The following is a 118,890-nucleotide window of genomic DNA, read 5'->3' as shown; positions in this document are numbered from 1 at the left end:
GATTTTTCTTATGAACACACACTCATCCTGAAACAAAAACTTTCATAGTTGTGTCAACCAATTAAAATGCATACCTAGGCTCCTTCCCTTCCCTTCCTTTCCCTTCCCTTCCCTTCCCTTCCCTTCCCTTCCCTTCCCTTCCCTTCCCTTCCCTTCCCTTCCCTTCCCTTCCCTTCCCTTCCCTTCCCTTCCCTTCCTTCCCTTCCCTTCCCTTCCCTTCCCTTCCCTTCCCTTCCCTTCCCTTCCCTTCCCTTCCCTTCCCTTCCCTTCCCTTCCCTTCCCTTCCCTTCCCTTCCCTTCCTCCCTTTCTTCCTCTTGGCCTCCTCCTGAGCTACAGCTTCCCACCATGTTGTAGGCCATGCCTGGCTATGGCTGCACCACCCTGGACCCACATCCCATCCTGGCCTCATTCCCATCCCCAGGGATGTGCCCCATGTCCAAATTTGGAGCTGCTCTGATGCCCCCAACTGTTCTGCTTCTGACTGTGGAGATGAGACAGTCCCTGGATGCCAGACCCTGCCATCAACCACCCAGGGAGCTCCTGGCAAAGGGGTCCGAGGTGCCCTGACAGTTTTCTGTAGCACCTTTTCTTCCTTATGGTCCAAGAAACTGTGATTTGCATTTTCTTATAGGACACATATGAAAACGTGCATCCACTTATTATTTTAATGTGCTTTCAGATGCTTCTATGGATGATATAAATTTTTTTAATTTTTATTTTAGTGTAATTTCTCTTCTCAGATTATTATCATACCGTTCATAATCACTGTGCCTCACTTGCTGAATTACTGTCTTATTTGCCACTATGCTGGTTTTCTTCAGAGCTGCTGATTTATTTTTAAAACATTTGAAACTACCTATGATTATTTTTTCTGCACCTTGAAATATAACTTCCAGTGAAATACAGTCTACCTTTTGATCTTTAAATGTCTAGAAGTAATTTAACATTTTTCCTTGCACCAGTTGTTGAAGGGGAAAAAAAAGCTTAGCATGGCTTCCAGAATGAGGTAATCTTTGTTTGCAAATAAATTTAGTTCCTTGGTTTATTTTTGAAATAGATCAACTGTCACAGATTCTAGAGGGTGGCATCACTGAGTTCAGTTTATTGAAACAGAAATGACAGAATGTCAATTAGGTTTTCCATTACATGTTATATGAACAAAAGCTACTGTGCAAGGCCAAACTGAATTTATTTTAGCATCAGCTATATATATCCTTTTTTAACTGTTCACAAAGAAAAGAAACCTTGTTTTTAAATAAGCATTTTCCTTGGTTTTTCTTGTCTATAGGTGTTAAAATGACTGTAATATGTAGTGTAGGCAACCCCAAACCTTGAAAAAGAGTGAGGAGACATCAACAGTAATGTTAACAGCTTCCCTAGTGGCTTTGAGTCCATTCTGTAAACCTGCATGTATCTGGGATCTTAAAAAGCTACAAATTGTGCAACATTTGTAGCAAGGCAGTGAAATGTGGCTTCATCTACCGCAACACATTTTTGGGGATGCCACCATGATCCAAACCCAGGTGTGGTCAGCATTTCGGTACACATGAGGCAGGAGACAACTTCCCCCGAGTAGTTGCAGGCAAGAGGGGAACAGTTATTACTCTTAAATAAGAAGAGGTGTTTTTCTTTATAAACCAAACCACAAAGGGCAACAAAATATGTATTTTTTCAAAATATTTTACTGCTCTTTATGTGGTAAAAGGACAAGGACATACCTCCAGATTTAAAATGTTCATTCCCAGCTGAGAGAGCACTGGTCAGGTTGTTTTTCACACCATAGGAAGTTCTTAACTGTTTTGCCTTCAAGGACTCAGTCTTATTCTGTAAGTAAAAATATGAATCTCTTTTAATTGAACTAAAGACCAGATCTTAGAATCATAGAATCATAGAATCATAGAATCATAGAATTGGCTGGGTTGGAAGGGACCTCAGAGATCATCAAGTCCAACCCTTGAACCCTGCCTCAGTGCAGGATAGCAGGAAACCTACACCCTGTACAATAGAGAAGCAGGGCAGCTGTGAGCTGTTTTACTTGGAAGAGCACCCATGCCATCAGAATGTTGAGCCTTGCACACCACCTGATTCAAATTGCCTACAAGCTGCTCATTTATGACCTGTTAGAGCAGGGTCTCTGTTCCCAGTCATACAGGACTGGGTGCACACTCTGAACAGAGGGTGATTAAAGATTGGTGAAAAGTTCCTGATTCTGATGGGCTGCTTGTACCCACCCTTGATGCAGCAACAGCAGTTGTAAACCTCTTTGTGTGGTCTAAGCCATGGCAGGTGTCACAGCTATGCTGAATCAGTGTAATTTACATAATCTGGTAAGTGCTTCCTGAGAAACTGTAGCAAAAACTTGAACTTGCCAGATTTGCCTCTGGTTGGTCTGAGTTTTACAGCTCTACCAAAAGTGACCTTTGGAAGTTATCAGTTATCTGTTATGTAACTGCTAAAAAAGAGATCAGCGCCTGCAGACATGAAACTCTGCCTCCTAAGGGGTTCCCAAAACATTAATGTAAGTTGATAGAAGAGCTGGAGATAGAATTTATAATTTCAAGGTTATGGCTTGGATGCACTTTTCCATGAAATTACCTCTTTTTTATCTTACTATCCACCAGCCCTCCCAGAAAACAAACAAACAAACAAAAAAAACCCACCAAAAGGAACCAACAAAACCCCAAAGAAACAAAACACCCCAAATCTATCTCATGAGGTTACCCAATTAAATTTGTAAGAAAATTTATAATAGTCACTATAGGCTGTGCTGGATTAGGTTAGGAAAGTGTTACATGATTGAGGAAGGTCTTTGAGTTCTCAAAAATCCACTGTATTCATCAGTTAAATAATCTTGTCTAAGAAATACAGTTACGTAAACCAGAAAAAGTGATATCTTTTATGCTTGTTAAAGGGGGAACAGTAAATACTCCATTCTCACTGATCCCCCAGTCCTGATAGATGGCTTCCTTTTGAACTGAGATGTTAGCTATATGTTATTTTAGCTTTTTTATTTTCTTTTTTGCTCTGGATAGACTTGGAAAAAATGTGAGGTAATGCAGGAGTATATCATCTAATGTGGGAAAGGAAAAGGAAAGGGTTGGTTTTGGTGGGAGCTCATGAGGGTTTAATCAAGGTCTGTGGCCTGGAATCTAGAGTAAAGGTAATGTAGGATTTCCTGTGCATTGGTGGTAAGTGTTGAGTAGAGGTTTATGCAGACAACTGAAGGATTTTTGAGGAAGGATTCCTTAATCATGGCACTGTGATACTTTCCAAGCAAGGTAGGATAGGGTAAGGACAGAAAGGGGAACTGTGGACACACCTATGGTGCAAAAGCACCTGTAGCTGTCAGTTGGCAAGATTTACTGTCTTTCACTGAACTGCTTTCATCAATGACCTCCCAACACACCAAATAAACAAAGGGCAGAGCACAAATCCCTTGGATAACTGCTTCCTTCACTGCACACTTTTTGTTTTTGCTACAGGAAGGCACGCTAGGGACAAGATACAGCTTCATACTCTGAATCTGCAAGGTTATTGAGGTTACTGCAAAAAGAAATATGTCAAAATACGCTAAAGAGCTGCAGAACCAGTGGCTCATTAACAGCCCCTCCCTGGTGAATTGTCCAACCTGAACACTGAATTAAATATAATCTCCTGCAGAGATGGAAGTATGTGTTAACTACATATGTGAACCTTTTTGAAGTACAGCTGCAGGAAAAGGATGAGCTGCATGGTAGTCCTGCAACCAGTATGAACATCCCCTGACTGCTAAAACTGCAAAATGAAACATGCCTGAGTAATTCTGGTCTCTGTGGAAGCACTGGGGCAGGCTTGGCTTCCGTTCCAGTGGCAGACACTTCAGCAGAAACTTTAAGGCTGCTCACCTGAAACCTATGTCCTTCTGACACAAGATGTCATTGCATTCATCTGAGACACACACAGAGCTTGCAAATATGTCATAGAACCTGTAAGAAACCTGTGCCCTTCTGGGGCAGCATCTGAAGGTCTGGAAATCAAGCAGGATGCCTTAAGAGCACTGAAAATCACAACAAAAACCTCTGTGTATGCAGAGAATTAAAACCTGAATCCATCCCTTCTAGAGAAGTAGGAGTGGGGTAAAGTCAGACTGCACTTAGTGCATCTCCACTTCTCACTATTTCTCTAGACTTCTTCAGAACTAAAGCATTACCTCTCCCACTTCTGTTTTGGCACAGTTCCTTTTCTCTCTGTCATTTTGGGTGGTGATGGTAGAGGAAGGGATACGTGGGCAATGCTAAACTGGATGAACAGATTTGAGATACAACTTTAAAATGTTCCTCGATTAAGCCTTTTGCTAGTCATGAATCTACAATTAGTGAACCTGACCTTTTTCTTCTGGTAACAAACACTTCTTTCTGGAACAATTGCTTGAAACAGCAAGCAATTACCTTCTTCTGCACATTTGATTACTGATTTCTTACCAGAACAATAAAAACCATCACTTCTCTTCCAGTCCTCATATTAAAATTTTGGTTCTGCTGCCAAAGTGTGCCTGGCTTCTGCTTTGTATATTTGATGTGCAGCTGTGGTAGGAGGCCACAAATAGCAGCACAGCATCTTTTAAGAACTGTTCTGCCAAGGGTAAAAGGACCCTGCAGGGCATCTATTCTGAGGATGCCATCCTAACTGTTTGAAAAGCAGCAAATCATGTTGTGATGAGAAAGGTGCAGAATTAACTACAAAAATGTTCACTTTCCAACTTTTCCCATTGCGGGAAAGTAAGTGGCTTTTGGCCAACATACACAGAAGAAATTGGTACCCTTCCTTGCTGGTTTGAAAGGCAGCCATAGGCTGCTCTAGCTGCGTTATATATTTGTGGAGACATGACGCAGTACGGAAGTATTATACCCTATATTGCCATTTATTTTTTTACTCACTGTGATGGATGAAGGATATTTACAAAACAATCAATCTGTAAGATGCCTTAGGATTAACTAAAAGGATTTTTTTAAAATAGTTTACAATAAGGATGGACATGTGGCATTTCTTTAATTGAAGAACCTTATATACACAGAGGAAGAGAAGCATCCTTAAGCTATTTATATTAGAAACTAACTCCTACACCTTATTGAATTAGAATGCATTAATATGCATGGACAGCCATGTCTGTCTTCAGGTTAAATAGGGCAGCCTTCATAAAACTTACATGACTGGCTGTGAGCTTTTCAAATTCTGTATGTCCCAGAGCCTCTTTTCTCTTTTTAGACAAGAGCTTGAAGCACAGCACTACTTGAAAGATAAGCCTGGGTGTTTAATTAAACTGTGAAGAAAGATGTTTGAATATGTTACCTTAAATTCATCCCTGTATCTATTTTCTTCTCATAGATGTTTCTCCTGACAGCACTGGCTCTTTTGCAATTTGTTTGTCCTTGTTTATTATATCAAGTATTCCCCACTCTCTCTTGATAATACTGCAAAGAATCATTCAGAGAGTCCCGTGAGTTGGGTAATTTGGTCCAGAGTAAATTGTAATACCCAATGCATTTTATCTTTTTTGTCTGACTCATGTTCACCTGAACCACAGAGAAAAGGAGTTTTATCAACTTTAATTAAAAAATGTTCCCTTGGGATGTATACCCCACTTGAAATGATTGTCCTTGTCTTGGGTTAGTACAGTGGCACTTTGGGAGCAGGGAGCTCCACAGGGATGGCTTCTGTGAGAAGCTGCTGGAACCTCCCCGGGTTCCATTCCCTGCACCACCTCTGCCCAAGGCTGAGCAAATATGGGATGTGCCTCTGGGAGTACCATATTCAAGAAAGGGAAAATGAAACTGCAAAAAGGACCCGCAGAGCAGAGTATGAAGCGAGAGAGAAATGTGAGGGAAAAGACACCAAGGTCAGTGAAGAAGGAAGGAGAAAGGTGCTTGAACAGAGGTATGCCCAAAGGCCGTGGTGAGATGAAGCTGTGCCCCTGCAGCCCATGGAGGAGCACGGTGGAGCAGTACCTGAGAAAGCATGGTGGAGCTGTGCCTGAAGGACCACGGTGGGGTAAATGTGGATTTGTAGCCCCTGAAGTGTCTCAGGTGGGGCAGATGTGAAACAGCCACCTGTGCAGGATCACGGAGAGGGTCAGATGTGGCTCTGCAGCCGTGTAGGACCCCGTGCCAGAGGAGGTGACTGCTCCCGCAGCAGCCGTGACTCTGTGTGCAGCCCAGGTGGGAGCAGTCTGTGCCTGAGGGACTGCACCTGTGGGAGGGACTCGTGTCCCAGGGGTTCCTGAAGGACTCTCCCGGGAGAGGGACCCTGGATTGGAGCAGGGGAAGGCTGTGAGGAGTCCTCCCCCTGAGGAGGAAGGAGCGGCAGAAACACCGTGTGGGGAACTGACCCTAAACCCCCCCTGCCCCTCCCTGTGCCCTGAGGGGGAGGCAGCAGGGAAGGGATTCAGACCCAGGAAGAAGAGAGGGGTGGGAGGAGAAGTTACTGAGATGTGGCCATGTTTTCTCTTTCTCTTTGTAGATTAAATTAATTTTTTTCTTCTCAAGTTGAACCTTTTTGGTTGTTGCCTGTTACCATAACTGAGGAATGGAAACCTCCCTATCCTTGTCTCAGTTAATGAGCCTTTGGGTGGATTTCCTCCTCCCTGCCCCAGGGAGGCAGCAAGCGGAGGCCTGGTGGGTACTGGCCGGGCCTAAACCCTGACACTCATTTACAACAGCTGATACAGATAGGAGAAGTTACCAGCTTACCTTAATTAGCACTTTAAAGCAGTAGATCCTGGGAACAACGTCCAGTAGTGCAATTAACTGATCTTTCTACATATTTATGTGCTTCATCTTCTCATGCCCGTATCCATTCAATAGTATCTTTGATATCAAACAAAACCTTCATGTATACATTTTTATCCAGTTGCATGCCTTTATTGATTTTTAGTATAATTTGATATTGCATTCTGAATAAACACGAAACTGCAGCATAAAAATCACTAAGGGATTCCAAGGCAAGTATATGAACAGAAGCCTGTGGTAACTTCAAATATTAATGAGAATGTAGGTTTCAACAAGCCAGAAAAGATCAAGATTGTAAGCGCTGAAATGTCCTGCCTCTGGCAATGGTCTTTAATTATATTTCAAAGAAAGTTTACATGGTTTATTTCCTCTCCTGGTCAAGCCTATCTGCAGAAAAATACATGTTCAAACATGAGTCACATGGGTGAACCACTTGTGCTCTAAAGCACTACATTTGCTTTCCAAAGTCATTCTACTGTGAGTTTGTGCTTCTTGCTCTCAACTGCACTCCTTTAATCTCACCATCAGTACTTAGGAGAAGAGTCAATCCAAAAAATTGGATTCCTTTAGCTATGTGTTTCCATATGATTTCCTTCTATTTATTTATTTATTTTTCATTAATACACTGGCTTCATTATAAAACATGAAAGATTCTAGCAACATAGAATTTAACTGCTGTGTTTTTCTCAAGGGATGTTCACTGCAATCTCTATCACTACTACTTAATTAATAACTTAATTAATAACCTTAATTAATAACTAAAAGAGATCATGTTCTTGGTTAACAGCCTGCAGCTGAAATGTAGAGAAACCTGCATCAGTAAACACTGCTGCCTAAATAAACTAGATACAGACAATGGTGCTATCCAATGACGGTGAGTATTGTACACAGAGGTTGATGTTGATGTTAAGTGCTTCTTCATTTCACTCTACTTGATTGTATGGTGTTTGCACCTACATTGAAAAAATTATGTCTGGAAACAGTGTGTTGGCCAAATCATCCTTTCAAGCCGAGGAATTTCTGAAGGTGTTCAGCTAGAGAGAAAGGTGTCAAGACCAGTGCATTACAGGTGGTCTCATCCACCTTAACAGTCTTCACATCAGATACTTTTACAATTACTGTCAAAATAGACAATGTGAAGGCATTTTTGTCTGTCTCTCTGAGGGCAAATAAATTACAAATCCCATTTGACTTCAATAATACTTTCAAATTCTTAACCAGGACACTGACAGTATCCAAAATTATGCTATACTCTGAGACTGTAGAGTAGAGCATAGTCAGGCTGTATTTCCTTTCCTGTCAAACCTAAAGTCAAATATGTATATATACCTTCTTAGCTATCAGTAGGGGGCTTATAGTGAGAAAATCATTAAATGAATTTCATGAAAGAATTATTCTCCTATATCTAGCATGCCCATCTTGCTCAGTCACTGTAGAGTCATGGAATGGTGTCACACCCCACAAGGTGGGTGCAGCACTGTCACATCTCAGAAAGTGAGCACAGCTCCCCAGATGTGGGCCCCCCCAAAAATATCACATCCCAGAGTGGGTACGGTGTCACAGCCCACAAAGTGGGCACAGGTAGAGTTCCCCAGAGTGGGGGTCAACCCAGGGAGATTCAGACTGGACCCCCTTGCTTTCTGAACCCCTTCAGAGAGGGGCTGAGGTGCAGCTGGGCCCAATCCTCCTCTTTTAACAGCCCATTTGGTTCTCACTCCACAGGAGAAACCAGTATGAAAAACTAAATGGACACTGTGTCACTGAATCAGCCAGCTGCCTTGTCTTTTCCCGTCTGCCTTGTTCTTTTCCCTTTCTTCCAGAAATTTTTCAAGGCATACAAAACTATTATTACATTCCACGAACAATTATACCAAAATTTACCTCCAAATAATTAATTTGTGTTACCGTCTTTGGTTAATGTTGGGAAAGAGCAAATACACGAGCTGGTTTTCTGGCACACTATGTAATCAAGCAAGCATGGAGACTAAAATAATGTATGAGATTTTATTCAAGTAGACATTAGCATTCTCACTGTTCAAAAATGCAGGAGAGAGAATAAGATACCAAGAGGATAATTTTCCTGCACGAAGCACATACAATTGGAGTGGATTATTCATTTAAATCATTGTACCTGACACAGGAGTGAATGAAAAGGGCAGGGCAAAGTTCCTTTTCCTCTCAGATCCTGCTGCAATTTTACTTATATGAGTACTTTCTGGCTGTACAAATTAACCTGTCAATTTTCAGAACTTTTGCCATATGGAAAGAATCACTTATAACTTTACGGGTGTTGCACAGAGCACAGATGGCCACGTGCACCACACACAAAAATGGTGTTTATAAAATTCACACCCTAGGTACTCTGGAAACACCACTGTCTTGCCTTTAACCTTTAAAATGCACATTTTGCAACTGCAGTGCAGCTACTGAGATTATAATTGAATTTTCCATGTGTCTACAGTGCTCCAATAAGGTTTTTACATCAGTGATAGCAGAAATAGCAACACGACACATTTGATTTCATAGCTTTTATCCTACAAAACAGTCATTACACTCTACATCGTGTTGCAACAAGTGAGACGGAAAACATCACAGTTTACCCTAAGTATTTATGTGACTCATCTCTTCATTGCTTTGGTGGCATCATCTTTAACAGTTAATCTTCTATGTCAGTTGCTGAACCTGAGCCTTTAAGGTATCAGCAGTATATTTTTCATCCCATGCAAGGTCTCAAACAAAGAGTGTGAACATTCTGTCTGGTTCCCAGCAGTCTGAAAATCTTGTTCTCTCAATGACAGCTGTTATCAGCATATTTGATGTGCTCCAGTCAGTGAGTAAATAGACCTCATTATAGCTCCATGGACTTCCAGCATCATTAGACAGCTCATTGACTTACTACTGCTAATTAGCTTTGTTAACTGAGTGGTCGTTGTCAAGGCAAGCGTAGCACCTTTGTCTCCTAGGACACATACTGAACCCTACTGACAAAATTTCAGCACTCTTAAAAACTAACTTTTTACATTTTCTGGAGAATGGGTGACATTTCAGACAATGGGAAGAATAAACATGTTTTGATCTTTAAGAAGAGAGGAAGAAAAGTGGCCAGTCAGCAAAGCTTCTGTTTCTGAAAACAGAAGTACTGGTACAATAACTAGACAGACTTCTTGGAGGATAACAAGGAGAGAATAAAAAACAATGTCACTTTTTCATGAGAGCAGATTGTATCAGAATAATCCACTTTCCTTCTATGATGGGTAACAGACACAACAGACAAAGGATAAGGTATCATATTTCTTCAGAAATTCTTTTGATACTGTTGCTCATAATGTTCTCCTTAGCAAATTAGGAAACATGATGTAGATGAACACAGAGGAGAACAGACATGACCCATATTGGAAAAGCCATTCTCAAAGACAGAGAGGCTGCTGAGGGGCCCAATCATCATGGAAGTTTGTGCTCAATGGGTTACATGAGGATCCAGTGATATCCAAGTGACATTATGAAAAATGAGAAAAGAAGGCTGAGAGGGAATCTTATTAATGTCTACAAATATCAGAGGGGTGGGAGTCAAGAGGAAGAGGCCAATCTCTTTTCTGTCATGCCCAGTAGTAAGACAGGGAATAACGGGTTTACGCTAGAACACAGGAAGTTTCACCTTAATGTGAGAAGAAACTTCTTTACTGTGAGGGTGACGGAACACGGGCAGAAGCTGCCCGGAGAGTTGTGGGGTCTCCTTCTCTGGAGGCTTTCAAAACCCACCTGGATGCATTCCTGTGTGGCCTGCCCTAGGTGATCCTGTTCTGGCATGGGTGTTGAACTAGATGATCACTAGAAGTCCCTTCTAACCCAAAACCTTCTATGATTCTATGATTACGCAGCATGATACTGCACGCTAGTTCCTTGGGAAATCTTTCCTTCTAGGGGTAAGGATAAAGATACTAAATGCCTCTCAATACTGTGGCATTCTCCTTAAAAGAGGTTTTAAATAATAAGCTTGAAAAAAAAAATGTTGAAAAAAACCACAGGTAAGAAACTGAGTATCATAACCTCTCATCATCCATTTTAACTGGTTGTTTTGGTACTCAGGGCCATGTGCAGATAAATCTCAAACCCTCTTAAAGGTTCTCTTGGCTTAATGCTCTGACTCTAATTTCATCAGAGCTGCACAATGGACTTGTGACACAATGCCAAGCCTTAACACAGTGTTTTGCTCCTTTGCCAATGTATGTGAAGCAGACATTCACATCAGTAATGCTCTGTCAGAGACTAATATCAATCAATGAACTATACACAGCAGATACAGGACTGGTCTCATTTATATTTACCATAGTTTTTAGCTAAAGTACTAACAAATCACCATCATAATATCAAACTTTTATCATAGAATCATAGAATTGGCTGGGTTGGAAGGGACCTCAGAGATCATCAAGTCCAACCCTTGATCTACTACCACTGAAGTTACCAGACCATGGCACTGAGTGCCACATCCAGTCTCTTTTTAAATAGCTCCAGGGACGGAGAATCCACTACTTCCTGGGGCAGCCCATTCCAATGCTTGATCACCCTCTCCGTAAAGAAATTCTTTCTAATATCCAACCTAAACCTCCCCTGGCACAACTTGAGACCATGCCCTCTTGTCTTGTTGAAAGTCATCTGGGAAAAGAGACCAACCCCCACCTGGCTACACACTCCTTTCAGGGAGTTGTAGAGAGCGATGAGGTCTCTACCCTGAGCCACCTCTTCTCCAGGCTCAACAGCCCCAGGTCCCTCAGCCTCTCCTCACAGGGTCTGTGCTCGAGTCCCTTCACCAGCCTGGTTGCCCTCCTTTGGACCTGCTCCAGGACCTCGATATCCTTCCTGAACTGAGGGGCCCAGAACTGGACACAGGACTCGAGGTGTGGCCTCACCAGGGCTGAGTACAGGGGCAGAATCACTTCCTTGGACCTGCTGGCCACACTGTTCCTGATACAGGCCAGGATGCCATTGGCCTTCTTGGCCACCTGGGCACACTGCTGGCTCATGTTCAGCTTCCTGTCAATCCAGACTCCCAGGTCCCTTTCTGCCCGGCTGCTCTCAGCCACTCTGTCCCCAGCCTGTAGCGCTGCATGGGGTTGTTGTGGCCAAAGTGCAGGACCCGGCACTTGGCCTTGTTAAACCTCATCCCGTTGGAATCAGCCCAACTCTCCAGTCTGTCCAGGTCCCTCTGCAGAGCCCTCCTGCCTTCCAGCTGATCCACACTCCCCCCCAGCTTAGTGTAGTCTGCGAATTTGCTGATGATGGACTCAATCCCCTCATCTAGATCATCAGTGAAGATATTAAACAGAACTGGGCCCAACACTGATACCTGGGGGACACCACTAGTGACCGGCCGCCAACTGGATGCAGCCCCGTTCAGCACCACTCTCTGGGCCCGGCCCTCCAGCCAGTTCCTAACCCAGCACAGGGTGCTCCTGTCCAAGCTGCGGGCTGAGAGCTTTTTCAGGAGGATGCTGTGGGAGACGGTGTCAAAGGCCTTGCTGAAGTCCAGGTAGACCACATCCACAGCCTTCCCCTCATCCACCAGGCGGGGCACCTGATCATAAAAGGAGATCAGGTTGGTCAGGCATGACCTGCTCTTCCTAAACCTGTGCTGGCTGGGTCTAATCCCTTGCCCATCCTGCAGGTGCTGTGTGATTGCACTGAGGATGATCTGTTCCACAACCCTGCCAGGCACTGAGGTCAGGCTGACGGGCCTGTAGTTTTTTGGGCTCTCCTTCCGGCCCTTTTTGTGGCACCAATTTCCAATCATCTGGGATGTCCCCAGTGAGACAGAACTGTTGGTAGATGATAGAGAGAGGCTTGGCAAGCTCTTTTGCCAGCTCCCTCATCACTCTTACTTGTGGGGATCCAAGCAGTTCAATAGATCACTGACTGTTTCCTTTCGGATTCCAGAAATTCTTTCCTGCTTGTTCTTACAGTGTTGTAATAACCATAAGAACATTCAATAGTGCATAAATAATCTTTACTTCTTTTTGAAAAGCTAAATTTTGCTATTGTTTCAATGAATAGATCCTTCCCTGAGAATGGTCTTCTTTGGTTTCATTTTCATGAATCTGTTTGATAATACTGACAGAAAAAAAACCCAAACCATGACTTAACAGGAATAGGAATTTCAGAACCTAGACTTCTATAACTGGTAAAAAAACCTAAGTTCATTGAGAAAGACATAACTCAGGATCTGGTATTAAGAATTTCTCTAAAGCTGATATACACTGAAAATTGTGAGTGACCTGAAAGAAAAATGCAGCCTTCATTGTTCCTGCATGCTGAGACACTCTAGTTTTGTGGAAGGGTCCCTTACAGGTAGAAGTACTTTTCTTGCCCACATGTAACATGGCTTTGTTGCCAGGTGGACACTTAACTGTAGCAAGACGAATCTCTTTTAGGGAATGGCGCTTCAAGGTCCAACCAGGTGTTCCAGCAGAGACTCACAAGCAATGCTCCAAGCCTAGGGCTCTCAGAGTTGACTAGCCCAGATCAGTGCTGCTACTCCAAGAGCAACCAGCCTCTCTGCCAGCTAGCCCAGGACTGAGCTGAGCTTGTGTCTCAGGCCTCACCTTTTATTGGCCCCCTGATCCTGCTCATGCGCAGTGGGGGGCCCCCCCTAATTAGGTACAGGTGGGCTTAACACAAGCTCATGCCCACTCCCTGGCAATTAGGGGCACCTGGTTGCCTTGTTACACTACACTTAACTCCTGTGCATCACACCACTGAGTACAACATCATGTATTTCAGCCTAGAGGCTTGAAATAATTAAAAAGACATTATATCACTTAATTGTTTTGGATCATCTCTTCTTGTTAATCTGACTAAACCAGGACTACCCATGTAAGAGTTTGCAGAATCTGCTTTACACAGCTCCTGCAGTACCAACCCTTTGAAAACTGCTGCTGTTGTCAAATGCTGCTCCCAAACATGAGGGAATCATTCAGTGAGAAATGATGGATGATTGCCAGATGACACAAAGTATCAATGATTTTTATCTTCCAGTCTTTGAAACGTGTTAATTGCAAAAAGATGTGTAAGTGGTGAAAATGTAAAAAAATGCAGTCTGCTGGATTATTTTGTACACTGATAAAATCTATATAGAAATGAGACATGAGTCTTCAGTTAATCTCTTAGTTGCCAAAGGCAGCTCATAGGCTCTCCTCAGTTCCCTTCACTTGTCTCCAAAAATTCATGGGCTGCAAAATCTGCCATGTTTTCTGTTCTGCCAGCTGGAGAGAGACTTGCAGAACCTTCATGTTGCGATTGCCCGTATCATCTCATGTTAAACCCAAGGTAAAACATTTATTAATGATAGAAGAATTTCGTACTGTTGAATTACACCTTGAAATACAAGTCTTGGTACGTCAAAGTTCAAGGATGAGTTCTTCCCACCTGGCACCTCTATATCAAGAGGACTGGATATTAAAGCTGCTGTTCTGACCTGACTGTTTTATACAGGCATCAAGTACTAAAGTAAGCTTGGTGTGCACTCTGTACTCATAAATCTTTATCAGTGAAGTTCTTTTCCAATTGTAGCAACACTGGAAAACGGTATGGAAATGAAAATCAGATGCTTTTACCAGACATCTAAGCCTAACCTGAGAAGAATAAGGTGCAAGTCAGTGAAAGCAGGCAGCAAAATTACTTTTTATAGTCATGGCAAAATTAAAAAAAAACTTATTTTTCTCCTCTCATTTTATTCCTCTTAGTCATATCACTGGAACAAGTCTTCTTAATGCGTTTGCAGAACTTTTCTTATGAAACCTCTGTACCACTGACCCTATTCATAGCTCTTTTTTAGATTCTCTCCAGTATATTTATGTGCTGAGGAGCCCAGATTTGGACACACTACTCCAGGTGTCACCTCATTAGTGTGGAGCAGAGGGTAAGGATCACCTCCCTCATCCTGTTGGCAGTGTTTTGGTTGATGCAGCACAGGGTACCATTGGCCACTTCTGTGTCAAGGGCACATTTCTGGCTCATGTTCAACCTGGTGCCTTCCAGCATCCCCCAGGTCCTTTTCTGCAAAATTCTTTCAAGCTAGGTGGATGTATTGGTGCATGGAGTTGCTGCTTTCCAGGTGCAGGACTTCACACTTCTCCTTGTTGAGCTTCACAAGGCTGCTGTGAGCCCATTTCTCCAGCCTCTCCAGGTCCCTCTGGATGGCAGTAGGACCTTGTGGTGAGTCAGTCACTCCTCCCAGTTTGTGTCATCAGCAGACTTGCTGAGAGCACACTCTGAGAGTAAGCTCTCTTGGGTACTCCTCTGGTAATCCAAAGAAGATGAAAGAAATCAGAGTCCTTGAAACTGTGATCCCTTTCTTACATAGAATTTTGCAGCTATTTTAAGCAGGAGTCATCCTTCCCCATTCTACAGCTCAATAGACCCTGACCATGTTCCCTCAAATGGAAGAAGAAATTGCATCTTTTTTTATTATACTCTTTTTTCATTGATTTTCTTTAAAAATACATTTAGATACAAAAATAAGGACAGGAACACATATATATATATATATATATATATGCAACTATACAAATGTGCTCTATGAGAAAGGCAAACGTAGTTTCTAAAAGCTAAAAAGATATTATTAGGGCCTCTGCTAAATCTCTGCAATTTCAGTTATGTGCAAGGTTACAAGAATTACTGTAATGATGGCAAAAATTAGTAAACCATCTAATTATTGCTCTGTATTTGCTATACGTCACCATGCTTCATTCAGTCTAAGGGTAACACCAATGCTTCTGCTGAGCCCAGCCATAGGGACAGATAACCAATAGTTTTCTCAGAACGATGCTTTGAAGTGAGTCTGTGCGTTCCAGAAATGAAAATCAATATTATTAGTTTAATCTCTGTAACTCTCTCTGATACCTGGCTTTAAATTGCCACAATTTACTGAGGAAATAAAAGCATATGTGGCCTTCTCAGCTTTTTTCCAACTTCTCCTCATCCAAAGGGAGAAACACAGTCATCACAAGCAGTTCACCCACATCCCCAAATGTGGCATCATCCTGACAGGAAACAAAAAACTTCACATGAATTATAACCAATCCCACAGTTCAGATAATAAAATCTCAAGTACTTTGAGGCAACTGCTCCAATAGCAATAGGATGAAGGAAGAAATGTGAGGAATAACTCTATCTGATGGAGCAGTTCAGTCAGTCATCCTGAAAGGTAGGTTTTTTTCTTGTTAGCAATGGGAACACATAAAATAAGGGGAAACACCACCATAGAGAAACTACTTGCTTTAAGGGAAATGAGGCTAAATTAACCTAGTTGGTAATTTATTCATTAAAAATCATTTTCTCAGCTCAAATAATGTTTTTTATTAGTGACTCGTGTTAAATCTGTTAGAATATTGAGATGATGAGTGCAGCACAGAGAGGAAGCAATATGTCTGGTTTTGTTTGTAACAGAAATGCTTTCCGAAGCTCTGTATGTGAAGCCTGGAAAAGAATGGGTTTGATTTTTCCCTTGAGAAATGGGCTGAAGCATTTTTGTTAATCGGCATTCTTTGCAGATAGAAACCTAATTCAGTCTGGTCCCGCTGAATGGATTCAGAGCCATGCACACTGGCAGCAAGAATGCTGTCAGATTTACCCTCATATTAAATTCACACTTGAGGAGCTGTAGATGGTAAATGTCAGATTTCTCTAACCCTTCATGCTGTTTTCAGATACTAAGTAAACTGAAGCAAAAGCTGCTTGCCAAAGGGAGCTGATAAAGAGTCTGTCATATAAGTCTGTTGGTGTCTAAGGCTCGGGGTCATATAGTAAAACATTTTTTTAAAAACTATATATATAGGCATTGTGTCAATTTATCTATAGGTAGTATAATGGCCTTTGTTTAGGCCAGCTTAAATTAGTTATTTTAACCTTCTCTCTGTCCTTCCTTTTACACATTTCTAAGTACTAAAACATATATTTATAGTTCAGAAATCCTCAAAGTTAAATAAACCAAGGAGGGATCTGCTTGTCCAAGTCCAGGAGAGCTGACATAGAAGTAAACTTCAGTTTTAAGCCTAAACTTTAGAAAAACAGTATCATTCTACAGTCTGGTATGCATGGATCTCAGTGGGGTGGTGGGAGGGAGGCAGTTTCTGTGCCTTAAACATTTATACAATATCTTGAACATTTAAACAAGGAGATGTGCCTATTCAAGATGCAGCCATGCTTGCCTTACACAGTGTCCTTGAGCTCTGTGTGAGAGAGCTCTTACATCCTCTTATGAAGAGAACATCAGAATGAAAGCCGAATGGTCCAAGTAGGAACTGTCATGGCAAGCACAGCATTCAGCTCAGGTGAGGAGTAAGGGGCAATTCTGGCAAGGAGGGCCCAAGCACAGTTCAGAAACAGAGATTTTTCCAAAGAAGAATTTGTATCCTGTTTGATTTTGTGTGTGTGTGTGTATATGTACATGGCACTCCTAGCCTGTAGCTTTCCTAGCTCAGCTGCTATAATTACTCTCTCTTGAGCATAACTACGTTATGAAAACAGAGGTAAGGTTTGGGGGGTTTCCATTCACCAAGGAAAAGAGAAAGAAAAGACACACTGAGAACATGCAGTTACTGTCAGGTTCTGCTCAGCACTGTGTTTTCTTTCTCTTCTCAAAACAAGCTACAAATCCTCCTGAACCTTTAAAACATCTGTGCAGCTGATCTGTCCACGAGAGACTGCTTTAGAACTGAACACTGCAATTTATTATTTGTGCATGAACTTTCCAGCCTCCCCTCAGCATAGGATGTAGCTGGATCTCAAGAGGGTTCTACCAAGAGGTTTTACTTTCCTCCTTGGGCTTCTTTCTCTCTGTAGAGCCACACTCTGTTCCTGATTTGCTGGACCCAACATTTAGGCAGAGTACACCTTAAAGTCATTACAATGAGTGGTAAAAAAATGTTGGTAAGTTTTAGATTGCTGATTAAGTCTAAATTAAATAACCTTGCAATAGTCACTATTTAATATGGCTTGTTCAAGAGAAGAGTCAAATAAATATGACAACACCATTGAAGCAGCATCATGGAGAGAATATGATTTGTTTCAGTTTGGAGGAAATTAAACTCAGTGGGAGAAGGAAAAAGTTCCCCAGCCATAAGAACCAGCTGCAGCACTAAAACAGACAGTAAAATTTATTCCCTATTACGAAAAATGGTATGTATGTGGGGAGATGTTTCTTTGTAGTTTAGGGAGGGAGGGTTGTAGATCTCTGAAGTCTGGTCTTTATTTACACATCAGAAAGTCCTCTGAAACTATCCCCTCAGAACCTGAAAAAAGTTAACTACAGCTTCTGGGCATCAATCTTTATATCTCCCCTGTTAGAGTACTCAGTCCAAGTTGTGATGCTGCCTGAGAAATCCAGCCACCACAGACACAAACCCTATGTGTTTCTACTCATTTGAGCCCTACTGCCATAACAATTGGCTCCTCGTGAGGGTTTCAGAAATACCTGGAAGTACTGTTGGAGGATACAATGTTTAGTTGTATTACACATGAAAATTAAAATCTTTGGAGTTCACTCAGTGGAAAGTAGAAAGTACATACAGATTCAGGTAACCCCAAACCATCCTCAAGCACTAAAAAAAAGCTGAAGCATACTCAATTACCTAGACCTACATCCTAAATATATCCTATATTTGTATATACTGCAGACATGAATATGCTGTGAAGAGAGTAACTGTTTCCTATTGTACTGCAGGCAATGGGTGAGGGAAGCTCAAAACCAGGCACATGTTTAAATGCTGCACTTGCCAACCCAATAGAATTCTTTCCTACATCCAATAAGGAAAACGTTGCCAGGGAAGAGAAATCACACACACACACACAAAAAGCAAACGGAAAAGTTTCCTGTTCACTGAGATGGACCCAAGCAGCACCAAATGAAGGTAACCTTCAGATTAAGTTCAATTTTGGGTGCTCAGGCTTGTCACAGGTCTTTGTGACACTTGGTCATGAAAAAACAAACAAATAAACAAACAAACAAACAAACAAACAAAAAAAAACCCCAAAACAAAAAAAAAAAAACCAAAGAACAAAAAACCAAAACACAACCCCCCCAAATAAAAGGATTTCCTGTCTAATTTCTAATTCATAGATGTTAGATGAACTCCTAAGAATCACTGGTGTTTAGGTCTCCTGGGCTAAACCAGTAAAGTGCTGCTGCACAGCAATAATCAGCACAAAGCTGCTGCACTGTAGTTCCTGCTTGGCATTTTACAACCCCATTGTTTGTTCAGTCCCCTCGGTCTGACTAGAGGCAGAAATGGACATACATCAGGACAATGCTAACTCAACAGTTGGCTCTCATTTGTGGTTTTCTCCCTCTCCACATTTTAGCTGTATGTGGCTGTTTCTATTATTTCCTGGTCTGAGTCCTCTCTGTGTGTAGAGATGTTGCTAATGGCTAAACGTACTCATGAAATTCTAGCAGGGGATGCATTTCAGCATGAACTACACTGTGTATCCTGCTTTTATTCTTAATCAGGAAGCTCAGCTACTAAGGAAGTGTGCTGATACATCTCCTTTATTTTTATGGCTGGCACCTTAAAAAAAAAAAAAAAAAAAAAAAAAAGGAAAAGATTGGCAAGACCTCAGTCCTTCCTAGACTGAGATTTTAACTCCTTCAGAGCCTTCTGATAAGGAAAGATGAATCAGTATGAATAAGAAAGTCAGCCTCATCCTTCATGCTATACATACAGAGAAATCTGGTAAGCCTTCTGAGGGAGGAATTTCAGATCAATGTTATTCCTGCTCCCCAGAGAAAGCAGGAATGTGAAAATGCAGATATCACCAACTTACTAAAAAATGAAAGGCTGTATCTTAAGACTTCTTAATCTGCCAGCTAGATTCCCTGATCAGGAGAACTTCAGCTGCAACACCAAATTTGATCCACAGCTCTACATCTCCTGCAGTTTCTGCATCTCTGGAAAGACGTGCAAAAGCTGAGGAAATTCATTTAGCTCCCTTTTTAAGTCAAGTCTTGAATCTTTTAAAAGATACCAAAACCCTCCAAAAGTCAAAAAGCCACTGAATATTAGCAATTTCATTAGAGCTATGTCATCATATACCAGCTTGGATGGAAATGATAAGAGAAGCATTTTTTTTTGGACCTTCTCTGGTAAGCCATACAGTTATTGAGAGATTAGAAATGCATTTTTCTTAATAACTAAGATATCAGGATAACTCAAAGAATATGGACCTAACATAGATTCTTTTGAAGTTATGGGGAAATACGCTAATTATTTCTCTGAAGAAAGGAAAGAATAAGAAAGTAAGAATAAGGAAAGGAAAATAGTTTAGGGAACAGAACTTTCTGCAAAATTATGCAGGCAGCTCAGGAAATGTCCTTATTAGGACTGTAGTTCAAACTGTAACTCAGGTCTGTAGTGTATATGTGAATATAAATGCCAGTTTATATGTATATGTTACACCCTTCAGTGCTGATCCAGAAACACACACTGACTGGAAAGCATCCAGGGACTGTGAAAGGGGGAGCTGGAACACACGGTGTTAGACTGGTGGCAAGTGGGCCACTCTCTCAGCTGAGAAATTGAAGGAAGGGAATAAAGGCACAGGTTGCAAAAAAACCCCCACGATTTACCCTGAGGTCTTTCAATGTTTGGAAAAAATAGTGGGAGAGGTAGGACTTGCCTTCCACTTGCTTAGGGCAGCAGCAGATCTGAGCCTTTGCCTCTTGATTAACAGTGGTGCTTCCACTGGATGATTTTCCCTGCTTCAGTAATGCAGCCACCTCAAACATCCATGATGCTGGATTGTCAGGAATTCTTCCTAAGGCACGGATTGGGGGTGATAGGGAGCACATAGGCAAGGCTTGCCTGTGGTGTAGAAAATTATTTTCATAGCTGCTCCTAAACCAAACCCAGAGCTCTAGTTAATCTATGCCTTGGCTGGTAATTCTTGTTAGCATTTATGGGAATTGCTGCGTAAAGTTAGACAGGGTGTTCCTTGCCAAAGGATCAATTTCATGCTCTGCCCTTAAGGTGCATCAGTTGTCTGAACAGTTTCCTCTTTATAGACTTGGGCAATATGAAACTACATTTTCAGATATTCCTGGCTGAGATCCAGTCCAAGATTTGCAGATACATTGATTCAGAGAAGGAAATGAAGGAGATGGGAAGGAACAGTACAGACCCGATAGCCTGTGTCAGACAGATTGAATCAGTCTTCTACTACCTGCACCGGAGGGACTGTATTAATAAAAGATACGTTCTGTCTCTGAATCACTGAGCTCTGTTTCTAAGTAACCAGGAAGCTTACGTTACTGTGATGTTTATCAACCTTTTAAAATTCTTCCTTGGAAATACATTTATGGTTGTGTCTACTACTCACCGGGTTGGTACCTGTCAAAATGAACTTAGCTTGGGTGTTGAAGCAAGATCCCATCCCATCATCTTCAAGCACCAGTTTCATTTCCTAGTATTTCAGATTGCTTAAGATACTCGGTGACTCTTCCTCAGTGCCATTTTTTTAATAATTTATCTACCTGAAGTGAAGTCACTTTCAGGGATGGTGTCCAGGTTGCATGTCCCCCCTGAAGCCAGTTTACCATCTTCACTTTTCCCCTGAAATCCTTTATCTTGGCTAAGGCTGGGGAAGACCTGATATTTAGTTTTATTTCCCTCATTTGCACAGTGCCCACAGAGCTAAGATAAGAACAAAAAAAGTTATTTAAGAATTAGTAAGGGAAGGACATATCCTAGACCACAAACCAGTCCTGCTAGGTCTGCTCAGAAACAGGTAAGTTTTCATCAGGTTTGCCAAATCTTTAAGACAGAAACAATTTGTGTAAATTACATGATTTATCTGGAATTTGTCAGGAATTCTGACAGAATCTTGTCTGCTTTCTCACTGTTTTTTCACCAGCTCCAGGGTTACCCTCCTTGTTGATGGGCATGGGGAGAATCGAAATGCTTGATTCTCAGCATCCTGAGGCTCAGAGTGATATTTGTGTCCATTGCTCTCAGGTTTTTTTTCCTCTTGTAAAAGGAGAAGCACAACATTATAAAGAGATATTGTTAATATTGTTCTCTGCACAGGAGCACTCTGGATTTCACCATAACCCAGCTCCCCATAAGACGAAGAAATTAATTCTCTAAGCTCAGTTATCCACTGTGTTTCACTTCTAGCTCTTCAAAATGGGGGGAAGAAAAGCAGAATTTGGTGCTTATGTGCTTAGAAAGATGTGAGTGGACAGACAACCCACTCAAGAACTTTCTACTAGTAAGGGAAAAAAAAAAACAAAGCAAAAAAACCTCAAACATGCCAGCTGTTGTTGAATGGTATGTGGAAAAAATCAAGCCTTTAAGGTTTGTTTGTGAGGTAGAACTGAGCTATGTGTAATATATGCAACATGCTGCCTGACATGGTGCCAAAGTTCTAAAGAATCCTCTGAAAATTTCAGATGACTCTTCTTTCTCTTCCTTATGTTTCATAGTGAATTAGGTAAAAAGGATTTTTGACCATCTTAATGTATGTCAGTGGTAATAAGGTAATAATCTGTTGTTCAAATATCTGATGTATTTGATAGATACTTGTGAGGGTAAATTTTGTGCTAGATATTTTCTTTCTCCATAGTTTCTTGGTCTCACATCTATGTTGATGTTGCCTAACTAAACAAGAAAACCAAAAACAAACAAACAAAAAGAAGATATCTTGCAGATGAACACGTGTGTATTTCTCCTCTAATTGTTTCCACTAGAATTGCATATCTACCCTCTTCTGGAAACAGAATTGTTTCCACCTCCTGGAAACTGAGCTATCATTGAGCTTTTTTTTTTTTTTAGATTTAACCTTGAGGCACTTTATCCACACTGTGCCTCCTTGATAGAATGAAAATGCTGTAGGATGGAAAGGGCAGGCCAATGATAAATAAAAATATTCAGAAGCTCAAGGTCCATCTTCAGTCATATGGGCTCAAAGAAGAAAATAATTGTTCTTCTTTTAGAAAATACATGAAAGAATCCTCTCTTTGGTCATGAAATGTCATGAGCACTGTTGTTATATGTATCTGCAGTCAACTGGAATTAGTGGGATAAGAAGAACTACTTAAATTCTGTGTACTAATGGATGGCACAGCACCCCAGAGCCCACTGGGAAAGCTGGCATGCAGGGAAAGAAAACAACAATGTGCGATTGAGACGGGTGGTAAAGGAGAAAGAGAGATAGAAAAATTAATTTAGAGTACAAAGTTTCTGCCTGTTGCTGGTGGTTACATTTCTGACCTGTTGTACGATTGTAAATGTGTACTTTCAGGTGTTGCTGAAAGGGTCTGTCCTGTCTGTCAGTGTGAAGCATCTTGCTCTCTTGGCCATGACGGATGGAGAGCAGCCTCTCAAGGGGACTGCAAACATTCCTGTGCTAATTCCTCCATTAAGTAACAACACACTGAAAACTCTCTGAAATTGGCAAATATTTAGTTCTTTGCCAAGTGGCCACGATATCAATGACAGGTCTGTCCTTTAAGCCATCTGAGAATTTTCTGAGAGCGAGCAAACACTTTCAGGTGTTGAAGCAGCAGCACTACTTGTGTGCAGAAATGCTTTCTGGGCTGTTTTTCTGCTCCCAGACATCTGTTACAATGGCAACCAGGCAGCTCAGAAATCCTTAAGTTTGTTGCATTGATGTGTATGTGCCAATGTGATGATGATGATGATAATAATAGTAATCATCACACTAATCACAATAATAATAACAACAACAATAATAATAATAGTGGTAATAATAATAGGCTGACAAGGGCAGGCTATCATAATCCTGCAAGGATCACATCTCCTGTTGGAAGTCTCAAAGAAAAGACTGCCAACCACCTGCCTTATTTCCCTGTAAGGAGCTTTGGTAACATGGTGACTAACGCACAGAGGGGACCAAGAATTACTCTGATATTAGATGAGAAATCAGAATCCTTTCAAGCAGGAAAAAAAGAAGGTCTATTCCATTAAACACTTAAAAAATGCAGGAACATAATTTCATTGCACAGGCTGATTGTGAAGCCCATTTACTATTACTTCTTGGTTTATTTTTCAGGATAACTTCCATAAAATTTATAGCTGCATTTACAAAAAGAAAAAAAAAAAAAAGTAATTCTTGGAAAGACTGCTCTGCAATGGCAATATCAAGAACAATGGTCACAGGAAGAGCATTTAATGAAGACTCTGTCAATTGGCACTTTGAATGTGCTGTGTCAGTGAAATGCAGCCACTTCTGGGGCAGATGACACGTGCTGATGAGCAGTGCACATGAGGAGTACCATTATGTATCCATCTGAACAGAAAAGCCTGTACAGAAGCTGTTATTTGTGAAGAGTCAACTCCATTGTCCATGGGTGGTTTATATTAGTTCTTTATTAATTGTAGCATGGATACAGATGCTCCCTCACAGGTCCCCTGTGCAGCTTTGGTTTGGCTGGGCTTTTTTTAGCACTTTCTCCAGGAATACAGGCATTCTGCTGGAAGGAAAGATCTACTGTCTTTGCTGGGATTTGCCTTCTGGCTCCTATTAATGTCCTCTGGTTCTTAATGAATCCATTGGGACAGGGTACCTTCAAGGACAAGAAGAAGAAGGTGGTGGTAGTGGGTTTATTACTGGAAGCAAACAGCTGGGTTTATGGCAGCTGAGAGGGCAGCATGGCAACTTGCTTGCTAAGCACCAAGACAGTGAAGCTTGGTGCCTAGGGAGGGTACCTAAGAATTAGCTTGAAGGTGTGTAGGTGCACCAGTACCAAATGATAGGGAAAGGTAGGAAAGTCAGCTGTAGGATAAGATCTGGCTGTTAAGAGTAAGACTGAATCTAAGACCTCTATCCTGACTTTTTTCTGAATACTTCTAGTTTCCTGGGAGAGAGCCTAGAGTCAGGCAGAGATCCTGAATGAAAGTGTATGCATGAGTCTTGGGCTAGAAAAGAGGGATTTCTGACTATTAAGACCATGAGACAGGAGCAACCTGTACAGGATGTATCAGCTATACAGTAACAGCAACAAATCCAGATTTCTGGTTCAGGAAAATAGGGCTGAGGGAGCTTATGGGAATGGAAAATTATCTTTTTAGAGCTGGCAAACTCCTCAGAAGGGATGTGGCTAATGCTCATTTGGCCTCTGAAAGGACCAGAAGGAAAATAAATATCACAATTACAATAAACAGGAAAAAATCAAACTTCCTACAATGCCAATACTAAGTGACAGAGCAAGGGCAGTACTTGCAAGTGGATTGATACTGGCACTACAAGTCTAAAAATGGCATGAGGGAATGTTGTGGTTTGAGTCTGGCTGATAACAAAGGACCATGAGGCTGCTCACTGCCCTTCCCCCATTATGGGATGGCAAGGAGGAAACCCACCCTGAACTGTGTGGGTCAAGGCAAGGACTGTGAGGTTTTCACGCACCAACTGTGCCCACGGCCAAAACTCAACTTGGGGAAAAATCAGTTTATCATTAATCAAAACAGGGCAAAGAGAGAACACAAACCAGAGCATAAATACTTTTCCCCACCCCTCCCTTCTTCCTGAGAAGTTCTCGGTATCTCCACCTTCTTCCCCCCAGCAGCACAGGGGAACAGGGAGTGTGGTGTTCAGTCCGGACATCACAGGTTGTTTTCTGCTGCTCTTCCTCTTCAGGGAGAAGGACTCCTCACAGTCTTTCCCTATTCCAACGTGGGGTCCCTCCCGCGGGAGAAAGTCTTTCATGAACCATGAGTCCCCATAATGCAAGGCACAGCCCCTCAGGAGCAAACTGCTCCAGCACAGGCAGCCCACAGAGCCAGGGACTGCTTGGGGAACAGTCCCTTCCATGGCTGCAGGTCCACAGCATCTGCTCAGCCGTGATTCTTCAGGGTCTGCTCCACCCTCATTGTCTGTGGTACAAGGGACAGGCTGCTGTCACACCATGGGATGTGGAGAGAAATCTCTTCACACACTTTCTGCCTCTCCTTCCTCACCAGCCTTGGTTCCTCTGCTCCGGCATCGCTCTCCTCTGGTGGTGTTCTCTCTTCCAGCATTATTCTCTCTCTCCACATGTTGATTTATCTCACCTCCCCCTTCTCCTCTGTCCTGCTCTTGACTACCCTGTTTCCCCTTCTTTAATATGTTAATTGCAGAGGTGCAATTTTTTTATTCACTGATGGGCTAAGGCGAGCCAGGTATTTTGGTGTGGGGAGACTTCATCAGAGCTACGTACATGAGCCACCCTCCTGGGGATCCCTTCCCTGCTACCAAAATCAGCACTGCATCAACCCAGAACAGGGAACCAGAATACTTGGCATCAAAAGTAAATCCTGATCAAACCAGCACCTTGGGGGTGCTGTGAGAGGAACATTATCAGTGGTAGCTCTGCCACATTATCCATTTTACAGGAGTGACAGAGCAGAACATACAGATGGAGAAATGATGCTCTACATGAAGGATTCTATGGCCTGTAATAGAAGAAATACATCATAAGAAAGAGAATCATTGCAGAATGCTTGTGGGTTGCAAGACTGTGATGGTGTTTACACCAAGACCAGGCTAATGATGTTTAGGAAATGCTATCTCAGAGCAGAAAACCTGAGAATTTATGACTGGTGGCTGTAGAATTCTTAAGCTACCTCTACACAGAGCGAATAAAAGTATTGTCAGGATGAGATACAGAATAAATAGTTTCAGGAAGCACTTTTAAGAACTTTTTCTTTGGCTCTCCAAGGGGTGTGGCATCCAGTTAATGACATACTAAAGGGCTGCTCTGTAATAGTACCCATAATGCTACTAGGTTTAACACTGAAGTGAAAAAGAACAAGTCAAATAGAGTCAAACTGTAGCTATTCAGTTGAGAGAGCTACTCAATGAGAGAGATATGTAAAAGTGAGAGGATTGATCAAACAGATAAAGACCAATTCAAATGCCTTCCAGAAGCCTGGGGACTGTTCAAAGATACTACATCAGAAAGTCATGTAAATGGTATAGCACAAGAGAAAAAGAGAACAATAAAAAGCTTGTACAGAAGTAGAGAGTAAAGGAAAATAGGAAATATAAAACACTCAATAGAAAAGTCAGATACATTACTATTGAAGGGGAGGAAGTCAATACTTGAAAATGGAAAGGATCAAATGAGAACAAGAACTGCCCTAACGCAGTTAAAGTCAAATACAAACAGGAAATTAAGAAAGCTAAAAAGAGAGGAGCACCTTGGAATGGATGATTTTGCTGACAGCAAAAAGGTCATGTAAATACTCAAAGGTAGGCAGCACTAGAAATTGTGAGATGTTTGGAGGACCAAAAGGTAAGTAAGAAGGATATTCAGGAATAAAAAAGCCATTGCAGAGATCAGTTAATTCTTTACTTTTCTCTTTGCTGATGAAGATGGTGGGCAGGCTCCTGCTCTCAGCCCACTCTGTGTAGCAGATAGCTTGATACAAGGTAAATCAAGATGAAATGAGTAAGTTAATGCTGATGGTCACCTGGGAGTCTGGTGGAAATGTGGCTGTGCAGCACAGCCCATACCTTGGCCAGCAATGCTCCAACATTGCAGCAGCATGCACAAGGTCTGTCAGGGGAAGTCCCATCTACAAATACAGGACAGAAGTTCTGAGAACCACAGACTCGTGAGCCTCCTTCCCATCCCTGGGAAATACAAAATAAGATCTCAGAGCATGAGATGAACACAGCCATCTGGGAAAGAGCCAGCATGGTTTCTAAAATGGGAAACCTCTGGTCCAGGTTGCTGGATCAATGTGGAGTTGTCAGTAAGCAAGAGGATAAAGGAGATCCAGTCAGGATCCTACAATTGGGCTTTCAAAAGTTTTTTACAATGTTCCCCATCAAAGAGGTTTAAAGATGCTGAGCTGCCTTGAAGAAATGCTCCTTCTGTGAATTTGAAGGAGAGAAAGAAAAGGATTAGCTTGATGGTGACTTCTTAGGATAGACTGCTGAAGAGCTCACCTAAAAATGAGTGCTGAGATCAGTTTTATTCAATGTCTTCATCAGTTCCCTGGAAGAAGAACATTACCTCCAAAATAGTGAAGGTAATGAGAATCTTTCCAGTCGCAAAATGCCAGCCTCATGGTGAGGACCTTTTAAAACCGTGTGTCTGTGTGATGGAAGGGGGAACAGATGAGCTTCAGGGCAGATAAATCTGTTATGCATCTAAGGGCAAAATAATCTAACCCACATGTATATGATGCTGAACTTGGAACTTGCAGTTATAACTCAAGAGGAAGTCATCACTGACAGTTCTCTCAAGCTGTCTTCCACCGGTTGCTGCACATTTAGCCAGTAAAATGTGGGGAATCATTATGAGGAAACAAACTTCTGGCTCTAATGAACACCTTGCACAACCACAACCAACTTAAGTACTATGTACAGTCCTGTTCACTGCATCTCAAGAAGGGGCATAGCAAAGTTTAGAAGGTTTAGCAAAAATCAAGAGTAAGCACCTACCTTTGTAAAAGGGGAAGAAAGGATTCTGGGACAAGGGTCAGCAGTGCTCGTTCAAAGAGCTTTAAACTAGATTTGAAGTGGGATGGGGATAAAACCAGGCTTACTAGAGAGAAGTCTGGGAGCGGTACAGCAGTGCTGGTGGGTAAAGGTGTTAGCAAGGTTTGTTGTCTCAAGTGGAGGTGGGGGATGGTGATTCATGTGGCAGCAAAGACATGAGGGTTAGTCATAGGCTGGTAACTATGGCAGTGTCTGAGTGCAGTCAGCTGAGAATTAGGGCTTCTCCCCCCAAAAAAGTGGCAGGACCATTAGCCCAGTACATCCACACCAATGCACCCAGGATGGGCAAGAATCAGGAGAAGCTGGAGGACACTGTCCACCAAGAAAACTGTGATATAATTGCAGTCACAGAAATATGGTGGAACAAGCTCTGCATTAAGGTTGTGGAGTCTCCTTCTCTGGACCCCTCTGGGTGCATTTCTGAGTGACCTGCCCTAGTTCGGGTTCTGCTCTGGCAGGGGGGTTGGACTTGATGATCTTCAGAGGTCCCTTCCAACCCCTGACCTTCTGTGATTCTGTGACTTGCACAACTGGAATCCTGCAGTTGATGGCAACTAACTTTTCAGAAGGGATAAGGAAAGAAGGAGAGTGGTATGGCCCTCTGTGTTTGGGATAGATATGAGTGCCTAGAACTGAATGATGATAAGGACAGTGCTTAGTGTTTATGGGTAAGAATCAAGGGAAAGGCAAATAAGGCAAACATTATAGTGGGAATTTGTTACCGACCACCAAACCAGGATGAAGAGCCTGATGAAATATTCCATAAGTAGCTGGGAGAGGTCTTGCAATCGCCAGTCCTTGTCCTTGTGGGGGGCTTCAGCTTCCCATATGTCTGCTGAAATACAGCACAGGAGAGAAGGAGCAGTCCTAGAGGTTCCTGGAACATATGGAAGATAACTTCCTGACAGAGTTGGTGTGGGAGCCAACCAGGGAAAGTGCCCTTCCGGACCTGCTGCTTGTTAACAGAACCACAGAATCACAGAATCAGCTGGGTTGGAAAGGACCTCTGAGATCATCAAGTCCAAGTCAGAGAGGTCGTGGAGTCTCCTTCTCTGAAGACATTCAAAGCCTGCCTGGATGCAATTATGTGTAATGTGCTCTGGGCAATTCTGCTTTAGCAGCGGAGTTGGACTGGATGATCTCTAGAGGTCCCTTCCAACTCCACTGATTCTGTGATTGCGAAGTCTCCACTAAGCCTTATTTTCTCAAGGCTGAAAAAACCAAGTTTTCCCTACCTTTCCCCATATGGCAATCTTCCTGGCCCCTTTCTGGACCTTCTTCAGCTTGTCCAAATCTTTTTGTATAGTGGAACTGCCCACAGTATTCCAGGTGTGGCCTGATAAGTGCTGAATAGAGTGGAATAATGATTTCATCTTTGCTGGTGGTGCCCCTGATTTTTCCACTGTTCACTAAGCACGTTGCCCAACATGACCCCCGTGTCCCTTTCCACAGAGCTGTTTTCCATCTGAGTAGATCCCAGGCAGTGCTTCAGGCCTGGGTTATGTCTTCTCAGGTGCAAGAGCTTACACTTGTTCCTGCCAAACTTTGTACAGTTCTTGTTAGTCCACTCTTCCAGTCTATCCAGGTCTTCCTGCAGGGTGGCTCTACCTTCCAAAGTATCCATTTCGCCACTCAGTTTGGTATCATCCACACACTTCACCAGAGTATACTTGTTCCCATAATCTAGATCACTCATGAAGCTGATATTAAAAGCATTAGGTCCAATGTTGATTCCTGGGGAACCCCACTTGTTACAGGTTGCCAGTTTGAGAAAGAGCTGTTCCCATCACCATCTGCCTGCAGCTGTCAGCCAGTTCCCCATCCATTGCCACAAACCACTTGTCTGGACCATAACACCATTTTCTCTGGGAAGAGGCTGTGGGGAACCCTATTAATAGCCTTGGAGAAATCCAGGTAGACAGCATTCACTGCTTGCCCTACATCAACCAAGTAGGTTACTTGGATAACCTGGAAATCTGGTGCTGCAGTTACGTTTTTAAAGAATGTTAAGTTCAACAGGACGGGTTAGTCCATTAAGAGATCATGGAGTTTTTCCCATTAAACAGGAAAAGAATCAAATCCTGAAGTTTGGATTCATCATTCCACCTGCAGTACCAATGCACTTTCAAGTAGACTGTAGTGAGAAAATTAATTGCCTTGCCCCCTTGCCTTGGCACTTCTCCAATTGCATATTAAGCCTGTGGGCTTGTGAAGAAGAGACCTTCCACAGAAATACACGTGTAATTTAGTATCTGAGGCTGATTCTTCTGATTAACATAATAATTTTTGCTCCATTGATCTATGATCATGTATCTTGCTGTTCTGAATTCTCTCTCACTCTCCCAGAGATGTTTTCTTGCCAAAAGCATCCATCAGTAAGCAAAGTGCTGCTAAAATACTGCAAAATGCCCTGGGCTTTTGTTCTTGACTTCAGCCCAGATTTCAGAGAAGGAAACTTTCTAGTGGGGTTGAGGTGATCTCCTATAGATCCTAAGGATAACCAGGCCCTTAGGCTGGGTAGAGCCAATTCTCCAGTACTTGTTGGTTTCTCCTTCCCAAAACAGTATGGAGCACCCATACTGTCTTACACCTCTAGAAACAAGGGAGTGGAAAAATTGAGGTCATGGACAAAGCTCTCCTACTGAGTTTGGAGTCTGCTTATCTGCACAGATAACAGAAGATGCAGTCAAGCATTGCAAGTGCAGTATGCATGAAATGGCACTGGCAAAAGGGAACTCCTAACCACACATCGTGCCTACTGTGGTGAGGTATTTAGCACAATTCCCATTCACAAATAATTCATGCTGATCAGCTGGGTCAGCAGCACTCTTGCTGTTTTTCTGCATGTTACACTTCCTCCATTCAGTCATTAATGGCTTTAAGCTTGTTTTACCACACTAATAATACGCAAAAAACCCAGAGGATTGATTTACAGGGCTATCTTCTCAAAACTAACATTTTAAAGTTCATTATCACTTACAGACTGTGGCTCTAAGTGAGAGAAAACCTTCAGCTCATGGGTACTGTTAACAAAGCTCTGTGTGCCAACAAGGTGGGCTCCTGTATTTAGAAGCCAAATAAAAAGCAAATCTCAGTGACTCGGCACATGCTATACTACTGAGCTACCTGGATCACACACAGTGGCTCTATTGACTCCTATTTAGTCACGCAGACAGTACTGAAAGGAGATAAAAAGGGAAAAAAAGGGCATTTGTGAGGGAACAATCAATCTAAAAGCTGTCACGGTTCAGCTGGGAGGCTGGGGAAGGTGTGTTACAGAGAGGCTGTCATTTCCTTTAAGATCACGCAGGGTTTATGACTATGGATTTGGGCCATCAGGTCCAGTTTGTTATTTCTCTGACCTTGCACACAACTCTACCTGGAATGCAAAGGCTGACCCTTCCTGAAAAGCCTGGGGGCTTGACATTCAGCTAGAGCATAACTGAAGTCGAGGACAGGCTGTAGGAGGACTGAGGGCAGATGTAGATGCGATGCGTGGAGCTGAGGAGAGTGGGGGGGAGGCAGCAGCAGAGAGTGCAGGTGCAGAACCAAGAAGGGTCCCATGGAGAGGGTGCCAGAGGGAACATGTGAGCCCCCTACAGCACAGGTCCCTGGCTCCCTGCAGGAAGCCTCTCCACTTCCCACCCATATGGTGCCTGAGCTAACATTAGAACCATCCATCTCCTGTGAAGTCCCCGCTCGGGGACGTGTAACGCGGCTGCTCGCAGCCAGCACGGAACTCTTCACCCACTTGCCCCCGCGTGCCATCTGCCCTGCTCATCACCCGTCAGAGAACAAGCTGGAAGCAGCTCCAGAGCAAACAGCCTGGTGAGTGAAGGGAGAGCAAGGGGAGACTGTCCTCAAGAATCCTGCTAGCATTGCTTGCCACACTGGCATCACGACTGGTGGCCACGTTTTCTGGAGCACGCATCTTGACGCTCTGTTTCTTGTCACGGTGCAAATAGTTTGGTCTGTCACTCGAGCACTCCTGTGTCCAGAGTAACACTGATGTGTCAGCTGAAACAGGCAGTGTGACTGGCCTCAACTCCTGGCTGTCTCTGCAAGGAAGAAGTGCAATCACTTTGGATGGATCAAGGTGAAATGCTCCTTAATGCTGTGTATAGACTTGTTTTTCCCAGCCATGTGTCCTTCCTTCTGTATTTTGCCCCATTCCTTTTTTTACCTACTTACCTCAGGGCTCTCGGTAAACTCGTCTCTTTCCAAAATGTTTGCTCGTGGCTCCATGTTGTTTTCAAGCACAGGTACAGGAAAGTCAAATAATTTGCTTTCTGCTTTTAACACACAGAACCAAGACCCAATAGACCCAGCATTATGCAGCAGCTTCCACTGGATGCTCCCACTGGGTGTGCAGTGCATGGGCCCGCGTTGGGAGCAGGCATAGGATTTTCTATGTATGCAAGCTCCACAGGGTATATCAGGTTTTCCTCAGGGCTGCAGGAGAGACAGCTGACACTCTCATGCAGACACTCTGCTGCCAAACAGGCTGTGGTGGAAGTTAGAATTCAGTGAAAGCTGTCAAGATACAGCACAGAAACTCTTACACTCTGGATAAGTTGGTCTGAGCTGCTTCCAGGCAGCTGGCTGTGGTTCCCTTTGTTCAGGGTGACTTCTGGAGACAACTTATCCCTGCAACAGAAACAGCCTTTTAATAGCTGTACTACAGACCACTGTATCACAAAAAGTCTGCCCTGTCCTCTTGTTGCTACACGGGATGTGGGCAGAAGCTGGCATTTTCTTTGAGGCTGGTGCGCTATCAATAAAGTTTTACACTTCTAGTAAAAGCTGTAAAAAGTTTTTGGATGTAAGAAAACAAGTTCTGTCTCCAACCAAGGCCCTGAACTCAGCTATAGAAAAAGCAATAAATGGTTTGTCCCCTTCGAAGCCATTCTGAATGTACTGGGTCCTTGCAAAGGTATATTCTGTAGCTGGATGGATAGAAGACATTGTTGGAAGTAAGCTTAAAGACTGCTGCCTGAGGGATGAACCCAATGACTGACTCAGCAGTTTTTCTGTATATTGGTGTCCAAATACAGGACTTAAGCAGACAACAGATAGCAGGAAGAGAAAAGAAATCAGGTGAAAGCATGTCCCAGGTTATCCAAACCACATTAACTAAAACCCTGTTCACAAATAATATGTTACAACATACCCAAAACTCAGCTGGAGTTGGAGCCCTTCCAAAAACATAAGCTTTTGATGAGTACCTCCTCAGTGTTGTGTGGACCTCCCAGAAGTAGAAGAGGTCTTGGTCCCTACTGCAAGATTTATTTTTCCTTCTGTCTAGTTACATTTACCAATTTCTTGCTGTAACCTTGATCTGTAGCTGTATTCCAGCTAGGGCATGTCAGATAGGAAGATGAACAGACATGCCAGAGTGTGGAGGCTTTCTGCAGTATCATCACCTTGGCTAAGAAGGAAAGACTTGATGTGTTTGTATTAATGAAGGAATTCCAGTTTAGTCTTCAAAGAGTCCACAAAATAGTTAATCATAGTACTGTACTGAGAAAAAATTGCAAGAGCCCCATATACATGATGACTAAGAAACAGGAGAAGTAAAGAAGCTAAAAAGGAGCTAAATAAAATAAATTACACGTACTTAAGAACCAATTCCATAGCTGGAAAATGCTGAAGCAGCTACACTTCATATTTTTTCTGAAGTATTTGGTAGTTTCTAGGATTAGCTCACTTGCTTCTTCAATAGACTTTCAGAAGATCAGGCATCTATCTACTCTGTAAACATCATTGTTACGTAAAGATCTATTGGGACTCTTCTCTTGTAAGCGGCAAATCTTTACCTATTCAGTATGTACGGGTCTTAAACTACACAAAATCTCCTCCCCTTATCGTACTACTTGTTTTCTTTTCCTCCAAACCCTTTAAGCTGTGCTGATCTCAAAAGCATCCCAGATATAACTGGTACACACAAAAAAATCCTTCCAAGCCAAAGTTTATTAAAAGTGCATTAAAGAATGGAATGCTAATGAGGGAGCAAAGCCCAAAACCTGCTCTGTAATGTTGCTCTTAAACAGAAAAACAGCGAGATCTTATCAAGTGTAACAAACCAACTGCTGCCTTTTAATCTGCTTATGATTTTTTTTTTGGTGAAAGTTTGGAAGATGTATGGGAAAACTGTTCATAAGAGCTACTGACCATGTGGGCAGGCAGGGTGCATTTAAGCATGAGGCTCCTGACACACAGTGCATTTGTATGACCTTCAATCCTAGGCATGGTGATTTCTTCCACTTGCCAATGGACATCAAACAACTTAGCCAGTGAAAATGGAATTATTTACTCACAATCAGCAAGCCAGTAAAATATTACACAGAGGATTTATTTATTCTCTCTGCTTGAATGATTTGCTGACAGCTTCAGCTGTCACAGACAGGCATGTAAATGGGCTTGGAGGCTCAAGAACCTGCATGCTGGAATGTCTCACATAAGTGAGCACGCAAGAATGTGAGCTGTGATCTGCTCCTATTGACACAAACTGTGGGAAGAAAAACATGTAAAAAGTTATTTTGCTATGAGATTTTCTTTGGTTGTCTGCTCAAGTTATCAAGGGGCTTCTTCTACTTGGAGTTCGATCTCCTAACATGGTTGGTGTCAAGGAACAAAGCATAGATTTGGGGCTATCCTAGTGAGATCTGGGAGCTACCAGTCAGCTTGAGATGCCCCAGAAACAAGGTGATAATGAGCAACAGCAAAACAGGTGCATCGTGCAAGGATATCTAACCAACGGTAAGAACAGGTGGGTTTCCAAAGTAGTGACCTTTTCAGTCTGAGTGACCTTGCTGCTGAGACATGATCAATGTTTCAGGTGGGCTGACTGCAGCTGCTGGCAGTGTTTCCAGTACACATGACCCCGAGTGACTTGGGCATGCACATACAGCTTTGGCTGCAATCCTGCCCAAAGTACTGCAGCTATTCTTAATGGCTGCATGGAGACTGCTTGTTGGAGCTATGCCACGGTACAAAAAAAAAAGGATGATTCATGGGGCCAAAAGACCGAGTCATTTAAAATAAAACTTCAAAGGCATCTGGCTGATTTCTATATTTAACTGCCTAGTAACAAAGAATTTGAACAGCCGGCCTATTAATTAAGAAGTAGGCACCCTCCTGCAAGCACTGAAACATTCAAATCAGTTCTGGTCAGTTATCTAAAAAGCACCTGCTCTTAGGAGAGGAGAGACTGCTTCAGATTGCAGCTACAGATAGGTGTTCAGACCCTGGGGAAAGGCGATATGCTGCATTAGATCCTGTTGATCAGTTCTTGATAGCTCCTTGCTAGAGAACTGTGCAGCTACAGTCTGTAAATGGCTATGGGACTAATCCATGATCACACTGGTTATGCCCTCTCCTATAAAATGCTGTTTTTCTGTCAGGAACTGTGTTGCAGGAAGAACCACAGCCACCCAGGTGTTGGACTATTAAGTGTCACATGCTGTCTCTCGTGCAGCTATGGCCAAGCTAAGCAGACAAGTAAGTAAACAGAAACAGAGTGTACAATGAACCAAAGGGCTTCTACAGACACCAGCCAACCAATCTCTAAAGCATTTGAGGATGACAGACAGAACTCTGCACCTTACAGGTCACCCTTCCTTTCCCTGTGGGACAATGGACCTTCTACTTGCAGGAAAGCAGATGCAGCTGGCAAGTGTCCTATATTACAGATTAAGAGAGATGGCATCATTTACTAGGCACTTGGATGTGGGATCAACTTAACACACATCATTTGAATGTAATTAACAGCCTGGGTTTATCCTTGGTCTACAGCCAGAGTAAGGTAATTTCAGTTGGTATTGCTTAACGCTTAAGTGGAAAAACACCTTGAAACAATTCCTCATCTGCTGTATTTTGAAAGCGTGCCCTCCACTGGTATAGTTAAATACAGCAACTTGGATGGCAGGATTTCAATACCATGATTGCAAGTAATAAGTAAACTAGGCATGACTGCACCTAAGATGTCCAAAGAAATCTGGATTTTGGAACACTCTGGTGAATGTTTCATGGGGATTCTTAGTGCATACACACAGGCACACACATAGCTGCCCAACCTGCTAAGGTATTAGTGTAGTGGTACTGTGTGAGAACAAAGGCAGATCTTGCCCAGGAAAGGCAGATTGTTTTTGTGCCTATCAAGAGCAAAAATTTAAGGGTGGAAAGCTACCCAAGCCAGAAAAAAGTCATCATATTTATAGATGGTTGTATAAACCTAGCCAAATTATTAGCAGGCACTGGCAGAGAGAGAAATGTGAAGTTGTTTTTGTGCAGTGGGATTTGGTTGAAGTAGTGATGTAAGGCAAATCATCCTTGAGGTTTACAAGCAAGCCCTCTTTTCTAGCTCAAAAAGAACCACAAGTAACAGAGGAAACCAAGGCAGTGACACCACACTTGAGACACAGCTCATATTTGGGGCTGCACCTGTGTGTGTTGCAGAGCCTGTCATTAGTGTGCTGCAGAGGCTGAAATTCCCTCTGGAGTGCTGTAACCCATGTGCCCCAGTGTGTATTATCCTTAGGAAGGCTTTTTTCTCCTCAGTTTGCTGGAAAATGTTCCCAAAGCTGTGCTAGCCTATCCTCTTCTTGCACATCTGAGGTGTTTGATCTGCTCATTTGCTGTAGAAATGCAACTTCTGTTAGTCTGTGACTTTTTCCTGAGCCACATCCTTTGTAAACTTCTAGCTAGATCTTCCAGGCATGCTTTAATTATTGAACTGAGCTTGCAGAATAAAGAAAGTGTTTGAAGGAGGAACGTATCTTGCTACAAATTTCATTCTGTAAACCAGTAAGTTTCTCTTTGTGGCCTCTAGAGCTCGTAAGAAATATAGGTATTTTCTTTTTTCCCCTGTTTAACCAATAGCATTTGCTGCTGCTAATTCTGTTATTGAGGTTATTGAATGTCAGTAATTCCTACCCAAACCTGTTTTCCGAAGTTCCTTCAAGAAAAGAATGTTAAGATATGACGTCATTTCATGATGTGAATGTGCACTTCTTCTGAGTCTCAGTATACATTCATTTTTGTCTAGTAACACATGACACAGGAGGAGTGAACCTCTTACTTGGCAGTAAATTCTCAGTCAAGAGATAAAAAATAATCCATTATAGTGGGAAGCAAGTAAGACATCAAGACAAGTGTAATCAGGAATAAAAAAATGTCTCGTCAGACATTCCTTTTTCTTGCATAAGAGAACTGTACAAGGATGCAGAATCATAGAATCATTAAGGTTGGAAAAGACCTTCAAGATCAGAGTCCAACTGCTACCACAACCTCTAAACCCTATCCTGAAGCACCACATCCAAATGCTTCTAGAACACCTCCAGGGATGGCAGGTCCACCACCTCCCTGGGCAGCCCATTCCAATGCCTCACCACTCTTTCAGTAAAATTTTTCCTAATATCTCATCTAAACCTCCCCTGGCACAACTTAAACCCACTTCCTCTCATCCTACCACTACTTACCTGGGAGAAGAGACCAAACCCAGCCTCTCTCACACTTCCCTTCAGGTAGCTGTAGAGAGCAGTAAGATCTACCCTGAGCCTTCTCTTCTTCAAGTATTTCTAAGTACTTAAAAATATATGTTTGTTTGATAATGTTACTGAAAAACCTGTTAATAATGCATTTTTACTTTTGGGAAGAGCCATGTAACTACACACTGGGAACTGCTGACGACTTTTATAGGAAAGGGATTCTAATTCCCTTCCTGGTTCAGCTAATATTTGTTACTATGCTTTTAGCCAGGTACCCTAGATGTGCAGAGATCCTAGCTACAGGTCTCCTGTTACTGTTTCTCTGCCTCCTGCAGTGCCTGGCTGCTGTACCTTACTTAGATGGGGTAGGTTGGGACACAGAGGGACAAATTTCTTCCTGAAAAAAGATGGTTTGGCTTTCTCTGACACATGAAGTGCTATCAGTTGTCCATCTTAAATATCCAGGCACTGTCAGAAGCTGAGGATTCAGGATCTGATGACAGTCTGGTGACTGCTATTCTCCAGCTGCAGTATGGCAGTCACTTGGACTCAAGCAATTAACCACTATGATTCAAAGCTTTAAAGATATATTTTTAGTTTTCTGTCAGAAGTCCCCTAAAACTTCTCAAACCCTTCACCTATTACAGGTCATAACAGTATAAACCCACTCGGGTCTCTGAACTACCAATTTCAATCAGCAGCTCTATGGAGATTAAGTGGAAGAAGATGACCAAACCCATGAGCAGATAAAGTCCATTAGCACAGGATGCCTCACTCATTTACTTTTCAGACCTCCTACCTTGAGGAAACAGATAAGAGAACAATAATGCACTTACAGGGAGTGCTCACTTTAAATAGAAAATTATTTTTGACTTGCAGCTTCAGCATAATAAGCTGTTAGGATGTTTTATGTATCTGACTGTCTTATATCTCCACCACTCCACATCCCATATACTTCTCTCTCTTTCCAGCCCCTCCCTCCCAGATAATGGGCTGATGTTTTTCCCTCTAGTACTACTTGGGTTGCTTTTAAGTAACTTGAAGAGTAGAAAACAGAAGAGCTACTTCTAAAAGGAGACCACAGATGCACTCTACCAGCTTTGCCAGTTCTTTCATTCTGCAATGCCTGGCACAGCTAATGGACAGGCAGACAGAACCTCAACCTTGTCCAAAACAGGAAACCTTTCCTATGCTTCTTCCCAGCTTTTGCTACTATGGATGCACCAGCTTGAAAAGGGATCATCTCCACCTCTGGGAACAGCCCACTGAATTAAGCCACTGAATTACCATCACACCAGGAAATTCTTACCCCACAGTAACCACTCTATCCAGAGACTGGCTCAAACACACTTGGTTGCCTTTAGACTTCACTTTGTTCTTATCCTGATGATTAAGAGCCAGAAAACACAAGATCCAAGTAGGGGAGCACAAGCACAAGGCCAGGTTACAGACTGAAATGCAGCTCCTTCATGGGAACCATAATCATCTGGAATTCCTTTAGGAAACAAAGAACTGTCCTCAGCTATCCTTCATACAATCTTTAGGATTTAACCTAGAGAAAAAAAAAGACTGAACTGTAACAGTGAAGTATGCTTATTAAAAACACCCTCAGATACTCAGGTAGCTGGAGTTACCTTTAATAAGCTGTGCAGACAGCAGCATTGTTGCTGAATACTGCAGACAATCCGCATACTTGTTCTAGCCATCCTTTGCTAGCAATGCTCTCCCTGGACCTACATAAAGATATTAATAGCAATTAATTTCACAGGAGTATAGTGCTAATCTTAACTCATGGAAGTGGTGAGCCCTGCCTTCTCACCCTAATGGTATCCTGTATGAATGTACTCTTAGTAGACTATTTTCATGGCAATCACAATTCTGGAAAAAGCTTGCTGTGCCCTCTGCTGGTTTTCTAGGGCACCCATTTTCAGCTTAAGAGTTAAAACATGACCTTTAAAATACTGTAAGGGTTTCCACACCTCTCCTCCCTTCTATTCTGACTGAACTGCAGAAAGAAATATAGGTGCATACTATACAAGTTGCCTCCTTCAGCTTCCCTGTGACTTGCCAAATTACTTTCCTAAGAGTCCCATAAACGTACCCCTCTCTCAAAAGTGCTGATATGACAACAGCACTACTTTTTTTTTAACTTATGAAGGAGACCTCAGTGGATAATTTTAAGAGGTCATAATACAGTGTTAGTTGACAAAATCTCCCCCTACCACTCCCACTGATATTATGCATACATCATTCACAGGAGAGGAAGAAAAATTAAAATCATGCTCGTGAAAGCCTAGGGAATCCAGAGTAATATTAAAATGCAAAGTGCAACTTGACTGTGACCAGCTGCAGCTTCCTTCACAATGAATAGACAGGCAATTCTCCTGTGGTGATCACTTAGTGTCCAACCCACTACAGCTCAGGGTTTCATGAGCTATCCTACACCTTTGTGTGGAAGTGCCCACCTCCTTACGTGAAGGTCAGAGGAACTGGTAAGCTCAAGGAAGCTTTTAACATCACCAACACTACCACCAATACCAGCACTGCTGTCTCAGCTCTTTATCAAGCAGGTTTTCTCTCCACCTTCCTGGAACAGTTCACCTGCTGAAGTGGGAAAGTGCACCTCCATTCCAGCCAACATGTGTCTTGGGTCGCCTTCCTTCAGCAAAATCACACGGAAAACCAGTACCCAATGGGAACAGCAAAAGGTGCCATCAATAGGAACTTCAGAGTTTTAATCAGGAAATCCCTAACGATCATCGGCAACTTTGACTCACATTCACTTATACCTTAAGCTAATTTTAAGAAGTTTTTAGGTAATGAAAACTCATTACATTCAACATAAAACAACTGCACCGTAAATGCAAGCCCTGAGCTGGAACACTAAGCAAGCACAGTAAGCTTCTGAGGACAGTATTAGTCCTGAAGTTATATTTTCCATTTCTTCAAACAATTCTCATTTAGCCTTCGCAGAATCTCTGCTCTCAAGTTTTCAGCTCAGAAGTGCCAGCTGGAAGTCCAAAACACCCAATTAACTCATGTCTAGCAGCACAAGTGAAAAACTTCAATGTGCTTAATTTCAGGCTCTTAGATGTAGGATCTTCTCTTGGCCTCAACCATTTTGCAGAACTGGAAACTAAAAATATTCAGATAAATGACCGTGTCAACTGCCCCACAGAGATGGACTGCACAAAGATTGGCAGCAAGACTGTGAATTTATCTTTTTGCCGCACATTTCATTTAAATATTTTATTTTTTTAATTTAGGCCAACGATGAGACAATCTCCCTGCTCTTCTTCTCACAGAAAAGAAGGCACACCAACATACACATCACCATTGGATAGGTACCGAGTCAATTTTAATAACACAATCCTCAACCCAGAAACCATTAAATTCACCTTCCCAAAACCAGTTGAAAGCAGCTCTCTTGGGAACTCAGAATCTGACTTGTGCCCGGAAATGCATCTGCTTTGTAGCATTGTTACTCATTCCTGTCTTGAGCATCCACTTCGACTTCATCCTCTGCAGATACTGCAGATCACGCTTCTGAGCAAAGACTGCCCCTTCAGAGAGAAAGGAGGAAGCGAAACAGGAATAAATATCTAAGGTTACTTACTACTTATATGTAAACCAGATGATTTTTACATCAGCAGTTAGCTATTTCCAATGCTGTCACACTTTTTTTCACTTTTCTCTTGGGCAAGGCCAGATGTCCCTATGAATCCCCATAACCATCATTAAGGGAAGAGGTTGTTTTGCCTTCTAACATGCAGTTTCAAAAGTGGATTTAGATCACACCACTGCTTCCCAACTGGAAGAGTACTATGTCAGAGAATGGTTTCTGTTACTTTGTTAAACAGCAAGAGGAATGGTTTTGACAGGCAGAAACCAGCAAGTCCTACCAAGTCACCCTATCACAAACACACATGCTAGGGAACAAGAAGGGCTTGCACAGAACCTCTGATGGATTTTAAACACAACTTCCTATAACTTACTCTGCTTGGATGTCAGAACAAAACAGAACTGAGCAGAAGACAAACTACCGCATAAAACCCCAAAAACACGAAACAAACTCGACCGACTTAATTGTAGAGCCACGTTTAGAGCCAATTGTTAATTGTGACCTATTTAATTCTAGAACTTTCTCTGCAAAAACCTCTCATTGTCACTTACCTGTCTCACTTGTCCAGCCCAAAGCTCTGTACTTCCTCAACACCCGACCCACTGCTTTGGTATTTTTCGCAGGAACAACCGCTCTGGACGGACCGAACCGCTGCCTGTAGTACCTCATCAGAGAGCGGTGACCCAGACGTGTACCTGTTCAGGGCAGGGTACATCTTACTATGCATAATGAAGCAGCTTCTGAAATGCAGTATTCAGGCATACTGTGAAAACAGTGGAAAATCCCTATGCTGAGAAATGCTTTAAAGTGGGCCCAGAACCTTAAAAACTTTAGGACTATTAGCAATTCAATGTAATTAGTGTAAGAGCTGCTGTCCTGCACTCTACCTTGAAGAAAAAAAAAAACCACAAAACATACCGAGTGCTGTTGTTCAAAAGAGCCTTAGCCGAGATAAAAGGCAGTTCTCAGAAAATCTGAACTAGGGGAATGAGCAGAGAGGTGATGCTGTTTCAAATAACGAGGGAAGCAGCTTACTGACATTCAGGAGATCACCTGTAACTAGCAGCACTCTACAAAATGAAAAGGATGAGGTCCCCTATTATGAAAAAACAAAAAACACACACACAAAAAAACCCCAAGCAAAAGCCAAATGTTTTGTTTAAAAAAATTAATTTTACTCAATATTAAACTAGTTATCAGCTGCCTGTCTGCAAAAAAGCTACAATAGATAGCCTAAGCTATAGACACTCCAAGTTGCATTTAAACATGATAAGAGTATACCATGGCGTATACACCCATGAGAATCACATGTTAGTGAAGAGTTAAAAGTGGGCAAAGGAACCCCCTGCCTCATTCCATGTATATAATAATGCTGAAAAAATTGAACTACTTAGCAGTGAAAATAATGACAGGTCAAGACAAAACCCCAAAGACATTTAGATGCAAATTACTTTCTCCCATAAGTGATTTCACTTGCAGCAGTGACCTATGCTGCAGGTATGAGACATGCAGACAAAGTATGTTGTAACACAAATCCTGTGCCCACCTGAAGGAAGGATCAGCTCCATGGTGTCATCATCATAATCCAACTCCCTGTGTGCTGGTCGCTCTCCATGCAGCTCCACGTCTTCCCCATCCTGGTGATCAGGGTAGCTGCTCCTGTGGAAGAGCAGCAGTGCAGTTTCTACATAGGGAGCAGCTATTCAGAGCCACTCCACAGAAAGAATTGCCATGCTCAGCTACAGCAAGCCACAAACATTGTCCAGCCTTTCTCTACCCAGTTCTGTAACTCAGCACGGTTCTGTCACTGCATCCTTAACAGCAACTCATGGTGAAAAGTCACCACTTTGCAGTGTGGGCCCCTGGATCTGCACAGCTACTGAACAAGCGCTCTGAGAAGCTCTGATAAATCCACCTATCACCATAGTAGGAGGTTATTTCTGACCAAAGTGAATGCATCTTAGGATAAGTTACAGGAAGTTCAACAAGAGGCCTCAAATCACAGCAGTCCTGTTTAACTCTAGTTACTTAAAAAAACAACCAAAGAAAAAAAAATGAAAAAAAAATCCACAGGAGGTATCAAGCCTACAATCTGACTAAAAGGTAACATAAGAGAGAGCTATGCTCCTTTAAGATCTTTTCTGGTGCACTGAAACCTGAGCTCAGAAACAGCAAACATACAAAACAGAATTTAAAATATATTTCCATGTAGGACTGATATTAGTGTTCACAGGAGAGTCAATCATACTGTTATGCTTACCTAGAAAAGTGGTGAACCAGCAATGGAAAATACACATCAGAATAAAAACCAAGACTAAATTCTAAGAATTAATAATAGTTTCTGATGAAATATTGAACTGCACATTTTGTCTGTACCTGCCCGTGCTCCATTCAAAGAAATGCATCCTCACCTAAAATCATAGAAGTCTGCAAATTCCAGGGCAGCATCTCCATCTGTGAAGAGTTTGCAGTGGCTTTTATCTCTCATATGAGCCTGTACTGCTTCTGTAGAGTAGAAGGATTTCCCTTTTTCATTGCACCAGATGCAGATTTTCCCAACGCCAACCTTCTCTCCTGCAGAAAATATTGAAATTTCTATTGGTCTTAATAGAGTGTCCCTAGTCAATAATTAACATTTCTGTGCCATAGGTTTCCCAGCTTGCATGCAGAGAGCCTGAGGGAGAGCCTTGAGCCCTTTATTCCAGAAAAGCTGTTCCTATGCCTTCACCATACAGCTCCATCAGGGACAAGTCGGTGTATGATGAGGATCATGTATTATGCATGAGGTAGTTATGTGTACTCAATAACAAATTTCATACTTTCAATACATTTTTTTCTAAACAGTGCTCCAAAATTATTTTATTCTCATCCTTATTTGTAGCCTTCAAGGAAGATACATTTTTTTAGCTTTAGCTCTCTCACAAGCATTGTAAACAGATGAGGCAAATATAAGACTAAGTACAGATCCATAAAATCACTTATGCTGGAAAAGACCTCTAAGTTCATCAAGTCCAACCATTAATCCCACACATAGAATTGTAAGGATAATACAGTTAATATGCACACTTCAGAAACAGAGTTTTGCCCTAAATTTCATGTTAGCTGGACAACGTCATCAACATCAGAAAATTTTGTGAGACCTACAGGGCACGTGAGCACGTTTGCTCAGTGGGGTGTCCTACTATTGTACAGAAAGCCTGTTGTTCTGTCTGTGATGAAAATAACAAACTAGGTAGCACTCAGGTTTTACACAAAAAAAATATCCCCAAACCATATGAAGTCATACCCAAGTGAAAATAAGCAATAACACTATATAACTACCCTGATTAAAAAAATTAGAGAACATTTACAGGCCTACCCAGGTACTTGATTAGTCCTCCGAGATCCACAAGATACTCTATGTCTGGAATGAAGAAACTGTGAGCTCTTGACATATGGGCCACATTTTTGGTAAGAGATCTTGAATGGTGAGTACAGAACAAGCAGTCTGTGATTGGTATGGCCCCAACAGCAAGAAGGCTTTCAGCTTCTGCCTGTGCCTCTCCTTTTTCTGCACTTTCCATCTCTTCTTCAGAGCTGATGGTCTCATCAGAACCCATATCTTCCCAATCTTTTGAAGGAAAAAAATATTTATTCATATGATTACCTCTCCCAAGCAAAACAAGTCTCAATTAAGTTAGGAAGAATTATTATAGCAAATAGCTGTAAGAATAGAAGATGCAGTAAATGTCCCACAGTCATTTCCAGGTGTGAGGATGTGCCATTGTAAGTAAAATACATTTCTTTGTAAGAGGCACAGCAAAGTTCAAGTCTGCTCATTAAAAAGTTGGCAAATACAGTATTTTTCCCCTCCATTTTCCCAACTATTAAGACTTTATTATTATTTTAAAGCCTTAGATTTAATTCTATAAAGCACAAGAACACAAGCATGGCATATTAAAAACAGTAATACAGCTCTTGCAGAATCATGAAAATACACATTTCCAGCAGGGAGAAAAAAGCCACACTACTGTTTACGTGTACACCTTTGACAGAGAAGCACAAAGCCAGCTGTCATGGATATACTGTGCTACATTATGTTATACTTGCAGTTTTACACATTTGCAAGGTGACTGCAGAGCTCATAAATGGAGAGAATAACAGAATTACTGAGGCTGAAAAGGACCTCTGAGATCCTCCTGTGACCTAACACTACCACATCAGCTAGACCATGTCACTAGAAGTGCCACATCCAGCCTTTCCTTAAACACCTCCAGGGATGGTGACTCCACCACTTCCCTGGGCAGCCCATTCCAATGCCTGACCCCCCTCTCCATGAGGAAATGCTTCCTGATATCCAACCCAAACCTCCCCTGGAGCAGCTTCAGGCCATGCCCTCTCATCCTGTCACTTGTTGCCTGGGAGAAGAGCCTGACCCCTACTACAACCTCCCTTCAGGTAGCTGTAGAGAGTAGAAAAACCACCAGCAATCTGATTATACTGCTAGACAAGTTGAGAAAACTTTTTCTAAGGAGTTCAGATCTGAAGCAGTGAGTATTTCCCAGTACTCAGTATCCCTACTGGTCCCCTTCACCACATGCACAAGACTGAGAACAGGGAAGGAACACGGCATTCCCCAGTGCTGTAGGCTGCTAATTAGCAATCTTTGCTACAGGATGTAGCTCAGAAATTTTAAAAGCTTGACATTGAATTAACAGGATTTGTCAGAAACATTCCTGGACAAACACCTAGAAGGAAAACTAATGTTCAGACACCTACTGAAATTTTAGCACTACAAATTATGACTAACACTTTAACACAAAACAGGGGCAAGTTGGCTCCTTCTTTGATGTTAAGAGGAATGGTCAGAGGTGTATATTCCCTGAACTGCAAATGAAATTTCACCAGCACAAAACAGTTGTAACAGATGTAACAACGTGACACAATGGTTTCAGTGATAAAACTAGCACAGTACAGTCCCACTTCCTTCACCCATGTCCCCTTGCTGCACCTTATCACCCCATTCAGCTGCTCCATTAGATGCATTTGGAGCTGCACTATAAAGTACAGCACTGAAAGTGTCCTGGCTAAAAAAAACCCTTTTCTAGGAATTCTGACACTCTGTGGTCTTTTCAGTTGTCCACTTTTCAGGCCAGCCTCCAACAAAGAGCTGTATCTGCACAAGTGGTGTGTGTGAAGCAGCAGGAGCTTGGGGTGGCAACTCTGAAATACATTTTAATATAGATGCCAACGTGCTGAGAGGCCATGCCACAGTGTCTGGCTAAGGAACAAACTTCTCCTCTGATCTTGATGGGCAGAGAAAAACAAAACCACCCCAACTCCCACCTTCCTTCAACAGATCAGCAAAGTGATCAATGGGACAACAGCAAATGATCATGACTGGATTTTTCTTAAGATGTTTTTCAGAAGTAGTTTCAGGGTAAATTTTTATGCTAGCCTTCCTTAAAGGAAGCTTCCCCTGGAATTCTGCATGGGAAATAGCACTCCTCTTAGTAAGTGTTTATATTCAACCTTCACGTGTACTTTTCATAGTTGGCAGTTCAGACACCAACAGAGTCCTTGACTCCTAATATGGGCCAGCCATAAGTCCTTTGTTAAGCTGAAAATTTAGTCAGCAGAAGACAGTGATGGAAAAATGCTGTGCTACTTAAAGAGAAGGAGGCTTTTACAAAAAACAAACAACTACGTAGCTTACCCCAAACTATCTCTTGTCAGTATGTTTATTGCCTCACCTTCTTCCATATCCTCCTCCTCCTCCTCCTCTGCCTGTTTGGCCAGCTTCTTTGCTTGCTGTTCAAACCACTGTAGCCGTGGAGGCTTTGCCAATTGTTGTCTTCTCTGCAATACACTGGTACTTCCCATAGAAACTGGAGAGCTGCTTGCATTACTAGGAGGTAAAAGCGTCTTCTTTGGAGAGGAAGAGGGCTGAGCTCTGATGGCTTGCTGAATAGCTGCATTCATTTCATCTTTGTTTACACTCTCTGGGGCCAGCCCCTTTTCCAGGTTCTTCTCATTTAGTATTTCCACCTTCTTGTTGACAGCTTGAACAGCTTTCTTCTCCAACTCCAAGTGCTTCTTGGACTTCAAGTGATTCTCGTAGGCATTGAAGGTGGAGAATCTCTTGCTGCAAACTGTGCAGTAAGTAGCAGTGATTTTGTTCTGCTCCTCTGCTACTGCTCTCTGGGCTAGGACTCTCTCTTCGAAGTTCTCAGCAGTGACAGGAGGCATTTCAGCAACCTTACGCTTCAGGTTGTACCTGTGCCAGTCAGTTTTGTAATGGGCACGCTGAATGTCAGCATCCTTGAAAGCCACGCGGCACGTGATGCAGGTGTAGGTTGCCATTACTAGAAAGCAGGGGAAAAAACAATCATCACGCCAACAAAGGTAAGTAACAACCACAAAAAAACCTAAACACAACATCCTGACAGCACTCCTGTAAGGTTAAGTCATATAGCTCTTGTACAGAATTAGATTTATTAGATATCCGCATTAGCAAACAGCATCTTAAGTACTAGAAGGAGAAAAAGAAAAAAAAAAATATGATTTTACATAGTTATCAAAGATAACCTGTACATCACAGCAGCACTGGAGCCTCCCAGCTTTGGACCCACTGTGATTATGAGGAAATCCACGCACAGAATGAAAAGGGGTCTCTGCCCTAGCAGCCCTGCTTTGAAAGCTCTGCACTTGGTACAAAGTATCAGAAGCTGAAGGTTCTTAGCAAGCTCATGTTCTACCAGCTACAGGCTTTTGAGGAGACTGGTTTGCTCCAAAATGAGGGTAAAAAGGGAATACCTGCTTTTATGTCTGTTTTCCATATTTTACAGCCTTACCAAACAGGAAAAAAGTTACATTTAAAAGCTTCTCAGCTATTTACAAGCAGTGCATGCACTGTGAACACCACTTTACCCCCCAGAACCATTATTCTAGAGATGCAGTTAGTCATGCCTGGATCTAGCACTTGAACCCACTGCTATTCCTGGCCTTCCTCCACTTCCTACCATCCAGCTGAGCTGTGTTACTGGCTCTGCCACAGGACAACTGGATGGCAGTGACCCATAACTGATACTGTCCTTTCCAAAGCCTCACATTTCCTTGCTTCTCAGTGCTTTATGAAACTTTTTTTTTTTAATACAAATTGAAGGAATGTCTTGGAACACTCTAAAAGCAAAGAGGAAACCAGCATGTTCTACCTGGAGTCCAGTAAAGCCACCCCCCTCTCTTAACCAATTTATAAAAATTATGGTTTAATCTGTGGGGAAATAACAAAAAAGAGTGAATACATCACTAGGAGGAAGTCTGAAAGCAGGTAAACAGCAGTGCCTCCCAGGAGCTACCAACAGGGAGAAGCAGTGGTGAAAGACACAATTACACAGACAATTGAAAGACATTTCAGGAAACACTCACTGTCTGGAAGAATTGGTCTCAAATTTACTGCCTGCACTACCTGTAATCCTACAATGAAAAAAAATAGATTAATAAAAAATAAAAGCCCTACTATTTTATTGCAAAAACTGTAAGCATCCATTCAGTGTAACAGATGCTTTTTGTTTCAGAGAATGTATATTCTCTGTCCACTGAGGGATCCCAATTGCTCTCTGAAGCATTCCCCTCCCACCTCCACTGCTTCCCATCCCTTTCCTAGCCCAAACAGGCATTTTAAAGCCATAAAACAGCCTAGACAGAATTCCATTTGCTGTTAATCACAGACTCCTGGGAGGAACCTGAGGGCTAGAACAGCCTGAACTGCTTTATTACAGGCAGCTGTCTGCCTGGAGCTACACACCAGATTACCCTGGGATTGATCAAAAAAAAACCCAAAACAACCCAAGGTCAGAAGAAAAGGTATGTAACCGAGAGGATTCAAACCCAGAAACCTTCATGTCCAACTACTAAATGGAGAAATAATGTTTACAGTTCAGGCTGCATGAAGCAGAAAAAGCACCTGCAGGATCTCATGTAGTCCCATTACTCACCTACCATCTTAACCCACAGAACTAAAGCACAGACTCTTCCCCTGCGTGGGAGTCAAAAAAACAAAACCTGAGGCACTCACAAGCCTTCAGCCCAAGGGACAGCCAAGCCCTTTGAGGCAAATGAGGTTCTCTCTCCAAGAGCTCTATTACCGCTGATTTTAGCTGCATTCATTTGAATTTCAATTGAACCAGTGTCCCCAAGACTGACACCGACACAGGAAAGTGTGACTGATAAGGAGGTGTTTACTATACGACCACCATAAGTGACAGCACAACTTAAATCCCTAAGACAACAACAACAGAAAAAGGAGGAAAGGTTAAATAAAACGGAAGACAAGAAAGATCGCAGATGGAAGCCCGGAGCCTCTGTGAGGCCGCCAGACGTGACTCAGAAACGACTCACGGGGAGAGCGTTCGGCTTCCCCAGGCCATGCGGCCCAACCCGGGCCTCGCCCTCACCACTACCCCCGGGTAGCTGGGCTGCGTTAGGCCGCCCCGGCCTGGCCTGACCCTGCCCGACCACAACCACCCTTCACACCGCGCTGAAGCCTCTCCTCCCTCTCCCCGGGACGCGCACCTGCCCCCGGTGAGGCGAGGGGCTGCTCTCCGCCTCCCTGAAGTCGCGGCCGCCGGAGCTGGAAGCGCAGAAAAAAATCGGAGCCGGTCCCGGCCGGAATGGCGGCCCGCCCCTTCCGGCAAGAACAACCCGCCCCGGCGTCTCCACCGCAGCGCCCCCTGCCGGCGTGGAGGTCCGGCAGCGCTGCCGGCCGTGAGGCAGCCGGAGGGAAGCGGAGCCTCTGCCAGCCGGACCGACGCGAATCGAGCTGAGGGGATGGGGGGGGGGATGCGGGGGTGTTGGAAAGTAACTCTGAAATTGTGATTAAAAAATAATTTTGTGCGAGATGTTCTCTGTTTACGTACAAGTTAAAATCCCAGCGACGAGGTTTTAAGGCTGTCTCGTGTAAATCACCAACTTGGCAATGAGGGCTCGAGGTCTATGCGGTCTCATTGGACCTAAAGGATTCGGGAAGGAATAAAGGAGAACCAAAATCCAGATGATCGACTGCTGAACCCGGTCTCGGGGCTGTTGGAGCTATAGAAGTTGTGATGCTGTGTCCTTTAGGTGAAACTTGCCTCACTGTAATGTCGTTATAATACTAAAAAATTACACCCCCAGGTCAAATAGACTGCTGTCCAGGTGAAGACCCATGTTTGATAGTAATAGCGAGGTAACCATATTATAAATATATGTAAATTGCTAAGCAATCATTGTAAAGAGGATGGATTTGGAAGCTTACTAACTCCACAGTTTAAGTACATCTATGAGGGACCGGATGGAGGAACCCCTCCATTGGACCCTCTTAGGCTGCTCTGCAAGGAGCTGGTGCCAAGTCACCTTTGCAAACCTCCCCTATCCAAATCCTCATTGGCATTTCCAAAGGGATTGCTGGAGAGTAAGGAGACAGACGGGGTCTGCATGTGGCCCAGGGTCTGGTAGAGATAAGGATTGGAGAGCGAAGTGGGAGGAGTTGCTTCAAGCCATAACAATTTTGTTGAATATCTCATTCAGCATTCTTGATTTGTAGGAAGGCATCAAGTGGCCAGCTTTGTGCAAACCTGCAATAGATAACAATGTCTCCTTCCTAAACACAGTCTTTTTTGTCTGTGTTTTGGGAGCTAACCTAAAATGGTAACAGCTGAGCAACAGAGTAATCTCCTCAGGGAGGTGTTGGCATCTTCCACAGTGAATCACAGAATAGTCATGGTTGGAAAGGACCTCTGAGTCCAACCATATACATATGAAAAAAACACCAAACCTCCCCCCTCCAGATGTAACACAAGCACCACACACACTCCCCCAAATAACACTCATTACTAAAACAAACAAACAAACAAACATACAAAAACCAAGTCCCCAAACAAACCCTACAACGTTGGCCACTAGAGCATGCCCTGAAGTGTCACATCTGTATTTCTTAAATAACTCCAGAGATTTAATCACTCAACCACCTCCCTGGGCAGGCTGTTCCAGTGCCTGACCACTCTTTCAGTAAATAAATTCTTCTAATCTAAACCTCCCCTGCCACAACTTCAGACCATTTCTCAGGGCACAGCCATCCAGCCAGCTTTTTACCCGGTGAAGAGTACACTTGTCTATGCCACCATTCAACAGCTTCTGCAGGAGAATGCTGAGGGAAATGGTGTCGGAGGCCTCACCAAAGTCCAGGTAGACAACACCCACAGCTTTCTCCTCACCCAGAAGGTGGGCCAAGTGGTCATAGAAAGAGATCAGGTTGGTTAAGCGAGACCTCCCTTTCATAAACCCATGCTGGCTGGCCCTGATCCCTTGGCTGCTCTGTCCTTGCCATGAGAGCTCACTCAAGATGATCCTCTCCATGACCTTTCCCAGTACCAAGGTCAGGCTGATGGGCCTGTGGTTCCCTGGATCCTCCTTCTGGTGCTTCTTGTAGATGGGCATCACATTAGCTCCCTCCAGCCATCCAGGAGCTCCCCTGTTGACCAGGATTGTTGGTAAATGATGGAGAGAGGCTTACTGAGCTCCCCTGACAGCTTCCCCAGTGCTCCTGGGTGAATCCCACCCGGCCCCATAGACTTACGTGTGTCGAGATGCAGAAGCAGAACATTAACTCCTTCCTCCTGGACTATGCTCTTCATCCTTATCTCTCACCTCAGGAAGCTGGACACTTGTAAGATAGCTTGACAAGGAGCTGGGCCATCTCACCTGAACTGTGTTCCTACCTAGGAAGGTTGGACTAGATGATCCTTGAGGTCCCTTCCAACCTGGCATTCTATGATTCTTTAAGGAAGGCAGCAGCAGAACTGTGGCTGGAGGGGTTGGGTTTTGGTGATTTTCTCCCCCTATCCCTATTTTGGGAACAAATACACCACTAGAGATGATGAAAGATAAAAACTAACACATATTTATTAAATGGTTTTACGAACAATCAATATAATAATTCCATGTTTACAAAATAGTAATCAGGCTAGGTAAAGTGCTGCAAAATATTTTAAATAAAGACATTTTGTAATTTTCCAGTTTCTGGTTACCCGGATAGGTGGTGGTTACAGACTGTTATGCTGCTGCTCATGTGCTGAGAACAGACGGCGAGACACAGGGAGTTTGTTCAGACAGCTTACACAGTCTGAAAAAAAGTGCAAAACGAACAAAAAACAAAGTAAAACCTAGTATTTCTTTAGATCCTATTACTTTGGGTTAAAATTATTTCCCCTTCTCTGCATAGAATATTTATTTTTTTCCACAAACAAACTGAAGAATGGTAGCTAGGCATGTAGTGCAGACACATGAAAAGTCCTGTGTGCTGGAGATGGGTACTTTTATTCTGGGTTTGACACGCTGAAGGCCACTGATCCCATGACAGCCACTCTGTTGGTCACTCAGGAGTTCCTCGTGCAAAGGAGGAAACAGAGGAGGAGTTACAAAGGAGGAGTTCCTTGTGCAAATTTTCCAAGCACAGAGGACTGCACTGCATCCCACAGTCCTGACACGAGCTGTTCCCTTCCAGCAGGGATGGATGAAGAAGCCAGTGCAAGGTGAGGGAGGGTGTGCGCTTTCACCGTACTACTGCAAAAATACATGGTATCCTCAACTTACTGCCAGGTAAGAACACATCAGGTAAGGCAGGCAGAACTCATCCCACAGCAAGATCACACACTGCATTACTCCAAAGGTGCTTGCTTAAAAATCCACACTCTGACCTTGCCCTCTTTTTCGCCTGTGCTGTCTTTTGACTGGAAATGGCATGAAAGCAGGCTTTCCACGGAACAAATTCATGTTTCAAAGCTATGTGCTACCTCACACTTGCTTGCCTTTCTTCCTCTCTGTGTCTTCAGTGTTGGAAGATGGGAAGATGACGACCAGTGCTTGAGTAGGAAAGATGCTGTGGACCACTGTGGTGGGAATATTTAAGTAACTGCTATTTTGCTGCTGCTGCTAGAATATGTAAAAATAAAGGTTTCTCGAAGGGCAACAACTCCAACTGAAGGAAGTGTGGAAGGGATCTGACAAAGCAGAGAAACGTTTTCTTTGTGTTCTGCTGTCAAACTGCTGGCAGTGGAATGTATTGTGTCCAATCAAAGTGTTTCTTATGTGTGGTTGTTCGGGAGGGAAAACGTAGTTTCAAAACTAAACAGCTTTACACCACCTGAGGAGGAATATTAAATGGTGCAAATTACCTCCTTCCCATTACACAGAATTCAGGGGCTTAAATATAACTACCATGAGAACAGAAAAATAAAATTATAAAGACACTCAAATAAGAAATTATGCCCCTAAACCTTAATTATTTGCTTGTTCAAGTTTTGCTTTGTTTTACTTTCTGGAAAAAAATAAATAGAGAATTGTACTGCAGAAAATTCATTCTATTTTTCTATCTTGAAACCAGAAAATGGATCATTGACAAAAAGTCCAAGAAACTCCAACTGCTTTTCCTTCTTGATCTAATCTATTGTTTTAGAAGAGTGCCTCCACATTACATACGTCTAGAACCACAAAGATTCTTCATAAAACAACAATAAAGTGCACACTGTTATAATGCCACCACTGACAGTCAGTGAGTCTCTCCCACCAATCCTGACTGCTCCCTCCCTCTCTTCCTCCTGCCTCTGCCTATCCCACAGCCTGTTTCCCTCCTAGCACCAGCACTCCTGTACAAGGAAGCACACAGTTGTCTGGCTGTCGTACAACGTTTCATCAACAACTTGGAAGTTGTACTCTTCTAGCTGTAAAGATTGTCCTAAACATGCAGCAAGGAAACCAGGCTTTTAACTCATTTGAGAAATTGAAATGGCATTTAAAGGGACTGATTTCCCGGCAACAGCTTCTTTTATTTTTCAGATAAGAAGGACAGGCTGGGGGAAGCAAAAAAGGAAACTTAACAACCAGTGCTAAAGGAGTAATGTGGCCATGTTTGTAAATAATTTCCAGAAACTTGCTTTTAATGCTAAGATGTTGTAATTTCAAAACCTGCATCTTGTGGGATCTAGATCCAGCATCCACTTAATTTGTAATGGATTTGATAATGAAGGCACAGGCTTGCTTTTTTACTGGTAAAGGACAGCAAACACCCTCAATACGCGTTACTGACACAAAAGCATGAGCAACGACAAAGCCAGTGTCAAAAATTATCAGCATTTCTGTTTTGGCCACAGTCTTTATGGCCATCTGCCTAGTTTTTTCACCCCAGAAAGAAAAATGAATTCAAACTGAGTTCACTTTAAACACAGGTTTACCTACACATATATGTTAGTGGAAGATTTTTAATCTGTTGCTGTACTTTCTGAGGGTCCTAGATGACAATATTCACCTCTTCAAATGCCAGCACATGGAAAATCACTTGAGTAGTAGTAGCAGCTGACATGGTCCCTCAATTTTGCTAGCAGTTTACATCACATTAAAAAAACTAGCTTTAATTCTTCCTATTTATTTGACTACAGCCCATTTTGTCACAAGTGAACAAAAAAGCCCTAGAAAAAGTCAAATAAGTTACCTGTTTAAGATCTGATGCCACTCACTGAGTGTGTGTAGAGTTTAAACTGGCAAATAATTTTAAAAAGATCTTTTTTGTTTGCTTTAAATTACATGCCAAGAAGATTCCCAGTGTCTTCTATCACAAATGACCTCACTGAATACTTTTAAGTATCTTAAAAGATTCAGCTTGCAACACACCTTTTGTTGCAATGATGGCAGCTGTCCTGGGGAAAACAAAACAAAAAACCAAACCAAAACAAAAAACCAACCAAATCCCACAGAATTTTGAGTTAAGAAAGTTGAACCTAAAAATGCCTTTTATTTTGTTTTTTAAACTCTAGCCTCTATTCCAAACAATAATTACCCTCACCTGCTCCCAAGAAGGTTGTTTGGCCTACATGATATTAACTCCTAAATATAAGGATGTGTTGGCTGACTTTATGTGGGCAATACTGCCAAGGACCAGACTCTATCAAGGAACACAGTAGGTGATCAGTCAAACAGCATGCCACTTTACAACTCTACAAGCTTAAAACAGCAAAAACTTGGAAATGCATCACCATATCCAAAACAATTCAAATCAAGTTCTTTGATAGTGCTGCACACATATTTAAATAGAATTGTGCTGGTTAATGTGTTTGGTGTATTATAGATGCACTACATGTAATGCTAACTGCAGGGATTCATACTTTTCAGTCTGATTGAAGGAGGTGATATTTAGTTAATCTCTTGCAATCCTTTGATAATTTACACTGACTGTGTGAATCACCAATTGTATTACATGGTTGGCAACCAAGAGTAAACAAACTGCCAGTGTTGAAAATTTGGCTCAGGACCCCAAAATACACGATTGGCAAAAAGATAAAAAGACTCCTCACCCCAAGTCTTTTAAACAACTGACCGCTCCAACACTCATCACCGACCAAACAGTGGACAGATAATTCATTTCCATGCTATTACACTGAGGTATAACTACCAAAAACATTAAACTATCAGTATCAGCTGATATTTATCCAGTTAATTCACTCTGCATAAGGGAAAATATTATAACACATCTAAGGGACAGTTAAAGCTTACAGCTCAGAATTTCCTCTTTGCTTTTTTGCATTTGATTTTTTTAATGTGTTTTGCATTTAATTTCTTCTATGTTACCAGCTGCTATTTTCAGGTTAATGACTTCCAAGCAGATTTGAAAGGAAGCCTGAAGATTTCTTCTTATCTTGGGATTCTGCTTCTTGGCCTTGTGAAAGTCCCAATTCTTTCTCAATCTGCTCAAGCTCAGACTGGTCAAGCAGTTCAAAATCATCACCTTCCTCTGTGTCTGTCTCCTCACTCAAACTGGGCACTGCATGTGAGGGATCTTGCTGTGTGGACTGCAACTGGTCTTTGATGGCAGCAGACACCGCAGCTGCGATGACATCCCCAGCAATTCCACTCATTAAATTAAAGGTTTGGTCACTGGTCAAAGGCAAGGAGAGTCCTGCAGTGGACGGTCTCTCTTTCCTCTGTCTGGAAGCATGATCCACCTTGAAATAAGTTTGTTCTTTTTTTAGTTTCTGCTGGATGGGCATACTGATGCTTGAGTCATCATCATCATTTGTTCCAGCGCCATTTTCTAAAGAAGGAAATTCTGTAAGATCTCTAGCAAAAGCTTCTTCATGATCGCTAGGTCGGTCGAAATCTATTATGGGGTTAACAGAAGGAAACAATGTTAGCAAACATGAAAGGCTTCCCCAAAAAGGTGCCAAATGGAAAAAATGCATTTAGTGAGTGTTCCTTTGAATACATTTACTAATCCATAGCCCGGTGGTCTTCTGTAGTTGCAATGCAGGGGAGCTTTGAGTGACATCTAAAATAAAATGGTTTTAAATAGTAAATCTAGTACAACAAATCACCTGGTATCAACCTAATTCAGAAGGTTATTTGAGGAAAATAACTTTTTAAAATGGTATCTAGCTAAATCTTTAGCACAGCCAGTTCTATATATACCAACCATGTACAGTCCTAAAATGGACAATATGACAGCAGCCTCTAAACTTCTTTCCTCACCATAAGTATAAATTACAAATATATGTAAAAACATAAAATGTAAAATGTATTCCAAGTTTTCAATACACATGTTTAAATAGAAATATGAAACCAAAGTAAAGCCTTAATTTAGAACTTCTTCCTTCCTTGGCCAATGCTTATACTGAATGGGAAACAGAAAATAGAAACTCTACAGATGACCAGGATTGTTCAGTTTTTTCAAAAGGATAAAAAGTAGAATGTAAGCTAATAAAATCTTGTACTTTAATGGCTGCATTAATGGTCTGATAATTGTTATTAGAGATGTGTAAAACATACTGAACAGTACATGGTCTGTGGAAGAAGCTTGAATGAGTGTAAGGGAACACTTTTGATTTACTATTTGAGAAGGTAAAAAATAAACAGTTTGAACTTACTTTCTATGACAACAAGCAATAGAGGCACTCATTGGGGCTAAGGAAATGAATCCTAAACATGTTTCATACGTTATTTTCTCCATTTACTTTAGGAAAATCAGGTTGGGAAGGTGAGGAGGAAGGGCTGTGCTGTACGCAGAATAGTGGCTCTAATACATAGGTGATGAGCTTTGACAGGTGATGAGCCAGTCCTCAGATGCATCTCATCTGGTCTTGCACCTGTGTATGTCCCAGTTGCTGAAATGCTCCACAGGGGAGAGGAGTGGATGCTGTTTATTTTTCACTTTTCAAGGTCTTAAACAGAGTTTCCCTCACAGACAAAAATTGGTGAGCAAACCGGGCAAGTGAACTGTGAGGTAGGTGGAAACTTGGCTGGATGTCAGGTGCAAAGGGCTGCGGTCAGTGCTACAAGGTACAGCTGCAGGCCAGTTATAAGTGGTGTCTGTCAAAGGTACTGAAGCCAAAGTTTTTATTTATGTTGTAGGTGACAGGAGAGAGCACATGCTCAGCAAGTTCATGGGCAGAAATTAGCTTCTCTGAGGGAGGTGTGTTTGCTACTTTTGTATTGCAGGGCCTTCAGAGGGACCCTCGACAGTCTGGAGAAAGGAGCAGGCTGAAAAAGAACATCATGAAATTCAAGAAAAGAAAATGTAAAGTCCTGGATCTGGAATGGAATAACCTGTGCAGCAGTACAGATTGGAGGCAAGAAGGCAAAAAGCAGCTTTCAAGAAAAAGACCTGTGGACAGCAAGTCAGGGGTATCCTCTTGCAGAAAGGAATGCCAACCACATACTGAGCTATAGAAATCCTAAAGTCAATAGAAGGCATTTCCCCCTTCCATACAGCACCTGAGAGCACACATTTGGAGTACTTTGTCCAGTTTTGACTGCTCCAGAAGAAAACACACAACATAAGACTGGAGTCAGTCCCCTGAAGGGGCCAGAATGATTTTTAGGGGGTTAGAGAAGAGGGCATCCAAGGAGATGATGAGAGAAGGAGCTTTGGCTTTAAGAGAAGGCACCAAAGTGGGGATCACCAAGTTGTCTTTAACTAAGTAATAGGAAAGTACAGAGAAGATGGAGCCTGACTCTTCTTAGAGGTGCAGAGTGTAAGGTTAGAGTAAACTGACATAATCTTGCATATGGGAAATTTTGACTCGCTGTAAGGATAAACTTTTTTATCATGGGGTTAATAAAATATTGTAATAGGGTGTCCAGGGAGGTTTCTGAATCTCTTATCACTGGAGATTCTCAAAATTCAACTGGTTACAGCCCTGGCCAACTTGACTAATTTGAACCTGCTTTGAAGAGGAGGTTAGATGAGATAAATGACAAAAGCTCATTTCAGCATACAATAGTGATTGTACAACTATGTCTATTTGCAACTTGAAATATTAACAAAATAATTAAAATTATTCATCTGGCCTTTATCATGATGATAAGTAATATCACCCCACTTGTAATTTTCACTGGACATTTTCCTAAAAGAGAAAAAAAGCAAGACCAGCAGAGCAACAAATCCACTGACAAGACCACACCAAAATATTCTTGCCCTTTCAGACAATTATTAACTGAGAGCTTTGTCTGTAAAAGAATAAGAAGTGCAAGATCTGGACAAAACCAAGACAAAAAACTTTTCCTAGTGTTAGTCTTAATGTCTCACTTAGGCTCCTTGCTGGTTGTCTTAATCAGCATTCTAGTAATGAAACCTAATAATACTGTCTTTATTTGGCTGTTTAGCAGTTAGAAGTATTTACCTTTTCCTCTTCAGCTTTTATTCATAGAATTTACCCACATAAAAACTGAGACAAACTTAAAGGTTTACTAGCTTTAGAAGGTTTGTGTGAGGGACTGGATGGAGGAACCCCTCTTAGCTGCTCTGCAGGGAGCTGGTGCCAAGTCATCTTTGCAAACCTCCCCCCTATCCAAATCCTTTTTGACATTTCCAAAGGGATTGCTGGAGAGGAAGGAGACAGACAGGGTCTGCATTTGGCCCATGGTCTGGTAGAGATAAGGACTGGAGAGCAAAGTGGGTGGAGGTCTGCTCCAGTTGTTCAGTCTGATGGGTCTCAACCACACTTAGTAAATGAGGGGCTAGATGAGGGGCTGTATCGGTGGGCTTGGGGAATCTCATCAACATTAACCCTCCCCTGCTGGCTGGATAAAAGGTTGAATTCAGGACTGGTGATTTTTGCTCTCTCTCTTTCTCTTGCCCCCTTTCCTGTTCTGTCTCTGAATCCAACGGGACATCACACGTGCAGCCTCCTGCTGATAAAAGGCAACTGACTGACTGATGCTGATGGCAGATGTCCTCCCAGGGAGGAAAGATGGAAAAATAAGTTTCCTCTCTCCTTGGGCCAACAAAGGAGCAGTAAATAATTTGCCTGGACAAGTGGAAATGTGGGGGTATATAAGTAACACACAGGTTCCCGTGTTGTAGTTGTCCTTCACCAACCCACCATCCTGCATTGGGCCCTGTCCAGGCTTGGAATGCCATCTTGAATAAGAAACCTTTGCTGGACACACTCTGAACCCATGGTGGTGTCTTTCTCAAATTCCCTCATTCTTTTCTTTCTTTGTTTCTTGCTTTCTTACTGTTTTTTCTGCCATCTCTCTCTCTCTTTTCCTTGTATTTTTTCCTTTTCTTTCTCTATCTCTTTTTTGCCTTGCAACATATTTGCCATACCTTCACAGGGTTATATCACTTTGCTTGTGTAAATTGTCAAATAAAACTTTATGCTTGCACCTGACCCTTGGTGGTTGGACTTTGTTCTCTTGGATCCAAAAATTTTAAGTTCTAGTCGTAACATTTGGTGCAGTCAGCAGGATAAGAACCTGCGGACCATAACAGTTTGGCAGAAGGGAGAGCTAAATCCAGCATATTTTAAATGCATCAGTTTTACTTGCCACTACTTATTTTCTAATGGAGTGGGTGTTTTGTTTTGTTTTGTTTTGTTTTATTTTTAAGATGAGGACAGCTCTTGCACAAGATTTATCCACAATTATATAAAGACTAGAATGAACTTAAGATTCATTGTAGAACAACTAAACAAGAATTATGTCCAAAAATTCTCTAATCATTTTCAGGTAACTTACATGACTGCAGTTCACTGCAGTGAAATAGATGTGAAATAGATGAAGCCATTACATACCATCAGATGTGTCTGTTTGTGGAGAATACCCCTCAGATAAATTAAAGGTCCCATTATCGGTCCACGATACTTCTGATACATCGGTGTCAGACACTGAAAGCTCTTTAGCAACAACTGCAGGACTAACCTAAACATATAAAAGTGACATACATGGTATTCTTATACTCAAAATATCACAGTACAGGCAGCCAATGACTAGATAGTGAAGGAGAAACCTCTTGCAAGTCATAGCAATATAAACAGGCTCCTATTAAAGTTATAATTGTGGAAGCATGAGAATAATAGGAGTATACCATACTTAGAATTGAAGTATCCCTCTTTGTAATAGCTAAGGCTGTATTATGCTAAAGAAGCATAGAAAATTCCACTTATTCATTCTTGAAGTAATATCCTACTGTAATGAAAGTAGAATAAGCCTGTAAATACAAAATACATAGAAATGTAAAGAAATGCATAAACTTGGATCAAACACCTCCATTATCTATAAGGCAGTAAAAGAAAACAAAAGTGAAAGAAAAAATTATCCTTTAGGAATTTATCCAACAATATTCACTGCTGTCAGTTACAAATTTATATCACAGGATATGTTTATTTTTTTTTCACAGTACAAAACACCTTCCAAGTGATCACTGTTAAACTCAAGCTTTATACACTACTGATCAAATACTACATAAGAATTCCTGAAAAACTGATTTTCTTTTCTTTTAATATCAAACAGTGTTCTGATTATAGTGGAAAATCCTTTGCCATACAGTTGTTCAGAATATTGAGAGAAAAGAGATTTTAAAGAGTGGTCTAATATGTATATAGGAAGATATTTTTATATGACATCCTGATTTACACTATCATTAAAAATGATTATGCAAGTATCTGACAAATGAAAAAGGTTTTCTATGGCACTTTAATTTGATAAAACTTAAATGAATTTTCACTGTTGCAAATAAAAATAGCTGCCTTTCCTATTAAATTCTAGATTAATCCTTTCACAGTTAATAAACACATTCCTAATTTAGAAGGCCAAGAAAAAATTACCTTGAATTCAGAAGTTGCAAATGCAGTAATTTAATTAGTATAAGCCTGAAGATGGAGACTATGACTCACTTTTAAAGCATCCTGCTTAGTTCAGGAACACAGCCTCCTGGGCAGGTTCAAGTCTTTTACAGAAAACAGAGACAGTAGTCTAGATACTCTCCATTATCTATATAGATTTTAAAAGCAAGATAGGGCCGACTGAAAAAAAAGTCACCTTAGGACATAGGGCTGATATGTCTAATTCACTGTCATCCTCTGTGGGTTTTGTTTTTGCTGTTTCTGAAAGAAAAAAAAATATTTTTTATCCTACTCATGACATCAGACTTTGAGGTTCAGTTCATGTTCCAGGTCACAGAGCTTGCATGGTACTGTAAACTTTCACCTGTTGACAAAGTGCATAATTCATGTAATATACAGCTAAGGTGAGGGAAAAAAGGCTGATTGAGAGACTAGATATTTATCACAATAAACTGTGCAGCAGCAAAAGTGGGAGAAAAATTATTGCTCTGAAACACATTCCAACACATTTATTTACTTAGTTTCAGAAGTCTCTGTTGCTCACCATAATACGATGTTCCCTGGCAATAAATACCTATCTTTTAAATATTGTACTTTTGGTACAATGCACAGTTTTAACATACTATTAAAACAGGCAGTGTACTTCTCCCAGCACATTACTTTTACATGGGAACAAATATTCTGGATAACTTTATGTAATCTTCATTCACAAAAACCTTACATATATTATCACTCCCTATAAAGCTAAGAACAGGTCAAAGCAACACTTTTGCACTTGACTTCACAGGAAAAAACAAACTGTCTGCAAAGTGAATAAAGTTTTACAGAAATACATTACATGGGACTACACTTAGTTACTCACCAGATCTCTCTTTTTTCATCTGATTGATATATTCCACTACTCCAAAATCTAGTTTCATCACAACTGTCTTTACTTTGCTGCATACTTTCTGTCCCAATTCATTGCACTTAAGGAAAGGACATAAAAAGGCACACAGTACTGTGATAAAAATAAAAACAGAAAGAGAAATACTGCTTTATAAGAAGTTAGTCAATGAAGATTAAACAATGATTTTGTGTAAGACAGATACTAATTTTACATAATACAAATAGTTTTAAATAAAAAAGCACTGTGAAATGCCCGTGTAGACCATGTTCCTGTCAAATACAGCTTCAAGGAGCCATTCCTACCCATCACAGAAAATACCATTGTATTCATACTAACTGAAGCCTTCTTTACTCCCAGTAAGATGCAATTTATGATCACTGTAACATTTATCATTATCTTGATTTAGTCTGATTTTCATATCTCTACCTGAGAAACATGACAATGTAACATTGTGCAAGAATCAACACACTGAAAAAAGTTTGTAAACTGACTTTCATGGGACCAAATGTAATTGTCAGAACTTACTCATATTTGTATGTGTATATATATGCATGTGTAAGTATATACATACATATATATATATGTGTAAAAATATTAGTCCATATAGAGAGACCAAATAATGAACAAACCACATACATAAAGTATGACTGTAAAAGAGACTATACTTACGCAGGACATAGGAGAGGACAACTCCAGGAATGTAACTCCCCAACACAGTGAAAAATGTACATACACTGCAGACTAGTAGGCAAAACTGTTAAAAACATTAAATTTGGCTATTAACACTTCCACTGTTTAATTATTTAGATCTTCCAACAGAAAAATCTTGCATATTAAATGAAATCTAGAATGCAGTGGAAAATTCAAGTTGCTTGTGCAAATGAGCATCAAACAGGTCATGTTGCCTAATGAGGATGTAACCCCTCTTCTGTTATAAAAATATACTACCAAGCTCATAGTTATAGCTAAAATTACTAGAATTTACTTTACCTTCATTACATGAAAAAGGTTAAACAGTTGATACGCCAGGAAAAAAACAAACCTGCTTATTAGTATTATAACTTTATTACTCCGAAAACATAATTTCTTTTTGTATAATTTATACACCTTTGGAATTTATTGCTCCTGTTGCTCATATGTATTTTCAGTTTAAACTCTTAATATTTGAGTGTGGTGCTACAGACTTCCAATTTGCTAATTCTGAAGGGCCTTTTTCCATGAAAGGTTTTGTGGCAAAGTCAACTGAGATCAAAGAAGCCTAAAGCTTCCAGCAGCTTTAAGGGGAGAGCCTGTAATGCTGTAACTTTACTGTGAGCAGCTTTGCTCATTGATGACCCAGCTGTGTTCTGCACAGGAAGAACTTAGCAGAAACCCAAGACTGAATGTATCATAGTGTGTATTTTATTTTTCAGGTACCTGGTTTTTTTTAAATCTCTGTCACCAAACTGTTAAACTTACTTGGGAATGCTTACCTTGCCAGGGTTTTGTTCCTTGAAGTGGGACATTTCTTGAAGAAATACAAAAAGATTCATCAGTGCTTCTGAAATGCACTGATTTATTCTGGGTCTGTAGTCTTGCCTGGAATCAATGACTTTCCAGCTGAGTAAAACAAACAAAAATACTCATCAGCTTTGGTTACAGCTCGTATGAAAGTCGAAACTGGTAGAAAACATTTGAAGTCTTCATGAGCAAGCCAATCAGTTTGTAACGCTGTCATCTCCAGTGATCAAGGAGCTGCTGCTGTGCTACAGACTGTGCTGCTCTGCTTGCTTTCACATATTTTATATTGGGCTATTTGCATCTTTCTTAATAAAATAAATTTCATTCAGTAGTAGTAATTCTTAGTCAATCCAAGAAATTATGAAAGATATCACTGCTTATTTGTTTTGGCTATAAGAAAAAACTGAGTTCTGAGTTCAAGGCGCAATTATAATTTTTTTTTTTTTTTTTTTTGGCAAAAATGTATCACGGCACTTTTCATTGTCATAGGATGGCAACACATACTAATAAATTTAATTTCATGCATATAATCCTCATGCTTTTTCTTTTTTATTTTTCATTTTGTTCTGCAAAACTGTAATGATCATTAAGATACCTCCACCTCATTATTAAAAAAAATTATTTAAAAAAAAAATTACTCTTAAAGTCTTGATGTTTACATTAATCTCACAGAAACGCATAATGTCTTTGGTTAGAAGAGATCTTCAAGAGCATCAAGTCTGACCTTTGACCAACACTGCAAAGAAATTAATTTCCTTGATGAATTTTAGTTTTTCTACCATATTGAAAGGACTGATTCTAAAGCTTAGCTTACTTCTAATAATTCCTTTTAGTAAAAGAAAAAGAAACTGTATTGAAGAATTTGCTGAAAAACCTGAAGCAGACAAAGCATCTACAACAGTGATATCTTATGAAAATAAAAAAGAAGGGAAAAAAAAATGATAGGCCAGTCTGCCAAACAAACTGGGACAAGGTATGGATGTATCACTATGCAAATATTCAGAATCTGAAGTAAATTCTGCACCAGTTTTACAAAGTTGTATTTTGAATAATTCACTGTTCAGTGCATAGACTTTTGATCATAGTGAATGCAAGTAAGCCATAAACAATCCCATAATTCATTAGATGTCCAGTGCATCACTGCATTAATAGCAAAGCTTTGTCACAGGTGAATCCAACTACAGGATAAATCAGAAACTACATTATGAAAAAGTGGATGTATAAGCATTGGTATACAGCAATAAGGACATCAATGGACTATCAGATGAAACTGCCAAATCATATTTCCACATAATTACTCTGCTATTTAGCTACTAAAACACCACCAGGCCTGCTACTCATAATGGAAATGCCCTTGACAGTCCCCCGAGACCACTTACATTTTCACAAGCATCAGTAAGTGACTGATGAGATTTTTGCTATTTAAACTTCACTCTGTATGCATTTGGTTCTCAAAAGTAACTTCTAAATATTTTCTTTAATATTAGAAATTTTAAGATTTTTTTTGTTAGTGAACATTATACTAACAAAAGAAAATTATCTATAATCACTTTCAAAATATCCACAATTATTAAGAAGTTTCATGTTGATATTATTCTTGTTAACAAGAGAATGCTTAATCATTTTTATTGACACATATTGTAAAAGTTAAAAGCCATCATGAACCTTTGGACTTTTCTCAGATGAAAGCTGCTTAATAGGTTGCTTTTGACTACCTCTTCTACTAAGGTCACTAATGTCTACTAATGTCATAACCTGCCTTAGCTCTATAGTATTATACTAGCTATGATTTAATGCTCATTCTTATTTAAAAAGCACCATTAAGTTTTAGGATATGAATGTGCTAATGTCTGTCATTTCCTGATATAAGGAAACCCATGAAGATTTTAAAGTTTTGACCATATGTTTATATATTTGTGAGCTACTGGCGCTATTGATGCACATGTAGAGCAGCCCTGATGTCTGTAGGTTATTGAGACTCCTGATTCTTTGGAGTTCTGTTTCCATAAGTGACAGACATAGAAGGGCATATACTTAAAACTAGAGGACAGGCTTTTAATTTGATTAAAACCTATTATTTTTTTCAAACAAATGTAGATCCCTATGCAGCAAACATATCCCTACCAAAACATTTCTTTTCAGCTATACAGCAAAGTGTACAGTGATGGTTTTATATGGGCATGAGTTCACACACCACTTCCACCAAGAACTGCACCACAGATCTTTTTAGCAAGAGCAACTGGTTTACTTAAGACAGCCCTTAAGGAGATACTGGTTGAAGGAAAACGGGTAGGAGTTCTGTAAATTATCTACTTGAAAGTTACATCTGTAATTGCACTGGACTACAAGAGTTACATTGATTTTTTCCTAAAAGATAAGCTTATGACTTGGTTCTCTTGGCAGGGCTGGGGCTATACGCTGATCCTGCCCTGAAAGGAAGTGATCTCTTACAGCAGCACACAAGATGTGCTAACACTGCCCTGAAAGGATGGGCACTGAAGAGTCAAGTGGCCTGAATTAGGCAGAAGCTTTGATCAGTAAATTACGATAACAAGAAATATGATGCAGCACACAGTGTTTATTACATTATAACATCAAACAAGAAGTTTGGGATTACATTATTACCTTGGATTTCTGGTAAAAAATTAGTAAGAAATTAAACAGATTATAGATAACTATATTCATAAATGTCTGTTTTCTTTTCTTTTCTAATTCATTAAATTTTTCAGTTATATAACTCCAAAATCATATCCTTTTTATTTTACAAGCTATGATAAAAGGAGAAAGTGAACGCCAAATTTCAAATCCAATGTTTCAGCAAAGGAGCACCACACTTAAGCCCTCTTTGACATCCTGAATTTATATTTCAGCCCAAACCCAAACAACATGTGTGACATCCAATTTAGCAAGGTCTAAAGCCACTTTTTCTTAAAATTATAAATTCTTGCTCTCATTTCTCCTAAAGCACTGAGGATATAAGAATTTTGGGTTTATGTTTAAATAAATTTGTGAATTTTTTCATACTAATTTCTAAACCAGGAATCTCCTCCCATATACATGATACTCATTTGTATTCTACATGGGAATGCTAAACACCTTTTCTGACACTGATTACTTGGAAGCGGTTTTCCTAACATAATGCAGATTAACAACCTCCTCTTATTTTTAGATACCTGGTGTGAGCAGTTTCATTTTTGTAGAACAGTTAGGAATAATTGCAGTCCAAAAAGTCTATTTACACACATGGGGAAACGTGACCTTTTCCCATGCCTTTATTTAACTACTGAACAGCAACTTAGCCACAAGGTGGTGACACAGCAACACTGGTACTAGAGCAACATTTGGGATCATTTCATAGAGAACATATATAGCATGCATGCAGGACTCCTATTCAAAATATCATATGCACAATGGAGCACACTGTCACTTAAAAGAAAAACTAGTATTTCAAACATGGTGTAAAACTCTTTACGAAAATCAAAATTCAAACTGTTTCCCTAATCCTGATTTTATTGTATTATTTATTATAGTATTTATAGGATTGCTGTAGTGTGATTTCCTATTACATTACAAAATATTGATGAGGTAGTTTTCCCCATAAAAAAAAAAAACAAAACCAAAACAAACCATAAACAATTTAAAATATTGTACCTGAAATTCATAGGATAAGAGAGTCTCACGTCATGGATGGGGTGATTTTTTTTAAGACAGAGAAAGTACCATGGATTTTGCAGCCATGCATGGCACTGCATGCAGGTATTTGTCTCTGACACAGGATGTAAATAAAACCATCAAATAACTCTCAAAGAACACGGCATACACCCAGCAGGAGGGATTAGCAATGTCACACAGAACATTTTGTCTGCCTCCCATCCACAATTTCAATCCTCTCTGATAAATAACGGCTTGAGAAAAGTAGTACACAGGGGTTTTGTCTTATGAGAACTGCAATTTTTATGGATAAGGTCCACCTCTTAAAAAATATCACTTCCAGTGTTCTGCAGCATTAATAAATGTATTTTAAGGGTTACCCATTTATTCTGGTGTTTAACACTACTATGATGACAATGTTCTGAGTTACAAAATCCATTTACAGACATTACAAAATCCTTTCACAGACTTTACTACTATCCTTTACTTAAAATTGTTGACAAAGTGAAACTTTGTGGAAAAAAAGAGAGAAAATGGATAGGCTTGATGCCTGCTATCAAGCCAGAACAATTGCAGATAGCTGGCTCACTAACTTCAAGTCAATTGCAAAAATAGGGTGGGGGGAAAAATGAAATGATAACCTACAAACTATTTTCATATATACGCTAACTACCAATACAACAACAATATAAATTAAAGAGGAGGATATACAACAAGGCACATGGTGATAACTACTACCAATTCAAAATTAACATGCCAATTATGCAGAAAAATGGCACATTTGCAGAGAATGTTCTCTGGAGTTGCTTCTCTTTTGCCAAATTTAAAAGATGTTGAGAGTATGAGCTGCAGTGCAGATAAAAGGTATTGCTAGATGCTTTGATTCCATGGTCCACGTGTAATACATGGACAGAGAAGCAGCCAAGGTTTGCTTCAAAGCATTAGAAACCCACTATGAAGCTTGCTCTGCAGAAAAATACTTGGCAGTTTCTTGTAGGCCACAAGAAATAATGAGATTGTCAGTTCTGCTACAACACTTTTCTATTTTACAGGGAGCATGGGGGACTCCTTTGAAGTCTTATTTTGACCTGAGGCTCTTGGGCAACTAGGGGTGTAAGGAAGTCAGCTTGCTGATCTTTTATGCAGCAATCAGATGCACACACTGCCTCTGCTTGTTCACACACCTCCCAGAGCTGCCCCTGGTAACATCCGTCCCTCCTGTCCCTCTTCCCCAGAGCCCACTCCAGCCACCCTGTTACTCAGGGCTGGAACCAGGGGGCAGCAACAGAGACCCTAGTGAAGGGGGGTGGCAGAGTGTGAGAAAGAAAGGAGGTACAACCCACAGTTATATCTATGTAAAGATAGAGAGTTTCGTGCCTTTCTCTAAGGATAAATAGTATCATGCCTTTGTAGAAACATAAAGAAGCATTAAGCTTGTATTAAATTAAAAGCTGACAGATGTAACAATGTATATTCAGGACAAATTTGTTTTTCAATGTCTTATTTACAGACAAAAAGGAAACAGCGCTACAGGCTGGGCACAGAGTGGCTGAGAGCAGCCAGGCAGAAAGGGACCTGGGAGTCTGGATTGACAGGAAGCTGAACATGAGCCAGCAGTGTGCCCAGGTAGCCAAGAAGGCCAATGGCATCCTGGCCTGTATCAGGAACAGTGTGGCCAGCAGGTCCAAGGAAGTGATTCTGCCCCTGTACTCAGCGCTGGTGAGGCCACACCTCGAGTCCTGTGTCCAGTTCTGGGCCCCTCAGTTCAGGAAGGATATCGAGGTCCTGGAGCAGGTCCAAAGGAGGGCAACCAGGCTGGTGAAGGGACTCGAGCACAGACCCTGTGAGGAGAGGCTGAGGGACCTGGGGCTGTTGAGCCTGGAGAAGAGGTGGCTCAGGGTAGAGACCTCATCGCTCTCTACAACTCCCTGAAAGGAGTGTGTAGCCAGGTGGGGGTTGGTCTCTTTTCCCAGATGACTTTCAACAAGACAAGAGGGCATGGCCTTAAGTTGTGCCAGGGGAAGTTTAGGTTAGATATTAGAAAGAATTTCTTTACAGAGAGAGTGATCAGGCATTGGAATGGGCTGCCCAGGGAAGTAGTGGATTCTCCATCGCTGGAGATATTTAAAAAGAGACTGGATGTGGCACTCAGTGCCATGGTCTAGCAACCGCAACGGTGGTTCAAGGGTTGGACTTGATGATCTCTGAGGTCCCTTCCAACCCAGCAAATTCTATGATTCTATGATTCTATGAAAAAGATGCAGGAAGTGATGCACATGATGAATGTGGAGTGCATGACATCAGTCAACCAAGAACAAAAAACTACTTTAGTACAGTATTTAGTGGAGTTACTGACAGTACTTTAATAAATGACTTAGTCATTTATTAATTAGTGTGAACTCTCTGCTGCCAATATAAGCAGACAATTCTCTCAAACACCTCCAGAAGCTTTTGTGCACAATTTAGAAAGAATAAAATTTTATGCTCCCATCATTTATCCTGATTTTGTTATATAGTTCTATACTTCTAAAACTACTGGCAATAAGATTGAAGGTGTTTAGAAAGAAAATGAGTTATTCATATCCTTCTGAATACCTACTGTGTAATTTCTAAAACTGAGTAAATACAAAAGCTGCTACCCACTAGCTGCAAAAAAAAAAAAACAAAACAAACAAAAAAAAACAAACCAACCCACAAAACACCCTCCTACCCCAGATGCTTCAAGCCATCACAGTCACTAACTCCAGCCAGAAGAGTCAGTGGTATTACATTCTCTAAAAATGACTGATGGTGTCATGCTCTCATTTTGTATCTAGACATCTGCTCAAGCAAAGCCCCATCACATTTATCTCAGAAAGGTCAGTAGCTCTCATGTTACTGGTCTAAATATCTCTTCGTGATGTGCTGGATTTTTTTTTAATTATGTGTACACAGTTTTATATGTATCTTCGCATGGATACACTACTCAGCACCGCAGCAGTGACAACGTACACCATGGTATGGTGGAGCTGAAGAATTGCAGCTACATAAACAAAGAGTTAGTAATTACAGAGCTTTTAAACCTTCCTCATTTCCCAACTGTAACCACACACGCTTGAAACCTGTGCAGACTCTGTAATTTTAAGGGTAACTTAGAATGTATTAGTCAAGGTGGAAGAGCTGAAAGTTACACTACTAAAGATATGCAAATTAAAAAATAGGCAGTGTGGCTACATTGTAGACTTTAAAACAGCATCTAGAGCTTCTAAAATGATGCAGCTATAAGGGATGTAAGTATCTACGGACATCCAGGAATTAAGTATGAAACTTGACCAAAGGAAATCAAGTGAACCAAGTATGTAAACTGTTAGCAAAACACAATCAAGCAAGTTTACCTTTTAGAGCTTTCACAGCTCTCTCCTGTGAGAAAAGGAATCACCACAGTGAAGAAGCCAGTGATTATAGAGATGCATTTACCATTCTTTGAAACAAACATTTTTTGAGGACCTTTGCCAAAAAATTACTTAAAAATTTGTCTTCTAAATTATTCAGGTACAAAGATAATGGATATAAAATAGCATTTACGTTTTAAAAGTTTATAAAAATAGTTTAAATGTTTTAAAATTTAAATTTAAACTCAAGGTGAACCCTCTATTAAAAATTCAAATAACCACCCCTCCCTCTCCAAAATATAAAGTAATGTAAAAAGCACATTTTACAGTTAAGTGTATATACGTACCAATGGCAAAGCCTCTAAAATCTGCTATTGAATGATCTGGTAGAAAACAATGCAATATTGATTAGCCTGCTGTAATGCAATGTAACAAATCTGTGAATGTTATGTGCAATATGTGGAAAGACATATAATAGCAAGTACCACTGAACTCACAGCATAGCATCTTAATCACCTATGTGGCTTTATCCAGTGCCACTTTTGGATCCTATGCAATTGTTAATCATGGAAAAATAATTATATTTGTGTCATGTGGCTATGACCAAGTCAGCAAGACTTAACAATTTAAATGAGTCACTGGGGCACCATGTAAAACCCTGCTTGCTTCAAAGAGTTCCACAAAAGGATGCAGTACCACTGAAAGAACGAGGAACACAGGAAGCATCCACTAGTCCACTCTATTCTTAAACTTTTGAGGAGAATCTTTACAACCTTTTGCTACAAACTCTACAAAGCTTTTCTAATAGATATCTCTCCAGCATTTAGATATCCATGTGAACTTTATTTCCCATTGCTGATCTATAGATGCTGCACACATGTAGGCTTTCCTGAACATTTAATACTGTGGCCATCCTTTAAGTGATCATGTTTGACATCCCATCAACTTTAACACTTTGGCACACTTGGGATCTCAAAGCTTTACAAAATTAGACTCGTTTTGTTTTTACATTGAATCTAGAGAACTTAGTTATCAGCTTGAAAGAGTAACTAGTGATACTTCCCAATACAAAAATATTTAACTATAATTATTCTCATAGTTTACTACATAATTTCTAAGAACTAGATGAACTGCTAATACAGTACAACCTTGCTTCTCAAGCCTTAGTCTTTTCTTCCTGATCTAGCTTCATCTGACTCTATGAGTTTGTGCTTTTTATTAACAGTGAGTCTGCCCAAACTGCAGTTACTGGTTTTTTTCAGGGGGAGCTTTGTAATTAAAAAAAGCTGTAAAAACATCCTATGCCAGAGCTTTCAGTAACATGTATGCCTATTTCATTTCTTGACCAGGAATGTTTTTGGTAATACTCCTGCACAAGGAAGATGTTTAAATCATCAGCATTTGATAAGGCTGGATGTGTTTTTCTCAATGGATTGCAAAGCAGACTGGTTAGGACAAGTGACTTTCAAAAAAACATAATCAACCTTTAATCCCTGACACTGCTTCTTGCACAGTGTGTTAAAATTGAAGTAAAAATGTTTTTTTTTTTCTCTTCAAGTGAATTGGGAACATTTTAATGCTAGTGTGCTGCCTAAACAGTATTAGTCTCGTGAATTAAGGTTTGTTTTTTTTTCTTTTATTACTAGTCAAGTACAATTTGTTTCTGAAAATGAAACTAATACTGTTATTACAAAAAAACAGTCAAGTGCTCTGCAAAAGGATAGGGGAATTCATCTTGTCCTACATATTACTTAGGAAAAAAAAAAGACCCATTACTATCATGATTTTATTTTGGAGAGGATGTGTTAATTTATTCTACTTAAGTATAACATCAGTCACCTAATAAATTCTTATTATGGAGCTGTATTGTCTTGCTTTAGTTGATCAGATACAAACTGGTTAACTCCAACCTTTTTGAAGGTGATTCCAGTACACAAGTTCCTCAACACAGCAGAGTGCCCTAAATGTTGGAAAATTTTCCTGAAAGTCCTACTAAAAAAACCCAAACAAAACATACTCCAACTGAATCTGGGGCATTTAATCGTGCAGCTCTGCTAGACAGAGTCTTCTAAGCAAACTGATAGGTCAGCTCTCATGGGAAACCCTTTGACCTATGCTACTCTTTTCCACCTTCCAGTTCAAACATCAGCTCTCCCAGTTTGAGGTCATTCAAAATGTGAAATGTGGTCTGATAGTCAAGTGCTATTAGTCCAAAGCCATGACTTAGTAAGTATAGATTTTTTTTAGTATCTCTTTGCATGAAAATTGAGTGTTCCAGTGCCACCATAAACAGCATTATAGACTTGCTTTCTGTTTATCAAAGACTATTATGTTACTACTATGTACTGTTGTCTTTTTATAAAGATACAAGTGCTAGGACTTTCCAGGTCAGTTCCCCACTTGTTACAGAAACTGGTGATGCAAAAGAAACTTATTGCTTGTGCTACTTTTGTTCAGAAAAGTCTTCTTTCCATCACCAGGAGCATGAAGTTCTGTTTGGAGAATTTAAAAGAGCTCTTTCCAGCTGCTGGAAGCAATTCTTCCTCATTTGTTTTGCTCCCTCAAAGACACATTGAACACTTTTTCACAAACTCAATTAATTTTCTTCCTTCAGCCTCCACGGTCTTCAGCTGGGATACTCCTAGTTCAAAGCCTCTCAAAGTCATCAGCTAGGAAAGATGAGCAGAGTATTACTTGAATTGCAAAGCAGCTGTGCAAGAAAGGAAAAATGGATTTTCACATGCCAAAAAATCCTTTTAATCTGCAAAAAATATGAAAACAACTTTTTCGTGTAATATTGCAATTTGGCTTTAACAATTTTCTTGTGGAAATCAATTCTGACATTCTCAATGTTTTTTTATGCATTTTATATGAGTAGGTGATCATTTACTTTCATGCATTACAGCATTAGTGGGAGTTCCTGTCATGAGCTAACCACTTCTTGCCTACTTTTGTACTTTCCACTCTAACACTAGCAAAATAAACAAATATTGTTATAAAATTACAAATCAACATTTTGAATAATCAAATGTCACAGATTTTACTTTAAACCCAATCTCCATTTTTCTAAGTTCAAGCACATACTGAGAAAGGTCACACAGTACAAGACTAGTTTGAAATCAATGGGTTCAAAATAATGTAGCTTTCTTTCCCAATTTTACTCAAGTCATAAAAGGTTCCTGACTAGCAGGTTATAGCATCATTCTGTGCAATAACAGGCAGATGACAGAGGCTGAAACAACAACTTGATCAGACAGAGGAAGTTTCATGTTGCTTTTCCTTTGAAGCACCTACAGTCAAGTGCTTCCACCACTTCAGGACCAATCATCCACAGCATCTTTTGTACAGTCTTGACCGTCATCAGATTGCTTGTGACTTCTAAAAATTATATTATAGCATCTTACACCAAAACTTTAGGGAACCCGATGAAAAAGAATTACTGCAGAAAAATACTTTCCTTATGCTAAACTGTTTACTATCCTTGACCTTTACCCACCTATTTCCTCACTGCCCAGGATCATGTGACAAAACAAAGCAGACAGTCTGAGTGAGTACCTAATCTTTACAACTCTTAGCTTTTTTACCAGCCTTACAAAGAATATTTGTGCAAATGTTCCTCTGCTTACTATGCATGTATATTCACAGTATGACTAACAGACTATTGCCACATCTTTAACTATGACGATATAATGTTCATGAAATATATTTGTGATGCAATATGAAGATATTTTCTGAAGTAGGACATAAGCTCAAGAAGGGAGAGGATATAACAAGTATTTGCATTTGAGAAGGAGCTACAAGAAGTGCAATGCACTGAAACTGCTCAGTGAACAAAAATTATTCTACAGCCTTCTATAGAAATACGACTGCCATTCCTTCTTAAATAAATAAAGCAGTGGTTTTGATTCAGCATGCCCTCAAAATAACCCCATTACCTGTGCATTTACGTTTCTATCCCTTTTGTTGTAATTCCAGAATTAATCTCTCAGGCATAGTTCCCATATTGCTCCAATATAGCTCTCATGGCTCCTCCTTCTATTCCCTCATTTAAGTTGGACCAGAATGTTCTGACCTCCACCAAATCTCATGAGCACTTCTGTGGGAATGCTGTCCAATTACATCCTGTGTGTTACCACTAAGACATAAAATGTAAATTCCAGAGAAAACTGGAAACTTTGATTAAACTATTTTCTCTGACTTTTTTGCTCAACAGCAAAGACACAAAAGGATGACGGATGAGGATCAGGGTCAAATAATTTCGTAGTTGTTTCAGGGAGAAGCAGGCCCTGTTATAATGCTTTTTCAAGTTACTGCTTTAGAAACATTCATCCTTCGTGTTTTTTTTTAAAAACCCACATCAAAACAAACAACTTTGATTCATAAATAAAGACGCCTTAGAGCTTTAGGCCTAATTACTTCTATTTAACTTCCAAAGCTTGCAACAAGCCTTTCCAGAGAAAGAATTGTGAATGAAGGAATTCAGATATTACAAAGCTTGTATGGCTTGCATACTAGTTGCATCCTTTTATACATTGGTAAACACTGCTGCTTTCTATTTTGAAATAATTTTTTTTCAAAGATATTTTTCTTCCCAGCTAGTAAGATCTTCTCCCATCTTGATTTAAAAAAACAACAAAACCAAAAACCACAGCATGTTTTTAAGGAGGGACATAATGCATATCCTTCATAAAACTGATTCAAATGGAAAAAACCCTAGTATGATAAGATTTTTTTTTAACGTTTCAAGCATATTGCTCTTTTCCTGTATTAAAAATATACAATATAACAATTTGGAGATCAGGTTTAACGTTTTTTAAATAAATACCAATTAACACTTGCATGACTATCAGTAACAAGTCAACATTTACTTTAAAAAAAAATGCTACCTACTTCTAAAATTACTTTCAATCTATGTCAAATATAGGGCACAACTCGGATCCCTGCAAGCGGAAATGAGTAGGTGACCCCACCCTTGAAGAGACCCAATTATGCCACTTGATATCCATTCATCCAGACTAATCCAGTTAAGTGACCATGTCTGAATATACTGATCTACAACAGACAAAAATGTCTTCTGTATTTCATCTACTTTATAACAACACGATGGCATACGTATTGGAGAAATATCCACATACATTTTCAAAATGATATCTAACTGGAAGAAATCAGAATCAAAGCCATAATGAAATCCTCATTTCTGTTTCTTCTGATTTCTTAAATTTGCCTCTGTATTTCGGCAACTGATATAAAAAGCCTGTTTCCACATACAAGTATTTCTTCAGTTTGCAATATCAAAATTTTCCTTAAGATCATCTTAGAACCAACATTTTCATTAACATAAAGACAGTAAAAATTAAAACTCTAGAAAGACCATGTGAACTGCAAGAAACCCAGAGTATAAATTCTGTCATAGCCCAATATCAATAACATCTGCTTTTAAAGTATCTAATTTTAATCCTGCCTCTTTCCCTCAATTCAGTTAGTGCATTTATTTCATAGAAATGTGATGGATCATGTTTGGGAAAGTAAGACATTAAAATGTTATTAAGTTTTATATCTAACTTTTTTCTTCTTATCCTGACTATTGGCTTTATAAGCTAATACAGATAAAAAATAAATTTCAGAAAGACAGGCATACCTCAAAGGGACACAGTGCCCTATCTCTTGGTAATGAGTTATGGTTCTGTCAGTAACGTGTCTCCAACTAAACTATTTGTGTCTCTGACATTTTGAGGCTTGTAAAATTGTCCCAGGGTTGGGAAAAGTAACCGGAATGAAACCACCCGGTACTTTCTTCCCTTCAGCTTTACTTTAAGAAATACGCAAGAGTTGTGCAATTTAAGCTCTTAGCAGACAGTTCGATCCAGTCCTTCCCTCCTAAGAAGCCTTAGGTTAGCATTAGAGGCAAAACCCCTCAAGACTTGGGTGATCTGTTCCAGCAGCACCGAGAGAGCAGATCCCAGGCTGAGAGGCGGAGAACGCGCAGGGGTTAAGCTAAACAAAGCCCGGTTGTGTGCTACGCCGCACGAGAAGGCCATTGGAATCAGCAATGTACAGTACCTTTCATCTTGTCCCAGATCCTCACTGTCTGACATTTCAGATGTCAAAAGGAATAACCTCTCCCTCTCTACCAATCTAGACAATCCAGGCCACGATCTTCTGGTCTGTTTTGTGTTTTAGAAGCGACAACTCCGGGCACCTGTCCGCTTTGCTGCTGGGAAGAGAGCTCCTTGCTCAGCCAGCAAATGTTTACAAGACATCCTAAGTGCCTGCTGGTCTTGAATGAAGTTCAGAGCTTTTGGCTTTGATTGGCCCAGGCTATAAATAAACAAGTCGTGACTCACCTCACACACTATGACAGGGTGTTTAGCAGCAGGCACAGCCAAAAGCAAAACAGGTTTGGTTTTTGGTTTTTTTTTTCCTTCTGGTCACGTGAAGGAGAATCACCACAGTCAGTACATTTAGTTTTTCTGCTTCCTCTGGAAATAGTCTGCAACGTCTTCTATTTTAGCATCCAAAATAATAGGAAGCAAAATGACACAAACTTCAAAGTTACATGCTAAAAAATACAAGACTAAAGAACTTACTCTAACTGTAAAAATATCCTTTTTTTTCCTCCCACAAAGTATCAATCACAAGCTGTCAGGTGAAGCAAAATTATTCTCCACTGACTAAAGTCACAGATGAAGAAGGTACACCTTAGCAATTCTTTTAAAATAAAGAACAGGAAGATGAGTTTTCCAATAAAGACTGGTTTTAAGTTCTGATTCCAACCTTGTCTGCCACAAGCAGCCTTAGCTATCATATGCCAGCAAATTGTACCGGAAGAGTCCTCAAAATGAAAGTTTGCCAAAAGGACAAGGTTTTTTTGCCAAAAATACTTAAAATGCCCCTGTGAATAACTTTAGATAAACTGACAAATCAATTTTCTCCCAGTGGCTTTTTGCTGCAGGCATGACAGGGGTTCTGTCACTCCAGCTACACCTCTATTAATTTTCAACACCCCCACAATCTTATCTGTGCTGACAAAGCTTTGTCGCGTAGCCCAAGCCGCCAAGGATCACATATGTATGGTTTTCAGAACATTGCTCAGCACCGCTCCTCCACATGAGTTCCTTCTTCCATGAAACAGCTTGGCCTACTGTTCTTAATATATTTTCAAATATATACTACACACTACATTCAAAGATCTTCACAAAAAAATTTTTTTTTTTTAGGAAGGAACCTAGCAAGATTTAGACCTGCCCCTCTCCTGCATGAGATAGTAGGAATTTTCCTGGGGATGTCACAGCTTGAAAATAAATTTAAAAAAATAGGCAAGGTTGGAATAAAAGGTATTTAAAAAAAAGGTAAAAAGGTTAAAAAACAAGCACCTCATATTTCTGATTTGGCAAAATGTATTTGATGCATTGTGGGCAATGAATAACTTGCTGGAAAGCTGTTTCACTTTCAAAATTACAAATTATTATTTCCTGTCTTCTTATTGTAATATGAAATAGTTCAAAATTACTGATAAGATCTACATAAAAATTACAAAAAATCCCCAAACCATATAGTCATGGATCTGTTACTATACATGGCATGATTTATATTAACTACATAAGTATCTTAATTAATAAAATTATCTCCAAAAATGGTGTGAAAACAAAATGAAACAGGAAGGCTGCCTGTCTGTGAATGACAACATCCTCAACTAAAATTCCAAACCTTCAAATTAGTTCCTTTTTCCTCCTCTTAATCTCATCCAGTCTTCCATATTCAATTCCTTTCCCCAGTCTTTCCCAAGACACATTCTTCCTGAAGCAGTTTGATCACTAGTGGACTTTGAGAAGAAAGGAGTTAGAAGAAACAAACCCCAATAAATCCTGTGTCTAAATTTTGCAGGGCAATATAAAAATATGTATTATCAAATGTCTTGCCCTGCTTAACATTCAATGACATTCAATGGTCACCTATATCTGCATATTCCACTACCATCCTTCCTTCTTTTTTCTTTTTCTACTTCTGACAGTTATAGCTGAACAAATTAAAGCTGCATTTCCTTAAAGCTTACCCTGAAAAAAACAGAGTTAATTAAAAAAATGGTTTTGTATGGCAGCTTTATTAAAATTCCAAAGTCCTCCAGCTAGGAAAAGAATAAACATAAATAACTGACATCTGCAAACAAACAAAGGCACCTTCAAAAATGTAAATACAGCATCAAAAATGAAAGCAAGCAAAACTAAATGAACTGTGCAACCTGAGATGGTTTTGTTTGGTTATATGCACTGCAACACAGCCATACCCACTTACTTAATAAAATCTCTTTTAACAAAATACCCCTTTTTAATAGATCAGATGATCACTCCCACGAGCTGAAAAGCTTTCAGTAGAATTTCTATCTCTGTGTTTCAGTCTTGGAATTTGATGTACTCCAAACTCTTCAAACACGACTTCAGAGAGCTCATTGTCCTACTCTGTACACAGTGCTCACCGCTACAGCTGAAAGATAGCTTGCTGTTTACTTTTACAGTTCCTGAGAACTCTTCCCCAGCCCTCACTGAGGTAAAGAGGATGATATCACCTTATTTATTTACTGATAAGCAAGTCTTGGAAAGATTAGGTTCCAAAGTGTCTACTAAATGAGTATTTAACTGAAATGTCAAGGGCCTGTTAATTTGGAAGTAGAGCATTAATAAAATACTTCAATACTGAAAAAAATTCCACTGATAGCTTCCTCTGATAGCACTGCTTATAATTTTTGCATATCAGACCTCAGAACAGTATGAGCACATAATTAGCCAAACTGGAATCATGCTTAAATATTTTGCTTAGTCACAAAGAAGACTATCTAGAAAATTCATCTTAATTTTTTGATCATTCTGAATTCTCATTCAATCAAAGGAATTAAGAGTTTGTATTGGCCCAGAAGATCAGACTCCAGGCTGCTTCACAGCTGCACGAATGACCTCTCCAAGTACATTTGAGTGGAGCAGTAGCAGTGAGCAAAAGTACTGTACTGATTCAGGCCAAAGGGCTTCTGGCATCTCCTCCTGTGTCCAAAAGCACTGCCCTCCACCTTGGGCTTCCTGAACCAGCAGCAATGTCTGTATTTTTAGCTATGAGTGGATTTCCATCCCGTGATAGTCTCTAAAAACTTATGGCAGGGTCTTATGAAGCTTAACTACAGACTGCTTGAAAACAACAAAACTAACCAAACCCCATCCAATTTTGTTTGTTCTGATCTAGCTATTTCAACTGATTTCTAAAAAGTCTTATACTGGAACAGGCAGATGACAGTTTCTCTCTTTAGTCTTTCAAAGATATTTATATTTTTTGTAGATCATGATCATATTATTTTTGATGAGACTGCAGAATTGGAAGGTAGAGCTGCCTAGAAGACTGCTTGCCTGCTACTAGAATTGCTAAAAATCAGTTTCAGACTTTTCCAGCATGGAAAACTCAATGACAGAACCAAGAAAGGAAAAGCTCTTTCCTAACTTGTTCTCATTCAAGAAGGTTCTTAATTCCTTGCCTAGCTGCAGCTAATGCTACAACTTCCTGAACTGCAGGGATTTTGGTCAGTCCTCTCAGTCTTTTCCAAGTTCCTTCATGGCACCTCTCAGGCTTCAGCTTACATGACTAATCCCTGCTCCTCTCTGCAACCTCTTTGCTTGAGCTGCTGTCTCCCAGCCTTGCTGTGTTCACTTCCCACACCCAGCCTTTTCTGAAATTTCCCCTCCCCTTGGCTCCATTGGTTCCTTACAGAAAGAGCAACCCTTTTCACCTCATAGTGAGTACTTCCCCTAAGCCTTCTCTGAAGGGAACATGAAAGCGCTTGACTCTCATGATCAGAAGGAAGAAGATACTGTTGATAATTTTCTGCTCTTGGTCAGTTCATTTACCTTTAAAAGCCCTATTTTGCTTACTTGTTTCATGCATGTAAGCAGTTGCATGCCTTCAGACATCCTCGTTGTTCTTTTCCAAACTCGTCCCATGCTTATTATAACTAATTTAAGGTGGGAGAGACCAGAGATGTATGCCATCATTCTCAGTGAGGGAGTACTGTTGATTTAAACATTTTGATCCTTTTTGTGAGTTGCTCCTCTTGCTTTGTTGGCCCTCATAGCCACATTTTTTACACAGAGCTTTCCAGAGTACATGGTTTTTTATTTTATTTCAATAACTTTAAGAATTAATCCTTCTTACTTCTGTTCATCTCTATTAACTTGTTCTTCAACTCAGTGGACCTCTTCTACATCTTTCTCAAAACTTCCTTGATAGCTGGTAAAGTAATGGCTGTTTCTATGATCAGTTATTAAGATAACCCTAAAGATGTGCTGACATGCAGATCAGATGACAGCCTGACATACTGCTTGATCAGTTTTGCTAAATACAGTTTTGGACTGAACATGTAACACACCTATCAAGTAAATGGCCTTTCTGCAAGGAATAATACACATACGCCTGTAGTGAAATGAGTATGTTCCAGCAGACTCACGAGCAATGCTCTAAGCCTATGGCTCTCAGAGTTGACTAGCCCAGATCAGTGCTGTTGCTCCAAGAGCGACTGACCTCTTGTCTGGCTAACTCAGGAACTGAGCTCCGCCTGTGTTTTAGGCCTCACCTTTTATTGCCCCCCTGGTCCTGCTCATGCGCAGTGGGGGCCCACCCTAATTGGGCACAGGTGGGCTTGACACAAGCTCATGCCCACTCCCTGGCAATTAGTGGCACCTGGTTGCCTCATTTCACTCCACGTCTACGTGAAATTTTCCTTTTACAGGCACGTACAAAGACTTAAACAGAAGTAACTGGCAAAAGAAGGAGAAGAAAAACTATCTGCTTGCCAGAGACAAGGAAGCAGCCTTACTGAGTAGCTGAGAAGATAGGAAATAGTGTCACATACACTGTTTTACATATAGAGATATTGAAAACGCTCCAGGGCTTTAGCAGGTGGATGAAAGGCAACGCTCTGTCCATGTGGAGTGCAGGGGGGATGACCCAGCATTGCGTGGTAAGTCGTGTACCCCACCCAGTCTGCAGGCTTTCAAAGTTTGTCATTAGTCAGCCTGTGGTAGGCTTTAGATGGTCAGCCAGCTCCAGAACTCGTCACAATCACTGCTGCCTTCTATATGTTTCTCTTCATTTAAAAGAGTAAGACAATGCTTTCAACTATAATGCTTTCAATGCTGTAAGCCTGTTCTAATTATTCAGCTAGGAACAAGTCTCACATCTAATAATGAGTATGAAAAATAATGAACATCACATTGTACGCTTAAAGAAATCCTAAAAAAACCCTGAGCTGACTCAGAGCAAAAGAATCACTCAAAAAATCATCTAGTTTAGTTCATAATTCAAGGACTAAAAAGATTAACATTTTACATTTTGTAGACAGTTTATACTGACATTTTCAGCAAGAGTGTATTTAAAAATTGCTATCATTGTCAGAGTAATGATTAAAGGTAAGTTGAAATGCATATTTTTGTTACTGATAAAAGTCATATTAATAATATACATTAAGTCCCACAAAGTACAGTATTTTCCCCCCCTTTTCAATATAGAAAACTGAATATACATTTGTGTGTGTGTGTGTGTGCACAGGTATACATACAATTATGCATTTATAAGCCCACACACATGGAAGTAAACATTTCACTACATTTCATCAATTTGAAGTGTATATGGATTTTCCCATATTTTCAACACCCAAATTTGCCAAATTATTCCTTTTTTTAATTCTTCCTGACTATATAAAGCCAACTTCAGATTGGAAATTATTATGGTATTAACTTAACTTTGAGTTTCACTTTAAGATTTACACAGGAGGCTTGTCTTAGAAAATGGGAAGACTTTCATACAAGTGTAAATGAAAAAAAGCATTGAGAGAGACCTGTTGAGCATGCTCAGTTCTTTGCTGGAGTATTAAAAAGGTACAACCTCCACTCATTAAGCAGAAGCGCTAAAAGAATTTAGACACCAACTACACACAAAACATAGTTTTGCATTTATTTGTACCTATGACTAAGAATGCCAACCCCCCCCCCCAAACAACTTTCAACAGTCATAGACCAATAAAATAAGCACTTGTGAATTTTCCCCCTTTGTGGAATCCTACATATTATGCAGGTCTCTTTTTTGTACCTGGATAAATAACTAATTGTTAAAACAAGATAAAAAATAGTTAAGAATGCATAGAGACTTCACAGTATTATTCAGACCTGTAGATAAAACGAATTAAAGCCCAAATGTTTGTTGTGTTTTCTGACAAGAGTGTTAAACACAGCACAAAACAACAGAAGAAAACAGACTGCCAACAATTTGTCAAGAAAATAATATTTAGAAGACAATTCTATACATATTTCAATTAAGAACTTAAGAATCACTCAGCTATGTAGAATCTCCAAGATAATTAGGACCCTCAAAGCCACACACTGGCAATGCCCAAGTCTAAAAGATTTTGCTGGTACTCTCACAGCTCACTAAGACAATCTCCTGTTGCTTTGATACTGCCAGCATCCTATGAAGAAGAGGATACGAGCCAGATTTCCACCTAGTCATATCATTTATTCTTCAGTGCGAAGTAAGATCTCACCAGAGAGTGGTTAGTGCAATTGCAAGACATAACTAGATTGAAGTCCAGGTCACATATTCTGAATTAGACCTTACAAGCTGAAGGATGGATAACTGCAAGTTACATTAAAGTATCTAAGTTAATGTACTTCGAGTACATTAAAATGGAAGCACATCACAGGGTTCTAATGTGCTTTGACATCAACTCTATTCTCATATCTCAGCTCAAAGAGCCCAAGTCCTTGATTAATATTCAGAGTTGCTAGCCTAGTATTTTCATACCTAATAGGATTTATCTTCATTCCTTTATGGCCACAGCCGTTTTCAGTGCTTATATAATGGAAATGAGACAGATTACTACATTATACTGCTAACTTATCAGTTTATTAACATAAAGGTATATTTTATTTTTTTTCATTTACTGTGTGACAATAGATTAGTATTTAATATGCCTGACAATACAATCACAATCGTATTCTCTCCCTGTAAAAAGACCTTTTTTATTAGAATTGTCTTTATTCAGTCTCACTTTATTCAGTTTATAAAGTCGTGCAACTGGGACATTTTAAATCGCCGCTAATGTAACTCAAGGCCATATTTTTATCTGACGGAGCAATATGTATGCTATCTATCAGTACTTTCCAACACCAAGACATGTAACAGTGCATTAGGAACTATGATATATTATAATGAAAACAATGGAATTTAAATTCATATCAGCAAAATGTAAAATATTTACGAAGTAAAATAAGTCAGGGAAAAAAGTACCAAAGCATGTGCCATTTTAGAAGGCTCATATTTGTCTATGCTGATCAATCAGCTTGTTTTAAAAAAATATATAAAAAATACAGGAACCCCTCACTACAGTTCATGTTACAGTTTAATCTCATATTATAGCATTGCCAGCCAGAAAGAGAAAACAGACATATAACCTTGTTAAATGCTAACAACAAAACTTAAAAGAAAACAGTCCTACAAAATATCACAGGCAGCAATGTAGGGGAGTAAGATAGGTAAAAATGAAAACCAACAGCAAGAAATCAATTATACAAAGCAATGGTCTGCTTTGCACAATGACAATTCATGCACTTACACAACTGTAGCCCAGACAGGATGGTTAATTCTGAGATGCAGTGATGAAAACTTTAACCTGTAGTGACTGGTGTGCCCAGTTTCTTACTAGAGTTTCTTCAAAGTCAATACTTATCAAACCACAACCATTCTGTTCTTGTAAAATCCAATGTTAAGCTCTAGAGGCCAATGAAACACCACACAGGTCTGCAGAAAAGGCAAGGATGCAGCCAAGACTGCAAAAGAGAACTCAACACACTCCCCCAGTGACACCAATCCTGTTAAAAACATACTGAGTCAAATGGCTCGTGGGCCAATACAAGTCCAGAAAGGCTCACACCAGGAATGATGATCAATGAAGATCTGCAGGTTAACCAGATTTTCATCAAGGGCACAGGCAGGTCTGTGACTGAGAGGAATTCCCTGGACTGGTAGGGTGAGAGCTGCCAGAACACTCAGCCAGAAGTGCTGAGTGCCCCTGCTAACCTTCGCCCTGCCTCGAGAAGATGATAATATGCATGAGATATTGCTGAGAGGCTGACAGCTCTACGGGGATGCCAGATTAACTTCACTTTCTAGACTTTTGTATCAAAGTATAAAAGGCAGAAATTTCCCTTTCCTGAGTCCTTTGCTAATTTTTATTTACACTCAATCCATCCTATAAGATGGTTTAGAACGCACATACACAGAACACCTTGTTTTGCACTGCACAATAGCAGCTCCTATCACTGTTACAACTTTCTAAAGACATTTTTTTAAGCACAGAAATACATTTCAAAATGAAAAAAAAAAGAAAAAAAGAAAGGAAAAAACCCCCAATGACTTTATCTGGGAAATATCCAGAGCATTTTAAATACATAATTTCTCATTTTTCAACTACTTTTCAGGTATCCTGCATTTCTCTCCACCTCATTTTTAGAGACTGACAAAGAAAGCCCTAGGAGACTGATTTCCATATGCTAAAGTTATTCTTTACCAAAAATGGCCTCTTTGTTTGGTTTGGGGTTTTTTTCAGTTATTGGTTGAAGGAACAAATACATTCCAAGGTGTATCTGGAAAAGTTTTAAATGAAGTATTCAAAGCTTTAAAAACCCCCTCTATTCATGTCCTTTTCAGAAATTTCTTCACATTTTTATTTATCATCAGACTAGGGAGTTTTCAGTTGAATTTCTGCGTTTAGGCTTTGATTCTGACACAAAATATCTAATTTAGCTAACAAGCTAGGACAAAAGTTGCCAAACTATGCATCCTAGAAAAATTGTCTGCTTATGGTGCACTCAGAAGAGAAGCACTTTTGTTCCTGTACGGCCCTGACACAAGAACTTCATAAAATAACTATTCAGACACATTTGAAGTCTTTGCTATCAATATACAAGGCAACAGAGTTACATGCTTTTGTCTCAGTTTGTGTTCAAAGAAAATTTACATACGCATTTGGCTTCAGGTTCTTAAAAATGTTTAGAAGAATATTTTTCTTTTTTAAACCTCAGGTATTACTACTGTGATTGATTTTATTACTCTGATCTCAAGCCTAAATGCGTAAAAGCAAGTTCTTCAGGTACACACTGACCTCACAACTTTCATGAACTGTGGTGTTAGCAACAGACAATCTAAAAATGGGCAACAGCTATCTCACTATCCCACATGCCTTTCTGGGAGTTCTCAGACTTAAACATTTGTATTCAATTTATTAAAAACATAAATAAATGCAGAAATAAGTAGATGTGTTTATTTCAGTCTTACCATGTCACTTAACTGAATAAAAAGTCAATGCTTGTAATGTTTTTTACAAGAACAGCTATACTGGCTCAGCCAAACATCCATCTAGCCTCATCCCCTGTCTTCAGAAGCTGCCAAAATTGAATTGGGGGTAACCAAGTAACAGAATAAAAACTTAAGAAAATATGTAATACCTACATAAGATACCACACAGCCTTCAACAATCTGCAACTTGTGGACATTCAGAGACAGAGGTGGTGATTTTTTAATAGCCTTTGATTAATTTTTTTCAAAGAACTATTCTGTAATTTCTATTTTTCATCCACATATGGTTCTAATGTTCACAACAATCCTGTGTCAAGGATTTCTAAAGCTTAATTAAATCTTTTTTATTTTTCTTCAGCCAACTGCCTGCTATTTTGATGCCTCTTCATTCCAATAGCATGAGAGAGAAGGCATGTTCCTTGTGGTATCTTTGAGACCTCTATTATATTTGTTCTTAATTATTCCTTTCTCTTTTCAAAAGTCCTATCTTGTTTACTTGTTCCTTATGTGAAAATATTTCCATATACTTATTCTATTCTGTTATTCTACTCTGCAATTTTTCTCCTGCATCTGTTTTTCTGGGAGGTAGCAGATCAGAACCACACACAGTGTTCAGGATGTGGACATACAGAAATTTATGAGTGGCGTATTGCTGTACATATCTGTGTATCATTTTTACTGATTCTTAACAGCAGCTTTAGTTTGCAGATCAATGCTGGTTTTGTGAGACCACACCTCATTCATGAGTGGTTCACAGTCACCTTTGGATACGTAGGACTGGTATTTCTCCATAACCTTTCAGTTAACTACACTGAATTTCATATTCTATTTTAGTCTGAAGGAAACCCTTAAGAATCTTCCGAAATTCTCCATGGTCAGTCTTCATGTTAATTTCCTTGAATAATTTTATACCTTCATGCAGGTGTGACCATCCCACTATTCATTGACCTGTCAGTATCACTTAGATATACATTTATCAGAATGGTTCCAGCACACGCAGCTAGAGGACTCATTCCTATTCCACTAACATCAAGCCTAGCTATTCAGTCTCAATGTTTTTCCCTATATTCCATCAGGTATTTTTATCCACTGGATATCTTTTATCATATTCCAAAGTTATTTACTTGCTCTTAGCTAATGCCTTTTGAAAATTCAGTGGGACTACATCAGTCTTTACTCAGCATTCTGTCAGTCTTCTTGTCTGAAATTTTTAATACAGATTTTTAAAGAATGTTAGTATTTTACCTATAAAGTATTAAAAACACATTTCTACTATTTTCATATTGGATATTTTGGATATTTTTATATCCAAGTAGATATATATTTGATAATTTTATATTCACCACAAAATTCTCTTAAGCATTGACTCACATTATGAACTGACCTACAGTAACATCAACAGCCACAGCTGTGTCAGTGGTCTATGAATTGTACTACCAGTTCAAGCACTTGGTAAAAAAAAAAAAGTTGAACCTTTCAAAGAGTATCATTCTCCTTATATAAAATCTAATACGAGAAAAATGAAGTGTGTGTCATACGGTGCTGTAACCACAGCATTCAGCTGGACCTCAAAGAACTTCCAAGGGTTTGTACTATAGTTAATATTTGCCTCTGAAAATATTTACTGTACTGGTCTCCTGAGTATGTCTGATTATTTGTATTCAAGGAGTAGGGAAACTTCCAGAGCATGAAAAACATAATGTGTATATGCTATCCTCTATTTTCCTCAGTGTAAAAATACAGGATGTGTGGTTTTGTACTTTCCATTTCCACAGCTATTTAGACTCTAAAACATCTTAGAATATTCACAAAAAACAAAAATTAAAAACCCCACAAAAAACAATAGGTAAACATGCAACATCTCTTCCACCAGTAATAAAAAGTAAAACAAAATAAAAAGGAGACCCAGGGAAAGAATATTATAATTTTTGTTTCAAAACAGCTGAGCTGTTTTTCTCAACTGTATGTTGAAACACCTAAAAAAATATATGTTATTCTGCTGATAGGCTCACATGCTTCCACAAAACTGTGTGCCAGTACATTCCTTACTAAATCAGTGACTAATCAGATGTTGTGCTGGGAAACACACACTCACGTGTTACAACAACCCAGGAGTCTGCAATATAAACAAACAAACAAAAAAAAAACCACCAAAAAAAAAAGGGCTACAACTATGAGTTCTCATGCCCCCTGTAAATGATTTCCATCATGTGTTTTGTAATCTAATGCTTGTCTTTGGCAAACCAGATGCAGTTAAAGGTCAAAACCCAACTACAACATAAACTCAATTCTACTTACTCTGGTCTTTCTTCTGACTGTCATTATTCTAAAGATTCCAACCAGTGATGTCCTCTTCCTTCCATGGCAGTAACTAATATGTATTTCTAAACACCCTGTTTCATTAATCATAAATGTTGCTTCTTTCAGCATGGTCTCAAATTACTAGAAATTTTCTATTTCTTTTTCCTTTTTATTACCCCCAAAATTCCAGTATGCTTTATAAACCATTCAAAATCTGACAACTTGCCATTAATTAGCTAAATAGACTGTGAGAAGATCTGAACATATTTTCTCCTTGTGAAAACCAGCATTTTTACAAAATTGAAAACTTAATTTCTACATTCTTGCTGCACATAGGGGGCATATTGTATACAGAAAAATATGTAACACTACAGAATTTAAAGTATTGTTGTTTAGATGTAAGACCATGCAAACTATTCTTTTAGTAATTCAGCTTCTCAAACCACATGTTATAGTACAGAAAAGCAAGCTTACTAAGCAAAGAAAACAGACAGTGATTTGGTGACTTGGGTTTCAGGTTCTAGAAGACTTTTCATTGTCTACAGAATGACCCAAAAGCTGGTCTCATGACAGTGAAATCAATGCTTAGGGCCAACTGGCCCCAGCACCATTTCTGCACATACACATTCTCATAATCAGATTGATGCTCGTTTGTGTGACAAGAAAAAAAACCAGTCTATGACTGGCAAAAACTGTGACAAGTGATTACTGAAACTGGGAGACAAATGCCTCTAATAAACCTATCTATGGCAGGTCTGGGTATTTGGTTCGGTAACATTTTCATGCAGAACAAACCCTATTTTTCTCCTTAAAATAATAAAATATCAAAAGCAGTATTTCTGCCTACAGGAAAAAGATAATATAGACCAATATTAAAGGGGGAGAAAAAAATTTCCACTTGCAGTAGAAAAATCTTTTTCACATTTTTGTGGTATGACATAAGCCATACATTTACTTTTCATGCATTCTGTAGTGATAATATGAAAATACAAAATACGGTTAAGCTTGATTTATTAGATATTATTTTATTAAGAAAAACAATTCTAAAATGAATCAGTCCACTTTTCTTCTTAATCCTAAAAGCAGTCTCTCTATTTAAAGTAACACTGGGGGCTCCCTGAATGCTATAGTTTATAAATACCCTTTAAGATGACAAGTCAAATGACTTCAGGATTGTAAGTTATCTCTCACAGTTGTTCAACTGTTAAAATGGAAAGTGGTAAGAATAGAATAAAAGTACTCATGGTGAAAATGTTACATGTGCAATGGAATAAACATAGGGAATAGGACACATGAGCATTTTAACATTAATCTTCCTACTTAAATTTACTCTCTACCCTTTAAAATGACTGTTTTTGTGAGCTTCTCTTCTGACAGGCTATTTGAGGCCTGTTATTCTGCTCAAAGCTGATCGGAAATGAAGTCTTCCTCCACTTGTAATCTGTCTGGTACTTATTGTAACAGTATTCCACTGGTTTAGGCATGAAGAGTAATTTGATGCAAAGGGTGAAAAATATGAACATTACAAGCAAGCAGAAGTATCTGAGTCAAGCAAACATACTCAGCAGTTCAGTGGCAAAGAAACAAGCTGTTCCTGGACTAGGCAGTAGTTATATTTATTGTATGGTATAATGCTACAAAGAGTTATTAAAACTCTGTTTTGACTGTGTGTCAACTTTCTGTTCTTTTTAACAGGGCTTGGTGCCTTGCGACTCTAAAAAAGTACTATTGCTTGTTCACCAACAAGTACAACAGTATTCAGCTAAGGTCTACCCATCTAGATGTTTTACTAAGTCTGCCTCCTTGTTATTTTTTCACTAGAAAATTCAGAATGAGAGCTGACAGAGGCAGGAGTGACTGACTCTTCCCTCCAGCAGCATGTGACTGCATGCAAGTCTTCTCCTTTCTCTGTCCACCAGCCAGGTAGGAAGACTTTTGCTGCCCTTCAGGAGGCAGCTCATAACCTGAGCCTCAGTTCAACACGTGAGCTGAAGTACACCTGCCTAAGAGCGAGCATTACTTTTTGGCTGACATTTATACCAGTATGTCCAAACTTTTTTGGATCACTTCAACTGGAAGGATCTCTACCTAGGATGAGAGGTGTTTATCACTTTCCCCCACATAGATTTCATTCCAAGTTTCACTTTGTTATGGAGGAAACCTGTCAATCACATCCTTGGACAGATTTTCTTATAATGTTATTTAGGCCAGCAGCCAAATTAAGAGTATACTCTTCCAGAGCCTGCCTCTGGAGCATGTTATTTATTATAAACATTTGTAAATATAGACAAGTAAAAAAAGAAAAACAAAGCAAAGCTTTATACGGAAAGTGCAGTAATCCTCAGCATTAACAGCAAAATATAAAGTGTATCTGCTAGTTGATGAGAATTTCCAAGCAGCTTTGAAAACAGGAAAATAGGAAAAAAAGAACAGGTGCCTTGGTAAGCATGAGAAAGCTTACCTGCTCAAAAATCATAAGAGAAAAACAGTTTTTTAAGAGACAGGAAGTAGCCAAATATTGTCCAATTTCTTTAGTTCATTTGATACTCCTTGTGGAAAGTCTTGCATCCCACAACAAGCAAAGCTTAATTGATTGCTTCAAGAAGGGGCACTGAAGACAGACGGGAAAAGTGAACTGAGATGGATGGGACCAGCACAATTCCTCTGCAGTTTTTCAGATATTGTCTTTCTATAGAGATGTTCACAGGCTTAACAAATCAACCCACAAAGATGGAATAGATTAATTATTTAGGAGAAGCTTGTAGCTTTCATTTTATGTCCAAAGTGTGACACACACCACAGAAGACATTACGTTTAGGGTTTTTTCCCTGTTATTAGACTTCTAAAACTTTAACTCTGCTAAAGAAAAATTCTAGTGACAATACTGTTACATTGGTAAGAAACATGATAATATTGAAAAGTTAAGAACACTGCCAAACTTCCTTGCTGAAAGCTGGGAAAACTTGGCAAACAGCATGCAGCTGCATTGTACAGATGAGTAAATTAAATTGCAGAACCTGCCATACTTGCTCTTATCTAGGAATAGTAGAACTAAGCACGTGTTACTGAGACAGTGCAAAGTTGAGAAAGGAACACGTGGGAAGTGAGAGCTCCAGAGTAACACTAATAATTCTGGTGATTTTTCTCTTTCTGAATCTCTGGTTCATTTCTCCACTCACCTCCTCGATGGAATTTTCTGTATTCACTTTATCACTTTGCTTTCAGCACCCATCAGCTTCCAGGAGTTGTTTACTCAGCACTGGAAAGAAGCTGAACTAAAACAACCAAAATACCTGCAATTCTACATACTTGTACTTAGTGCTTAGTTAATACTGTGAAAAAATGATGTGACCCTAACAACAAACATAGCAATAAAAAAAAGATCTGAACAGCCTAGATGATGGCAGGCAGAAGTGGGAAGGTTGCATTTTCTCTCCAGTGATGATAATAAGGGTATCCCATGGCATGCCAGCAAGCATCACACAGAGCTATCAGAACTGGGTCAGCTCAGAATTAGCAGTTCTTATTTTGTTGACAACACACAAATCCACCTGGCTGCACTCACAGACACCTTTAACAGAACTGCATTTTTGGTGGATGCAGAAGCAAACTCTCATGAATAACTGAATGGTGACTGCAGCTCTTTACTTCAAAAAAATTACATGGAAGAGAGCTGGCTTTATTAGATGTAGAAAATTGCTGAAGAAAATTGCCTTATATTTAAATTAAAAAATTACACACAACTACTGTATTTCCCATCATCAGGAAGCTAGCATTTTTCTGCTGAGTGTAACAATTCATTTTTACCTATGAGTAACAAAGGAAATTAATTACTGAGTCACTTCTGCACAGGATGCAGCATACCCTGCAGTTTGCAAAGACTGCATTTATGTCAGGTATTTATTTCACACATTTAATCATGGATGCAGTGACTTCACTTGAATAAAAGTATTTCAGACCTAGTTTATTTAAATACAGCAAAAATACACATCTCATTGTGCTGGTGCCCAGATAACCTATTTTCCAGCAGGGAGGTTAACAGGCAAAATGCCAGGCATATGGATTTTTTATTAGACTCCACATGAAATCTCTTAATGTTGTTCCATGAAATCCCTCCTTTTGACTTTTTCATGGAATATTTGCTTGTATCAGAGAAAATATAAATGGAACACCAAAAATAAAAAAAAAACACAAATAACCATCTTTCAAACAATATGCTCTCTCCTGTGAGAGATTAGCATGACTAAGAAACAACTCTCAAGTCAGACTGTGTAAGGTAGTCTTCTGTATCTTGGAATTTTACTTAAAAATTTGTGTAAAACCACTTTTATAGTCAGAAGAACAGGAGGGAAAAATCAGACGTTAAGAACGTCAATCTCCTCTTATCTCAGTGCTGCAAAAGCAAAATATACAGAAACACAATGTTCTTTCAGAGCATTCTAAACAGAATAAAAGTTCAAAATTATCAGTAATTGTGACTACAAATCAATGGGTTAGAAAATATTAACAGAGGAAGGGACAGGATTGCATGACAAATTAAAAGAGTAACACATTTCTCAAGGAACTAGGGATTATGAAGCTGAAACTAGAAAAAAAATAAGGCAATCCAAGCAACTTGAAATCAAACACTCTCTTAGGATCTCACTTGGGATACCTGGGAAAGATGCTGACCAAGTTAGTAACAGCTGAGAAACTGTTAAAGCAGTCAATGAAGATTACTCAGCATCTTAATTCAAAAATACCCTCATTCAAAAAAGAAGGCATATTTATTTTAAAATAATATAGCCTGTTCTAAAGAAAAGATGGAAGCATACATCTAAACTGTTAAAACGCTTTTGAAAATTTCCTATATGACACTTAAAAGCATTAAACACATAGCTTATCTGCTACCCACATAAAATAACTTATTGTTTAATTGAAAAGCCTTACCAAAGTGCAGGTATTAAAAGTGTCTTGTTATATGAGATTGATATGTCCTTATCATTCTCATTTGGCATCTATACTAATCCTCCAGATGATTGAGTGGCAAAACCCTGGGAGGAGTGGCAGGCATTGCAGAGGGCAGAATTGGGGTTCAAAGAAAAATGGCACGAAACAATCAACCAGCCAAGCTGATCAGGCATAAGCTGGTTTTGACTGTATTTGACAAGCCAAATGCACGACCACAAAATTGGAAACAACCTCTTAAACAAGCAGTGCAGTGAAAAAGAATGTTCTCAGCAGAATAAAAGATTCTTGAGTTACTAGTCTTAGGGAAAAAAAAAAAAAAAAAAAATATTTATATATATATATATATATACATACCTGGGATGGATTTACAAGCCATTTATGATATATACAGCCCAACTCATCTCTTTTACTTGATACTGATAAGTCCCTGGTTTGGGAATCATGCTACAAGCAATACAGATACTTAAACAAAGAGGCTGGACAACTCCAAGAACTTCTCATTTTTTGCATGCACAGATGGTGCACAGAAGGATGAGCTGAGCTCCTGGAGACAAGGAAAAGAGTAAATGTCATGATGGCTAAGGCAGAATCTTCTTATAGCCAAATTACTAGAGGACTACAGGAAGTGGGCCTGACTTCTGAAGTTTATATATAGTTTTTATATGCAAGAAGAAATTGGTTATATGCAATACGTATTTTTTTCCCGTAAACATAAGGAAAAAAACCCAAACCAAACTAAACCAACATGAGACATAGAATATCTACAAAGGCTGTGCAATCTCCTTCATTTTGCCTTCTCTTAAATAAAAAAACCCCAAACAAATCACCAATCAACCATCAGGGACAGGTGTATAGGAAAATGCTTAAAAGGGTCTTCAGACTAAACATTATTCTTCTGCCAGTTCCAGCCTTTTTATTTAAGCATTACTATTTTTTTCTTTTTGTAAGAAAATGAACACACAAAATTCTACCAGAATGCTGATTTTATAATTTATCAAATATAAAAATAAACTCCGAAGAACGCAATACCTGAGAAGTGAACTAACAGTTTGGAAATAGCTAACTAGAAAGGATCAATAAAGTCACACAGTACAAACAAAAATAAACACAAATGTCAAGAAGTTTTTTCCATGAAGACTAATCCCACAATCTGTAAGAGGCTTGAACATTTATATTTAATGTACCTTTGTGATTTGGAAAAGAAACATCATCCATATTGCTAGTTATCTGAGCTGTGACAATGCATTATATAAAACCAAGTAAAACTGTGGTTTGATATTTCAACAGTACAGTGGCTACTAAATAAATAAATCACAGGTTTAAACTGCCAATAAAAATCAATTTTGCATTTGCTAAGACTATAGTTCCACAAGCATGCATCCACTTTCTGCAGTACAACAAACACTTCCTATATGAGGAGCATTTTGGAGTATCATGATTTCAAGCAGAAATATTTTCAGTATGTTGTCTTGCTTTTATTAAGCCATATATAAATTTCAGCACAAACTTATATGAATAGATAAGCTGAAATGAACAGAACAGCAAGCATTACAAAATACCAGGAATAGAACTCTCTGAATACAATGCATGACTTCAGATTATACTGAAACTGAAAAAGGAAATATTTGCACTCTGAAACCTGTTTTTATCTGTTTATCTACCAGATTATATTCTGCTCTCTGACCTCCTTGTAGGTCCACAGACAGTTTTTTCTAGGCTACCAGATTTCACACAGTCATGGATAGCTGCATGAAGTACAGATCTCATCTGGATGACCAACCCAAGACTCAGGGATTGCACAACAGAAACTGATACCAATAGCCCCACGTTTCAGTACTGACTGACCCACATGACTGGCCTTGACGTACATCAGCTTTGTTGTTACCTACAGCATCAAGGAAATGGATTAACAAGCACAAAACAGGAACACTTCTATTGCAACCTTGATTCTGTTTAGATTTCCTAATGGAAAAAGACCTCATACTTCCTAATCTGCTCATCTGTGAAGAAATCTTTGCAATACCCTGAAGCACAGAACATTTTTTTTTTTTTTTTTGAGATCCAATAAAGCAGCATACCTTCAAGGTCTCAAGAGTGATCTGAATACACAATCATACAGTTACAGAGATTAATTTCAGAGAAACTGCTTGTATACACAGAGACAGAGGCAAATCTAGTCCCCATGCTTGTTTGGGAGCCCTTCAGTTGTTACTGCTGTGGAATGCTATCCCAGTATGTTGCTGAAAGAGTCAGCTTCTTATTGTAAACAATGAGCACCAGCCAATGGCATCCTTGAAAAAGACAGGCACTAAGACCAACAGGGAATAATGACAGAAGGGTGGTAAATGCTCTTACTCATCTTACCACCTGGGCTTACATTATATTTTCAAGAGAAACTAAAGGTGACCCTTAAAGTACAATGGACCTGATCAGCCTTACAGATACTTCATTTAGGACAACTGGAATCATGCTATGTATCTCACAAAGTCCTTCAACTCTCCCCATTGATCACAAAATAAGGCTATGCAGACTATATCAGAAATCTTCAGGCAAACGTCCTGCAGACTGTCTTAAACCAACCCAGCAGGCAAAGCATGTAAATCAGATGTAAATCAGAGCCTCAGAAAAAAACAAATGAAGCACGGTAATTAGAAGAAAGGGGGAATTGTCTCACCTTTAGTGATAACACAGGGTATTTTCCATGGCATTGACATATTAAAAATTTTGTGTAAGTGTATTATGGGATTATGATTAGACTCAAGGATTTTTTTTCTAGGAAAAAAATAATAAGCAAATGCGTTAAGTCTGTCGAACTCTGAGTGGTGCTAGCACAGAATATTGTTCTTCAGAATCCACAGACCACTGCAATACATACAAACATCTGAGTTGGGCTGATGCAAATGTGAGTTTGTGTAGGTCGAAAGATAAATTCGGGTCTTGGAAAGTTACAACCTGAATTTGAAGCTGATCTGTTGCAGAGGAATTCAGCACCTGCAGACCCAATAGCTCCCAAGAACTAATACTGTTCCCCCTGGAAGCAAACAGTAACTTTGACAGTTTTGGGGGCCCACACATTTTGCTGCAGTAAACTTTCAAAAATGGAATCTCTGAAGGAGGGACTGGAGGAGAGGAGTGGCAAGAGAGTCCTGGACTTGGACTGTGTGTGTTTGCAACCTTCTACCAGTGAAGGCTGCTATCTTAGAAATATCCCAGCTGACTACTGAGCACCTAGAGAGCTTCAATATTAGCTCATGGTTTCAACATGAGTCCTAAATGGCTTCAATAAAGACAGCTGCCAGTTAAAAGTTTCAACCAAGAAGTGTTCTTTTCTTTAAGTGTTCCCATTTCTTCTTACAGGGGTCTAAGTTTTGATCAGACTAATAATTTGGGCAGCAGTGTTTAAGACTGCTAGGATATTCCCTCTTCTCTTGGGACCAGAAGAGAGAGTGAAAATCAGGCTTGGGATGAAAGCCTTGCACTTCCTTCCTTTTCCTTCCTCTCTTCCTCTCTTCCTCTCCCTATCTCTCTCTTCTCCAAACTATATCTAAGGACAGGAGAACTCTCCCAGGATTTATTTTCATGGCCTAAAGAAGTATAACCAAGACATTCAATGTATAATAATGTAGTAAGTACTATACACCTACTGCAGTCTATGCATCTGATGCAGCCATTAGTGCAGTAGGGAACCTGACACCATCTTTGGTCAGCCAAGTCTCTTCCTAGACGTCTGCAGCTTTTATTTGTTTGAGAACATGATAAAGCATTGAGAGGCCTGAAAATTGGCTATGTATAGCTGCCAGTTTTCACAGCATTAACTCCATTCTTTCCAACTGATTTTATCCAGTCACTGGAGTCTATTTTAAAAGACTGTTGCTTAGCCTTTTCTCAGGCTGCAACTGCTTGCATTTTTTCAGCTTGCTATTTATTTAAAAATTATCCTTTTGTATTCATTTTACCTCCTTAAGTCTGACCGCTCAAGAAACAAAAGTCTGCCACAATTCCTGTGCATATTCCAATACATCTGCTAGTGCTGACAGAGAAACATTAAGTTTCAAAGAGGTCTTGTTAGGATAGGAAGAAATAAAGCAGCTTTATAAAGTAAAGGAAAGTAATTTAACAAGTGACCTTCTCCACTGCTCCTTTAAAAGTTACCACTTTTTTTTAAAAAGGCAAGATACTGGTAGATAAGTACCTCAGGATCAAAAACGTGGTGTAAGAACCTGCTTCACCTGGTTCAGGATGAGACCTCATCTTGCTTAAATTTTAAATGTTTTTAAACTTAAAATAGTACTAAATGACTCCATTAGAAATAAAAGCACAGTTCATCTTACACAGGCACATTTTAAATGGGAGACAACAAGTATTCTTAGTTTGGGTTATTGCAATAAAAAAATCAGGCTACACTTGCTTTAACTGGTCATCAGTGCTCAACAAAAATGAAGGAGAACCAAAAGCAAATGCATGATATTAACTGTATCTTTATTGATGGACTCTGACCACTGATACTTGGAGGCAGCAGAAGGGATGCAAAATGCATGCAAATATTGAAAAAAAAATGCAAATTTCCAAACAGCGACAATTGGTCATTCACTCTCCAACTACCACAGACTTCATTTGAAAAATTAATAGTACAAAGCATACCATTTCACTATTAAAAAGCTGTGCCACCATTTGTGAAAAAACAGAATGTGACAGCAACTAATTGGCATTAATTTCCAAAATAATTATATTACACAAAGGTAAGGCAGGAAACCAATGTTTTAAGATAATTTTCGTACTTTTTTTGTACTTTCTGACTGAGTCTATTTTGATAAACAGTGCATGCCAAGGTTGTCAGGAGCTAAAATAGCTCTTGGCACAGTTTTGGCATATGCCATCTAGCACTGTCCCAAAAAAAACAAGGTAGTTTCAAAGTTGGCACAGACCAGAAACACTTTCCAGCCTGCACAGGGCCATTATGTACGGCCCGTGAGGCAGCTCAGTGCTATGGACAAAGCCGGTTTGCACCTGTGTGCCTTGATGCCAGAGAATGGTCACAAACACATTTGATTTATTAGAACAAGCACTGCCTCTCACCAAAAATACCAGAGATCTACTAAATATTTTTCTCTGCACAGTAAGCATGTGATTCTCTGCTGGGTACTGCTTTTTCTAAGCACTGAGCATGGGGATACATTTGTCACAGGTTGTTTATAGAAGATAACATGAAAACAGTTTTTCATACCTGTTTTTGAGTAACATGAAAGGCAACTATGCACCCAGTCTCAACATTTTACAGCTGTTCTTCAAATTTTGACCCAATCACCAGGCACATTTATGTTAGTATTTGAAAAAAGAAAATAACAACAACAAACATCCACCCACTATGCAAACAAACATAAAGTCTATATGTGAACTTAGAAAAGCTCTAAATCAAAGCTAGGGTGCAACAGGTGAAATTTCATTTATGTTAAATAATCACTCTTAAAGCCACCTTAACACCAGAGGCTTGTGAAGTGTCTAAAGCAAAATCTATTTTTAGAGAAGGTATGCAAGAGCCAGAGTACTGCAAACCAGTAAAGATGTATCTCTGTTCTGTGCAAACGGTCAGGAAATCAGTCCTATGGTAAAGGCCACCACATCACAAACCTGTGCTTTCAGAGTCAGCAGACTTCCAGATGAATTCTGATATCCATAAAAACTCACCTGAATTTCTGAGAAGGCTTTCAGCAAAGTCTTGCATCAAATGCTATTATGGAGACTAAGAGGTCATGGGATATGAGAAGAACTATTGTGATAGAGATGGAGACCAATTGCAAGGAATTGCAAAGCTTTAATCAGGTATCAAGCGATTTGCTTGCCAAATGTCTTGTGAATGTCAAGACATTCGCATAAAAGAAAAATCTTGAGGTCACATGCTTTAAACAGACCTTTGGTACTCAGGAACATAATCCTGAGATAATTAAAAATCCATGAAGACTTTAATTTAGAGTTCAGTAGAAGTTATAAAGCGAGCACTGGGATTTATTTTGAAAAGATGAGATGATATTTTTCTGACTATGTGTAGTCATATGTCAATGTATAGTCCAGGGGCCTCCCTGAATGCTGAAGGCTATTTCTATGCCAACAAAAAGGACAAGAAAAATAGCAGGTAAGTGCAGAGAAGCACACTGAAGATAACAAAGCTAGAGAGAACTTCTATTTTAGGAACAGTTAATTAGTGATGGACTGAACAGGACATGATAAAAGTCAAAAATTGTTGAAGAATATCAAGAGAATGACTGTTCAGTATTTCTTCCAACACAAAAAAAGGCATAAAGTATAAGAAAATATTATATAGCAGTAAAAAACCACACGGCTGTGGCCCTAAACACACAGTCTGAGTTGTGGATATCTGTGCTACAGGGCATTGTGAATAACAGAAGTTTTTAAGAACAGAAGCAAAGACACAAATTCATGGAAGGTCCACCTAGAAGAGCTTGGGGAAGAAGAATTTAAAAAAAAAAAAAAAAAAAAAAGGTTGCTCAGAGAAAGCCCATCCAATCTGGCCTTGAACACTTCCAGGGAGGGGGCATCCGCAAGTTCCCTGAGTAACCTGTGCCAGTGTCTCACCATGCTCATAGCAAAGAATTTCTTACTCATGTCTAGCTTAAATATGTCCTCTTTCATTTTAAGACCATTACACCTTGTCCTGTTGCTACACACACTTGTGAGAAGCTCCTCCCCAGCTTTCTGTAAATCCTTTCAGGTACTGGAAGGTTGCTATAAGGTCTCTCCAAAGCTTTCTCTTCTCCAGGCTGAACAACCCCAACTCTCTCAGCCTGTCCTCGTAGGAGAGCTGCTCCAGCCCACTGATCATCTTTATGGCACTCCTCTGGACCTGCTCCAGCATGTCCATGCACTTCTTGTGCTGGGAGCTCCAAACTGGACACAGTACTCCAGGTGGGGTCTCATGAGAACAGAATAGAAGGGAAGATTCACTTCCCTTTACCTGCTGGCCATGATTCTTTTGATACAACCTAAGATATGGTTGGCTTTCTGGGCTGCAAGCACACACTGCCGGCTCATGTTGAGCTTCTCATCAACCAACATCCCCAAGTCCTTCTCCTCAAAGCTGTTCTGGATCCAATCTCCACCTAACCTGTAATTTTGTTTGGGATTACCCTGACCCAGATGCAGGACCTCATACTTGGTCTCATTGAACTTCATGAGGTTGGCATGGGCCTACCTCAAACCTGTAAAGGTCCCTCTGGAAGGCCTCCTTTCCCTCCAGTGTGCCCACCACATCACACAGTTCGGTGTCATCACCTTATCTGTGTGCCACAGCAATGGCTCCTCAGTTACAATGTCTGAAGCCCTGCTGGTCTACAAAGACACACTGAGTAGCACTATAAACATTTTATACTGCTCAGTTCCTCATCTAGACTGTCCTCAGTTCTGCACAGTTCCTCCTCCATAGTACCTCCACTGCAGGTTTATAAGAAAGTCAGAAGATAGTTCAAACCTTTACAAGTTTAGGAACAATTGCATATCTGAAATGAAGTCTGTAACCACCATGGTATTGCTAACTATCTATGGCAGAAAAAACCTCACATCTTTTTTCCAACTTTGCATTAGTCTCTCTCCAGTGTTAGGGTGTAATAAAACAGTGTACTACAGGATGTTTGCAATGCAGCAGTTGTTTTCAAATTACGTCAGATATGCAAGTATTCTTGGTGGTCTGTTTAGAAGAATAATGCTTTAAATCTACAAACTTGTATTCTGAAAATTAATCGTAAACTATTTAAAGACACTGTTTATATTGCAAACAAATCAGTTATATACTGTACTTACAACATTATACAAACATTTGACTGTGGACTGAGTCAGCCCAATGGCAAGTAACAGACTTCACAATTTTTTATTAATTTAATTTCCTATGGATATCAAATAATATTTATTTGAAATTATGATGATAAATTGTGTTGACTACTACAGAGATAAAAGGACGCCTCAGGAAGCTTATCTAACCACTCATCTTATGATAGTATAATGTTTTAGAAGTAAATTACTTCCTTAACCAACACAGTATTTTTCTCTAATAACAAACTTCAAACCAGAAAGCACAAGACATGATAATTCCAATGCAATAAAAAGCATTTCAAAAAGTATTTTGATATGTTACTGTAGACTCAAATCAGAATACACTAATCATTAAAAATTAAAACTGATGAAAAAGTGATAATAGCTTAGAAAAGATGCTATGATTAAAATAATTCAGATCTTTTAATTAAAAGGAAAATAAACTATTTTTAAAATTCCACACAACCTTAAAAATATATATTACATAACCAATATATTAAAAATAATATGCTTACTTGCCAGTGATGGTCCTCCAGAGCCGTGCACCTGCAATTGTGGGAATGTAAGATGAAACCAAATGCACTAGACCAGAAACGTTATTATTATTATTTTTCTTTATTCATAAGGAAAGTTCAAATTTGGGACAAAGTTGCTAAGAAATTCTCTGTAACAGTCAAAACAGGAATGGGACATGAATGTAGAGCAATAGTGCCTGAATTAGTTTACACAAATTTAACCTACCAGTTAAATTTATAAATGGAAAAAAAATCAGTTCTTACATAGCTACACTTTCACATGGAAAGAGAAGGTAACCAACATAACTTATGCTTTACACAGACACTTTCAACATTCCTTTTGAAGCTGTAATAGTCTTGCCATCTAGTGGCTGGCTGGAAGTGTAAAGTAGCTACCCAGAAGTGTTACGCTAGGTAGAATTTTTTTTCTGCTTTTTGGAGCGGCACTGCCACAAGATTTCTACAGTATTACTTGAAAAACCCAATTGTTCTTGAACTCTGTGTACAATGCCATTGACAACAATAGTAAAAGAAAGTTAACTATAGTATAAAATCCCTTCTGTAAGGTGGGCAACAGAAGTCTTCCTAGCACCATCTCTATGATGAATGGATAAACAATCACATAAAAATGGGAGTGAAACACAAATGAAGCTGGGATGGTATTATTGCTCTCTTAATTTGGGCAATATTGGCAAATCTAGGATTCAGTCATTACAAAAATATTAGTAATTACAGCTAAGAGAGAACTTCTTAGTATCAAATTCTGCTAAGCTTTTAAAGTTGGCCTCTGAGCTTGAATTACTCAAGCAGGAAAAAGAATGGTAATGAATACTCTGGACAGGATAATGACAATAAACTAGGCTTTAAAAAAAGGCTGTGAATAACTGCCATAACTTAGCAGGGAACAGAAGGCTTTGGCAGTCAAAACTGAAGCGGTAGTACATGAAAAAGGAATACCATGATTCCCTCTGACACCTATTTCCTGCTTTTTCACTATGCAGAGGTGATTTTTCAAACATTTGCATGGAGATTCAACATCTAAAAAAAAGGCAAAATAAGACTTAAAAAAATATAAATTTTCCTGACAACGAAAATTGCAGACTGATGACGAGCATTTTGTGAAACAATTTTCTACATGGTAATGAAGTACAGGACAGAAATTAAAAACCAAAAACAAACAAAAAAAACCTGAAACTAGCCCAGGCAACACATTCAAAAACCTTTTCAGACTTGGTTGTATTCATGTAAGACTTTATACACAATGCAAACTAGGCTACATAAAATAGAAAAAGAATACTGCTCACTTCTTATTTTCACTGTCCTAAAATAGGTCCTTTCTCAATCTATTTACAAATTTAGACAATTTATATTTGGTTTCCAAAAGTGATGTCATTAGAGTCTTGTCAGAAGAAGTAGGAATATTTAGGAAAACTTTGTATTTTGGACAATAATGCATTTTCAGACCTAGCAGTTAAGAAACAAGAATGATTGCTTACTGATACCAATTACACTTGCAATATAAGAAATTTACGAATGCCTTTTCTTAAAATTATAACAAAATTTCACTGAACATGTTAATAGATCATAGTAGATATATTATTTCACTTTGAAATTAGATAATATTTCACAATAATCATAACATCCCATTTAGTAATTTAGTGATTTAGTAATGAACTAGCGTGACCTGAATTGCAGGTGTTTAAGCAGGGAACTCTATCAGTTTACTGTCTTACCTTTTATTCTTGAAAATACCAAATCCTTTATTATCTGAAGAACTAGCACTCCAAGTATTATGAGAGAAGTCAGATGATACACTCTCCAAGAGGTTAGTGCAACAAACCTAGAATGTCAAGAAATAAACATTGAATGCTTTTATAGTTAGTGAAGGATACATAACCTTACAGTTGATATTAGTACTGAAAACAAAGAGAAAAAAATTAGATTAATACTAAGTTAACTGAATTTAGTTTACCCCCATAACCTTCTATGGGAAGCAAACACTGAAAACTCCAAGCACAGCAGTCTCATTTACAGATGCAGTCACTAAACATACATTGAGTTTGTGGTAGATTCTTTCTAAGCACAGAGGAGTCACAGAAACCAAAGTATTTCAATTATTGCAGAGGACACATAAATTTAAAAAATTAGTTATGGTTTTATTAACTTAAACTATCCTGGCACAAGACAATTTTGTTACTCACATACAAGAAAGGTTAAGAGATTTCCTTGTATTTCCTATAGAATCTACAGCCACACAAGATTTTAATACAGTTTTTTTCTTTCAAATTTAAAGATGAGGTAAAACAGTATCACTCATGGTATATTACTCAAACTTGTCCTCAGAATAAGCTTTTGTGAATTTTTAATTACATGAACATTTTAGAACATGCCTAGTCAAGTCAAACAGTCCTAGACTCAGAACGTATGATTTCTAATCTCATACACTGCTGACTTAGCTATTCAGGTGTGTTTGGAGATTAGCATTTCTATCTGTTTTACAAAAAAATTTCTTAACTCATAAAAAAGGATGCAAAGCATGTAAGATTTATAATTCCATTAAAAAAAAAAAAAAAAAAGGAAAAAAAAAAAAAGAGCTAAAGTACTTCAGTAGATAGTCTCAAGCACATTAAGCCAGAGATGTAAATACAGATAATGAGCATGTTAGTATCTTTCTCAAGGTAAAAGCAAAAACAATTAACTTTTTATTTTTTTAAAGTTGAGGATAGCCAAAACCAGTAAGAAGCCTGTCTGAGGCAGTGGATCAAATGAGAATACCAATGGAAACAAAATCATACAAAGCTGGGAGGCTTCCAGGAAACCTCTTTGACTGAAAAACAGGGCAACTGGCCACCCAATTAGCTGCTGCTGCTGCCCATTTTCTGCAAGGAGGAGGAAGGGAAAAGGAACAGCAAGCATGGCCTCTTGAGGAAGCAAACACTGATTTTTAAGAAGAAAATTGTCTTCTAGATGTTTCTAACAAGCTCGAGACACACTGAAGGTTTGGAAAGCTGCTCCACCATTCCTTGCAATTCTCAAGAAAAACAGACTACATAAAATGAAACATCTATGGCACTGATTTTCACATTTAATACAAACTCTTAATTCCCAAACACCCTGAGCTAGGATATGATTTCCAATACAGATAAGCTCATTTTGAAAGTTTTCTGACTATTAAAGGTTTCTACATCTATGCAGTCTGAGCTATAATACTCTATAAAGAATCAAAACAAGTAATGAAAACAGAACTTCTGTATATTTTCAGCCAGCTCAAGAAAAGCTGAAAACATCAAGAGATGTTAAGAGAAAAATGATTCCAAGGCAAGTTCTTTCAAAGCTGCTGAAGCATAGCTTATTATATCAAAAGTCCTAAAAACTTTGCATCACGTTGCCCCACTACTTTTCTTGGTGATAATCATCATCATTAAACATCCTCAATTCTGTTTAATCATATAATCATAGAAAGTTTTGGGTTGGAAGTGACCTCAAAAGATCATCGAGTCCAACCCCCCTGCCAGAGCAGGATCACCTACAGGTGGTCACACAGGAACACATCCAGGTGGGCTTTGAATGTCTCCAGGGAAGGAGACTCCACAGCCTCCCTGGGCAGCCTGTGCCAGAGCTCTGTCACCCTTACAGTGAAAAAATTCTTCCTAATATTTATATGGAACTGCCTGCGCTCCAGTTTATAACCATTGCCCCTTGCCCTGTTTTTAGTCACTCCTGAGAAAAGCTTGACTCCATCCTCCTGGCACTCAAACTTATAAACATTATAAACATTAAACTTATAAACATAAAAATTATAAACATAATTATAATAACATAATTATAAACATAAATATAAAATTATAAACATAAACTTATAAACATTTATGAGGTCACCCCTCATTCTCATCTCCAAGCTGAAAGGATGGAGTCTAACTGCACTGAAGACTTTGCTTAGCCTATCAATTTATTGATAACGGAGGAGAACATGTGACAATGTATAGAAAAATCAAACAAAAAATTTTTATGGAAGTTCAAGGCATCAGAAGTTTGTCACAAATCGAGACCTGTAAGTTATGTGGGCTTGATAATATGCTTATTCTATAGATTATTTTTTGGAGCCTGTGCATTAATATTTTATAGAAACAAACTGTGTTACAACTTAGTGACTGCCATTGGCCTTTCCTCAATAGTGTAAAGAAATACATCGATTCTGAAATTTATGTTTGTGTGTGGGAATACATGTGCACACATACAGGCATTTTACCAGTTGTGAAAGGTACGATCAGACGTTTACTGAGAAGGTTTAGCCTGTCTTTCAAAGAATATACAGAACATGTTTGACCTACTTTATGCTCACAACTAAACCATACGTAGTTTCACTGCAATCACAGCTGTCACCTGCTGTTAAAAACAATTGCACTAATGCGGTCATGGATTAGCATACAAGGATTAGCAAGGTAGCATCCTCTCTGAAAGATGCTTCCAAGTCATGTCATTCTACCTTCTCTATACTGCAGTATTTCTGCTCCATAGCTTTTGGGGAAGAAGAAAAAAAAAGTAAAAGTAGTCTAGGGTGAGCAGCTAAGGCAGCAGCCAAACAAGGGCTTTTCACTTATTTGAAGAGCTTTGAATTGTTCTGACTGTACTTCCTGTGCCTTAACATTATTAGCTGTCAAAATCCTTCCTCCCCTGCTACTGTTTATTTCTACTACGCTGTTTGCAGGCAAGATCAATGATGATTAATTCATTCAAAGCCAACGCATGTCACACCACAGGTGCTCTAACAATACAGATTAGCAAACCTGTTAGTAAGCCATGTCAGATCTATATCCTTAAAGCCCTTATTGGTTAAAAGCCGGTAAGATCCCCCTGTGTGATTTCTTTATACGTCTACCATAAACTTAGCAAAAAAGTGCTGGGATCTGAAAACCACTTACTATGCTAACAGTGTCAGGATTCTAAATCCTTATAGGAATTATCAACATGATGCATAGCAACCAGACTAATATGAAGCTTCAGTGCTACTGTTGCTTATTATTAAGAGTTAGGGCTTTCCCCTCCCCTTTTTAAAAACCAAACCAAACCAAAATGGTTTATTTAAGTATTTCTAATACATGTGCATATTTGACAAAACTGAAAGGCTCCAGCATGACATTGTAATACACTGCACAAATTTACAACCTCTATGTGAACTGCTCTTAGATGTAAATAATTTTCATAATAAGGTTCCATAAATATCAAAATGCAGTATCTACAAATATTCAAATCCATCTGCTTATGTATTCAACACATTTGAAAGCCATAATAAAAAATAAGCCTTTTATTAAAATATTTCAACCAGAGCAGAATGAAGAACTGGAAAGCAATTGTGATTCATGATTTATGTGCACAGGTTGCAGGGTAAAAGATGAAGACTGATGGACAATTCTAACTTAAGTCAGTAACATATAGGATAGGAATTCAAACTCTGTATTCTCTACCCAAGCTACAACAAATGACATTTTAAACTTATTTGTAAGTCTAAACATAAATAGTACAATTATCTAAGAAAAATATTAAAAAAATCTTTATAAAACTTGGCATTTAATCACCAAAGATAAATTTGCTTACAAGCAAAATTGGTAAACTTGTCAGTGTACTGATAATCTGGGGAATAGGATCAAGTCAAAAATAAAATGTTGCATTTCAAAATTATCTCACACTGTTTGCAAGGAAACCTCTTGGAGAATGCAGTAGTAAGAATCACATTTCAACATCTGCATCGTGTGAATCAGACTTATTGTAACCTACAGCATTCCACTAGGCATACAAAATTAAAAAGTTGAACTAAACAACATACCTTCTGAATCTACCATGGCATGAACTGCTAATGCTGTACCACTGACAACAGAGGATCACATTTCCACGGAAGTTAAAATTATTCTGAATTAAACACGTAACATCAATAACCTGGCTTCCTTTGCTTTTGCAGAAATACACCCAGATGACCTTAATTAACCTGTACTCTGTCAAAGTACATAAGAAATCTTAGTCCCATTTTCTCATATAGTAAGCAGCAGTTTGACATTAAGCAATCCACTTCTATCATGCTGCCCTAAAACTCCTTTTCTTTTCCTTTTTTTTTTCAGTCCTGTAACATCTACCACAGTGTATAGCATGTCCTCCTAAAACTTTCACTGTTCTCAAAATTGTAGTTACCATTTGAAAAATGTAATTGTTTTGAGTTAATATATGAAGAAACTATCAGTTTCTCTCTTAAGAGGCACAGAATGTTTAAGATTTAGCAAGAGGGAACAAACCAAATGCATGCTATTGTCTATTCTCTTTTGTTCAGGATTTCTATATTCCGCAAAGTCCTTATCCTGGATTTGGTCCGAAAATCCATCTATTCTCCATTGTTTGGGATTTCCATCTTCCACAAAGTCCTCAGCCTGGATTTGGGCCTAAATTGTTTGGTAATGCTCACTTTCCCTCAGTTCCTCAATTATCCCACTTGATTTCTTTCCTGATTGATCCTGTTCTCAACTTACTGGTTGAAAAATGCTGTAAACTGTCCAGGTTTTTATGTAACACTGTCTGGCTCTCAAACAATGTCAATTTTCATTCCCATAAACCAATCTCTCAGCTAAAACTATGTGAACTGTCACTAAAAAGCTGTTCAGATAATGGCTTTATATTTTTTTGCTAACTAAATTAAATTAATTTAACTTTGTTCCACTTTTCTACCTCCAAAGCCTTCATAAGTTTTACTAATTCACATTGGGAAAGTGAACATAAGCTTAAAACTGCCTGAATGAAAACAAGTAGAGCCTACAATTACAGCACAACTTGTGCTGCCATCAGAATTTTAGCCTTACTTGAGAAAGTGTATTTTGAAACATCACCTTCTAGGGAAACAAAAACCCAACCCCCCAGTATTTTTTTTTAGGCTTTCAGAACAAACAGCACTGTACTGTACTGTAGCATGGTATAATAAAATAAAAACAATACCAGTAAGTTACAAAAGGTTGGCAAAAGGCAGCAAATTAAGTAAATTAAGACTATCAGATTTAAAGAAACAAATTTGGACCCACGTTAGAAACCCATTCATGTGAATGAGCAGTGAATTTCAAAACTGCCTGTGCCAGAATTTTTTCTTCTCTTTCCTGGTTATGAATGCATTATAATTACAAAAGAAATCTATCAATACATAACCTACTTTCCTACCTTTATTTAAAGGTTAAGAGATTGAAACTCTTATTAGAGTTTCAGGCAAGAATACAATCTATAGCATTTTAACTTATGTGTTATCCTGATACTTTGATTTTGGGAATGCAATCCCAAACCTACTAATAGCTTTCAGACTAGAGCTCTAGACTAAGCTCTAAGATCACCTGCATAACAAAGGCAGCTGAAGACAGAAATTTCCCAAATTCAAACCCACATTTCTTTAGCATATGGTTGCTGTAAGACATTTTGTCATAAAAACACATAGGTGTGATTGCCTGACTTACAGATATTACAAGTTTAGGATAGTGATCTGAAGGCTAACATACTACATACTGACCTCAAAACATCAATACCTCTTTTTACTCCATCTCTTTAATTTTCATGCTTTTTTCTTTATCTTTCGATGTCATAGATTTCTTTTATTCCAATTCTTACTTTAATTTTGTAATTTCCTTCCTGTACATGGCCACTGGTGAATTTCCCACATATATTCTAAAAAGAAGCAAGTAATTTGAAACAAGTATTTTTTCCTAAGGATATAGATTTGGGCAAAATTAATTCTTTCTGTAATATTTTTGCTTGGTATGGTGTCAGATTCGAATGTGGTTTTGGGAAGATGAAGTCTGAGAGAGGACAGAAGAAAAAGAATACTAATCAGCTGGATTACTGTGTAAGCTAAATTGAAACAATAGAGAATAAAATATTTATATATGTCAATTTGCAATTTCAGTAACTGCACTCATCAAAAATCAGAAGCTTTTACAGTAAAAATAAAAGTTGAATTTATACAGCCAATGTGAACTATACAAAGTCCCTGAGAATTTCTTACTAATGACACAGGGTAGCATGCTGATAATGAGGAGTGGTTTGAATAGATGAAAGCCACAGGACCCTTGCATAACGACTGTGTCATCCTTACAGAAGGGACCACACAACCTGCTGGGGGAAACAATCACCAGCCTTTCAACCTCGCAGGCAATATTGCTACACTGACTGAAGGAACACCGGCAATCACCACACCAGCCTTCTGGGAGTAACAGCACCAGCATAAGAAGATCACCTCATTCAGACAAGACCAGGAAGAAAATAACATTTTGTAAGCATCAGGCTTCCCGAGGTTGAGGATGCCAGGTTCACTCAGATGTCCTGTATGATCTGTTCCTGAGGATATAACCAGTGGTACCCATGGTCAATGCTGACAGCAGGCAGATATTTAGTCCCCTTTGTCAAACACTTGAAATGGAACATAAAGACATAGCCATACCAAAGATGTATATAACTATGAACAGCTATAAAAATGTGACAGCTGCATGTCTAATGGGTCAGTTTCTTTTTCTTAACAATGAATAAAATTCCAGATGCAGGCATACACTCCATATATATCCTGGTCTAAAAGTGCAGAAACCTTGCTTTATGGGCAAGCTACCCATAAAGATGCAGTAGTGACACCACGTACAGTTCAAATGTAAACACCTGAAAAAAATGCTTAGCCTGGTATTATTTTCTTACACCAGAAGACTAAATTAATGAATGAAGAGTACTTTGAGATCTCTCCATGGTAAGCATTATAATTGCCAAGCAGAAATTTCAAGCAAGAAACACTTCTATAAAAAATCTTCAGTGAACTGGATACTTCAAATCAAAACAAACACTTGGGTAACAAATCTTAAAGCACGTTGGATACTTACAAGATGCCAAAGGTCTCAAGTCTGAAATGTGGTTTTGCTACTAACTTTTCAATGGCAATTAGATTTTGTATCTGGAATAACCTTACTAGTCCAGTCTTAATAATGCACAGCACATGGCCAGTTCAGATATATTAAATATTATTTCCTCTCTTGATTAATTCTCCCATAAAACCAAAACCAAACCAAACAAAAAAAACCCACACCAACCATTGGGTCTGAGACCAAACCAAACAAAAGCTGAGTACGGATAGTGAGAAAGACAGTATTTTTAATGGTAAATTTGGCCATCATACTTAAGTAAACTGGGAATGATACTTGTCTTTTAATTTGTTCATCCAGTACAGTAACATCACAAAAAATTGTTAACAACAGAACTGCAGTGGCATACAAAGTTGTCAATAAGAACGCATATAAAACTCCTGGAAAAAAAAATTGGATTTGAGCTGGAATAAGAACAACAAACAGGGTAACACCATAAATTCCTTCCACAAGCAGACAGAAAGAGGAAAAAAAATCTATTCTTTTTTTTAGTCTTTCTACTATCTCTGCTCCCAAGAAAGCCTATGGAAATAAGTAATTTGGGGAACTAGTGAATAGATGTCAACTGCTGCATCTAATGATGACCTTGCAGGCCCTGATGCATTAGGTTGAAACAAATACCTGCAAGTATAAAACATCTGTTTGAAACATGTATCTGAAAACTGCAACAGACATGTAGGAATACAGAATTACTAAAAATGCATACCCCCAATACCTCACGGAAATATTTAAGATGAAAGACTGGGAGAACAAAAGTTAAAAGCTGCTACTATCCTCTCTACTCCATACACAAACACAAAGTAACAATCAGGCTAGAATACTACCTTAAAATCTAGGACTGACTGGTAATGTTTGTTCAAGATTAAACCCAACACTGAAAGTTACCAGCCTGCAGCCTAACCCTTAGAATACCTGGACTAAACACTAAACTTCTGGCACCAGAATTTCTCTGCTCTTGGACAAATGCTCATTTTTTTCAGTTCTATGCATGTTAAAAAAAAAAAAAAAAGGGGGGGGGGGGGAGAACCCAAACCAAATCAATTTACTTTCTCATTCGGGGTTTTTACTTCAGTTTGTAAACTATATACAGAAAAAAAGTAGAATCCCTATCACATTTCAGATTATTAACTGCTAAGTAATAAGCATTTCAACCCTAGTTAATCTTAAAGGTGCTCAATTGGGGTCATTTTGGGCAAGGGGCTTAAAGCTATTCACAATGAAGAAATATGGGAATTGATAAGTGACGGATGCTTTTTCAAGATTTCTTTTTACTTCAACTGCCAGTCTAATTTCATTCATTACTAAGAAAATTTTATTAAATGTTATTTCACTAAATATATCAGTATATATAAAAATCTACATTGCATTATAATTAATATTTTATACATTTATTAAAAATAAAAAGGAAAGCATATTAAGTCAGCTTCTACAGGGCCTGAACTTCAATGCAGCCTGAATATTATAAACCCAAGGCAAGAGAAAAATGGGATAGTACTGCCGAGTTTAAGAAGGTCTTGAACACAAGATTAAGAACTAATTGCTTTAAACCTTGTTAAAGAGCCCATGATGGTTTGTTAGGACTATTAAAAAACTGAAGGAAAACAGAGTGAAATTAAATTAATAAATTTCTCATACCTACAAGACAATTATTTCAGTAGTAAGTGTCAAAAAGGCATTTATACACAGTAACACAGTTAAATGATTTTTAAGGGGAAATTGCAATCAAAAATATATGCATAGTAAAAAAAAATATTTTGTGAGAGGACATCAGAGAAACAGTTGACACAGAACATCTCCTGGTGCAACAGTTTACACATGAAGTGTTTTGAATGGTATTACTACAAGAACTATACTAACTGTAAGGGAAAACACAGTCCCCCTGAAATTAAAGGGCTGGTAGAACTAAACTACTATCCACTACTCTTCCAACATCTGGAAAACTGTAAAACTAAACTTCCCTTTCCCTTCCTTCCTATTCCACCAACACTACTGCTGATATAATGACAGAAGTATCCCACTCAGCAATACAGACTTCTCGATTTTGAGGAACACTGAGATTAGAGACCCTAAACACTGAGTATAGAACTACCTCTGCAAGGGACAGGAATACCTCCGGCACAGGAAGAAGACAGATGAGGCACATAAAGCAGTAACTGGGCAATGTTTCTTCAACCTAGGCTCTGGCCAGTGCAACACGCAGTTAGGAGAGACTTCACAGGCAGCAGGAGCAAACTCTCCATCCCCAGTACTAAAGCAGCTGGGACGGGCTGAGTCATTACAAACCAGGCTGACCAGATGGATTTCAAACAGGAAAATGGAAGAAAATGAGAAGCAGCAAACACTGTGCTGCAAACATCCACAATGATGACACCAAAGCAGGGAAATATGAAACTAGATTTAAACAGCTGTTTCATCCTCAAAAGATTCAATTTCACAGGTTCACTGACAACATCTTTCTGATGTTCTTCAGTCTCAAATCACCCAAGTTTACTGGCCATCATATCCACTCCTATATATTTCCTAGCGTTGTCTCCACCTCTCAAATCTCCCTGGCACTAGGATAGAAAGCTTCCTGATGAGGTACAACAAAACACCAAATTAAAAGCAATCCTTGCCCTGAGTTTTGCCATTTTGACCCACCTTGACAGTTAGAGAGTACAGTGAACTGTAAACTTTGATAAAATAACCTCAAATACCAGTCTCAAAACAAGTGGCCAGTAAGACTACCAAAGGATATTTTCTAGAGGCATTACATAATGCATGCATTACGTACCTTGCCTGTGATAAATGACAGACAAAAGAATAGCAAGGAGATTGCCTGGCAGCTACTACTACTCCTTGAGACACAAAAATGTATTGTTAGATAACGTCCCTGATAATTTTATCAGAGCCATGTTGCAAAGAAACATTAAGCACTATGACTCTTCCAAATTGCTGGCAGAATGGATGATCTTTATGCAGAAAATGAGAGTGAAATCATGTCATTTTCTCAATGGAAGGATTTACCATGGATACTTCAGAGCAAGATGGATAATAAAAATCAACCTGAACTAGACATCACACACATTGCTCCCGGATTACAGTAAGTAAAATTTATGTTTTTAAGACACCTGCACAGATATTTTCCTCTGTGATTCAAAGCTTCATAAAGTTCTCTTTTCATGACTTAAATTTCATATTTAAACATCACAGTGTTGGGGTTACAGAAAAGTAACTGGAGTTTGCAATTAATCCACCTCTTTACTCCTTTGCCTTTGAATGGCTTAAGAGGAAAGGAGATAGTTCTAATCACAGAAGGGGAAACACAATTCAGTATTAGAGTCTCAACAGTATTATTAGCCGGGGCCCTAATACATTAATCACTCTACATGAGCAAGGAGGCATACAGCAACACTTTAGGAGAGCAGAAAATGAAAAACGTAGACATTGCCAAAACATAGTGACAGGGGAAATTCCTGATAAAGTTTCACATAGAAAAGTTTCTTCCTACAGAAATAAACAGATGTCACAAACAACAATGAACACATCCTTATGTTAATTTCTGGGGTTTATTCAACAGATCTGTATGTGACTAGAAAAAGCTTAGTCAATAAAGAGAACTGGTGCACTGCAGTAACATTCCTGCTATCCCCACACCACAAAGCCTCCACTAACTAGGCCACCGATTTGGGAAAGCACGCACAACCCAAAGTGAACTCTGAAGTACTGGAGCAAGGCAGCAGCGCAGTGCTCACTCACTACGGGCTCGAGGGTTCCAAACTCAGCACAGAACCGCAGGCCCACGGCTCGGCTCAGCTCAGCTGCAAGAAACCCAGCTGCCCAGCGGGCTGTGCCGCGGCCGCCCGGGTTAGCTCTGATCTGAAGCTCCTTCCACCTACGTGAGAGATGAGAAGGGCGAGGAGAAGCACGACACAGAAAGAACCCGCCAAGCAGATGCGCACAACTACAGGACCATACCCCGCCCGGAGCGGCTGCCGGGGACAGGGGAAGAGATGGCGCAGGTGAACAGAGAAACCCGACCTTCCCCGTGGAGGAGCAGCGGAAGAAGGGGGGGCAAATCCCACCGGAGACCGACTTGGGCTCGAGGAAGAGGGACGCAAACCAAGCGCCCTCCCGTGAGACAAGAAACTCGAGGGGGGCAGGCGCTCGTCGCCGGGCGGGGCGGCGGCGGGCCGGGCAGGGGCTTTCCTCTCCCGGGGAGGGCGGTCCCGACCCCGGCCCCCACCCCGCCCGGCTCGCTCACCAAAAGAGCAGGTTGGCGCAGACGAAGGCGCCCAGGCTGCGGAGGGGCCGCTCCCAGCTCAGCGCCGCCGCGATGCAGCAGCCCAGCGCCAGCCCCGTCTCCCCCAGCAGCGCCGCAGCGGCGGCCGCCCCGGCCCCGCCTGACACCTCCATCGCCTTCGCATCCCCGGCCGCCGCGCCCTGCTCCTCGACGACCTCCGTCCGCTCCCGCCCGCCGCCGCGCTCCCCACCCGCCTCCGCCTCACAAGGCTGCGCGGGAGCCGCGCTCGCCATGGCTCGGTGGCGGCCGCCGAGCTGGCTGCCGCTGGGGCGGGCTGAGCAGGGCTGGGCCGGGCCGGGCCGGCTTGGTTGGAGGCGGGGTAGGGGCGCGGCCCGGGCCGGGCAGCACCAGGGGCGGGGCCCGCGGCACTGCCGCTAACACCACCCCCCCCCCTCCGCCCAGCGGTGGCTGTGACGTCACCGCGAGCCGCGCACCAGACACGGCGTGGGGGGAGAGGGAGGGGGAGAGGGTGGGGGGAGGGACCCCCGGGCAGGTGTCACGAGGGGCTGCGCGTGCGCGTGGCAGGTGCTGGGGGCGGGGCCTCCCCGGCGAGGGCGGTTGGTGGCGAACGCGGCTTGGACCGTTAGGGCTCTCCCAACCCCCCTCACCCCTCCTTACCTCTCGCCTTACGGGTCCCAGCAATGTGAGGCGGCTGGGAGTAAGGGCTTGGGGGTGCCCCTTGCCTGCTGGCGAGTGCAGGGCTTCTAAGTGTTCATCCAGGCTGAAGAAGTGACCTGGTAACTTTCTGGTTCCCGGTTGGGGAAAGGTGGAGAGCCGGTTGCCTTATCGGCTTAGGAAATGTGAGATGAAACCTAAGAAAGGTGTTAACACTGAGGCGCCTTCTTGAGTGTGTCCCACAGCCAAGCAAAAGTCTCCAAAAAAAAAAAAAAAAAAAAAAAAAAAAAAAAAAAGTTCTTGTGATCACATTGCTTTGAATTGCTTTGATCTTCTGAGACCATGAAAAGGAGGCTGTAGGATTTGAAATTCTATACTTTGTCAATTATAGCTGTCATTTGTACCTGGCCAGCCGGAGGCTCAGGATGGAAGCTTGATGCTATCTTTAAAGTGGTGATGTGCGTAACAGCTAATGTGATTACTGGGGAGCTGAATGCTGGAGAGCATGGCTGCTGAGAAACATCACTTGAGCATCTGTTGTTGGACAGGAGCAGACAAGAATTGGAACGCAAGAACATGTCTCACAGTGCAGCGGCAAAGTAAGAAAAATAGGAGAATTCCAGACTGGGAGTTAACACTTGTTTCTAGCTCAATTGAGTACCCCTTGTTAGCTTGTTTTTTTGATGAGAAAAGGAGCCATACTTCAAGGTTATGCCTTTTTTCTCTGAGGTGAAAAAAGAAAAAATATCCAAAATTTAGTTGCAGTGTTAACTACGTTACACATCTGCTGTGTATTTTGGCTAGATGACCTTGGGAAGAAGTTGTTACTTCTCTGATTCCATGTACTCTATGGAGTATATGAATATACCTGAGAGGAAATGCACAAAACTTACTGTGCTCACACTTCTAAGAAGCTGGGGCCAGTCAGACCTGCCTTAATAATTAGCCCAGCTGAAAAGTGATTGATTAGGTGTTGTCATGAAGGTCTGAGAGAGCAAAAGGAAATAGGCTTCCCTGGAAACCCAAAACACCTGGATGGAAAAGAAGAGCTCTGGAAAAGTAGTTGCAGCAAAGCTGGAAAAACACTTTGCTGTTCTGCTTCAGTTTTATGCTGATGGATAAAATTTGACTGAAAAAGTCTTGATCAAAACAGGGTATTGTTTCCATGCTGGAGAACAGGCAGCTGTCTCCTATTTGGCTGTTACAGCCACTGGGCTCTGCGCCTAGTGTCACTCAGCAGCAAGCTCCTCTCTCAGGTGTGTGCCATGGTTGCCTATGGATGCATAGCCCTTGTTTTTGGGAGTGGGAACAGAGGGAATCCTATCCATCCATGGTAGTAAAATAGGGTCTTCTCACAAGGAAAAAAGAGGTAGGAAGAGGAGCACAAATAGTGGAGTTTCTCCTGTAGTTATGCTGCCTTTTTTGGTGACATGGTAGGATGCTGTGTTACCTCTGCCAAACAACTGTTCTGATGAGGACTGTAACTTGCCAATATTGTCCCTAGCTTAGCCAGAGGCAGTCTGCTCTCCCCTGCTAGTATGCAATTTTTTCAGTAATGTTGGCTGTCCTAGCCAGCGTGTAAGTCCAACTCCAAACAGTTACTAGACAAAGCTGGAAAGAAGTCAGGTGTTCCGTATGTACTTCTAAAGTGGCCATGGGGTAGTTAGCCCTAGAAAGCACGTTTGAGTTCAAATGTTTACATTTGCTGTTAAGCAATCTTAGATCCTGATTTGTATTGAGCTTGTGAAACGTGGATAATGACAGTATAATCCTATGACCCTAAAGATTAAACTTATTTCTGGTGATGTGCCTTTACCAGTATTTCATGTTTTTTAAAAACATTTGAGTATGATTGTATGCCTACCTCCTCAATTTATAATTTGTACTGTACTCACTCACAGATACAGTAGTTCAAGAATCTCCCTTCTCCTCAGAAAATGGGGGATGGAATCTCTGAGGGGAGGATGAGGTAGGATTTCCTTGGGCAGAAAACTCTTTCATATTTTTATTAGACTTGCATCCATTCTAGATTACTGGCCTCTTCTTTCCTGACATGCACAATGAAGGATATGAATAGAAATTAGTGAAAAGTTCTTCCAGTTTTGTAATTTAGCTAATGGAAAATAAAATGCTTTATGTATTGACAGGCACCAGCTTTTCTTTTTCACTTTTGACAGTTATTGGACTGGATTTGTACAAATGAGCTCACCAAAAGCACTCTGGTAAAAGTATCAGTGTGAGAGGAGAGAGATCATTCATTGCCAGCCATTGAAACTTTAGATGTCTTTTTGAGAAAAAATTAGGAGTGAATATGCTCCCTGACTTTGATTTTTTTGTGTTTTGATATTTTGCCTGCCAGAGTTTAAAAGGTTTGTGTTCAGTTTGTGAATTTGTGCCTGGAAAAGCTAGCTCTAACAGTCAGCATATAGGGCATGTGTGAGCTGTAAGGCATGGAATTAGGTATGGAACTGCAATGTAATTGATGGATGAAAGCCGAGGAGAAGGCTTTCTAAATGGTTGTATCAAAGGGGCTTACAAATACCAACACATTCTAATTCTGAAACGTGAAAATCATGATGTCAACATGGAGTAATATTGTTGAATTCATTTGTGGGGTCCAACTCAAAATGGTATGATTAAAAAAAAAAAAACCAAACCAAAAAACAACAACACAACAACTTGTTTTCTGTTTGCTTCAGTCATAACAGGATCACAGAACAGGTTATTTTGAAAGGAACATCTGACAGGCATTTTCTCCCTATATAAACAGTCATTCAAAGCACCTTGGTAGTTGGTTATGACAGGTTGTTTCTGCACAGTTTAGTTTTCAACATCTCTGAGGACTGGAGATTCTACAGCATGCTAGGGACAACCTTACAACATCTGGCCACATTAATTTTGAAGAATATTTTCTTATTATCTATTAAAAATGTCATGCTCTGAAAATTTTGCCCATTTCCTCTAATTTGTATGGTCTGTACCTCATAGGGGAAGACTCTACAATTGTCTGTTCTGTTACCATGTACAAAGTACTTAGCTGATCCCCATTAACCATCCATTTCTCCAGGGTGAGAGAACCAACCCAGCTCTCTCAGCCTCTCCTGTATCACATGCTGTATGCCACTGACCTTCTAGAGACTCTCTGGACTCCTTCCAGTATGTCAGCCTGTGTCTTGTGTTGGGTTGCTCAA

The 118,890-nt window shown here is 39.8% G+C and overlaps 2 protein-coding genes across 6 annotated transcripts; both read right to left on the bottom strand.

Annotated features, from left to right (window-relative positions):
• Positions 1–41,078: 41,078 nt before the first annotated feature.
• Positions 41,079–50,062, bottom strand: ZNF622 (zinc finger protein 622). Of its 4 annotated transcripts, none has more exons than XM_030446283.1 (8): positions 49,924–50,049; positions 48,778–48,825; positions 47,103–47,714; positions 44,729–44,980; positions 43,782–43,944; positions 42,917–43,029; positions 41,922–42,065; positions 41,079–41,311 (listed from the first exon to the last, which is right to left on the bottom strand). In XM_030446283.1, exons 3-8 carry the CDS (start codon positions 47,710–47,712, stop codon positions 41,184–41,186), a joined length of 1,410 nt encoding a protein of 469 aa, XP_030302143.1. In that variant the 5' UTR covers positions 47,713–47,714; positions 48,778–48,825; positions 49,924–50,049; the 3' UTR covers positions 41,079–41,183. The 4 variants fall into 4 exon arrangements, with proteins under 4 accessions (XP_030302143.1, XP_030302142.1, XP_030302144.1 ...); XM_030446282.1 differs by having other exon boundaries at positions 49,928–50,049; XM_030446284.1 differs by lacking the exon at positions 48,778–48,825 and having other exon boundaries at positions 49,924–50,062.
• Positions 50,063–52,265: 2,203 nt separating this feature from the next.
• RETREG1 (reticulophagy regulator 1) lies at positions 52,266–115,317 on the bottom strand. Of its 2 annotated transcripts, XM_030444064.1 has the most exons (9): positions 115,046–115,317; positions 103,615–103,721; positions 101,882–101,912; positions 63,861–63,987; positions 63,058–63,142; positions 62,362–62,499; positions 61,696–61,760; positions 60,450–60,576; positions 52,266–56,536 (listed from the first exon to the last, which is right to left on the bottom strand). In XM_030444064.1, the coding sequence occupies exons 1-9, from the start codon at positions 115,315–115,317 to the stop codon at positions 56,025–56,027; spliced, it is 1,464 nt and encodes a 487-aa protein (XP_030299924.1). In that variant the 3' UTR covers positions 52,266–56,024. The 2 variants fall into 2 exon arrangements, with proteins under 2 accessions (XP_030299924.1, XP_008496233.1); XM_008498011.2 differs by lacking the exons at positions 101,882–101,912; positions 103,615–103,721; positions 115,046–115,317 and adding an exon at positions 76,971–77,192.
• Positions 115,318–118,890: the final 3,573 nt, after the last annotated feature.

Source organism: Calypte anna, chromosome 2 (assembly GCF_003957555.1).
Source record: "Calypte anna isolate BGI_N300 chromosome 2, bCalAnn1_v1.p, whole genome shotgun sequence".
NCBI lineage: Eukaryota > Metazoa > Chordata > Aves > Apodiformes > Trochilidae > Calypte > Calypte anna.
Note: the sequence above shows the minus strand (reverse complement) of the source record. Positions and strands in the feature narration are given on the sequence as shown.

What these genes read in the sequence shown, in the direction of transcription:
- RETREG1 (XM_030444064.1), bottom strand. Translation starts at nt 115,317, where the DNA reads ATGGCGAGCGCGGCTCCCGCGCAGCCTTGTGAGGCGGAGGCGGGTGGG. An exon ending in TGGAGGACCATCACTGGCAA is followed by an intron (nt 63,988 to 101,881) that starts GTAAGCATATTA and finishes TGTTTTACTCAG; the next exon opens with CTGGAAAGTCATTGATTCCA. An exon ending in ACAAACAGACACATCTGATG is followed by an intron (nt 56,537 to 60,449) that starts GTATGTAATGGC and finishes ACCCCATAATAG; the next exon opens with ATTTCGACCGACCTAGCGAT.
- ZNF622 (XM_030446284.1), bottom strand. Translation starts at nt 47,712, where the DNA reads ATGGCAACCTACACCTGCATCACGTGCCGCGTGGCTTTCAAGGATGCT. An exon ending in GGAGGAGGATATGGAAGAAG is followed by an intron (nt 44,981 to 47,102) that starts GTGAGGCAATAA and finishes TTCCTTCAAAAG; the next exon opens with ATTGGGAAGATATGGGTTCT. An exon ending in AGGACTAATCAAGTACCTGG is followed by an intron (nt 43,945 to 44,728) that starts GTAGGCCTGTAA and finishes TATTTTCTGCAG; the next exon opens with GAGAGAAGGTTGGCGTTGGG.